Here is a 144,179-nt window from a genome sequence, read left to right on the forward strand (position 1 = left end):
ACACCGATGTAGCTTTAGCTCTACTCTCTTTGCCGCAAAGTGGTTTGGAAATAGTTCATACTTAGGTGAAAATATCCCCTGAATATAATTTTGTTCCCGAGTTTCTCATGTTATTAAGACACAAAATTTTGGGTTAATCTCTACATTCTGTTTACTCTTGATCTCTATTCAGCATGCTTGTGTTTCTCTGCTGAAAGGAGCTTCTGCAAACAGCAAGTTGGCAGCTTGCGCTCAGCAAGAAATATGGTATAATTACATGTTTTCTGTATCTATTTGAATGTCTGGAACTGTCTCTTTTCGGACTGTGCTGTTGCTTTTCATTGCAAATTCTCTGTACTTAAAATATTGACTGGAAGAAATTGTGAAAACTAGTTTCTTGAAAAATAAAACCCACAACAACCAGGATTCAATTATAGGCTCAGTTACACACAATGAAAAACCATTTAGTTGAAATTTTATATGTACATAAAATAACTAGTTTCCATTTGAATCCAAATGGTGGCTGCTGCTTTTGATATGTCTGTTGTGGCAGGGATTCCTATTCTAGCAAGGCTGCTCCTCAAACAATTTCTTATAAACAGAATGCTATTAGTGTAACTTCTTAATACCCACTTCAGAGGGACACATATCGTTGTCAGGTGAATTCCTACTTTGGAATCTAGCACATTTCCCCCCAGCATGAATAACATACAAAAAATAATATAATGCGAAGATGCACAATGGAATTATAACAATCGGAAGAACATTAAGGGATTGTGCAAATGGAATGTCTCTCTAAGTGCAGTAAAAGGGGGGGGTAATTCCTTCTGGGAGTGAGATGCTCCACTGTGCACTGAAATAGAAGTGTTTAAGATGTATATCAAGAGATAGAGGAAGTTGTATTCTTGCAGGCTGTCTGATTCTCTATAATACATTGCCACATATCTTTGAGGGGCAACAGGCCAACTAGCTGGTTCCTTAAGAACATGGAGTGAGCCAACTCATTGTGCAACTGAATACTTTGGATTGGTGGAAACCACCAGGCTTTCTCCCAGAAGACCATTTGAACTAAGAGTTATCCTGGGTCTCTGTGTCTACAGGACTCTATTTCATTGGGAGGCAAAAGTGGTTCCCTGTGAAACAATCTGGAAACTTGGTGGATGTGAGCTGATGGAAAGGTTAGCTGAAATCTGCACAAATTTGAAACTAGTTGGTTGTTCAGATGCCCAATGCAAAAAAAGATTAGTGTAAAACTTTTATAAAGCATAACTGCTTTTGCAGTCCAAAATCTGAAGCTTTGACTTAAAAAATAAATGTAGCACCAGAAGCTGAAAGGTCTCACTCTCCAGCTGAGGATCTGGCCATTATTGTTACATATTGCTGAGATATCTGCTATTCAGCAGAATGTCTTACATCACAGGAAGTTATGTAGCATCCACAGTAAAAAATCTTGTTTCACGTGATGAAGCAATTCCAGTTCTGAAAGTGGTAAAGGGAAAATCTTCCATTACCTTTGTCTAGACTTTTGGGAGTTAGAGCAATTCTAAATTAGGAACATCAGTTCAATCCTACTAATATCCGTCCAGCAAATGGAGAGATAAGATGCTATGCAACTTGTTTATGGTATTTATTTATTTATCTGTTGATTAATTTATTACCACATCTTTTGCATCAATCAATACAGTAGTCTCTCATCTGCTGGAGAATGAAGATTTCAAATCCCTGTCAACAAAGACGACAGGCCAGGGTCTGTCTTCACAGCAGATGCCCATGTCAGAAGAGATGATGTTCTACCAAACATTAACTGATCCTCTTGAGTGTCTGGCAACCTGTATTTTGCTTATGTGTACAGAAATGACTGATAATCTTGTTTTATATATGAGGAGCCAATAGGTCTCACTGGGCCACATTCTGAGAGATTATTTCGAGAATTCAAACTCCTAAAATCTAGTCCTGGAAAAGATCTGCTACGTCATTGATGCTACTTCTCTACAATTGCAGAATTATTTTCTGTTAGCCTGTTTCTAGTTTTTTTTATTCAGCCATATTTTGTAAATGTCACATAATGGGACTTTCACCACCACCATAGTTTTATAGGATCACAAAGTCGATGGTTTACCATAAAACGAATACCCTTCATCAGTAGGCTGTATCATGTAGCATGAGTCTCTAATCGTGTTCCACTCAGTGAAATGATATCACTTGATATCATTGTTAGCATGAAAGGAATATATAGGAATCACTTTGCCTGTAACCATAAATGAGTTTACTTCTCTCAGACGTCTGCTCCTTCCACCCAATGTTTGCTCTGCTTCTCCACTTAAAATTAGCTCTGTAACTTGTAGACCTGGGCTGCTGATGGGAGCTAGTTCTCTTTCATGTATATTATGATTTGGTCTTCCATTTAAAATTGAATGCAAAGCGATCATAATCTTTACATTAGGTAGCACCTTCCAATTAGCGCTGCTGAATTATGTGTAAGCTGTCATGAAAACACAGGACACGCACATGAAAATCTGCACTCCTTGATGCATCTTCTAAGCCTGACATAATGCTTTGAAGTGGAGATGACTGAAGCATTAATGATGCAAAAATTTGGCATGTTAGAAGGAAGGAGCTGTCACAACGTATTGAGTCAATTCACATGGTAGAGCCTTTAAAGTGCTAATTTAAATGTACAGTGCAAGCTCCTTAGACCAGAGATATGGAGAAAATTCTAAATTAGCCACTTTTGTCTGTGGCTAAGGTGGGAAAATGAGGCTTCCCTCACGTCAAAAACCAGGGAGCATGGATAACTGGGGTTGTGGAATCAGACTTAAGGAGGGAGGAAATGAGGATAGCAAAGGATCGTGAGATTCCAACTTTGCTTCCATTGGTTATATGTCACAGTTCAGGGCAACTGCCCTTGTACTTCCCCTTTCTGGTTCAGCAAAGGTACCTGCTCTCAGGTTTCTGGCTCCCCAGCTGTAACCTTTCTGAGGTGAGAGAGGCACATCTCTCTGCCTTCTGACTGGGGTATCTCCAAGCTGAATAGTTTCCTGCCTTCCAAGTTGTATTCTCAGCAAAAGATAGTCTATCTAAACCGGCCTCTTTCCTGATTTAGCACATGGACAAAGAAGGTCCCAATCCTTAGTGAAGGTTTGGAAGAACTGGCTCCCCTGAGGCCCAACAAGACACTGTGCTTGTTCTGAAGCTCTGATGAACCTGAAACCACAAGGAAATGCCTGAGGTGGAGTGTTGAAGCCCGGATCCTGCCAGAGTCTGTGTTAGGTTTTGGAGTGATCTCTTGTAAGCTTGGTTATCATCTTTATAGGTTCTTTTCTTGTTTGTTAATATGTTTTCTCTTATAATATGCTTTTACCTTAAGAATAAAATAGGCTTGCATAGGAAATGCTGTGAGGTACCTTATAACTGTAGACAATTACTCAGTTGCTAGTCTCTGAAGAGAAAGTAAAGAAGCCTACTTAACTCAATAGCAGAGAGTTATTCACTGTATGGTCAGAGGACTGTGCAGCCTGGTCAGAAGGGGAAAAAGACTCATGTCTCCACTTGAGAGGTGACAGTCGGGGAGACTGAAACCTAGAGTGAGTGCCCTGGCTGAACCACAGAGCGGGAATACAGGTTCAGTTGCCATGTACTGTGACAGCATGAGCTGAAAACAAACTAGCAGGCCTGTGACTAGCAGTGTCTGCTATAAGTAAAATGCACATTTATCCACATTAAGTTTTGAAAAAGTTTTTTGGGTCAAATTCATGGAGTTTAAGGCCAAAGAGATCATCAAGTCTGACTTTATGCCATTGATTTCAGTGGGGCGGGGATTTCACCAATTATCACTGTTCATGTGAAAAGGGGTTTATAAGTCCAGGATCTATGTTAATCCTTGCAATTGTTTAATATATTATGCTTGACTGTATTAGTTTTTATGTGTACAGAATTGGTACAAATGGTGGGCAAACCTCAAAAAGCTGAGGTATGGCTTCCTATCTAGAAACAGATACTTCTGCAAATCTTTCCAGTATGCAAAATTTGGTTACAAATCTCACAGGAGAGTTCCAATTTTACCTACACCTGTCAGATGAAATGGCCTTTTTCTGTAGTATTTTGGCATTTTCATTTCTGCTGCTGGTCTAAACTGGAGGGGCAAAATTGAAGAAAAAACATTAATTGGAAGGAGGACAGATTATGAAGGTAGTTTGATGTCTTTGGATCTACAGAAAGGCTTGGTCATGTTCAGATCCAGAAGTGGTTAATAGTTCAAAAGGGATCCTTTAAAAAAAAAAAACATCAAATCACCTATTTCTAGTTGGTTCTACAAAAATCAATCCTGTGAATTTTTAGTATTGACTCCACAGACCCTGCTATTACATAATAGTTTTTCTTGACTTTAGGTTTCTGGTTGTCTGGATCCATGAATTATTTTCCCTTCTTTTTTTAAAGGATAAGCATCCAACATTTGTTACAGCAAATGCTCCTTTCTTCTTGCTCAGTCTGTAGCCTTTGAGGAAATATCAGAGACGCTTGTATAGTCATGAGTGTAAATGATTTATATGACTCCAACAAAATTTTGCACAACCTTTCATATGCAGTGATTGATAGTGGCAGTGATATCACGCAGCTCGAAGAGGCTTTTTGGAGCTAATAGTATCTAGCACAGTAGTGGGAGCCATTTATAATCAAATTATTTGCCACAAATGTCTATTACTGCCATTTCTTTAAAAAAAAAATTGTAATTAAATTAATCTGGTCCTGTAGAAGTATAATTTCCACAAAGTATGTTTCTTGTTTCTAGAGACTGCTATTAGCTCACTGAGTTTTATGTTTTATGAGTGATTTAAGTACTGTACCAGTCAAAATAATTGCAAATTGCTGTTACCAGAGGTTATTAATGCAGAAGCACGTTTCTCCTCTCCTCCCTTATTTTCAATACTCAATAAAAATAAATTCTGGAGATTATGCATTGATTAGGGAATTAACAGTTACCTAATAACTTCATTTTTTCCTTCTGAAGAAAACACTTGCTGCCATTCTGTATGGTGATCAGAAACTTAATAGTATCCTTAGTCCTCTTATATTTCTTTAGTAACAGTATATAGACTTGGATAAATACCGGTCCTGGTGCTATATAGTCTTGGCTTTATTCTCTTCTCCCCCCCACTCTGTGCGTTGGGAGCAAAATGAAACTTGGAAAGCTTCCTGAACCTGAAAATGCTTATTCAGAGCTCGGCAAACTGTGCACAGTTTCTCATTCCAAAGACTTGGAGCAAACCTAAACAGGGATAGCACTACTGAGGGGATGGGGAAGACAGGATGCAGCCACACAGAAGGGGGTGAAAGGTAGAGAAAGCAGGGCAAGAGGGTACCGAGAGTAGGGAAGGATGAGAGAAGGGGAGCTGAGTGAAGCAGAACAGGTGGTGGTAGATGGTGAGTACTGCACAGAGAAAGAAGCGGATAAGTGAGTAACATCAATATATGAGGGCGAGAGAGGTGAGATTGAACAGGATGAAATGGAAAAATTGAACCCAGAGAAGTTACCATTCCAGAAAGGGCAGGCACAGGGTTGGAGAAAGGAGCCTTTTAAGGTGCACTATAGTAGAGCTGGTCAAAAAATTAGATGGACATTTTTGCAAAAACGTCATTCCCATCAGGGCTGTTTTTATACGCAAAGTACACAGCTGTGTAGGACATCAAGAAATTTGGGGCACCCCAGGGCCCCTGCCCTTGCTTCGCCTCCACCCCACCTCACCTCTTCCCCACCTCCACTCCCCTGAGAAGTGCAGCAGGGCCGGGCCTACACCCACCGATGGTGGGAAGTACAGTGACCCGGCCTTAGCCGCACCACTGGTGAGTGCTGGGGGGTAGTTCCCCCCTGCTCCCCAAGCTAGCCCTGTGCCCCCCTGTGAGGCTTGGGGCCAGCCTCTCCCTCCTTCATGGAGGCCTGCCCTCTCCCCCCCACCTCCCACAGGGGGGCTGCGTAGGGCCCCAAAATAGCTAGGGATGGGCCTGATTCCCATTTTTTCTGTTAAAATTCTTTTGACCATCTCAGCAATGGGGCTTCATATGAAATAACAATCAGTCCATGACAATGGAGAGATTGAACAGAGATTCTGATCTGTTCTGCTAGAAGGATGGTGGCTCTGGTGTGGGAACTCAGGAGTGGGAATGGACTCTTAGATTGTAGAAAAACAAGGGGAGGGATTGTCATGCTTTCTAAGCAAGAAAATATGGACATGGTGAGGCTTGGGGATAAAGATATACTGAACAAGATGGCTAGGATAATACAGAGTGATCTTCATTAAACAATCACCATACATTTCTAGCCTATTTTTGAGTAGAGGCTAAACCACTCTACAGAAATTTAGGGTATGTCCACACTAAAAACACTACTGTAGCTCAGCTGTAGCACTTACAGTGACCATGGGACGGATTCTTCTGTCGCTGTAGTAAATCCACCTTTCTGAGACGCAGGAGCTAGGATGACAATAATTCATCGATTTGACCTACCAGGCCTGGTCTACACTGGGAGGCAGGGGTGTGTGTGGGAAATCGATCTAAATTATGCGACTTCAGCTACATGAATAACTGCTGATGCTCCCTCGTCGACTCTGCCTGCACCTCTCGTGCCAGTGGAGTACAGGAGTCGACAGGAGAGTGCTTGGTCATTGGTTTATTGCATCTAGACTAGATGCAATAAATTGACCCCTGCTGGATCGATCGCTGCCTGACGATCCGGCGGGTAGTATAAACATACCCCTAGAGTTGTCTACACTGGGACTTAAGCTGGTGTAACTATATCTCTCAGATGTCTGAATTTTTCACACCTCAGGCAACATGCCGAAGTAAAATAATACTGTCCTGTTTAGAAGAAGTAACCACACAGCATGAATAAAGTCAGTCACAGCAAACAATCCAGCGTCTGAAAAATATTCAGCCAAATTATTTGGCAAAGGCTTCAAAGTGCCAAATACACTAGACTCACCCCCAATCCATGATGATTCCCTACTGACAGCTACTTTTTGAGATCTGTCAGCCAATTCTCAGCCACTTTACATATGCTTTACTGATAATGTATAATGCTAATTTTTATCAGGATGTTGTGCAGTACTATCAAAGGCTTGCAAAAGCCTATTACACCTATTCAGTTACTTTTATCAACCAAACTGATGACGTCAAAAATGAAAAGTTTTCATTAATTATATTCTTTCTTTATTAATTGAATCCCATATCAGCTTTTCCATTATTTTGCCTGGAACTGAAGTCAGGCTAGCCAACATGTAGTTATCTGGGTCATCCCAGTTGTCCTTACAGAATATTGGCACAACATCACTTTTCCAGAATGCACGTGGTTAACCTTAAGCAAGGTTGAAATGAACTAGAATTGTTTAAAAAAGTGGGAAAATTTGACAAAATTGAAAAAAGCAAATTCAGACCAGCGCTCTTGACCAGCACTATATCTTGCTGAAAATTTTTAAAAAATTAGCACGTTAGTTGGCCAAATTTTTCCTGGGATTCTTCTCCCCTCTCCCCTGCCCTTTTAAAAAAATACTACTTGTAACACATTTTGTTTGTAACTAATAATTTGACCAACTCTAGCAAAGAGTCATCACTGTGGTGTATTAACTGAAGAAACCTAAACATTCCACTTGAAACATTTTCTGCTATGCCATTCTGGAAAATAGATGCACATTGGTGGCTCTTTGCAACAGTATAGCAGGAAATAAAAATAAACATCAGAAACCACTGCAGTTGCAGTGGGCCATCTTCCATGAGATATGTATCAGCTTGAAGCGATCAGTTAGGGAGATCACTTTGACAGCTGTCAACAAGCCCCAGAGACACAAATATTTAATTCATCTTATAGATTCATAGATGCTGGGACTGGAAGGGACCTCGAGAGGTCATCAAGTCCAGTCCCCTGCCCTCATGGCAGTACCAAATACTGTCTAGACCATCCCTGATAGACATTTATCTAACCTACTCTTAAATATCTCCAGAGATGGAGATTCCACAGCCTCCCTAGGCAATTTATTCTGGTGTTTAATCACCCTGACAGTTAGGAACTTTTTGCCTAATGTCCAATCTAAACCTCCCTTGCTGTAGTTTAAGCCCATTGCTTCTTGTTCTATATTTAGAGGCTAAGGTGAACAAATTTTCTCCCTCCTCCTTATGACACCCTTTTAGATACCTGAAAACTGCTATCATGTCCCCTCTCAGTCTTCTCTTTTCCAAACTAAACAAACCCAATTCTTTCAGCCTTCCTTCATAGGTCATGTTCTCTAGACCTTTACTCATTCTTGTTGCTCTTCTCTGGACCCTCTCTAATTTCTCCACATCTTTCTTGAAATGCGGTGCCCAGAACTGGACACAATACTCCAGTTGAGGCCTAACCAGTGCAGAGTAGAGTGGAAGAATGACTTCTTGTGTCTTGCTCACAACACACCTGTTAATGCATCCCAGAATCATGTTTGCTTTTTTTTGCAACAGCATCACAGTGACTCAAATTAGCTTGTGGTCCATTATAACCCCTAGATCCCTTTGTGCCATGCTCCTTCCTAGACAGTCTCTTCCCATTTTGGTATGTGTGAAACTGATTGTTTCTTCCTAAGTGGAGCACTTTGCGTTTGTCTTTGTTAAACTTCATCCTGTTTACCTCAGACCATTTCTCCAATTTGTCCAGATCATTTTGAATTATGACCCTGTCCTCCAAAGCAGTTGCAATCCCTCCCAGTTTGGTGTCATCTGCAAACTTAATAAGCATACTTTCTATGCCAGTATCTAAGTCGTTGATGAAGATATTGAACAGAGCCGGTCCCAAAACAGACCCCTGCTGAACCCCACTTGTTATATCTTTCCAGCAGGTAGGGAACCATTAATAACTACTCTCTGAGTACAGTTATCCAGCCAGTTATGCACCCAGCTTATAGTAGCCCCATCTAAATTGTATTTGCCTAGTTTATCAATAAGAATATCAGGCGAGACCATATCAAATGCCTTACTAAAGTCTAGGTCTACCACATCCACCACTTTTCCCTTATCCACAAGACTTGTTATCCTATCAAAGAAAACTATCAGATTGGTTTGACACAATGTGTTCTTTACAAATCCATGCTGGCTATTCTCTATCACCTTACCACCTTCCAAGTGTTTGCAGATGATTTCCTTAATTACTTGCTCCATTATCTTCCCTGGCACAGAAGTTAAACTAACTGGTCTGTAGTTTCCTGGGTTGTTTTTATTTCCCTTTTTATCTTGACCCTTTGATGTTGATCATCAATGTTGTTCTCTTCCTCTGCAATTTGAGACCATTACACTGTAATGATACCAGACAGTTTGTCAAATGAAATAACACTTTCTCTCCCTCCGTCTCTCTCTCTCCATATCCTGTTTTTCATGGGCATGGGATTCTGTCAGAAGGTTTTGCACATGCTGCACAGACGATGTTAAATTTATAGCTGCAATGTTAACCAGAAGTAGAAGGGAACAGCATAATTGGGTAATACAGCTTGTTAATGATCATTTTATGCAACAGGATAAACAAAGTAAAACTGGATGCTTGCAAAAAGCCATTAAGTGATGATAAAATTCTGAAGGCTTATAAAAGTCAGATGTTAACATCATGGTTTTGCTCCCCCTGTCAGCTTTCGAGTTTATCCACTGAATTTTTAAAAAGTGGAAAATGATGCTTGCACTGAATTACATATACTAACATTATTTATTTTTCCAGCAATTGCTTGCACAGTTTCATCTGTTTTCAAATGCCTGAAATGAGAGCTCGGAAAACAGGGAGTGGCAAAACAGCAAATATGAAAAAGTACATCAGTTCTGTTTGTTTCAAGAATGCAGAATAATGTGGGGAACTGAATGCTGTGGTAAACAGGTAAGTGATTTGAAATGAGGCTGTTAAAAATGGAAGTTGGCTTCAGCTGTTCAGAGAGGGTTATTGCAAAGATAAATGAATGGAACAGCAGTCGCTCATCAAAGCAATAATCATGTTTAATATAGTATGTATATTACATATGTGATGGGTTAGATCACAGAACCTCCCTTGGGAGCTGCCACCTGATGTGCCAAAACTACTTCTGCCTCTGCTTTTCCTGCCAGCTCAGGACCCCAGTACCCTGTCTTGCTGAGCCAGACACTCCCGTCTGCTCCAACACAGACCCAGGGTCTGAATTACTTGCCTCAAAGCTGCTGACTTAACTGAAAGCAGCTAACAGAAGTGTGCTTGTCTTTAACACTCAGATGCTTAACTCCCAATGGGGTCTAAAACCCAAATGAATTCGTTTTACCCTGTATAAAGTTTATACAAGGTAAACTTATAAATTGTTCACCCCCTATAACACTGATAGAGAGAAATGCACAGCTGTTTGCCTCCCCCCCAGGGTATTAATACATACTCTGGGTTAATTAATAAGTAAAAAATGATTGTATTAGATACAAAAAGTAGGATTTAAGCTCTCCCAAGTAGTAACAGACAGATCAAAGTGAATTACCAAGCAAAATAAAATAAAACATGCAAATCTAAGCCTAATACAGTAATACAATTGAGTACAGATAAAATCTCACCCTGAGAGATATTTCAATAAGTTTATTTCACAGGCTGGATGTCTTCCTAATCTGGGCACAGTCCTTTCCCCTGGTACAGCCCTTGTTCCAGCTTAGGTGGTAGCTAGGGGATTCCTCATGATACCTCTCTCTTCTTGTTCTCTTCCACCCACTTATATTTCTTTTGCATAAGGTGAGAATCCTTTGTCCCTCCATGGGTTCCCACTCCCTCCTTCTAATGGAAGGACACCAGGTTAAAGATGGATTCCAGTTCAGGCAACACGATCACGTGTCACTGCAAGACTTCATTACCCACTTGCCAGCGCACACGTATATAGAAAGACTTACAGGTAAAGCAGAGCCATCTGCAGACAATTATCCTGGTTAATGGGCGTCATCAAGATTCCAAACTACCGGTAATGACCCACACTTTGCATAATTACAATAGGCCTTCAGAGTTATATTTCATATTTCTAGTTTCAGATACAAGAGTGGTACATTTATACAAATAGGATGACCACACTCAGTAGATTATAAGCTTTATAATAATACCTTACAAGAGACTTTTTGCGTGAAGCATATTCCAGTTACATTAGCATATTTTCATAAAATCATATAGAGTGCAACATCACAACATGTGTATGTACATTACATGTATATTAATATTTAATATAGCATGTTTCATCCTGTAGTCCCAGAAAGCATTTTATGCTGTGTTCAGCTAGAGATCACTCCACGCCACAGAAAGACTGCCTGTTGAGCAAGTGGCCACTTCCCGGCACCCCCTACTGGCCTCAGCAAACAGCCCCTGCCCTTGGTTTCCCACTTCAAGGGGCTCCTTACATAAACACCACACAGGTGTTTTTGTTCAGTTGGTCCCCTTCTCTCCAAGTCTAATTTACTGACATAAAACAGGAAACAAAACTCAGTCCTGGGGCTTCTCTTCTCCCCAGAGTCTGCTTTCTGCAGCTCTTTCCTGCCTTGGCAGGCCCTTCTCAGCCCTGCCTGGCTGGAGTCTTTCTCTTATTCATGTGGTATCTCTTTCATTCAAACTCACTCAGAATAATGTCTCCTTTAGCCCGTGTATTTACCCCTCTTATCAGGGTTCCTCCCAGGCCTCTTCTGCCCGTGGTCTCAGTGCCACATCTTAGGACTCTTTGCTGGAGCCTATTCACTCCTAGCAAAAAAAACAAGGAGTACTTGGGGCACCTTAGAGACTAACACATTTATTTGGGTATAAGCTTTCATGGGCTAAAATCCACTTCACTGGATGCATGCAATGGAAAATACAGTAGGAGGGCACTGAATTTAGCCATATGAAGTGGAAATCCATCAACTTAAATATCTTCCTACGGTATTTTCCAAATAAATTTGTTAGTCTCTAAGGTACCACAAGTACTCCTTGTTCTTTTTGCTGATACAGACTAACACAGCTACCACTCTGAAACCTTCCACGCCTAGCAGTCTCTGATCACCCTGAGTGTTTTCCCCACTGCAACTGCAGCTTCCTGCTGTTCTTTATAGGGGATCCAGATAAGTAAGGAGTAATCAGGGTTGGCTGGCCCCATGACTCTAGGTCTTAAGAGGAAGCCACCAAGTTACACAGCCCTTTTAATGTGCAATGTGGCAGCCAGTTTGAATCAGCAGCCTTGCACAATAGTTTCTATGGGAAATGTAATGAATAACATCTTCAGTTGAAAGTGCATGGAATTTTTGCAACAGATATGGGAATAAAACCCTCTTCTGAAAAGTGCTGTAGTCAGGACCATGCTTGTACATCTCATCCAAACACACACAGTACCAGATAATATCATGCTATAGCCTTGCATCACATCATATGCCACTTACTAATTCACCACCACCACCTTCTGCAGCACTTGGGATTTTCTCTGAAACTTTCTATCCAAGTAATGATCAGGCCTGCTCTCTTGCATATGTAGTTTGTGGGATTGGATCACAGATGGTATGGGTGAGAACTAGTCCTGTTAAAGCATTGCTTTATCTTTCTAATCAGAAATGTGCAGGTGCTTGAAAGCTCTGTGTGGCTTGAAAGCTTGTCTCTCTTACCCACAGAAGTTGGTCCAGTGAAAGATATTACTTCGTTCACCTTGTCTCCTTAGAAGCACCTAGGAAGTTATGTATCCTTGAAAGTCAATGGAACTCAGGCTCCTGAATGTCACTTTTGAAAATGGTACTTAGGTGCTTTTGCAAATTTTACCCCAATGTTTAGTTCTTACATTCCACTTTTGGAAAACCTTCCCCAACATTAACAAAAGGCAATGACCAAGATTTTCAAAAGTAACTACTGACTTTGGGTGCCCAATATAAGGTGCATGGAAGGTAAGGTGGCCACTCATATATTCCCAGAACAGAGGACATTCCAGTACTCTCAGGAACAGCCTAGACCCACCCCTGCCTAGTGTACCGTGCATGTGAGATCACACTGTAAGCATGGCCATGCTGCATGGGTGGCACCATCTTTAAGAGCCTGGCACCCTGCCTGTGTGTGATCTTGTACACATGGGGTGTGCAAGGTCACATTGCACAGGAGGCCCAATTTTAAGAGCCTGTGTGTGTGTGTGTGTGTGTGTGAGAGAGAGAGAGAGAGAGACAGACAGACATCCCCTGTCAGATAACAGAAGAAAACCTGAACTGTAAGGAAGACAGACCTCTCAAAAAGGGGACAATTCAGTTTAATACCAGATAAGCCGCTTGCCTAATTAAAGAAGCCTGCTTTTCAGAGAACACTTTTTGAGCTCAGCGCTTTCTGATCACCAGCCCCCTTTAAAATGTTTCAAAGTAGGATGCCCAAAATCACTGGTTTCTTTTGAAAATCTTGCCCATTACTTTTCTTTTGGAATGCTGATTGCTTTTTTTCTTGGTTCTATAGTAGTGGGAAATATGAAGTTGCCCCGTAGATTAATTTAGTGCTGTGCCGACCTCTGTCTACTGAGGACAAATGAAGCTTAAAGTTTGTGTGACTGCTATGTGGAAGTCAGTGAAATCAGATGACGGCTGCAAATGTATTTTAGTACTTTTGTACATTTGCCTTCAAACAGCAGAACTAACCTCAATGGTTAACGACTCTTTGATCGAAAATACAAAAGCAAAAAGCCTGGTTGAAATTACCAAATATTTTACATGGATCAACTTGAGGCTGAATTTGCAAGTTGTATTAAATTCGTATGTCAGCAGCTAGCCTGGGGAATGTCTTTTGTCTGCTTCTAAGCTGGTCAGAATGCAATGGAAAAAAGTGAATGTGCTCTATTCATGATTCATCTACAATTGCAGAACAATTAAATGGTCATCACTGAGCTTCAGAACTGGTAACACCTTTCTTGGTGAAATTGCTTTTCCTATGTTTGCAGAGACGTAGCTGAAGTCAATGGGAGTCTTTCTATTGACTTCAGTGGGCATTGGTTCAGACCTCTAGTAATGCAGTCAGGCATTATTTCCTATTCAAAAGGTTATCTTCAGAGCCATAAAGGCTAGAAACCAGAGAGAGCCATGTTTAGCGGCTTATGTCACAAAGTATGAGAACTATTGTAATTTTTTATTTGAGCTTTTGTTACACTGCTGATGCTGCTCTTACTCAACGTGGACGGAATTTACTCCGGTGCAAAGGGCCAGCAGAGGCCTGTGTATCACTGAAGTTCCACTTCAGACTTGTAAATGGAGCTTAAGTTGGATTGAAATGGAGCGCATGCCTTGTTCTGGCCTTCTGCACAGGGATGAGTTTCACCCATGGTGAATTCAAGCCCTACAGTGGAATATAAGCAGCTTTAATCATTAATTTCAAAATCACACCAGTCTCAACTACTTTCATGGCTTTATTTATTTTTTCATGTGCTCTCAGTGACCAGTATGGAAACTTGACTTCAATGCTGAATGCACTTTTTCTGCAGTCCGAAAAGGAACATCAGATAACAGTAATTAGTTCCTAATTATACAGAGAGGTTAAGGACAGTGGACTCATTTACAATACTTAACAGTTAATTTGTGACGTATAACTCCAGAGTGATACACTGCAATTTGCTAATAGTTTTGTATTGGGTTAATTGTCTGACAATGGACCTTTTTGTTCCAGCAGAGGTACATTAATGCAAAAATACTTTGAACTAAAAAGCAACCTTTAATTGTCTGTTTATGAAAAGTATTATGATTAGCTCTTGTAAAATACTCTGACAATATAATCAGTAGTCGGGGAAACTTCATTTTTCCAGGCTAAAGCTATCACACTGTTGCATCCTAAGCCTGTTTCAGTGATAGGGCTCCCTGTGGGTTGTCATGTATTTTTCAACTACACACGTCACTCATCTCTGAAAACTGAAACAACCACAGAATAGTGGCCCTTTGTGTAGCTGCTTTGTGCCAAAGAGGCAGCTGAGGGTTGTGCTAGTGCAGCAGAATCCTAGTCATCATGGATGACTCTGTTATCCACTCCCCTTCTCCCATCTTGGGCAGAGGGCTGATGTAGGGGGCTGGCAGGATTGCTGGGGAGTTGAAAATGGATGGATCAGAACAGTTTGTAAACCAGTGATCTGGTGCTTAAAGTATAATGAAAGAGGTGCCGGGACTCAAGCAATTTTTTTTACTTTCATAATTGATGGGGCAAACCCAGAGGTGCCAGGGCTATGAACTGCCAAGCCCAGAGATGCTGGGGCTCAGCCAGATGAAGTGCAAATTAGGCACTGCAGAATCCACGGTTGCTGAAATGTTCCCTAGGGGACAATGTCAGCTGATTTAACCCAGAGCAGTCCTCCAGGTGACTATAGGTTGTGTTTAGGAACTAGTGGCCTCAGTCTGGCTTTAGGATTAGGTGAGATGTTAACAGGACATGTCCCTTCCCTTCCTTTCCTCCTCCATACTTGCTCAGCTGGGAGTTGTAGGAAAACCCAGGGGAAGGTCCTTGTGAATCTGTCAGCCATAAGACCTACCAAGCATGTGAAGCTATCAAATACAAAAAGGAGTAAAAGTATGCTAACTGCAGGACTACCCTTCCTCTCCTCATCCTGTGACAAGCTGAGAGGGCTCTCCTTTTGTTTTGACTCCCCACGTGGTTTCTAGCAAACAGGTTCATGGGCAGGAACGCTCACTGGAGTGGATACTGGAGAATAGTCATTGAAATTGAAGCTGAAACCTGCTTACAGCTCTGGATTGTTCTGCTGCAAATGTAGCTTTATGTACTTTGGCTGGTTCAAGGGTATTTGAAAAATAAAATTCACCTGAACTTATACTTACTAGTTGGTCCTGCCTCATTGCAGGGGTCTGGACTGGATGACTACTCGAGTTCCCTTCCAGCTGTATGTTTCTGTGATTATAATGCTGTATTAGTATACTGAAATCCGAGTGACACGAATAATCCACTTGAGCATCATTTGGTTTATATTATCCTCAAAACCTGTGATAAAATTATAGCCACAGATTGTGTAGTTGAGTCTAGTTGATTCACTGTGCCACTCTGTATCTCTGTCTTTGTTTCTTTCTCTACCAAGGGAATGTGTTAAATCTGGGAAGGAGAGCGAGTATATTATTTAGTTCAAAACAAGTCTATATTGTTTAAATTTGAGGCTTTGGACCAATTGCTTTTTAAATTGAAAGAGGCTGAACTGGCCTGATGATTCATCAATTTAGGAAGACAACTGGTAGCTTCAGCTGCTCTGAACCAACATTTATTTCAGCCTTGCTTAAAATAAAGGACTGTAATCCCAATAATTATCACTGGATTTCTGAACTATAATAGTTTAGACAGGAAACAGAGGGGCTTATTTGTCTGTTGGGTTCTCTCCACCTCTTTTTTGTAAATAAAAAGGCTTTGCATTTGAATAAGAGGAGGAGCAGTTTATGTATGTGGCAGATGGCTGGAATTCTTTCCTCTTAAGAAATCAGTTGGAAATGAAATGTATATTTTGTTTTGTTCTGTGTGTAAAGTTAGGAAGAAAATAGCCATATTGGAACTTGGATAGAGATCTCCATGAAACATTTGTATTGACTGTTACCCACAAGATGACAGAAATGTATAAAATAATCAAAATAAAATGTGAGGTTAAAAAATAATGCACATGGCATCTGGGGAGGAGACACCACAGGTGGCACATTTGGAACCTAACACAGTGACACATCCAGGGGCTGCTCCCAAGCTGCTAACACAACGGGGGCTGAAACCTGCAGATGGGCCAGATGCTACTGCTTTCTCTTTGTATGGCATGCACCTGGTGAAGAATGGAAAGGTGTTGTCTACATATTCATGTTCCTTGTTTTTGATTTAAGTTGGAAGCAGATTTTTCTATGTTGTTGACATGATCTTTACTTTAAACTATAGTGGAGGTCAGTGGAAGGAGGTTAAAGTTCCAGAGAGTTTGGTTTGCTCTGAGGACCATCTAAACGCTTGTCCAAACTCTGAGTCTGCAAAATGACACAGAAATCCTGGAAGGGGAGGCTTTCTCAGATTGTGGCAAAGTTTCTGCTTCTAGACCTGGCTGGAATTCAGCAATTTAAGGGGCACGCAGCAGACAAGGGCCATTAAAAAGAAAGTTAACCTGTTTTTCTGATTTAATTCCTTATATTAAAAGAATGCTTCAATTAGGGACAGGAGCCCTCTTGAGCGAGGTGCTCTACAAACACAGTAAGAGACGGTCCCTAGCTTAGAAAGCTCACAACCTAAATAGACAGAAGCAGTCAGTGTGGTACAGTGACTAGGTCTCTGGTCTGGGAATCCGGAGACCCAGAGTCTATCCTGAGCTGTGTTGCTGTCCTAATGCAAGGCACATAACCCTCTCTGTGCCTATGTTTCTCCTCCTTTTTCCTTTGTCTTTCTTACCTATTTAGATTTCAGGGCATTAGCTCTCTCTCACAATGCGTTCGTACAGAATAATGGGGCTTTGAGCTCTGCTGGGGCCTTCAGATGCTACCATAATACAAACGATGGGCAAAGGCAAGGAAGACTATCACAAATAGACCAAAATAAATGACAAGGGACATATATGCAGGAGAATAGAATTTATTTGAGCCTGGAAAAGATTTGGGTTTGAGTTTGGGGCCAGAGTCCAGGTCAGTGCCTTTAACCTAATCCCGTCTCCTCTATGTGAAACAGCATCCCAACCTTATACCTGCCTGACATTTGAGAAAGCAGCGGCATTTTAAATTCAGCCTTCTGTGTTGTGGCAGTCTGTGGGTGTCCTGAGGCAATGAAATACTTACAGCCCTGGGTAGTGGGGAGAGTGGATGTGAATTGCTATTAATAATAATATTAATGAAAGATCTCCAAAAGATCAAGGCCTTTCAAATTAATTATTCCGTGTTACAATGTGCAGCATGAAAGGAGACTGCTGAAACCAATGGGCTTCTAGCCTTTTCCTTATTAAATTAATTCTGTTTCACATCTTCAACTTCTTCTCCCTCACCCCATCTGTGAGGTTTTTATAAATATTTAAAAGCTGAATTAGTAAGAAAAGCTTAAGGAGAACAGGGGCAGCAGTGAGCTGGCTGAGAAAGGACTATGGAAAAGAACGGATGAGATTCTTTCATATATAGGAATATCTGAATAAATACCCTTTCATTTTTATGAGTTTAATAATTCTTTTTCAAATACTCTTATGACCAGGTCCTGCGATTCTTGTGCATCTAAATCTTCCATTAACCTCAATGCCACAAATACGCAAAGGACTCAGTCTTGCTTTCCTTGAGCTCAATGGGAGTTTTGACTTTTTGTGAGGACTAGAAAATTGAACCTTTGAAATAATTCATCTTTTTATTCTAAATTTGATTAGTAGAGATTGAAGATAATCTAATACTGCTGCATGAACCATACCTTTCCTGAAGTATCATTGCCAAGTTTCAACTCAACCAGGGGTGTTAATTTTATTGCAGCCTATAAAGAAAATTATCACTCATCTGGTTCCTCTAGGGTTAGCTCACTGATCTGTTGATAGTTCTAACAAGGCTTAGGCCTCCCTAGAAATCCAGAACTGAAATCCTAGCTCCATTGAAGTCAATAGCAAAACTCCCACAATTTCATCCTGGGTTTCTACTCAGATCATAGCCTGAAAATGTTCAGCATTATCCTTAGATGCTTAGAAACAGCTTCAAAATAGTTATATGAATTCAAAGGTGTGTTTGTAGAGGTTATGGCCATTTATTTTTAGTATACAATATGTGAGCATGAGTGGTGAATAACAAGAAAAAAATCAATTTCTGCTAGACATACTGCTTTTTGTATTTTTTTCTCTACAACTTTTTGCATTATAACGTTTCCCATTGCTCATCTTTTATATTTACTGAGGTGATACTTTCAAAATGTACTGTAAGCGTTTAAACTATTATTTAAATAGATCATTTAGTTCACAGGAAGACTTGTATTCACTCTGAAGAATAATATTTTAGTTAACATAAGAATGGACATGCTGGGTCAGATTGATGGTCCATCTAGCAAAGTATCCTGTCTTCTGGCAGTGCCCAGTGCCAGATGCTTCAGAGGGAATGAACAGAATAAGGTGATTATTGAGTGAGCCATTCTTTGTTGTCCAGTCCCAGCTTCTGGTAGTCAGAGGTTTGGGTCCAGAGTCCAGAGCATGGGGGTGTGTCCTTGAATGGCTTGGCTAATAGCCGTTGATGGACCCAGCTCCCGTGAACTTACCTAATTCTTTTTTGAACCCAGTTATACATGAGGTCTTCCCCGGCAACAAGTTCCCCAAGTTAACACTGGGCTGTGTGAAGAAGTACTTCCTTATACTTGTGTTAAACCTGCTGCCATTAATTTAATTGGTGACCTCTGGTTCTTGTGTTGTGTTATGTGAAGGTGTGGATAACACTTTTTCTCCACACTATTAATGATTTTATAGATTATCACTGGGGTAGGCAACCTATGGCACACCTGCCGAAGGCAGCACTCAAGCTGGTTTTCAGTGGCATTCACACTGCCCAGGTCCTGGCCACCAGTCCAGGGGCCTCTGCATTTTAATTTAATTTTAAATGAAGCGTCTTAAACATTTTAAAAAAAGTATTGACTTTCAGAGGGGTAGCCGTGTTAGTCTGGATATGTAAAAGCAGCAAAGACTTCAAGTTTGTTAGTCTATAAGGTGCCACAGAAATCTTTGCTGCTTATTTACTTTAAATACTAAACTCAGCACATCTCTTCCGTAATCCCTATGCTCATTGCCTTTTCCACTTCTAGTGAGCAATACATTCCGTGACTATTTTGTTCAAATCCAAAAATGAATTTGGGTTCAACCATGTCTATGGTCATTTACCATCTGTGAGGATTTGAGGGCTTGGCCAACAGATTATTTGCTACCAACTATTGGCTCAGTTCTTATTTTAAAACAGCTACTGAAGAAATAAATACCCTCTCATTCAGCCTGGCTAATTTCTGAATGTGGCTCCCTCTGTAGGTTCTGCTAGATCAGAGGGTCCTGAGATGTGGTCTGTGTACTACTGAATTGTCCATGGAGCAGTAGCTGTTGGTCTGTGGTGAGTTGACTGGCCAGATGGGACTTGCTGTCCCCTTTAAATTCTAGCAGCTGGAACTAAAGAAGTTCATTAGGCAGTAAATGCTTTCTTAATGCACAGTCTTGAGCAGGTGCTCCCTGTGGGCTAGACTAGACTTGCTGGGAGCTCTCTGGTGCAGAGGAAGAGCATGCCTGCTCTGCACACCAGTCTATTCCCACAGGGGCCCTTGCCCCTTCCTTTACCTCTCTTATGGCACAGTGCACTCCCAGGGGAGCAGGAAAGGTGCAGCCCTTCCGCTTGGGGACTGTATCTCTGTCTGGTCCTTGGGCAAACTGTCAGAAGTGGTGTATTTTTGGTGAAGGAATGCTACTCCTTGAGCTCTCAATGCACACAGCTGTGTGAGGACCAGGCTACATCTGTCCTTCCATGAGAGCTTGAGAAGTCTTGCACAAGACACTCTGCTAATGTCAGTTAAAGGAATGGTTCTCCTCTATACTCGTGGATCCAACTGTGGCCATCACGATGGCGTGGGACTCACTTGGCTCTTGCATGACGGATGATGTTAGAAGCACTTCAGGTGCAACCTTTGAGTACTAAGAAGCCATTTCATTGCTTCATCCTGTCAAGTGGGAGCCCCATAGAAGCAAAGACTGACAGTCAAGTAATGATTTGGCAAGTGTTTCTATAAGCTCTTTTGTATACCGTGGGGGTAATACCTGATAATGCATTGCTTACAAATATTTCATTGACATCGTATTAATAACTAATGATTTTGCTACATCTGTTAAAGCTCTCTTGTCACCTCACTTCTTTTCAAGAGACGAATAAGTTAGATGCTTGCGGGATAGCAAATGGGGAGAAATAGATTTTTAAAGCTCCAATTCCAGTGGAACTCAGCTAGTTTACATTATAAATGTCCTGAAATTGAGTTAAAGCTTTAATAATCAATATCTCTCTTTGACCATCATGTCTTCTAAAAATGAGGAACTTATTCTGTATAACTAGAGTTGTTCAACTGTTAAGTAATCTGTGCATGGTTGTTTTAGGGGATTGGTTTTTCTTAATGACTGATACGGGAATTACGATTTTACTGTTTTAATACTAGTGGAAGGCAATCTGTGCTATTAAAAATCAAAAACTCAATTGCATACTTTCTAATCAAAGCTCAGAGAAATTCCATGGCCTGTGATATACCGGAGGTGAGACTAGATGGTCGAAGGTCCCTTCTGACCTTAAACTCTGCACATCCCTTCTCTAAGAACAGATGTATATCTTCTGTGAGGTAACTATAGAAAGTCTCCCATCTGAATTCTTCTATATTTCTGATATGTGTATGAAGAATATATTCAATATATGAACAAGTTGGCCTTATTAACCTTTCCCTTCAGGCAAATCCATTTCAACTTAGCTCTTGGCAATGGCTAAACTAGTGATGGTTGCATATTCTTCCTCAGTTGCTGAGTGCAAAGTGAGAGTGATCGAATAAGAGATTAAAATCTTTCCCTTTTTCCTGCATTTGCTTTCATCTTTCCTGTTGCCAAGTTATGGTTATAGAAATACTACTCCAGTGCTTCCTACATCTGATGATGGCAGGGGAATTAAACTATTATAAACCTTTTCTTTGTGGAGAGCCAGGAATTGAATAATGTGTGTGGGATCACTTTCAGTATTGTTCTGCACTCCCTTGTCTTCTGTACTCCACTCTAAAACTGAACTGGAATCGTGGCAGATACAGTCTGATTATCTCCTCTATGCACCAAGCAGCAGCATGAAGGGATAGAAAGTTGAACAGCGCTTTGGTCATCTGTGCAAATGACAGAAGGCTCTGTTGTATCTGCTGGGCGCAGCCCTGCTTAAGGGGCTATATGCTTTTGAACCAGCCCAGGGGGAGGACAGGCGGATGTTGGGTCTTAAAGTGGCAAATGCCTCTTGAAAGTCCTCTGTATTCAGAAGAAGCTTGCCTCCAGCTGCTGCTGTTCGAGGAGTGCAGCGTGTCTGATCAGCCAACGGTGCAGGCAGGAGCAAGGCCATTATTGTACCTACTTTCTGTGCTCTTTTGTATAGCTAATACCCCCCTGGATGTGCTAAATGTAGTCCCTGTGCTTAGTTTAGAGAAGAGACAATTAAAAGGGGACCTGATAGAAGCATGCAAACTAGTGGATGGTGTAGACAAGATAGATCAAGGGACATAGAATAAAACTGATCAGTAAAACACTATGTCCTTCTAGCCTACCTACCTCAAAGAAATATTTGCTAAGTCTAAAATCAGTAAGAGAGAAAACAGAAGTAGCAAGTGTTGGATTTCTGTCAGTGGGCAATAGAGGATGCAGTGCCCTTATGTTCCTCCAGTGGAGAACACTATTATAAAAATAAAATCAGTGTGGCTGTAGAAGAGTGGGCATACACAGTAATGCCATGTTCCAGCTTTCTGCATTTTTAGAAGGGAGACAGTGCTTCTGTAGCTGTGGGGCAAAAACTCTTTCTGAATTGCCTATCAGCAGACATTCATTTTGAGCACATATTTGGCTCTGCAGGGGGGCATTATTGACAGACCAAAGAGCATTAGTCAGAGTGGCAAGCTATGGGCATTTCAGTTTCAGAAATGGAATAATAAAATATTCCTTGACTAAACTCCCATTTTTAAAATTTATTGTTCGCGGTAGGTGGAGAAGATTGAAACTGTAGCGGTGATTAAAAATGAGCAGATTGAGACTTAGCCAAGTTCTGTGACAGTTGTGAAGAATATCCAGCTTTCACTGGATCCTGGCTGCTGGTGGAAATTAAAGGTAACTAGTAGATATAAAATGAAAGGTCTGGTGAATAACTCAGCTACTAGCCCTTGCATGGTCCAATATTAAGTGCTTTGGGATCCACCAGAATCAAATATTACAGTATTAACTGCCAGAAAAAAGAAACCCTGGCTTTTAGGATTGACTGCCTAGGATACTGGGGAGAATTGATGAGAGTTTGAAGTCCTGATATATGTCATCTTCTGCCAATACTTCCCAACACAGGAGTACTTTGGAAGAAGGGATCTCCCACTCGGGGATGGAAAGATCTATGTAGGCACTACAGCTTTTGGGTGTGGGGGACTAATCCCAAGTCAATAGGATCTTCCCCTAGTTCAGTCAGCTATCTATTAAGGAGCACACTTAATCGCATGTTTAAGTTCCCTGCAAGATAATGGTACTTATCCACGTGCTTAACATTAAGAACATGCTTAAGTGCTCTCTTAAATAGAGATGGACTAATGGAAGTGCCTAAATGCTTTCTTTGAATTGGCGCTACAATGTGTCAAGCTCAGCAAGTGCATAAATCTTTGTAAGATCTGGGCCTTCGTTTGTCTCTACAGCTCTAGTGTGATTTTTTTTATTTCATTAGTTGTATGTGTACACAATATGTGCATGTGACGTGTTTGGCATGTGACACACAGGACCTATTACACAATAACTAAATTTAAGTTCTTCCTCTAATCTGAGATTTACAATTCAAGATGACAATTCTGATTTAAGAACCCATGTCAGTTTTGACATTAATCATTCTCCACTGCTTTGACTTAAATACAGTAGCTCCCTGCAATGCCTGACTTCAGGATTGGGCTACAATATATTTTTCAATTGCTTTTATCACAGCCATTTGTCTTAGCCTGTCTCAGAGCATTGTCTCTGTTGAACTCACACGCGCTGTCAGTAATGATTGCATAGCTAATTTCCTTACTCCACAAGCATAGGAATAGTGTGTTTCCATCTCCAGCATTCTGTGGAAAATCCTCCTAATTTTCTAAACTGCATTCATTCCTCTCCCCAGTAGGATACTACTTACAGTTCTAAATATAGCAACGTTCTGCCCCTATGCAATATATTGTTACTGATTACTCCATTTAACAGTTGCCTCATATTACACCAGGTGTAAAGGAGGCAGGAGAAAAATAAGACTTATTACGCTCTAAGGTTTTGACTTTTATGCAGCTTGTTTCCAGCTATGTGTATTCAGAATTGGGAAAGATTTTTCCAGTGTTGCAGAAACTAGTGTGCGACCTCCAGCCTCCAGCCCCTTCAGATTGAAATAGCAAAGTGGCACCTGCCATGTCTTGCTGATGACATCTCAACATTGATTAAACAGAACACTAATGATTATGACATACTATCTCACTGCTCTTGTTTGCTTCCTATTGCAACTTCCCATGTAAAGCTTTCAGGAGGGTCTCTTAATTTCTTCAATTGCCAGTACTGCTTAGGTTTATGAATTACTGAAATCCAGATGTGAAGGACCATTTTTGTCTGAACATGAATTGCTTTTAAATTTCTGTATTTTAATTAGGTAGTTAATTACTTATGGCCATATTATATCATTGATGAAATTCCAATTAAGATAATTACACAAGAGTGTGAAGCAACCAAATTATTCTTTCCACTTCTGTAATTCTAGCTTTTGCTATCTTGTACATATGAAATAGAGCCTCATAATTCAGAACATGTCAATTTCCATAAGTTAAATAACCACTGATTCTTTAGTGAAGTTATCTAATATTTCCAGATGGACTCCTACTAATCTAAAATAGATTGTGTTGAATGTAAAACTGTACCTTGGAAGGCATAGTAAACACTATTTGAATATGTTTAACTGTGCTCTGGGTTTTTTCTGTAACTTCATGCAATGTAATTTAATTGGGTAAAAGACATAATCCGTGGAAATGTCTAAATCCAGGCAGCTGCAAGTAAGAGGTGCTTAGATTTAAATACTCAGCATTAATCTACTGTTTCCAGGCAGTGATAGCCTTGTCACACTGTGATATTCCACAAGAATGTGGCTGGTATCTCAGATACCACTGTGTGCAAATGGCTGACAAATGCTGACTTTTTAATGGCCACCACTGTACAAAGTGTGCTCTGGTGAAGGGTATTTATGTAGAGACTTTCTAACCCTTAGCACTTGTCTAGTTCTTTATTTCAAAATGCTGTATAAATATTAATGATGTCCATGAGTAAGTGACTAAATATGTATTGTCACCTTCCCTTTGCATCGCTCCACTGGCTCCCTTCTCTCTATTGCAAATGTTACTTTTCTTCACTTTCAAGGCCCTTCACAACCTGTCCCCTCCCGGCCTATCCTCTCTCATTCAGTATCAAGAGGTCAGGCCTCTGATCAGGTCCTGATACCAGCCTTCACTTGTTAAATTTTCAAACAAGCACCTGTGTGCTTTCTCCCATGCTGCCTCTCACGCTTGGAAGGAGCTCCCCATAACTATCCCCAAAGTCACTTCCTTATTCTCCTTCAGATCACCGCTTAAAAGTTTCCTTGGCCATGATGCCTACAAAACACTTGACAACAGGGTGGCTGCTGGAGTGCGATATCATTGCCTACCATGCTGACTAATATTGTTTCTTTGTACCCTCTCCTCTCTGTTTTCTCTTGTCTTATACTTAGATTGTAAGCTTTTCGGGGGCAGGGATGGTCTTTTTATTCTCTGTTTGTAGAGAATCTTGCACAACGAAGCTCTAGTCCATGACGGGGGCTTCTAGGTGCTATGAGGCATATTACAGTACAAATAGTAAAAAGATCATAAGAAATTATCCTTAATTTACAAATGGGAAAGCTGATGTAAAATGAATTTCTCAGAGTCTCACGAATAAGCTTCATCGCTGGGATTAGAATGTGGACGTTTTCTGTGCTCTCTCTATCAGATGATGCCTGCTACTTTATCTTCTAAGCATAGCTTTAAAACAGGGAAGGGTAGAACCAAACCTATTAGAAGAAACTACATTACTAAAAAGGAACAAAATGGGAAGTGAATATCCATTTCTCTGGATACTGCACAAACCCTTCACTGCTGAGAGTTGTTTTTAATCCCTGCCTCATACAGATACTCCTCAAGAACTAGTTTGTGGTATTTGCTTTCTGTGATGTACCAGATGGCCTGTATTGTCAATATCCTTTCCTGGGAGATTGCCTAGAACCCAAGTTTAAACCCCTCAGATGTATGAAAGCTCTACTTTCAGGGAGATGTTGGCAGTGTGATGTATGGAAAACTGCTGAATGTACAAGCACTGTGCCAATATGAAGAATGGTATTGATAACATCATAAAAGGGAGACAGCATAATGAAGGCTATGTCTACACTTATGGCGGGGTACAGAAGACATACACTGCATGCTCCCTTAGCACGGGCATGAATAGCAGTGTTGATGGTGAGGCAACCTTAGGTAGGTAAAGACACACCACAGCCTAAAGGTTTGTACCCTACATTGCTCTCTACAAGCCCAAGCATGCCTCCTCTGTCAAAACTGCTGGTTTTTGCAACGCAGTGTTCCATGCCTCCCTGCTGCCGAAGCCTTTCCCTGCCACAGAGAGAGGCTGTGGCAGCGGGGAAAGATATTGGCATGAGGGAAAGGCTCTGGCTGGTGGGACACAGTGGGGAAAGGCTCTGCCAGCTCCTTGCTGCCTCCCCCTGTCTGAGCCTTTCACTGACACATGTAGCTACACACTGCAGCCTGCTTTTCCCTGAGGCATGTTGCTCCATGTACCTTACGCACCACCACCAGAGGTGATGCAGTGTAGATGTAGCCTCAGTCTGTATTACCTTTTGGTAAATATTTTCATATAGGAAATTATAATATAATTAATGATATAGCCACCACTTCCCCAGCCACTTCTTCCACAAAAATCCTACAGGGCAATCGTATTTTTCTTTGTTTTCTAAGAATTTGAAATCCAAGCACATTTAGAGAATATTGCGAACTTCTATTCATCACTAATTAGTGCAACACAGTTGCATATTTTTCCTTATGAATTATTAATCCCTTACAATAGGCATGGAGAATTATTTAGCAGCAGCTAGGGGCTGGTATTGGGGGTATGGGGAGTACTCTGGCATCTGGGAGGCCAGAATAGGGGAAGGAGAGGTGCCAGGAAGAAGTATGGAACCCAGGTAAGCCGCAAACCCCACACAGCTGCCACTGAGCCAGATGGGTGGGCACAGCTGCATGCCAGCTGGTGTGTGTATTGGTGGTTAGGGGGAAGAAACAGGCCTTAAGGGGAGGAGTAGCAGATTGATGGGTGTGCTGCACAATCTTTGATCTAGAAGGAAACCGTTTCTGGCATGCTGCATCAGAGGAAAAGGGTTAATAAAGGTTTCTTTTTGGATTATACTGGGTAAAATCTAACCAGCTTTCAGTTTTGTGACAAGCTCTTTGTCTTTCAAAAATAGAATGAAACCACATTGTCCCCATATGGCCTTGTTGATGTTTACAAAGACAAGGCCGGTATGTAAGATTGTCAAGAATGAATTGGTTTTCAAATGAGACAAAGTTGATGCAGCATGATTGCCATGCCGTTGCCATCTTTGTGCTGCTTGTATTTAATCCAACCTAACAACTGAAGTTCAGTTTTTGCCATAGCAGCCTCTTACCTATTGAGCACAAAAGAGTACTGCTTAGGGCTGGCTGAAACATTCTGATCATTTGAAAAAATGAGATTTAATTGAAAATGATTTTTTCCAGAAAAAAAGTAATTTTTGTTGAATTATTTTTTTTCCTGTTGGAAATTTTAAAATGAAACACACTTTTTTTAAAAAAAATTCACACTTTTTTTTCAATTTGGCATTTTTATGTTTTGCCTTTCTATTGCTCCCCCCTCCTTTTTTTATTGCCACTGAAAACAATCATATGAATGATGTCTAGGTTTTAATTTTCTATTTTTCTTTTTTCCTTTTTCTGCTCTAAGAAACAAGGAGGGGAAAAAATTTGGGAGGGGAGGAAACCCTTGGGATTTATTTGTTTTATTGCATTCAGTGCCAGAAAGGAAAAGGAGGGGAAAAAACAGAACTTCAAAATTTTTCAAAAACCTTTGTTTGAAAAAATGAAAAACTGTTCCATCTCCAACCTTGCAAAATGGAAACAACTGAAAGTTGATGTTTTTCATGGAATCATTTTTTTCAATTTATAATCAGTTATGTTTCCTTTCTTGCAGAGGTAACATGACAGAGAAGGAGGGAGACAAGTTAGAAAGACCATAGGAAAGATTCATACTCTACAAGTACTAAAATGGACTGCTTTGTCATAAGAGGAAATATATTTTAAAATATTTGCCCCCAGGTATTAGATGGGAAATACCTGGAAAAGGCTGGACAATAGAAAATTTGTAAACATTTGTATTAAAATTAACAACAACAAAAAATCACTGCCAAGTACCAAGCATATTCATTTCCTCGCAGGGTCCTAGAGCCCAGGCTCCGGGCTGAGCCTGGCCATCTATACCACAATTAAACAGCCCCTTAGTCCAAGCCCCTTAGCCCTAGTCAGCTGGCACAGGGCAGCCGTGGATTTTTAATTGCAGTGTAGACATACCCAAAACTGCAGTGTAGATGTTTGGGCTTGGGCTGGAGCCAGGACTCTCAGAGCCTGTAAATGAACAAGGTCTCAGGTCCCTGCAGCCAGAATCCTGCAAGCCCAAGTCAGCTGAGACTCGGTGATGTGGGTTTTTTATTGCAAGGCGGACATATCCTTAGAAACATACTAGTGCTTAGACCTGGTCTCCACTTGGAAGTTGTGCTGGTCTAACTATGTCAGTTAGGGAAAGAATTTTTACCAGTTATACTGGGAGAAGCCCTAACGTGGACACAGTTATGAGTATAAAGATGTCTTATTCTAGTATAATTTATTCCCTTTCCTGTATGGGAATAGCTATCCCCCTGTAAAGCACCTGTATACTATATAACTGTGTCCAAGCTAGTGGTATTTTACTGCTTTAACTATATGAGCATAGTCAGATCAGTACAACTGAGCAGGATAGACAAGGCCTCTAACTATTTTCTGTGTTGGCTCTTTTTTTTATTTGTTTTTAAGTAGGGAATGCATTGATTGTGGGAGATGTTGGAGTGACATTTCTGGAGAATGAAGCATCCTTCCCCCTGAATGAGCAAATAACCTTTGCAATGGAAACTATTCCTCAGATGTGCCTCAAACCTGCAGCCTCTGAGGGTCTGTCTCTAAGCTCATTCAGCCCTTGGCACCTCTGCTGAGTGTGCCCATCTGGGTACTACCTGTGTTGGGGGAGGGGGGGGGCTGCAGCATAGACCCGTGTCAGCCACGGCAGGACTGAGAATGACAATTCATTTTAAATGGGCTGCCTAACCAGTCATCAGATGCCAACGTCCATCAGTCACTGCTGACTTGGGCTGTGCTGGAGTCTGTGACCTAAAATTGAACGTGTATGTACTATATTCTGTTTGGCGTCCCCGGGAAAATGTTTAATTCGTATATCTAAATTCTCGGTATTGCTGTTGATTTTTAACTCCTTCTCAATGTGGGGAAAAATGATAAAATCTTGATCCAACCTTCAGTGCACACAGATAAGAATAGTGGTAGGGTGATTTATTTTAATTATTTATTGGTATTGCCATAGTAGCTAGAAGCCCTATTCGTGTACCAGGACCCCACTGTGCTGGGCATTGTGCAAACACAGAACAAAAAGCAGGTCCCCACCCAAGAGGGTTACAATCTGTAGGCAGACTATTTATAGGCAGGACACTTCTTGTATCTGCAGCTTTTTCCATGTTTTCATTTAGTCTTCGTATTATTATTTACTATTTCTATTACATAGTTCCTACAGACTGCAGTCAAGGTCTGGGCCTCCTGGTGCCTGGTGCTGTACATACACATAGTAAGAGAGAGTCTCTATCCCAGAAAACTTACTGAAAGCCTAGAAATACTTACTCATAAAATGCTATCAATGTTAATGAGTCAATGCTCAGGCAAATGAATAAAGCTGTTAGTCTTGCTCAAAATAAACTAGACAGAGAGAGGGCTAAGAGTATGAAATACTATTATCACCACTTTGGAGATGAGAAACTGAGGCACAGAGAGATTAAGTGACTTGCCCATGGTCATACATAGGAATCTGTGGCAGAATCAGGAGATGAATGCAGTTCTCCTAAATTCCAGTCCAGAGACTTAACAAGGCCATCCTTTCTTTCTATAATATGCACACGCAGTTCCAGTCTTGTTTGTTTGAAGAGATTTGGCAAGCAACGCTTTTTTAATCATGATTGACTATTCTGTTTGTAGAACAGTGTTTCATCCCCTTACTTCCGAGCAGCAGGCAACAATAGTAAATGCCATGAGAAAGGAGGCAAGTACAAACAGCTTTGGCTACAAATTCATGTTAACAGTGTGCGCCGTGGCTGTGTGACCTCTTTGTAGAAAAGAAGAAAGATAATTCTGCCAACTGTATATCCCAGAGACGAGGCCTCCTAATGATCCTACTGCTAATAACTAAGTTGAAATGCACTTCATTTTGCCCGCCAGTTTTACAGTCTGGAAGCTGTTAGCTATTAATTGTAAATTGGCTTGTTTTTAAAAACTATGCTTTTTATACAGCACGCTTTTACATTCTGTTGGGCCATCTGTTTTGTGGGCATGATTTGCTCTGTTGTGTGTATTGCACAGGTATTCCTAAATGATAAAGAAGGGTAATATAAGGCACAGGATTACAGCAAGAATAGTCCGAGCGTGAAGATTTGTTCATTTGTCATTGGAGCTGTTTGGGAATTTTTCAACAAAATGTTTTTTCATTGGAAATGCCAACATTTCTAAATGAGCAAAAGGAAATGTTTCAATTGACCCAAACCAATTTTTTTTCCCAGATACTTATGTACATGAAAAATTTGGAGATTTTTTTGGCTATTTTTTGGTCCTGATTCAGGATGGGAAAATGGTTGGATATCTTGAATTTTTTGCAGGACAGGAAAACCCAGCTGTATTTATCATACAGTTGATTGGGATGTTCTGTTCATGACAGCTACTTATGTCTGAAAATTCATCCAGCTCTTCTCGTTAGTGGAGTCAAATCATCACCCTTTTATTTCCATGTCAATTTTTTCTCTTGCAATCATGAATCTCTCAGAGTGCATGTTTAAACTGCTAAGCCTGCTGTCTGATTGCAGGAGATGGTTATCGACAAGTTGTCTGGAAGGGACATACTTATAGGATTATCCCTCTAATGGCTGAAAAGCTGAATTTAGATTAATGCTGTAGGAAGTGTTTATGCAGGGAGTCACTGATGGTGATCTGGATGTTGATGGCTATCTGTACTTTTACAGTGTCATCTTCCACGGCTCACTCAAGTGTTTTAATATGGATCAAATTGAACACAATAATGAATGACTGATAAAACAAATCCTTATGCTTAAAATAACTGAACAAGCCCTATAAGCTCCCAGCTCATGCTATGCTGAGAGGTTAAACAGAACTAGAAGCTAAGTGACATCCTGAACCCTTTACCTGCTGCTGGACCCATAGGGTGCTCCCCATTGCTTTGAAGTCTCTAAGGTGGTATTACAACATGCTGCCTTTTATTTCCCTTCCCTGCCAAAGATTTTGTCTAGATGGCTGATTATTATTCTCCTACTTGCCCCCAGGTTCTTCCCTGCACTTCTATTAGATATCCTCAGGCAGCAGCTAACTCCCAATCTTGCTCTGACCCAAGTCTAAGTGGCAGGGCCATCGAGGGGCTGGAAGCTGGTACAAATTACCAGGGCCCGGCATTCCAGAAGGGGGCCCAGGGCCCGGCTTCCCCAGCTTCGTCAGCCCTGTTTAGCCGGTCTGCCCTTGCTGGGGGGCCCGAACATTTTTTTTCACTGGGGCCTGAACCCGCTATCAGCGGCCCTGCTAAGTGGAGGGTCTCCAAGCATTGGACAGCCTGCTTGCTCCCTGTCATGCAGCAGGGCAAGAAATAGCCCTGACTTCACTCATAACAACAGCTGATTGGAGCCTGGGAAGTTTCCAAGGGTACTATATCATAATAGGTGGGGTGGTCATTGCTATGAGAAATCCCCTTCACCCACAAGATCCTTTAAATTCATTGGGGTGCTCACTCTGTCACCCTAAAAGGTGCAGATTACCAAGCGGCTGCTCTTTGCAATGCAAAGTGGGAGATTTTTACTTGGGATTTTTTTTCTGTAAACTGCAATAAAATGAAGCAACGCCTCACCCCGGCCCTATTCTCCATCAACAATATGTAACCCGAGTTAGCCAAGAGTGAAACATCAACAGATAATTTGTTCACAACTAACTTCAGTTTAGGGCCGAGCAAAATTTTGAATTTCCATCTCATGGGAAATTCTGACATTTCAGTGTTTGTTTTTTGTCTTGAATGGGAGTGAAATTTTTGGTAGAAAGGAAATTCTGAAAAATTTTGATTTGGAAATGTATTGTTTCTGGTTATTGAAGGAGCCTGAAATGCTTTCTTTTGGGTCAGTTTCATATTAAATGGTATTTTCCTGTAGTACTCCATTTACTAATGGGAGTTGTAGTTCAGGACACCGATGCCCCCATTCTCCCCTCCGGACCAGGCACTAGGACTCAAAAAAATCTCCCATAATGCACTCACTCATGAGACTCCCATGGTGCATCACACATTCCAAAATCCACACCACATTATGGGAGAAACAATCTTCCAAGAAACCTGGTCCATAGGAGAGAATGAGGGCGAGAACTACACCTGCAATAAGGCAATGCACCACAAGGTTTTGCAGTTTAATGCTTTTGAACTGATTGGAAAAAAATGTTTTGGGTCAGTTAAACAAGCAACATATTCTTATTCAGATTGAACTGACCTGTAATATTTCATTTAGAATTTCCTCTGGAATATTTTGATTTTGCAGAAAGTGCATTTTCTATTGGAAATATCCCTCCCTTGGAAAATTCCTGACAAGCTGTATTTGAGTGTATTTGAATTACTTTTGGGTTTGCTCTCCATGAATACTTCAGCAACCCCACCTCCGCTGGCACATTTACTTGTGAGGGAAGAAGATTGCTTTTGTGGTTAAGGCATTGAACTGAGACTTGCAAGATTTGGTTTCAGTTTCCATCTCCTTCACAGAATTACTGCATGGCCTTGGGCAAGTCACTGTCTCTGTGTGCCTCAGTTCCCCCACCTGTAAAATTGAGATAAAATTCCCTTTGTCTGTTGTACCTATTTAGACTGTAAGCACTTGAGGGCAGGGACTGTGTCTTAATATATGTTTGTACAGTGTCTAGAACAATGGGACTCTGATCTCAGTTGGGCCTCTAGATGCCAAAAGTAACACAATGTGTAAAGTAAATTTTAAACTTGAGTGCCTGTGCATGAATTTCAAATTGCAGATACTCAGAATTCTCCCTCCTGTCAATTACTTTTAATACAACCAATCAGGAAACAGAAACAATACCACATGACATGTGTAACTATGCCAGGATTTTGAATATTTGCAATGAACTGTCAGTGAATGATCTGCAGGGAAGAACTATTCGTGAATAACTTTGTGTAAAGAATACATTCCAGAATTTCACAAACTGTTCAATGGGAGATGAAAGGTGAAATGCAGCCAATAAATTATTCACGGCAAATTATTCACTGAGCTCTCTTCATCACTGAGATGAGAGAGAATTATTGACTGGACATGGAAACAAAATTTCGTTTCAGAGAGATATTAAAATACTGATATGTCAGTGTAATTATGCTGAGGCTGTAAAGACTTCACTATTTTGCTACAAAATATGCCTTAGGTAACTGCTGGCAGATTGATACTATCCAAGGAAAGTGCATGGGACTTCTTCCTCTAAGCTATACAGTAGAATTTAAGTACAACACTGATTTGATTCAGCAATGACATTTCTGTTCATTTTCTTTACTTATAATTTGCTGAAGGGCAAATTATTATGCCCAGCATCTGGCCTGGCCAGCGGTGCTGGGACGTGTGCAATTAAATGGAAGGGTGAGTGGAAGAATCTTTCATCTCTCCGCACAGGCTATGGGACTCTTATGACAATTGTTGGGGTCCCCAGGACTGTGAGATACTTGTTATCCCCTTCCTTCAGTGAGAGAGACTTGTTGGTGCTTAACTGGGTTTTAGCCCCGATCCTTCCAGCCTGTTAGCCACCCAAACAAACTCCTCATGGCTCTGCAGTTTAATAATAGGTCACCCCAATATCCGACTTCCCCTTTGAAGTTTCCCATATAATGTTCTGCCCCTTATCCATTGGGCACTCACAGTAATATCAGGTCTGCTGTCGCCAAAGGAACAGTGTACACACCGTCTTGAATTATTCAGCTCAGGATCAGCTTGTTGTACAATACCACAGCACTGAGATACATTTATAGTGAAAACAATTGTAAGTTTATTGACAAAGATCAAGATTTAAGAGATCGTGAGTAAGGAAAATGGGTACAGAAGGGTTACATATAAAACAAATTCAATATATGCTTCCTAGAGACCAAACTTATAGTGTAACCTGCTGTCTAAAGCAGTGTTATCTTACCCAAAAAGTGTTCCCAACCAAGGTTTCATGAATGTAAACATGCTGTCCATTTACTTCCTAGGTACAAGATAACGGGATGTCTTTTTCCCTTTCCTTTATATTCCCCAAAGTTCATTTTTGCCTCCAAAGGCAGGACAGCCCCCTGTGGTTCAGTCTCCCTTATCTTGTCTTGTCTCCTTATTGACTTCCCATCCCCTTATGGACTTTGTATGTAAATTAAGCCTCCGTTGTCTTGGTCTACCTGTTTAATTTACACCTGAACCCAGATAGACAGGCAAATATATATGCTTTGTGAGCCAGAAAACTGTTTGTGAACCCTGCTTTGAGTCACACTTTAGGAACATATTGTCATTATCCACCCATTACTTTTTTCTATAGTATCTGTATGTACATTTCACATTAATATTAATGATCAGCATGAACCTGGCTTTCATTTAAGATCTTACATGACATACTTGGGGGAACTGGAATGTACTTACTAGGATCAGGATATTCTTGTAATATCCTTTACCTATTGGCATTGAGAGATTCTTAGGGTTTTGTTCAATGTAGATCCCTTGGACCTTCTTTTGGGCTTCCCCCAAAATGTGTACTTCCTGCCCCACTAGCAAGAGAGGGTATGTTGTACCAGAGAAGTATAGTACATGCATTTTTACTAAGTATTCTCTTAGGTCCCAGTTCAGCAGAACACTTAAGCACCTTCTCACTTTTAAACATGTGAGGAATCCCATCCCTAATCAGCAAAGTATATAAGCACATGTTTATGTTCCATTGAAATAAATGAGGCTTACACACATGCTTATGTGATTTATGAGCTGGGGATCAGATTACTCATTCACTTCAAGTTAAGCAGGTGCTTTGCTGAATTGGGGCCACCAGCACCAATGGATTCTCATACGACAGTAGAATCTGTAGCATAGACTGAGTGCAAGCATTTTGCCACCAGCTTAGGCAATCCAGTGGTAAAAACATGTTTACCTTATGTACATTACAGTTTCCCCTACTGGCGCTGAGCTGATACATAAAGCGCGTTCAAATTTTCTTGGTGTAGCAACACACTCTGTCATCTGCTCAAAGCACTCTTCCTCTAGCTTTGCATCCTTTTGACAGAAATCCAACCCATCAATTGAAAAATAACCCCTCCACCACACAACCTCTCTCTCCCTACCCGCTTGTGGCAGTTAATTATTGGCATTCCAGTAGTACCCGGAAATCCCAGTTGAGATCAGTGCTGTATTTGCACAAAGTAAATGACTTTGCCATTCCTTGAGCTATTCTGCACAGTGCCTTCCTTGTCTGTATTTAAGTCCTTAATGACTCACTCCTGCTATGCTGCTTATAGTGAACTGAGTTGATTTGTGCACAGATTATTTTTATTCCCTTTCCTTTTATCTCAGTTGTCTGGTCCATCAGCCCTTACGTTATGACTTTTCAGTGCGGACTGTCTTTCTTTAGCATTTGGACAGCACTGAACATATTGTGGGTGCAAACAATAACAACTGATTAGTTAGGTGCATTACAGGAGGTAATTCATCTTCCATTCAACCTATTGCACTGGGGGCAGGATACCAGAAATAATGAACTCATGATCTGATTTAGCATGGCAAATCCACTGTTCCATTCAATCTAGATGCTCTTTGTTTCTTCAAATGTTTACCTTATGTCATAAGGTATAGTCCTTAAATATCCAGCACTGCAAACCAACACTTGAAAATGTTTTATTACTTCCTCCTCCATTTTAGCTGTCTGTGTTTTATTTTCAAAAACACATAATAAAATTCCTGGTTACTCACGGCAAGTGAGCATGTGTTGGTTTGTACTGGAAGACACAATTTGTTCCACCCCAGTTAGACACAGTGGCCTAAAAAGCAGGAAGGGGGTGGGGGTGTGCAAATCACATGTATACTTTGTGTGGCAATGTAATATTCTGTAATACTAACTAGAGATTTGGCTATGGCTACTGAATTGCTTTCTCTTATTACTTATAGGCAGTCTTTCAACAAAAAGGTAGGCTTTCAAAATGCTAATCAAAACATTAGTGCTCCATCATCATCATCTTGCAAAAAACAATGTCTAGATCAATCTATCCACTTCTAAATCTTCAGAGAAACAAAATTTAAACTCATTTTGCCAAGGCCAAATGTCAATCATAAGAAGAAATCTATATGAAATTTTAATTGCAAGATGTTCAGTGCAAATTTAATGAGTGAAATAAGAGATCTGAGAATTCAAGCATGCTCAGCTCATGCATAATGTTGACTTAAATTGGCTCTCTAGAGGTGCAGGGAATTGCGTTTTTAGAATTTACACACTGATAGAGCAAATGTACTGGGCCCTGTAGGTTAAGGTCATAAATCAGAATCATTTAACTGCCTTTGAGTGATTGCTAGAGACTATAATGGCTGGGAGAGCTGGCTTCAGCTACAAGTGATTACTCTGCTTGGATTATTGAAATGCCACTCAATATTCATAAATCAGTGATCATTAATCCCCCAAATAGTCCCTGTCAGATTTCTAAATAAATAGCCTACTGGCTAATTGAGATTGAAACAGACTGGTTTGCACTAGCTCAGAATTAAAATGTGAGGTGCTTTTCCTAACTAGGATTGGAAACATGTCTTTGAGGGAAATCAAACTGTTCTGGGTACATGCACAGCAGCTAGAATAACCAGATTCAGACTGTTTTCAGAAGAAGCATTTGAAGCAGTTTTTTGCACATACAAGTAATGATGATTGTAAAAAGGCATGTGGTGTTTATGTATTAGGTAGTTCCAATAATTTTTATTTAACACATATCAAATGTTTCTAACGTCTCAAATCAAGCTGAATGCTTATTGGTGTTTGGATGACGTGTATACAAACAGCCACAATATCAGAACTGCATTGGTTTGGAGAGGCTTGTAACTGTCTTCCCTTCTGAATATATTGTTGGGATCAGAAACAAAAAGGCCTGTGCGTGCTGGTTGTATGTAACCAAATTAGTTTGACCTCTCAGACTGTTTTTTTTTTTTTTTTAAAGCATTACAGATCTTAGGTTGCTTTTGTTTTGAGTATCACGGTCGTTCCATGACTGTTCACTACTGGCCTGATTATATGAAACTTTTCACGTAAAAATAGCTAATGCTGTACATAGAGTGCAAGGATGCAGGCTGGCATAGTGGCCTGGGTGCTCTGGAATAATAATTTTGATTCCAGATAGTTGCAATTTGATCTTTTGACATTCTGCTATTGCTATATAGCTAAATACAATAATTACTATAGAACTGCAAGGCCCACATTTGTAAAACTGTACATATGCTAAGAGAGACAACTCACTGACTGCATGCACACATTAGCATGACCTGATTTGATATTTGGTCTTAAAGTCCCTAGGGCACATTCCCTAGGGCTGAAGCTTTTTCTTTTGTCCTGGTAAAATCCTTCCCTACCCTGAGTATAATCTGTCCTGCACCCATTGCATGCTGCCCCTGCTTTCCCCTCTCTCCCCCTTTAGAGATGGCTGCATTTCAGTGACACGCACATGTACTTTGAAAAGCTCTTTGGCCTTCTTTGCAACAAAAGGCACAAGATAAATGTAAAATGTCTTTTATAGGTGCTTGCACTTTCAGTGACGTTAGGCAGTTGCCATGATAAAGTACAACAGCAAAAGCCATTGAAGAAAGGAGAAATCATGTCCTGTTTAATTATCTCAGAGTATCAGTCGTTAATAGGATTTATGAGAAGATGGGATGGAGAGACAGAGTTCTGAATTTGTAAAACCTTGTTGGGCATGTTTAGGTTTTGCAAAATTTCAGCCAGAGCTGGTTTGTTTGTGGGTTCCATATCAACATGATGAAAGTCAATAAAGATGTGCCAAATACTTCACTTAGGGATGAAAAAGTAGTATTCGCTACTGAAAACTGGGGACTCACTGGCTGGGTGGTAGTACTGCTGAAAAGGATCTGGGGGTTCTAGTGGATCACAAACTGAGTATGAGTTGACAAGTGATGCAGTTGCAAAAACAGCTAATATTCTGGGAAGTATTAAGAGGAGTGTTGTACGTAAGACACAGAAGGTAATTGTTCTGCTCTACTCTGCCTCAGCTGGAGTACTTTGTCCAGTTCTGGGTATGGACAAGTTGGAGAGAGCTTAGAGGAAAGGAATAAAAATAATAAAACATTTAGAAAACCTGACTTATGAAGAAAACTTCAAAAAATAGCTGGGCATGTTTAGTCGTTGAGAAAAGATGACAGGGAGAGGGGAAAACCTGATAAGTCTTCAAATATGTTAAAGGCTGTTGTAAAGAGGACTGTGATCAATTGTTGTCCATATCCACTGAAGGTAGTGCAAGAAGTATTGGTCTTAATCTGCAGCAAAGGACATGTAGGTGAGATGTTAGGAAAAACTTTCTACCTGTAAGGGCAGTTAAGCTCTGGAAGAGGCTTTCAAGGGAGGTTATGGAATCCCATCATTGGAGGTTTTTAAGAACAGGTTGGACAAACATCTGTCTGAGATGGTCTAGGTTTACTAGATCCTGTCTCAGCGCAGGCAGCTGGACTTCATGATTTCTGGAAGCCCCTTCTACCTCTACATTTCTACGATTCTGTTATCAGGAACACCAAAGCTCGAAGAGACAATAAAAGATTCCTGATTTGGTCCATCTCAATTTTTAATTTAAAGGAAAAAACTAATTTTATCAAAGAAAAATTTAAATTGGCAAAGCAGAACCATTTGCATATGGTGGGACTGGACAATAAGCGAAACATTACTTCAGCGTGTCACTTTACTGTTGTGGTATTGTTGCCGGCAAGTTAAAGAAGTATAGGCTGGATGAATGGACTATAAGGTGGATAGAAAGGTGGCTAGATCGTCGAGCTCAACGGGTAGTGATCAATGGCTCCATGTCTAGTTGGCAGCCAGTATCAAGCGGAGTGCCCCAAGGGTCGGTCCTGAGGCCAGTTTTGTTCAATATTTTCATTAATGATCTGGAAGATGGTGTGGACTGCAAGTTTGCAGATGACACTAAACTGGGAGGAGTGGTAGATGCACTGGAGGGTAGGGGTAGGATACAGCGGGACCTAGACAAATTAGAGGATTGGGCAAAAAGAATTCTGATGAGGTTCAACAAAGACAAGTGCAGAGTCCTGCACTTAGGACGGCAGAATCCCATGCACTGTTACAGACTAGGGACCGAATGGCTAGGAGCAGTTCTGCAGAAAAGGACCTAGGGGTTACAGTGGACGAGAAGCTAGGTATGAGTCAACAGTGTGCCTTTGTTGCCAGGAAGGCTAACGGCATTTTGGGCTGTATAAGTGGGGGCATTGCCAGCAGATCGAGGGATGTGATCATTCCCCTCTAATCGACATTGGTGTGTCCAATTTTGGGCCCCACACTACAAGAAGGATATGGAAAGATTGGAAAGAGCCCAGCAGAGGGCAAAAAAATGATTAGGGGGCTGGAGCACATGACTTATGAGGAGAGGCTGAGGGAACTGGGATTGTTGAGTCTGCAGAAGAGAAGAATGAGGGGGGATTTGATAGCTGCTTTCAACTACCTGAAAGGAGGTTCCAAAGAGGATGGATCTAGACTGTTCTCAGTGGTACCAGCTGACAGAACAAGGAGTAATGGTCTCAAGTTGTAGTGCAGGAAGGTTTAGGTTGGATATTAGGAAAAACTTTTTCACTAGGAGGCTGGTAAAGCACTGGAATGGGTTACCTAGGGAGGTGGTGGAATCTCCTTCCTTAGAGGTTTTTAAGGTCAGGCTTGACAAAGCCCTGGCTAAGATGATTTAGTTGGGAATTGGCCCTGCTTTGAGCAGAGGGTTGGACTAGATGACCTCCTGAGGTCCCTTCCAACCCTGATATTCTATGACAAGGACACAAACATAAATAAAACCTTAACTGTCTTTGTTCAAAGCTAACAATCTGTTTGAAAGGGAGGCTGGGGAAAAATATCAAAACCTCACTTTCTGCCTCTGGTTCCTTGCTGCTATGTTTTAAATGATCTCTGGATAAGAAATCTCTTATCAGTGTCAAAGGTGTAAGGGTTTGTGCCATCAGAAATCTAAGCACTGGGGCTTGGAATATATGCTTATTAATTTATTTGAATTCTGCTATGGTCTAATAAGCTAACCCAATCCTTTGCTTTTATACGAATATGCTTAAAATTAGAATTCCTTGTACTTCAGATAATTTTTTTCTCCTGTTGGTATTTCCTGATAGTATAAGCTTCCAGAAATGTTTATATTTCATAGCATATCACCACTTAATTATTTTGCTTGGAGTTACAGTTTATTCACTGATAAATTGTAAATGCTCCTGTAATCTCTCTTAAGCTCCTTGAATCGGAGAATGACAAATATGCTCAGATTGTTGGCTCCCTTCAGGATCGTCTTTGCAGGCTCTTAGGAAGCAATGCCTTGGCAGCGGGATTAGAAGCATACCTTGGAGCTTAAAAGTATCTCTTTCGACACCTTGTGCTGGTAAGGAGTGTTATAATAATAATAATAATTTGTATTACAGTAACACCACAGTCCATGCACCAGGCTTCCATTGTGCTAGGCCTTTTACAAACACACGACAAAAAGACGGTTCCTGCCTGTGACAGGGTGGCTTGGCCAACCGGCTGGAAGGCCTAAGGCCGGTCAACTCTGATAACGAGTGAGCCAGACCTGAGAGGAATCGGGCAATGTCCATATAAAGAGCAGCCAGGGAGAGAGAAGGGAATGTTCAGGGTTCAGAGACATCTGGGAGTGAGCAGGCTCCATCAGAGAGTCCCAAGTACTGTGCTAGGAGTGAGATGCCAGCCAGGTAGGGCCTGAAGGTACCCTGCCAAAACAGGAAAGATCTCTGGCAGGAAGGCCAGAGAAGAGGAAAAGAAATCTTTGTCACTTGTGGATTTATGGATGAACTATGTTTTGAATTTCTGAGTTTTCTTTGAAGTTTGTTTAATAAACCCTGTCCCCAGAGAAAACTATTTTTGCCCAACAAAAAGCCTGAGTGAAGTTTTATTTTAACAGTCTAAGAAAGGAAACTGAGGTAGGCTGCCTGCAGTGGGACCCTAGTGCACTCAGTGGTGGTGGCTTGCTCACACTGCCCCAAGGGGCTTATAACCTAAGTATAAGACAAGAGACAACTGGTGGATAGAGACAGATGGAGGACCGCAAGGAAATGGAGCAGGTAGCAAGTAGTAGCTAGTGATTATATTCTGTTGATCCAATAAAAGGGTGTATATTGATTTGTTAAATAAAAATTCTTCTCTGGGGGTAGCAAGCAACATTTCCCTTACGCTTATGCAAAGCTCTGTTGGAAGCTTCCATGTTAAAAGTGAGTTGAGTTTTTCACTTGCAACAGGGATTCGGTGCATGAAGGATGCATTCAGCATTCATTCTAGATTGAAGCTGATGGGGGACAAAGAGGTGCAGAGCTTTTCCCATGCAGATTAGGTGGCAGGATCAGGAGCCTAGAATTTCCCCTTGTTTTTATATCGTAGGCCTCCAAACAGCTCATTCCCTCACGTGAAGATGGTGAGTGACTACCAATGTACTTAATCTCCCTCTACCAAAGGAAGAGTTTGTTTCCAAGCATGGTTCCACAGATATTGACAGCAAAAGATGGGGGAAGTCTAGCACACCTGCAGGGATAGCACACAATGTGGCCTAGGGAGCTTGTAGTCATGGACTAAATGTGACACTTAATATGCAACATATTGGTGCACTTTACAGCTCACACCCTTCCAGTGCACGACTGTGCCGCGTAGATAAGTCCTTACATGCAGTTATCAGTATATACACAGGCATTGAGTCCAAGAGCAATTGTTAAATCTTTCAAGAATTATGATGACATGATGTTCTATAGCTAAAAATGGAATGTTCTGTTCTTTGAATTCTGCATCAAAGTGGAGCACATGTTAAAATATATACACACTTCCCTTCACCCCCTCCAGGGCTTGCTTTTTGAAATGTGAAAACTTATTTGAAAATGATACAATGCCAATCCTTGTGATGGCTTGTTAATAGGCTAATCCTATTGTTATGTCAGACCTTCTAATCTTGATCCAAATTTTGTCCACTGATCTAATTAGCTCTTTTGTTTGTTCCTGGCAAATTTCTGGCTCTTGGATTTGCTGGGTTTGCTCTTGAGACTAACAGGGAGGAATGATCCATATGGTTCCTTGTGGCTATAAATAGAAACATCTGTCAGAGGAGCAGATTTTTGGCTGAGTCTAGCAGTAAGCAAACTTGCATTTGTCAGCCCCGCCCTTGCTTCTGAGTGACTTCAGAAAAAGTCTAGACAGGCACACACGTTGTTCTACAACAGTAAAAGGATCACAAAAAAACAGAATAACTGCTCTTCATAGGCCGGAAATTAAAGTCACTAGCCCGTGCAATGCATGCAGGGTGCAGACAGAGCAGAGGTGCTGTTTGTCACTCAGTGTGTGCAAAGCAGGTGGGTTTGTAAGAGAGATTTTTCAGGAAGGGAGGCTACTTGGAAAGGCTGCATTAGATTAACAAGACAGCTGTTGGAATCAGTCATTATGATTTTCATTTCTGCAGTGTCTTCTGTTGGATAGCCAGGCTGTAAAGCCTTGAGAGAAAACACAGGCCTGCTTTAGAACTGGGCTGGGCCCACAAAAGTAAAGTTTTGTCAGCCAAACCTTACAGAAATCCTCAGAAGCCAACACTCCATTCTGCAGTCTACACATCCCGGTGCGCCTGGATGAGCTGAGGTGGGCCTTTGGACCCAGGGTGCATTTCTTCTCCTCCTGGGATCTTCAACAGGCAGCTGGTGGCCCATTTTGAGGAAGACCACTGAGAACTTTTGCAGGGTTTGCGTGTGCACATATCTGTGATCAGTGTGTGTGCAAATTTGATTCAGTTTTGCAACAACAAAACCTTAATGTGAAAACCCCTAAAATTCTCAGGTTTTTCAAATTCCATTGTGAACACTTCACATCAAGTCTAGTCTAGATCTCTGATATCATGCCGGGAATTGTCTTTATCCAGGTAGAGAGACTTTCAGTCGTAAGAAGGAACCTGTACACTTGACAGAAAATGCAGATTCTTGAATTCCCTTGAAACCACACCACTGAGAGTACAAAATGCCCGACTCTCTCCTTCCAGTTCCACTGGATTCCAAACACTTGAAGATTTCTATTTCAGCTTAATTCAGCTCTAGTTACCTTCAAGCATTACACACTTGCCACTGATTTTTATGTCATTCTATACTAATAGACCTGCTGTCACTAATCTTCTGTAGTCACAATGAAAAGGTGGAGGAGGGATACTCAGAGGTTCAATATTAGATTTTAAAAAAGCAACATTATTAACTCTGGGAGAATGCGGATGCACAAAAAACAGATATTGTGTTAATGTTGAAATGAATAAAGCTGCCTTGGCTTTTTGTTTTGCTCCAGTATCGCGGAAATTTAAAAAAAAATTGTTTAAACCATCATCCTGTTCATCTTGCGTTTGCTATAGAAAGGATGGATCCGTTTCTCTGGGGGCAAGAAAAAAGTTAAAAACCAACAGATGTAATTGCTGATTCTGAAGACCAAAATAAATATAAAAAACGTCTTCAAATCAAGACTGAGTGTTTTTCTGGAAGAGATGCTTTAGTCAAAGACACTCTTGGGCTCAACCCAAGAGCAATACTTGGTGAAATTTAATGGCCTATGGTATACTGGAGTTCACACCTGACCATCTAATGGTCCTTTCTGACAGTAAACTCTCTGAATCTATGAACTATCCTGTTAATATAGTTTATAGCTGTTAAAGACATCATTAGACATTTTAAAAAATGAAGGGCAAGGTGTGGGGCATGGAATTGAACAAAACGTCTTTCTTTCCTTAATTCAGTTCTCTTCAGTTAACAACCTGCCACCCACCGATACAAAAGAATGAGGAGTACTGAGGACTAAGGGGAAAATAGCTCATTTTCAGTAAAAGGGACTCTAATGATTATATTTCTCAAGTGATCAAGATTAATAAATGTTGACATGTAAAAGGAAATCATCCTTTTTTATTGGTCCATCCAGGCAAACTATAGCTTTTTAAATTTTTTTTTTTTTTTTTTGCTACTTCTAAGCTATGCTCAGAAAATGAAGTGACATAGGGAATAAATATTGAAATACAGCCTGGCAGACTAGTTCCTCTGTAGAAAAACCCCATACAATGAAATTGCTGAATTTTTTGGCATTAATTATAGCACCATCTTGTGAGTGCCAGTGACAGCCATTACTGGCCAAATTCCAACAGCCTCACACTGTGTATAAATGAGCCAGTCCTTTTAATGTGAATGGAAAATTGCTTATAACTAAATTTCCCTTTCCCATTCCGAATATGTATCAGTACGCTATGATATTTTATTAAATGGAATTGTATTCAGATACAATAATGGAATCCTTATTTGGCCACAAGCCAGGATAATTCCTTGAAATGAGAATTTAGGGTGAAATTCATCCCTGTGTAGCTCTCAAGTATTCTGTATTTTGACGAATATTCCACAGGTCAGTTGAAATAGTCTAAATGTTCCACTGCACCACTGCAGGGAAGGGAGAGGAAGAGAAACACTGGCTGACTCCTCTTCATATACTTTGTGTAGCCTAAGGGAAAGTACACTGAGCTGGGAACCAGTAGACCTTGAGTTCTGGTCTTTTCTCTACTGATTTGCTGTCTATACTTCTGTGCATTTCAGAGCTGTTAGTAATGCGAAAGATCTTGTACCTTACCCTAGAAAACAGTGAAGTAAAATCCTTCCTCTTTAGAAATAAGTTAACTTGAAAGGCTTCACAAATCCACTTCGGGCAGAGCTGGGAAGGGAATGTAGGTCTCTAATATAGCAGAACCAAGTCTTTCTCACTTAGCCACAGTACATCTTGGAATGGATGTGTTACCTTGGTCTTGGCTATTTTGTGTCTAACCACTGATCCAACTTAGACCCTGCTCCTACCACAGAACCAGGAATAGAACCCAGACTCCCTCCTCTCCAATATTTTTCTGCTGTCTATGAAATAGTCTCATTGACCCACTAACAAATCTCATGTTAAGTTCCCCTATAGTGGCTGGTCTACACAGAGGATACAGTTACTACTTCACTTCAAATTGTAGAAGTCAGTGCTGGTGATCGGAAAGCCAGGGTTGGAATCCTGGTGATAACCAACGTGCAGGGTACTTACTGTTTCATGTGGAATTTGTGTTTCCAGTTTCCTTCAAAAACAAAAAGACCTGTTTATTTAATTCACACTGTAAGCAAACATCCTTAGAACAAATTTCATAATTTAAAAACATTTACAAAATCACAGCATGCAACAAACTATAGGTATTCTACATTTTAGCTGCATGTCACATATTTTGATTGGTGCATTAGACACTGGAAGATATGGTGTAGAGGGCTAAAACCAGGCCTAGCTCCCTCTTAGGCCTTCAAAATAGAGGCATACAAGGAGCGGGGGAAGGGCTGGATGCTCAACAGGGAAGCAATAGCTGGCAAAGTAAGAGAAAGGTACCATCTGTATTACATTTTTCAATCAAAAGTATTTATTTCCAATAATTACATAACAACATAAGAATGACCATACTGGGTCAGACCAAAGGTCCATCCAGACCAGCACCCTATTGACAGTGGCCAATGCCAGGTGCCTCAGAGGGACTGAACGTAACAGGTAAAGATCAAGTGATCTCTCTCCTGCCATCCATTTCCACCCTCTGACAAACAGAGGCTAGGGACACCATTCCTTGTCCATCCTGGCTAATAGCCATTAATGGGCTTAACCTCCATGAATTTATCCAGTTCTCTTTTAAAGCCTGTTGTAGTCCTAGCCTTCACAACCTCCTCAGGCAAGGAGTTCCACAATTCTTTAAAAAATATACTCTGATCAAATATAACTCATTATAATAGTCCATTACTTTAGCAGCCCTGCCTGCAGTCTGCCACACCATTCTGTACAACAGTCCATTGCCAATCCCTAATTGCCAGGTTTGGCGGTAGCTGCTAACCCATGTGGGTTTTTAAGGATTGCCCAAATAATGGGTTTGAATTGTTGGTGCACTGTGTGGTGTGTCCGTATCTCTCATGCAGATAGATACAGTTGATAAATCAGAATGCTTGGCATTTAAGACAGTGCTACGTCTCTGAATCTGCTATTATTTAATATCACATGTACAAGTGAAGACATGGAAAGCAGACGTTCTGAGAAGCAATTAGGGGCTGTGGGGTACTGAAAGCTTCCTGGTAGTCCCCTGTATGATTTTTATGAGGAGGCTTGTCCTTGAAATTTGGCTCTTCAACCTTCTATGAGTTGTCTTTAGCATTTACATAGTGTATCCTGTTTGAAGCACTTTGCAAACACTAATCCCTCATTTAATGCTTTAAACCGGCACAGAAGGGCTATGCTCCATGTGACCATTGCTGGCCCTGGTGGTGTTTCTTCCCTGGTAGTTGCAGAGCCCAGCTTCTATTCTGTCTACTCACATCCTTACTGCATCTGTGGGGGCTTCTCCTTCTGTTTTTCTTTTGTTGGCGGTTGCAGTGGTGTTGACATCCATAGTGGATGGTAGGCAAGAATATGTGACTGAACAACCCTGTGCTGTATCTCTGCTCCTCTACTGTCCTGTTCTTCACATTATGGATAGGGCAAGTCAAGAATATTCCATCAGTTTTTGTTTTTTTAGCTGGAAAATGTAGTTTCTGCAAAATCATATTTTTGCCCACAATTTTTATCTAGAAAAATCAAAACCTGACCCAAATCGACATGGTTTGATTTATTTAACTGAACCAAAATTTTCATTTTGGATCAGTTCTACATTAAGCTGACTGCGTCAGCTGCTGAGGTGCCTCATGGGAGTCACAGTTTGTATGTATAGTGCGTTTGTTCTTCTTTTTGGCCCAGGATCCCTGGTTAGATTACATCTCCAATGATGAACCACAGGCTGTCCTCTGAGAGAGCCACAGCAGTGCATTGTGCGAGTCCCTTGACTGCAGTGCATCATGGGAAATGTTATCCACCCAGGGAGCTTTAGGTAATAGGGAGGAATGAGGCAATAGAACCTCAAACTACCCTCTCATGAGGCAACTCAGCAGCTAAGCAGATGCAATTGAGCTGACTCAAAATGAAAGTTTTTTGACCTTTTTTTGGAAAAATGTTCAGAATTTTTCATTCATGAAAAATTTCAAATTTTCCTTCCTGGCTTGAGATGAAAACAAATGTTGAAATATCAGAATTTCTGTTTGGACAGATATTCTGATTTTTGCTCCACTCATAATTTGTTACTGACACATTTACAGCAGAGGAAGCATGGGGACAGCAAACTGAAGAGTGAGTCTGCCTGCACCCTCGTGGTATGACTACACCGGGGGTGGGGGGAGAAGGTGTGTTCTTAACTTGGGTTAGCTAGCTCAGGTTAAAATATCAGTGAGCACACAGCACCTCTGCTTTTCAATTGGTTAATAGCTTGAGTTCAATCCCTGGCTCCTCTATAGGCTTTAACTTGCTTACTAACATGATTGAAAAGCAGATTTGTTGTGTCTTCATTGCTATTTTAACGCAAATTAAGAACACATCTTTTTTTTTCAGTCTTGATACCCCCTCAGTTTGCAGGCATGTGGGAGGTCACTGGATTCTGGATCAGCAAACACTGATTTATTTTCCAGCTCTGCTGCTTAACTTTCTCTGTGATCCTTGGCAACTCATTGAACCTCTGTGCCTCAGTTTCCCCAGAAGGATAACAATACTCATTCCACCTTTGTCAGACACTTTTGAGATCTACCAATGAAACACTACAAAAGTGTTTATTCTCATTGTTTTTTTAAATATTACTGAGATTAAAATAGGCAGATTCTTTAGAAGTCACGGAGATTGGGTCCAGGGCTGAGACCCTCATGCCTATATTAGGGAAATGTAATCCATGTGTGACCTCTCTGATTTATTGTACTACAGCTGCAACCTCATTAAATAAAGTCTGATTCCTCTTGCCTTTATACAATAGCTATTACCTGGATTAAATCTGTCTAGACATTTCACCTTTTCTGTTATGGATTTATTCAGAGCAAAATTGTAATTCCATTGTTGGCTATAAAAGTTGCACATTAAAAGGTCCCTCTACAATAGCTTTGCCACATACCTATATTTATGGCTATGTAGTTAATATTTTCATCATCTTTTGAACAAAGCCTTATTTAAGAGATCACTACAAAGCCCCAGGAGTTAGATGGTTTTTCATGACTTAGATGACTGGTTGAATCTGCCCTGGTTTCTGGCTTTTTTTGTTTTAATTTTATCTGAGATTGGGGTTTTAAGCAGGCTTATAGGTTTAATATCTGATTTGGTATGAACATATTCAACAACAAAGAGTGAGCACCCAAAGTTCCAATTTATGGTGGAACCTTTTTTTTTAATTATTAATCAATTTTGATTTCTGATATAAGTTGTTAGAACTTAGTATTTGTAGGTGCTTACATGCTTTGGAGAAATCATGTATGATATGATATAATAATATTCCCCCTCATTCAGCGAGGATACCATGTGTTGTGCTTCAGAGCCAAATATATTTCTGTTTGTGCGGCACCTATGTGAACTATCCCACGTTTCTTATAGTTTACGTTTTAATAAAACCCATTCCAAGTTGTCTGTATTCCAAACTGAGTGTGTAATCTCTTCATTAGGCCCAGCCCAGGTTGCTGGGCACATGAATAATCTGGCTGTAATAATTGGAACAGAGTTCAATAAAATCAGTGTTTTGTCTTTACTTATATTGGGTTCATCAGCAGATGGAGAATGCTGCCCTTCTTGGGGAGGAATTGCATGGCTGACAGACCCCTGCTCTGAGACAGCGAGATGGTTCAGTGAGATTCAGGGGAGAACTAATAATACATCACTAACTTCTGTCACATTTGGAATATGGTTAGATTTGATCATTTTAAATGTATGTTTTTTAATCTTAAGGAACTTGCTTTATTACCTACATCCTGAATTGACATCTGTGTAGAAAAAAGTGAGTATTTGGAATATGCAATCCAAAATCAAAGTATATAATTCCCTTTGAAGTTTACAGCTTTGTAAATTTTTTTCCCTCTCCCTTTTAATATTCTACCTACTATAATTTTATTTCACTGATATTTTCAGCATAATTGGAAGTGTGTTGAAGGAACAAAGCAAATATTTGTGTTGCACGAATGCCACTTGATATGATTAGTTAAAAAGAATCTCTTTAAAATTTAATATGTGCATTAAAACACACACCTGCACAGGCAAATGGAATACATTCTGACTACAGATAATCTGGTACACTTCCGAGATTTTAGGAGGACATTTTCTGGGATTATGGGGCAATATTTTCTCCAAACTGCTCATTGTCATGTAAGTGAAAAGCTGGCACTAGTTTAATTCCAGGTACCTCTCCTTTTTTTCCATTAAGGTCAATAAAAAATCTTATTTTGATCCTTATCTTTTATCATAGCCCATTTCAGGTAAGGAAAAAACAAAGGTTAAATAACTTGAACTATATGAGAGAGGGCGAGAGAGAACCATTTCTTACATTCCCAGAACCTGGGTCCCGAAACGTAGCAGTGAGCAGATACTATGTGCCTGTTTACTCCCTTACCAAAGTAGGTGGGGAGTGAGTGAGTGGAGAGTTGGCTTCATATGTGGTCAGCACAGCTAAGATGTTGCTGAAGGTTTCAGATTTTGCTTCTGGAACAGCCCTCCACACCCCCTGAGGAAGGCAGAAGTAGGGAAGGAAATATGACACAGGTATATCTGAAGAACAAATTGGGGTGGTGCAGCTAATGCAGTCACTCCTTGATCAGGTCTGTGCCTAACATACAATCTAGTCTTCTTGTCTCTAGGTACTGTACTAAATAGCTGCTCCATCCTCTGTAGGTCTTAAATTTATGGACTAATCTAGGTCCCAACTATCAAGGCCACTGTACAAGCTTTAGCCAGTTGACAATAGTCAGTTGGGACTGCTCATCCAAAGACTCATTTTGCAGAAATGTTAAGGATACCACTTGCTGATATGCTAATGAATCCTTATCCCTGAGAGAGGGATGAACAGTCAGGAGGAGCACATGTGAATATGCAACCTGAATCAGTCGCGCAGACTTGAGAAGTTGGTCCTGGACACAGCCAAGGTAGTTGGTGTCTAGACAAGTACAGAGCCTTAGCAGTGATGAATGACTGTGATTGTTGAACTAGGGAATGTGCATGGGATTTACATTTGTGTTCCAAGGAAGCCGTTTTGCAATGACACAAGTCAATAATGAATGGAATCCAGGTTCTATTTCATATGAACCATCAAAGCTGTGGTGCAAATAGGGGAATTGGGTCAGGCAGGTATTGGGATAAAAGTTTCAAACAAGTAATAGGCAAGCTGGAGTGGCTTTATTTTTTGCAAAACCACCATTTCTTTCTGATTTTGAAACAGCAGGAGCAGAAATGAGTCAGGCTCCATTTATTCACACTAACAATATTTTGTTTGGGTGATGAGTGAGAGAAAAATTCCAATTGGGTCCCAATTCCATATATTTGTGTGTTGTTTTTCTTGGTCCGTAATGGATTATTGGGCTACAAAATGAGAGAGCTGGTCTTCTCATGAAGTTTCCACCAACCAGGAACTGAAATACCATAAGAAAAGCCCATCTCTCATTATGTGGTTCCCATAAATGGCTCCCTGCTGTGTGTGTGTGTGTGTGTGTGTGTGTGTGTGTGTGTGTGTGTGTGCGCGTGCGTGTTTAAGAAAAAGCCTGTAATAACTAAACACAAAGACAAACACCAGCACAAGAAATACTACAATACATGCCTGCCTTCCTAGGGCCCCATCCTTCAAAATTTCCAGTTGGGACCTATTTGCATGAATAAAATCACACATGTGCTTATGTACTTGCAGGATCAAACTCTAGTATGCTTTACACATTACTCTTTGTTTACAGGTAGCATTTCCTGGATGTTATATTCGCTTAGAGCCCTGTATTGCGTCAGGAGAGAACATCCTGGGTGCAATTATGTTTTGCTAGGAAAATAAGCAACTTCCTCACCAGTGGATTGGAGTCCTCAGCTCCCTCTGAGCTGCATACTATCCTCCTAAGCAAAATTTCCCAGGTCAGGATTCTCCAAACATTCTCCTCAGCCAGTTGGAGAAGGTAATAACTTTTAATCCACAATATTGAATGTCATTTTGGGTTACAGCAAAGAATGTTGTTGCTAATGTTTGAGTTGAAAGAATGTCGTAACAGAATCCCCAGAGCCTTCAGGAAGGTTCAAGGAGCCATGTAGTTTTTTGTAACACATGCTGCTTTTTCCTCTGATCCTCTTTTAATGTTGCCTTTGGAATTACCCAACAGTACCGCATTGTTCAGCTTTGCTTTAAATGTTAAAGCACTTTCTCTTTTCCCCCCAAGCTAAATCTAAAGGAGACATTTTTTATAAACTAATGTGCACAGTCAGAGGTAAAGGACCATTAAACAAGCATAATTCTGGGGGAAAAAACTGAATGCTTTGAACACTATTTCCATTTGCAGGCCACAGAAAGTTTCAGCCCAACTAGAAATGAAATGCTATTGAAGATGCTTAACAAATAGCTGAAATTTTCCCCAGGTCACCTTATCTTAACAAACTTATAGTCAAGAAAAGAAAATTGCAAAAAGATTTCACTGTCTGAAGCAAGATAACCAGCAAAGCCCTTAAGCTTATGCTAAACTTTATGCATGTGCTTAAGTTCATCTTTATTCAGAAACACATTTGAACACATGATTAACTTCTGGTGCATTGACATGATATTAAACAAAAAGACAAAAAATCATGTTGTGCTGCTAAGATCACATGAAACTTCTGGTTCTGTGCTGAATGGTGGGGATACTTGAAATTCCCCTTCTATCCAAGGATGATCTGATTATGTTGTGTCCTATGGAAAGAGCCTCTTGCCACTGCAGGCTAATGTGTTATGGTTTGAAACAACCATGTGCCACGTTTGCATACCTTGAAGGTTCTGAAGGCCATGAGATTTTACAGGTTAAATCTGTGGGTTTATGCCCCATGAATCTGCTTTTATTTTTCAGTAAGTTTTACAAATAGTTTTATTTAGTCAAATTCCAGATTGAATTCCCACCACTTTTGAGCCTTTTTGTTCACTTCCCCCCATTGTCCTTGTCTTCCTTTGTTCCATAGAGTGTACCAGATAAATCTTCCTACATACAGCCAGAAATCCTGATTTCACATACGTTTCTGGAGATAATCAAGTTTTGCCACATTAAATTGAAGCTGGCACAGCAGGGCTCAACAGCCACAAAAGAGCTCATAGCACAGGAATTTGGCGAGGCTTTTGGATCTAGAACTCCAGCTTTCATATACATACACGTGCTTCCCCGCTTCTCCGGCCCCCATTTAGATAGAGTGACTTTGTTGTGTGGCAGCAGTTTATTGGAAGCAGCTTACTTTGCCACAGCTACGGTAAACAAAAAGAAATGGAGAAAAATGTGGTTAATTACTGATTTCAATTTGCATTTGATAGAGCAGAAAATATAAGGGAGATCAGGGTGGTAGATCACAGAGATGGCTTTTTTAATTGCCAAGCTGAATAGTAAGAATTGGTGGCCTGACCTAATGCATTCTTAATCTTTCTTTACAATATACAGATGTTGCCTACTAAAATGAATTTCCACTCAAGCAGAAGTCTCTAATTACACAAGAATAATGGAAGGATTGGACTATTATCTTCAGTTATATCAGCACTCATGCTCTTACCGGTTAGGCTTTTAATGTGGAAATAATGTATTTAGAGACTATTGTTCAAAACTATTTTCAATAGTCTAATAGCTTTTTAATTTTTTAAAATATCTCTCATTCATCAGCTGGAACACAGGGTAATCAGATGGACTGAATTAACACAGTTATTTGGTCCCTTTTAGCTAATTACTGGTTGTATTCAGATATTAAACCAGTGGGAAAGTTATGAGATTATGAACAGTGATATCATACAAGGAACAATTCATGCAGACATAGGACTTTCAGGAAGCAAGGAGTCCTCCTCACAAACAAACAAAGGGGTTTATCCTGGTGGTTGATGGGTAGTTTGAGTGATTCTCTATTGACCTAACTATATAGTAGGCTGTATATCCAGTGATTCAGTGATGTGGGTGAGATTCTCTGGCAGCTCATTGACACTTTCACCCTCCTTTAAAAACAGTACAGTCCATAAATCCATAGCACACTGCCTACAGACAAACAAGTTCAATAGGAGTTCAGGTCCCCTAGGGAATGGGGAGTGATGGGTCACTTTGTAAAGAACCTATGACTGTACCATGTGTTGTAAGCAGGTACAGAACCTGGGATCTACACACCAAAAATGCAAGCTCCACCTTGAGTTAAAAGCACTACTCCTTTAGCTGTGAGTATGTAGACTTAATGTATACCAGCAACTAGAGGAAGATCTGATTTTCCCCCATTCCCTGCCCCTTACTTCTTCAGAGTGTTAGCATAGCACATCAGATACAGTTCTGCATGCCAGCATAATGCCTCTCTGAAAATTTGCTCAAGTTTAATGTTTCAAGTGGCTCTAAAAGCACATGAGTGAGATAATGTTACAGTGAGATTTTCTTGATTACATATATCAGATATTATTTGCTTCAACAGCTGTAGGTTATTTCTTCTCTGATCAGTTTAGCTGTATGAGACAAGCTCTCGGTGGAGGCTCAGTTTAGTGCTAAAGTCACCTCTGACTCAGCCGTCATAAAATACAGGCCTCATGAAGGGAGATGTAGAGAGGATTTACTATATAGAATTTTTGAAAACTTTGACCCTGAACATAGATGAAAGCTTACCGTGTTGAGCTGTTTCAAATCACCTATTGTAATGTTAAGCAAAACACTTCTTCTTTGGGAAGTTATTTTTCTAGGAGGTTACAAAGAGAAGGTGAATCTCTTCATCAAACCATATGCATAATTGGGAGAAATTTTTCAATTGGAATATATTTTCTGAGAAATATGCAGATTTGGGTAGACTGACGTATTTCATGAATTCATTTAGAATTTGTCAAATTGTTTTGGTCAATATCTCTCTCTCCTGTCCTTCCCCCAGAAAAAATAGAACTCTGAAAAAAATCAAAATGTTCATTTTGACATTTTTGAAACAAAATGATTTTTTGTTTTGAAAATTTCTTCAGTTTTATTAAAAGAAAAAAATAGAAACTTAAAACAAAAACTTGACATCTAAACAACCTGACTCATTTTGGGTTGAACAATAGGTTTAACTGAACCTGAAAAGATATTTTTTCAACTTTTCAGTTTGCTGAAAATATAAAAAAAATTTGATTTCAAGTTGACTTGAATTTCTTCTATTTTTTTTTATTTTTTAGAGCTGCCAACAAACCAAAAAAATAATTTATTCACACCGCTCCAGTCATATATTTATTCTAAACCAGAATAGTTCTCATTTATTGTTTTCCATATAGTGTACAGTTGCCATTTGACAAACCTAGACAATAGAAATACAGACTCTTCTTTAGTGGCTCATCCTAAGATATTACAGATGCTATGGTAATGGTGGAAAGTGCACTTTTATGTTGCCTTCTGTTGGTTGGCATTTCTGTAGTGTTGTCATTGGAGCAGATGAGTTCTTAACAAATGTTGTTGACATCGCACCCTTGTATAGTATGAGACTGTCATTTGACAGAAGGGGAAACTGAGGAGGTGTGCGTGTGTATTATGTATTACAGTAGTACCTAGACTGAAATCAGGACCCATCTGTGCAAGGTGCTGTACAAACACAAAGTAAAACCAGTCCTTGCCCCACAGAGCTCGCACTGTCAATAGACAAGACAGCAAAAAGCTGGAGGGGACACAGAGAGGGGAAGTAACTTGCTCAGTAATATATAGCAGCTCATTGATCAATGTAAGAACAGAACCCAGGTCTGGTGATGCCCAGGCCTGTGCCTTATATATTACACCACACTCCTTCTCCATGGCTCTCTGTGATTAAATAATTATATAAGGCAAGCTATGGAGTATAGCTGTAGCCATGCTGAGCCAAGGATATTAGAGAGACAAGGTGGATGAGGTAATATCTTTTATTGGACCAACTTCTGTTGGTGACCTGAACTGCTTTGTTTGAACTCAAAAACTTGTCTCTCTTATTAATAGAAGTTGGTCCAGTAAAAGATAATACCTCACCCACCTTGTCTCTCTAATAAGACAAGATAGTGAGTTCACAGCAGAGCTGAGAATACAGCTCTATCTCCTGACTCCATCTTGTGTCCCTACCAGATCATTCTTTAGGGTAAAATATAGCCAGTATACTAGAAAGTACTGTATTTAAAGTAGAAAGAAATTGTGGGATAAACTGACTGTGTAACTGTACCTGTGTGAAATTATGTTAATCACAAATGTCTTCAAAACTGAGACATAATGGGCGACATATATATTCCAATCAGTTAAATTTGCCATGAAATTGATTTATTGTCTCTGACAACGTATTCCATATATTTTTCATTGGAGTGTAGTATATAGAAGTTTCAAAATTTCAACACAGCTTTCCCCCTTCTAACAGAAAAATAAATGTTGACTCTGGATGAGCGGATTTTTTTTTCATCGCAAAGCCCTGATTCTATGAGCTGGAGTGAGGTTAGGGAGAGGAACGTGGAAGATTCGAAAGAAAAAATGTTAGTGCAAATCTCTTTGTCTGGATATGATTTCAGTTGCCCCAAAATCATTTGCAGGGGATTCTGTATGATAGAGATTCTCAGCTATGGGAAAACATGCTGCAGGCTGTGCCAATTCAAATGCATGCTCATCTAAAGCTGTTTGGGGGTAGCTATGAAATGTAAGAATAGCAAAGACAGTGTGTTTGCCCCATCTTTGAAATGGGAATAATAAAAAACCTTCTCCCCTTCTCTGATTGAATTTTTCCTTGTGATTACAGATGGCAGTTGTGAGGTCTGTTTCATAGGTGTGCTATGAAGCTTAATAAATATATAAAGCCTTTCAGATAATATTATGTGCTATTGTTCTTTTCATGCTTTTTACCATAAAGTCCATAGAGCTTGGGCAGGTATGCATGTATTGTATCTGCATTATCATTTAACATTATTACTTCCCCACCTGTCTGTGCACACCTGCCTGCAGGCCTGGTATAAATTCATTAGTTCATAGTGTGCTAAGGGCTAACTTATTTTAGAATGAATGACAGCTGCTTGAGTCTTGATTTTACACTGCAGATACAGGTTGTGGCTTGAACCGTGTGGATTCCCTTCCTGCTCATGGCCAGCAGATTCCTCAGAACTAGTCTTAAACAGTGACACCTATTTTGACCTTTTCACATTACAGAATGTATCTGGAGTCATCCTTCAGCGCCAGTAGAGCTAGCTAGAAATCAGGCAGCTCGGGTTCCATCAGAACCTGTCTGGTGTCCGTCAGAATGTTGTCATAATTGGCTCAGGCCCACAATATGTTTCAGTTTCAACACATTGGCATTTTCTGATAGAAAAGTGTCTGTTGGAAAATTTACGACCTGTCCTAAGCACCATTGCTCCTTGCAACAACTGCCGAAAACGGTTAGCGGTTATTTCACTTTATTTGCTTTAGATGATCAAGATAACAGACATCATGACTGCTGTCTTCTATCACAAGAGGAAAGTGAGTCATAAAATCTTTTTAAAAATCCATAGTGTGGTTTATGAAGTGAGCTGTTTCTGCAAATCAGAAGAAACATACTGTAAACTGTTTTATTGTGTCTCATCTGCAAGTGATTTATTTAAAGCATTAACTTTTTATTAAGTTAATAAAAGCAGAGGGATTACAAAAAGCTGTACAAAATCATCTACACAATGAACCTTCCAGAGAGAGATCTCATCTTCTCTCCCCATTACCCATCATAGTTTTCTATAACACACATTAATATCCCTATCCATATATGTGCACCTTTATGATACTCTCCACAGCCCATTGCACATGGACCTTCCTTACTGTCATTTTTGCACGCTGCTAGATAGTAACCGGATATACAGTCGCAACTGGGATGAGGGCAGTCAGAGCTGGTGGTTGAAGGGAGCAGGAGTCTGGTATTAGGAAGTCAGAGTGTGAGATGAGCCAGAAGGTGAGACCAGAGTCAGGTGTCAGGAGGCAGGTGGGGTCAGGTTACCAGGAGATTGGAGGCGGGCACCAGATTACAGACAGTAATCGAACAGTGAAGTCAAGGACAAAGCAAGGTTGGAAACCAGAGTCTAGGGTCTATTGAAGAGTGTAGGGTCTGGAGCAGACACAGGCAGGCAGTTTGTGGCGTTGCTCAGACAGCTCCCCATCATGGCTTCCTGATTTTTATACTGAGATAGGCCAATTGGGAGGCTGTGAGGGGCTGCCAGTCAGGGGTCCTGGTGGGTGATGCTTCTTGCCGAAGCCAGCCTCACAGGGTCCCCCCATGGGAGCCCACTCTTTGTCTCCTGTGGTGATGGGGAGGCATCAGCAGCACAGAACCCCGTGGTCCCAAGTTCTAATATCCACCAGTGCTAGATATGTAACTAAATGGAGCCTGACCGTTCTGCTGCACTTGAGGTGATTGGCTACTGAGCAGGATTCAGGAGGCAATCGCATGCCCCCCTGTGCTTTGTGGTTTATAGCTCTGCAGTGGCTTTCAGTGTTTCTAATGGGTGTGAGGAGAGATGTGTGTGACAAGGCAGATGCATTAGTCAAACTTTCTTCATGCATGGAGGGAGGAGAAGTGCAGACTGCTGCAGCTCTGAGTCTGCAGGAGCAACCATGGCAACGGTAGCCTGGGAAAGAAGATTGAAGGTGAAGCACAGGTGCACAGAGTCGAAAGAATTTTGCCCTGCATTGTCACTCGGTTAATAATAATGTCAATAACATGTAGGTCAGAACAGAATCCAGCTTGCTCTAGGCTTCAGGGGACATAACAAGATTAAAATGTAATAAAAACCCCATTGATCATGAAAGTAAGGAAATGTGATGCTGAATACCCACAGTGCTCAGATGTGCTCTGTAAGAAGGTGCCATTTTTCCATAGCTACTCTTCAGGATAGAACTGCTTTCAAAGGGTGAAAGTCACTCCTGCGCAGAGGATCATCGCCCTATGGTGCAAATGTCTGGTACCTGATTACTAGAGCCTTGAGATTTGAGTGGTTCATAGAGTGTTTATCTTTTCCAACAACCTGGAGAGAATCTTACTCAAGATTTAGCAAATATTCCAAAAACTTTGATAGCGAAGTCAACTGGAGGAATAATAATGTGGGAAATGAGCTGTGCCTACATGGGCCAAGATAACAAAAAACATGTATTCAAGTAGTGTTTCAGACCCTGGATGAATTTCTCTTGTGTGTAACTGCCTGGCCAATTGTGTATCGTGTCCCCGACTTGTGACTAATTGACATGGAACATAGCCGCCTACTACAGCAACTAGTTAATGGTGTTAATCTGTTAGCTCAAAGGGCAGAAGTCTGTGCTGTGTTGGTTAAGGCATCTGAGTTCAGATCCTACAGATGACGACAGGACATCACTTCACATTCTTATTTTTATGAGGTTTTTCCCTCTAGAAATTCATCCTCCATCTAACTTGTGCTCTGGTAACTGCACTTCCTGCTTCCTGATCTGCAGCATATGTAAATCTCACCGATGCAAAGAAATGTCCTTGAGTGATTTTGATCAACTCCTGAGAATATTGCTGGGAGGTGAATGAGCTTGCAGTGGGCCTCCAAGGAATATGCAGCATCTGTGGTGAGTTATTACATCTTTGTTGACTTGTAACTTGAAATCTATATCCCACTGAGTCCTGCTGCGTAGCCATCGTCTCTTTACATTGGGATTATTGATTGTATTTAAATGTTCACTTTGTACTCTACACAGCTAGGGTAATGATTAGACTTTTATTCATGTTGCCACTTGGAAAGGTTATTTATGTGGGACCATTTCCAACATCCGTGCGAGTTTGGAAAGCAGAATGTGTTTTATCATGAATTATTTATTGGAAATCTTTATACAATACAAGCTGCTCGCTGAGGTGAAATACATACTGCGGGGGGCATCTTGCCCTCTTAATTTACTTGATCATCGTAGACAAAACATCCAACTTAAAGCAATTTCATCACCCTTTAGTTATGCAAAGGCTTCTGTCCCTAATGAAAGAGATTGCTCAACCTAGATTTGTGGCAGAGCATTTTTTAGCTGGGTAAATGTTCTCATAGTGCGATGTAAATGTGAGCAACTTGTGTGTGTGTGTATGTGTGTGTATATATATATATATATATATATATATATAAAAAGCCCATACACTTCATTGCGTATTGCTTAAATTCTCTCTCTGCATCTCCAAATCATGGAAATGGATTTCATTAGCATACTATTTACTTCCTCTTCTAGATTATTAGTAAACTCTGGCATTCATCAGAAAATAGCCTCCAAATTTAAAATCCTAGTGATTTTATTATTTTTGTATCAGGAATATACTCTTTCATGTTTTAAAATCTTTGGAATCAGGAGCTTGTTATCCTCTCCTTCTGGGTCCCACTTCACACCAACCTTTTTAGTAAAATAGAACTGGAGTTGGGTCTTCTTTTTTAATCAATTGATGCAGCTTTTGGGGACTAGTTCTGCCAACGCTTTTGACTACATGTAACACCTGACTTCAGTGGGCCTACTCCAGGTGGTACCTCTGTGTGCAGCGCTTAAGTATCTTTACAACATCTCGAGGGGTTACTGCAGTGTGAGCCTCATCACTTTTTCTCTGGGCTAAGGGCCTGAGCCAGCACGTTTCATGTCACTGCCATTAGGACCTTCCTACTAATTTCAGCGGCAGCACAATGTGACCCACTGGAGTAGATCCTCGGCTGGTGTAATTTGTCATAGCTCCATTGTCTTCAGCTATGACAGTTCACACCAGCTGAGGATCTGCCCTCTCCTGCAAATAGAAGGAGCAAGAAACTGGCTTCTGGAATTGAACAAAGTGCAAAGTATTAACCCCAGGCACATGCTGATTTCTATTTTTTTTTGGGGGGGCAGGGATCCTCCCTTTTATGCTATTTCTCTGTTGTGTCTTCCAATATTTTCCACTTGAAGTTGATTTCTAAATTATAATTTATTCCTTTTTAAATTATTTGTTCTTTCTGATGTATTGGGGGGAGGGAAAAAGGGGGAGGACAAGGGGTATCCAGAGCAGACTAATGGCTTGTAAGTAGGGCTGTCGATTAATCACAGTTAATGCACAGTAAACATCCAAAATATTTAAAGAAATGGTATGCTATTATTATTGAACAGTGCGATTAATCGCAATTAAGTTTTTTTTAAGTGCTTGACAGCCTACTTGAAAATTCTTCATTTTCATATCTTGTACATTGAAATTTGTAAAAATGAGTCTCTGGAGTCTGACTCAAGGGCCTCTTGATTAAGAAATAAATGGCAGATATGATTTACTAAACTTGTGTTTGGGGAAAGGAAGGATTTTGATGTGATTGGCACACTGCATTTCCTTGGCAACATATTAAAAGTAATGGGAATAGCATGTGCCACACATGCAAACACACTTGGCGAGCCATGCTGCTGAAATACCCTTTCCTTTCCTTTCCTTTCCTTAACTTCTTCCAGTAGGTCCAGAACATATATTTGCAGGTCACTTTGAGTCCTTAAACTCAAGTTTCTATAGGTAAAATCCAGTGGCTTTGGTGGTCCATCCTAGAGGAATATAAGGATACTCTATTCCAATACTGAAGTCACTGTTGCAATTTAAATATTATTGTCAGAATATCTTAGCCCAAAGATTTTTTCATTTCTTTGGAAAATTATTTGTAAATTTTTTTAATTGTATTTTACTATTTTCTGACCAGCTCTCATTTTATGTTATCTTGTTTTCTCTCTCTCATATATTTTCACACACTTTGGGCCGGGAACTATCTTTTGGTTCTGTGTTTGTGCAGCACCTAGCACGAAGCGGTCCTGGGCTGTGACAATGGCTGGGGCTCCTAGTAATTAGTCAAGGCTTGTGCTAGACAGCAGAAGCAGAGCAAGGAAATACTCTTAGAATGTTGTGCTACTTAAAGTGTGAATTGAGCTTAGGTGGCTCTAATACAAGGTCTTGCTGCTCTATCTGTGCTGTACTATCACAGTTATGCTGTGCTGACGCAACTGATTTAGGGTCATGTGACCTTCTTCCAGCCACACTCTCTGCTTCCACAAAAGGAGGCAGAGAGGAACTCTGCTGCTGCTCCATAAGGAACTGGCTCTGCAGGATTTTGGGGGATGGAGCCAGCATACAGCTGATCTTCAGAGCATCAACGTGGCCTGCCAGCGGGTGCAGACATCTTACTAGGAGTCAATGTCACCTCCTTCCTGTGAATTCCTCTACATGGCTGCTACTGAAGAGCTGCAGGCTACTCAACCAGTGGGAGGTCTGCTCCAAAAGGAGCCATGCTGATGGGTGGTAGGGAAGGGTATAGCAACAGTGCTATGAGAAAAAGTCTCTTTTTTTGCCTCCGCATACCTGGAGGATCCCTTACCTGAGATGCCCAAGTTCCATAAGATTAGAGGCTGCATCTTCTGCATTTGACAAGAACAGAGAAGCACAGGAAGGATTGCTTTCTTCTATCACTGGAAAAAAAATGGTAAAAATAAAACAGCATTTTCCCTAAAGCTTGTGTCTGAAATTTACAAAGCCATGCCAGGGACTAAAGCTATGGGAGGGGCGTACATAAATTCACCGCACTGCTTTGGACATCTCAACCTTGCTGTGCCTATCTATACTGTCAACCTTTGGCTGGACACATCCCCTGCCCCTCCAGCGTGGCTTTGTGCTACAAAATGAAAGAAACAATGTCTGTCTAAGGCACATATTTGCCACCTATTATGGTTATATCTGAGCATCTCACAGTATTTAATGTACTTATCCTCACAGCACGTATACGAGGTAAGCTTTATCCCCATTTTTTTTTACAGATGGGGGACCTGAGTGACAGAGAGACTAAATGACTTGCCAAAGGTCACAGAGAAAATCTGTGGCAGAACAATGAATTGAGACCAGTTTTCTGGAGCTCCAGGCTAGCACCCAAACCATGGTACCATTTTTCATCTCTGTAAACACATCTTCATACCCTCTCCGTGTTCTCTGTGTCCCCAGAACTCTTCCACACTGAGGAGCTGATGGCCTGAAACCCTGTTGAATTTTCTGATTCTTGTGCCTTTCTCATGAGAGGGAGAGAAGGGTATAGATATGCTATTATTTTAGGTCATATGAACTATTGTCAGCAAACTGGAATGTGTGTTATAAAGGTGTATAATGTGTGTGAGTGCACACATACAACATGTGTGCATGTGTCTATATACACATGTATATACTTTTATTTATATAAAAGTGTAAGGTTTGTGGTTGGGTGTGTATACATAGATATAGCTGTAATAATATTTCATGTTTAAACCATAGCTTTAATGAGATCTATTTTTTACTCAACTCCACTGCATTTGATAGTGAGAGATAACAATTATCAGGAACAGCAACTAAAGAGGGCTAATTAAGACTCAGTGCTTTCAAGAAACTTACATGGAAGTGAACAAATTAACTGACGAAGAGGTGGGGGGGAAACCAAACCGATATCCCTCCTGAGCAAATGCACTGACATAGGCTTGGTCTACACTACGCGTTTAAACCGATTTTAGCAACGTTAAACTGATTTAACGCTGTACCCGTCCACACTACAAGGCCCTTTATATCGATATAAAGGGCTCTTTAAATCAGGTTCTGTACTCCTCCCCGACGAGAGGAGTAGCGCTAAAATCGGTATTACCATATCAGATTAGGGTTAGTGTGGCCGCAAATCGAAGGTATTGGTTTCCGGGCGGTATCCCACAGTGCACCACTGTGACCGCTCTGGACAGCAATCTGAACTCGGATGCAGTGGCCAGGTAAACAGGAAAAGCCCCGTGAAATTTTGATTTTCATTTTCTGTTTGCCCAGCGTGGAGCTCTGATCAGCATGGGTGGCAATGCAGTCCCAAATCCAAAAAGAGCTCCAGCATGGACCGTACGGGAGATACTGGATCTGATCGCTGTATGGGGAAACAAATCTGTTCTATCAGAGCTCCGTTACAGAAGACGAAATGCCAAAGCATTTGAAAAAAAAATCTCCAGGCTACACAGTGCTGCGTGACAAGCGTAACGGGAAGCCAGAGACTCAAATAGACACTCATGGAGGGAGGGAGGGGGTACTGAGGACTCCAGCTATCCCACAGTCCCCAGCAGTCTCCGAAAAGTATTTGCATTCTTGGCTGAGCTCCCAATGCCTGTAGGTTCAAATGCATTGTCCGGCGTGGTTCAGGGAATAGTTTGTCAATTTACTCTCCCCCCGCCCCACGTGAAAGAAAAGGGAAGGAAATCGTTTCTTGACTTCTTTCAATGTCACCCTGTGTCTACTGAATGCTGCTGGTAGACGTGATGCTGCAGCAGTGAAGAGCAGTATCCACTCCTCTCCCATGCCTCGTGGCAGACGGTGCAGTAGGACTGGTAGCCGTCCTTCTTATCAACCCGTGAGCGCTCCTGGCTGGCTTCAGGTGAGGCTGGCCAGGGGCGCCTGGGTGAAAATAGGAATGATTCTTGGTCATTCCAAGTAGATGATACAGAATGGCTGGTAACCGTCCTCATCATAGCAACTGGGGACTGAGTTCCATTAGCCCCCTCCCTTTCCTGTGTAAAGAAAAGATTCTGTCCTGCCTGGACTATCATAGCAGCGGCATGCTGGGCTCCTCTCCCCCGCACCGCTTAATGTCCTGCCTGGATTGTCATAGCACAGAGAGGCTGCCTCCCCCTCATTTTATCTCACTAACAAGTCACTGTTTCTTATTCCTGCATTCTTTATAACTTCATGACACAAATGCGGGGGACACTGCCACGGTAGCCCAGGAAGGTTGGGGGAGTAGGGAAGCAACAGGTGGGGTTGTTGCAGGGGCACCGCCCGTGAATGGCATGCAGCTCATCATTTCTGCGGGATCTGGCATGGAGCAGCTGTGCTCTCTGATACACTGGGTCTCTAGCACACTTGCCCCATATTTTAGGCAGGACTGACTCTATTTTTAGAAACCATAAAGGAGGGATTGACTTGGAGAGTCATTCCCATTTTTGCCTTTGCGCCCCCGGCCTACCTCAGCCAGGGGCACCCATGATAGCAGCAGACAGTACAGAATGACAGATAACCGTCATCTCATTGCCAATTTACACTGGCAGCAGATAGTACAAAACGACTGATAAGCGTCTCTGCTATCATGCAAAAGCAAACGAATGCTGCTGTGTAGCGCTGGAGTATCGCTTCTGTCAGCGGCATCCAGTACACATACGGTGACTGTTAAAAAAAAAAAAAAGAAAAGAAAAGCTGAACAGGCTCCATGGTTGCCCTGCTATAGCGTCTGCCAGGGCAATCCAGGGAAAAAGGGCCCGAAATGATTGTCTGCCGTTGCTTTCCTGGAGGAAGGAATGACTGACGACATTTACCCAGAACCACCCGCGACAATGATTTTTGCCCCATCAGCCCCTGGGCTCTCAACCCAGAATTCTAAGGGGCAGGGGAGTCTGCGGGAACTATGGGATAGCTATGGAATAGCTACCCACAGTGCAATGCTCCGGAAATCGACACTAGCCTCAGACAATGGACACACACCGCCGAATTAATGTGCTTAGCATGGCCACGTGCACTCGACTTTATACAATCTGTTTTATAAAACCAGTTTATGTAAAATCGGAATAATCCCGTAGTGGATTGAAGTGTTTCAGTAGTCATTTGATTTGGAGCAACTATGACATACAAATCTGATTCAGTCCCATTACCTCTAATGTGTCAAAAGTAATACCACAAAAATGTCATTAAATTTTAGGAGAAAAAACTAATCTTGCCTGTGAAAGTCCAGCTGGGGGAAAGTGCATGTAGCAGAAACATTAAAAAGCATGAGTTTGGGAATTATTTTTGCAGACAATTGACTTATCTGAGTGTACCTTGAATATCATTATTTACTGTGTATGTGCAGGGTCTATACATTTTAGCTTATGGAAAATAAAAAAAAAACACTCAGCCATATTCATCCACATGATTTCTATAGAAACCACAAAACTTTTTTTGAGTGTATCATTTTGAAGGTGATATGATACTAGCTTGGTCTGCAAACCCTGTGTATGGTTTTGGAAATGTTTCATTGTGTGGGTTAACTGACAGTTTTGAACCATGATGGGAATTGTTGGTGTGTAAATAAGCTAACAAGGTAAGGTAATAACGATGCTGCCATATGACATGAGATGCTGTAATGTACTGAACAGCATAATATGGATACTGTCATATCACTGGTTATGAATTTTCTGATGAAATGTTTTTAATTGCCAGTTCATCAAAACTGAAACTACTCGTGTGAAAAGCTCTGTTTTAACAAATCTCCCATTTCCAATTTTTTGAAAAAAAAAAAAACAATTACCCTGTGTTTTTGGTTCAAAATGACTTTTTGTTTTGAAAATGTAATTAACTTATATCAAAAAGAGGTCAAAAAAGGTCAACATTGAAACAAAAGGTTTTGGAATTATCAAAACTCTTTGACCCAATACAATTTTTTTTTCAAATTATTGATGAACATTTTTGAGATTTCGACTTTTCCTCTCAATTCGGAACAGGAAAAATGTGGGGAATCTCAAAAATTCTTATAGGATGAGAAAACTTTTTTCTTGCCCAGCTCTGGTGGTAACCTTATTTGCATTAGCACACAGACTTGTAGCTGGATGTTAGCAGTGTTTGTGTGTCCAAATGTTCCTGGTATATAAAAAATGAGGTACCATCAGATACATAGAGGTGGTTGGGATGAAGTTAGTGACACTCATTAAAACTTCCTGGGAAGTAGGAGGAGTGAATGGCTGGATTGAGGTGATGAATCAGGTTTACCATATTGTAACTCACTCTGAAGTGGTATGGCCCTTTGTCTCCTTGAAGTTGTTGGTCCATTTAAAGAGGCTTACGACTTTGCTACTGGTTTTAGGCTGATACAGCTGGATTTCTGGGTTGCCAGTTTGTATTGGGTTCTTCACCTCAGTGCAGAGATGTTCACTTCACACTTGGCACATGTGTTAACTGTCTTAACAGGTAGACCCAAGAGACAATATCAGCACAGAGAACAGAGAGAGTTCCTTCAGTCAGTGGCGGAAGGTGTGCTAAAGCTTTTGGTACTGCTGCCTGTGTCTTACCTATTCTATAGCTAGGTAGAAGGCTTTCAATGGAATCTCTCTCTGATCTTTCCCCAGTGCTAAATTCACTTACAAAATTCAAGGAAAGGAAGGGTAGGCAGCTCACTTGGTTCGCGGAACATTTTCTATTTTTCCAGACCCCATGACTTTTAGGTCAATTTGGGATTAATTGGAACTAATATTTTTACTTCACAGCAGCACCGGGTCAAGCCTGATGGGGACACAGATAAAAATTTGGCTAGGTAATATGGATGGGCTTCTGTTAAAGAAGCTTCCTTTCTGTACTGTTCTACATGTTCAGTCCTTTGATGTGCTTCAGAGAACAATTAACTAGCCTGTGTTTAAACAAAGGGGCACTTTAATACTGGATTCAACACACTTGTATTCTCTAGAGATTGACTTGCCTCTGAGCTAATATTTTTTTTAAGTCTTTCTGTAAAATTAAAAAGAAAACAGTTAGGCATTTGCAAACTTATTTTGGCCATCAATGAATTCTTCAGATAATGAAAGGAATTGCAAGAGGCAGACAGAAATGTTTTTGGTTTTTTTTATGGCACACACACATTATTCCTTTACTGCTAAGACAGACAAGGCCAATTCAACGTAACTTTTCAGAGCAACGTGTGAATTTTATCACTCGGCCCCTATTAAACTAAATAGGTATCGCATTGCTGGGACTTTGTAAGTGCTTTGAAAATGTACCCTTTTGTGGTTACATTCTAGCTGGTTTGTTGTTGTTCTTGTTGTTTTTATATTGCTCCATTTGTTTTCTTGACATTTTAAAAAAACAGTAAATTAACTATGCGACCCATCACCCCTCCCTGATGTCACAAAGCATAGAATACTCCTCCTCTAAAGAAAATAAAATGTTACAAGTGTTTATCAGCATGAACCAGGACATGTGTTAACTGTCAGTTTTGAATAAGTTTAGTATGTGGCATGCTATCTGTTGCACAATATTTGTTGATTAAAGATTTTGAGGAAATTCAGAATGCAGACACAGCTGAACTGCTGAACAAATCCAGATCTGAACTTAGAAGCTTAGACACATCTTTACTATTAATAATTTGTGCATGTTGCATATTTTATTCCTTTTTGAATCTTAAGGGAATATTTGGGTTAATTTTTGGAGGGCAGAGGAAGGGAATTATAATCACAGGATCTTAAATATAAGGCAGGTAATATGAAACAAATGTCACTGTCATATGCATGTGTATAGACATACAGAGTCTAATGCCTGAAATGTAGCTTATTCAACATTTTGGTTGCATTCTTATTACGGTAATGAATCAATCATACATCTTACCAAGGAAGTGGTAAATCCATCCTCACTTGAATATTGGATGTCTTCGTAAAATATATGCGGTATAGTCTGATGTGGATGTAGGATAAAATTATCAAAAGTGCCAACAGAACTTAGACTTCTAGCTGATTTAGTTGCTTTTGCAAAATGCACCTATAATCTTTACATCCTGCACTAAATTGTTAGGCTATGTATCTATGTACCAGAAAACAATGTCAACATTCCACTCCTGGATTTCAAAAATGGTCAAAATTCTCTTTTATAGATCTGTCATGTCTGCCTATACAAAATAAAAAGTAGTTTGCACAACCAGCAGAGTTTATAAACCATTTTCAGAGCATTTTGGATGAAAGCTACTTGGTAGAATTTTCAGCAGCATCTCAATGACTTAGGTGCACAAGTCTCACTCTAAAATCATTATGGTCATCGTGCTAAAGAAATAATTGTTTTATGTTCCTTTACCATTCTTAAAAGGTCATTTCCATTTGGAATATTTATCACATATGATAAAAGCCCTGCAGCTTCACACATTAAGGCTTTAGCAGTGATTCCTTGGCCCACTCTATAGTGCTTTATTATTTCAAGAGTATAGGAACGGAGTGGTTTTAAACACCATATGTGAAATACCTACTCACCAGGGGCGGGTACCCTTACCTCTGGATTTCACCAATGGTTTGTATTTAACTGATTTAATGAATTTGAATCTCTAAAGCAATTATTTGTTTCATGAAGATTTCAAAATCCTTAGGTAAAAATCCACCTGGAATTTTTTTTTCCCAGAGGAAGTAAAGGGATAGATGATTATATCTGGGTAAAAACTACAAATAGTGTTTGCAGGCACTCATATTATTGTATGTACCTCTAAGGTTTGACATGTGACTTCCTTAGGTTTTAATGAATACTCTTCTGATTTAGGTTTGCACTACTTTTGGGGGAATGGTTGTTCGTGAAATGAATGACCTTACTTGCCTGAGAACAACGTTACTTGTGTATAAATAGAAATATTTCATATATAACGTCTCATTCATTCAGCCGGAGCCCATTCAAAGCCACGTAACTTAGGTGACCAATAACATACTGCTAGTAATGACCAATGTATAAAGTATTTATTTATTTTATTTATTTGCTTTGATTTATGTATAAAACAAGCCCCTCTCCTTGGCTCCTGTCATCCAGATAACTATTTCAAACATCAGTTCATATCTAGCAATATTGCAAAACCCAACCTCTTGCACACAGAATTAGCCAGGCAATAATTCAAACAAAAATATCCTCAAGGCACCAGGAAATTAGGTTTTGCATTAGGCCCTGAAATTCAAGAGATTCAGACTACTCCGAATCAACAGAATATCCACTTGCAAAGTCAAGGAGCTGTTACAAGGAATGTCCTATGGGAACTCCCTCCCATCTAGCTCAAGTGCTTCCACGGATCACACCTGAGTAAATAACACATGAAGATGGAGGCTCCAAGCTTCTGTCTCTGAGTGGAGAAGGTGTGGCCTGCATCAAGTGTGTTTCAGTGATAAAAGCACAGATGGGTTCACTGGGAGAAAAGCCTTCTGGCTGAGTGCAGCTGGAAAAGGGCGGTTTTGCTCACCACTGTATCATCAACTAAAACCAATGGGGAATCTAGCACCATCTCTAGGCTAAGAACTTGGGTAGCAAAATGACCATCCCTGTCAAAGTGGCCAATATAATCTCTGCCATATCTTCTGGTTGCTTTCCCCATTTTGGCTTCAGTTTTGTCTGGACTGAGCCAAATAATCTTCAGCCATGTCCCAGTCTTAACCAGGCTCTGGAAAAGGCACTCTATGGCATTGTGTGGGTCAGATTAGGATAGAAACATACAGCTGGATGTGAATAAAGAAGTTAATGAGACATGCCGGGAAACATCATCAAAATAAGCAGTCCTTAGGCTAAAATATTTGCAGTTTCACAAAGTCTGGTCTCAGATAATTCATGAAAAGGAAAAAAAAAAGGTTTTATGGATAAATTATTTGGAACAAATAATTCAGACAGCAATATAAATGACATCATGTTGTTGTTAGGATGATGGGGCCCTGGAATGAAAGTCAGGTGATCTTCGTTCTATTCCCATCTCTGATAATGACATGTTAGCTGACCATGGGCAAGTCACTTCATGCCGCTGTGCCTCAGTTTCCTCTCCCTCTCTTTATTTCTCTTGTCCATGTAGATTGTAAGCTCTTCAGGACAGGGTCTGTTTGTCTCAATGTGGGTATGGACAGTGCCTGCAACAATGGGACCCAATTGTGGTTGAGGCTTCTAGCCAAGACTGTTATATTTCTTCTATTTCTGCCACCACTAATGCTAACTGGAATTATGTCACATAGTTTATTATGAATACTATAGCCTTGCTGAAATATTAATGCATGGGCTCTTAACCCTAAGGTAACCTATTATAAATACGTTAAAGGTAGGATCTGGAGCACTGCCATGCATTTGCAATTCTCAGAAGTCTGTGTTCAGCACCTTTCTGGATGAGACCTACAGCACAGGTCTGCATTTTCAACAGCCATTTACTTCCATTCTTTAGACTGGAATAACTCCATCAATCTCAACTGACCTCATCCGTTTTTATGAAGCTTGTGAGAAAGGTAAATGAAAATCTGTCCTGTGTAATGTGTGTGTACTTATGCCCTTTCCTTGTTCAATGTATAATTCCACAAGCCATATGTATAAAAGGACTTACTTGCCAGTCATAATTTTTTGAGGCTGTGATTGGCAGCCTTTTGGCATACATGTTTGTGCAGAAGTGATTGCTTTACTTTGGCTGTTTGTGGTGTTATTCTCCATCCTCCCAGGTCCCTATAGCAGAGCAGATTTTGGCATGGGAAGAGGAGCGATGGAAACATTGCCATGACATAAGCAACAATCTTGAAGATTTTTCAAAAGAAGGTAAAGTGAAAAAGAAAGAGCTGGCAGGGAGCATCCTCGTGCAGGGGAGCTCGTATGGAGATGCATTTGTTTGCTGATAGCTTGTATCTCTGAGTTGCTGATTAGGTTACAGAGACAGCAGCAGAAAGCTTTTGGGGGTTTGATGAGCATAGTAAGAGGGTGGTTGGTCCTATTTGTCATCCCTCAGGGAAGGAAAAATTCAGAGGAATGGCTCCGTAAGCACCACTGAGCAGATGCATGCTGCTAGAACAATGCTGGCACCGAGTTTTGCCGCAGGAAACCTGCTTTGGCGTCTCAGCTTCCCACTTGCAGTTGCTATTGCTGGAGGGGGAGAGGTGAGAGAAATGGTCTATAACAGCAGAAGATCTGATTTTAAAAAAATCCCCGGGTTTTACCAGTGTTAAACATGCTTAGCATTTTGAATTGGAGGTAATAAAGTGACATGCAAGGGAGAAGAGAGAAAAGCAAAATGAATAAAAATACAGTAGTTGCCCATTTCTCTTTCATATATATAAAGTGTGTGTGTGTGTGTGTGTACACAATGCACCATTAAAATAAGACAGCAAGGATTCGTAAATAATTAGACACAGTCCTTGAGTAACTAAAATGATTGTCTCTAAAATATCATTTATTAGGATTCAACGTTCAGGGCCAGACTAGCAGGATCAAGCAGCCTAAAGGAAAATCTTTTATGTAGCCAATGTAATATGAAGAAATTTGCCAGGAGAAGGGATAAAGTCCTTTTGTAATAGGCCTTGGGGCTTCTTTGGGAAAACTACTTGAAAATAGTGTAGAAACCTTTTGATGCAACATGGTTCATTCCATCTATGTGTGGTTTGCATTTCACTGGTTGTGCTGTGGGCTGATCCAAAGCTCACTGAAGTAAATGGAAGACTCCTATTGATTTCGGTGGGATTTGGATCAGGCTGGTGGTGATGGGGACATGGGGGAGGAGGCCTGGGAGGAAAGTACCAGGCTGCATGTACTACAGTAGGTAGACAGGTCCTGTGGCCCAAGGGTGAACAAAAGTCTGTGGTCCAGTACAGGTCTGTAATGAATCAGTGTTTGTTCCTCACTTTGTGCTAAGCATTAGTTAGTAAGAGCAATGACCATAGTTTGATACGTATGTTTTTAAATACATGGGAACTTTTAACACATGGTGTCAAGTATATTTTCCACCACATACATCTGACGAAGTGGGTATTCACCCACGAAAGCTTATGCTCCAATATGTCTTTTAGTCTATAAGGTGCCACAGGACTCTTTGTCGCTAGGGGCGGCTCCAGGCACCAGCATGCCAAGCACGTGCCTGGGGCGGCAAGCCAAGGGGTGGGCGCTCTGCCGGTCACCGCGAGGGCGGCAGGCAGGTTGCCTTTGGCAGCATGCCTGTGGAGAGTCTGCTGGTCCTGCAGCTTCGGCAGACCTCCCGCAGGCTGCCGCCAAATCCGTGGGACCGGGGATCTCCTGCAGGCAAGCCACCGAAGGCAGCCTGCCTGCGGTGCTTGGGGCGGCAAAATACCTAGAGCTGCCCCTGTTTGTCACTTAACACATGGATACTCCTGAATCCACAGAATTGGAATTCTAGATTCTATAAAGTCACTACTGAAGGGTAGTATGGGTTGACAACTAACCAATGAACATGAAATTGTTCCAATACAATACCACTTTTGTAATCAAAAAGTGGAGCCAGCTTTTCAAAATTGCTTGACCCATCCAGTTTAATAGATTATTTGCATCTCCTTTCCGGTTAACATTAGCTCTGGATATTATGTCTGTCTTTTAACTCAAAGGTGAGGTTCCTGGACCTTAGCCTGAAACTGCACAGGACTCTCTAAGATACCAGTTTGGCAAACATTTACTCATGTTGAAATGCATGCACATAAGTTGTGAGTATTTCCATTGGCTGCAGTGGGCTGCTCATGTGCATAAAGTTACTTCTGTGTCTCACTATTGTTGCTGTAGTTTCCCTTTTCCTACCAGTGGCAAGCTGTTAAAGGTCCATTGCTGCCCCCCCCTTACCACAGTGGGAGTTTATTTACTAACATTAACGGCAACAGGATTGACCCCAATCCGCTCAGTCATTTCTGTGTTAAGCCGTTGTGGTGAGTGAGCAAGTGTTAACAGGAAATGTCTGTGTGCGTAGTAAGACTGTCACTGGGAAACAGGCAGTAAGAGTAATGTGGCCCCAAAGAATTAACAGAGAATCAAGAACATGTGCATTCTTTGTCATGTGTTAGACTCTATCTTCTGTGTACCTTGAGTAACACAAAGATATTTACTCATTGCAAAATCTTTTTTTTTTTCCAGATTGGATTTGCTCTATCCCAATTTAATCCAAAATATATTCAGTGGGAGTAGATGCTACATGTTTGAACAACATAGGACATCAATTCATCTTTCATCAGGTGGGTTGTTAAGCAAAGTATTAATTAAAATGCATGTTGGGAACTTAATGTTCTTAGTGTGGAACCTTTTATTCAAGTGGTACAGGACTGAGGTTAGAAAATATTGAACCAACTGTAGGTCTGTAAAGAGTGGAGTACTTCCTACAAAACCTAAAATCCCCGAGACCAACTATGTGTGTGGCCTTTTTAAGGGTAAAAAAATAGTCATTGTCATCCTGTGGAAAGCGTGGCCAAGGGATGTTGTGAAAGCCAAAATTATAACTGGGTTCATAAAAGAACTGGATAAGTTGATGGAGGATAGGTCCATCAATGGCTATTCACCAAGATGGTCAGGGACACAACCCCATGCTGTGGGCGTCCCTAAACTTCTATCTGTCAAAAGCTGGGACTGGCCGACAGAGAATAGATCACTCAATAATGGCCCTGTTCTGTTCGTTCCCTCTGAAGCATCTGGCACTGGTCACTGTCAGAAAACAGGATACTGGGCTAGATGGGCCATCGGTCTGACCCAGACTGGCCGTTCTGAGGTTAATATGAATTTCAGTTACATGTGTCCTGTAAAATAGAGAAATAACAAAATGTAAGCAATGATGTCTAAGGACAATTTAATGTATTATGCACCCTGTGTCCCTCCTGAAGAAATCCAGAGATTAGAGAAAGAGTTTGCTTCTCTATTTTTATTTCAATTTGAAATTGTCACTTGCAGAGTTCTTAGGGCTTCAGCCAACTCTGACTGACGCCAATGGAAAGAGTCCCTTTGATTTCAGTGCTCTTTGGACCATGGCCTAGGTGAGCAATCAATTTTGTTTTTGCTAAATCTGCGCTGAAGCCGTGCTGCAGATGCATGCATATATTCTAATACGCACTGCTACAGGGACTATCCTATAAATGGACTTTAAGGAACTATAAATACTAAGCAGGCTACATATACTCACTTTACTATGTTATGACAAAGTACTTTTTAAAAATGTGATGGTGATCTTATGTCTTGGTCCTGACATGAAGTATGTTTTAAGAGTTTCTGATGAAAATTATGTTATGACTGTTTTCCAGTAACCTAACCAAAAGCCACATCAGGCTAGAATAGCATTGCTATGGTAACTTTGTTTAAAAGTGATTGTTAATAAAGGAGAGATAATTGGAATTCAGAGTGGCGGTAACTGCAAAAGCACAGAAAAGGTTAGACTGGTATTTTTATAACAGTAATCAAAATTTGATGTGAACTTTCATGTGATGTTCAGTACATATCCACTTAAAGGATTCCATCTGAGCAAAAATCAAATATAACAAGATATTTAGATTGGATAGGACTCAAACTGCTGTTTTGAATCCCTAGCATAATGACCCTGGAAAGAGTTTAGTTTACCTTAGCACTGGATAGTTTTCTCTCTTGACTGGTATTTTGAGAACAGATAACTGACTTTTCAAATGGTTGCTACAGTTTCTTAAATTGAACAATAAGTAACTGGCTTAAATTATTTTCTATATTCAGGGAGATAATTAAAAAAGCTGCACATGCTGCTTGTATCCGCCATGTTCTGTTTTTAATTTCCTTGTTCTTTATCATGATGGCCAATATCGTTTGTATGTAATGAGAAACTCTTCTTTTCACTTCAGTTCATCAGCTCTAGCCGCTTATTTTGCCCTAAATCCTCTGATCACAAACTGAGACTCCCCACTGGGAAGAGAACTTACAGAACTGGCTAAGTGCAAAAAGAGGATTTTCCCCCTGCCTCCCCCCCGAAAAAAAAAACCCAACCATTTTTGCCCTTGATGGTGATTAACAGCCATGTCAGACATTTTTTGCTCACCCCAAAATTATATTTATTTCTCTTATACTTGAATAGATGTGGTTAAAACCTGGAAAAATTCAATTACCTTTTTTGTTTTAATCAATGTTTTACCACAGGGGAGACAGGTGTTTTTTGCATCAGAATTTTAGCAAACGTTCTTGTAAAAAACAAAAAAAAAAACAAAAAAACAAACAATAAAAATTGGAAAATGTGAACCAGTTCAGCAAAGAAATGGATACCATTTACATTGATAATTATAAGTTAATTAGAAATTAGGAAATCACCCCTTCCTCCTGTAGATGTCGCTCCTGACCATTTGAGACACTTGGACTGGACACTGAGAGTTGATTTACCCCTTGATTTAGTAGGGTTACATTTACTCTCAGGAAACAATGCAACTGGGCCAAAGATCCTCATCTGGTGTGAACCAGTACAGCTCTGTTGGCTTGAGGATTTGGCCCTCTCATTTTATTTCTCCTGTTGTTTAAAGAAACAAAACAAGAATGACGACAACCAAAAAGAGAAGAGAAATCCAGAAAATATTGTTTTATTGTGAAATGTATTTCAGGTTTCACGTTACCGACCTCTCTCTCCATCCCACCCTATCCTCAAATGCATCCTGGATCCAGCAGTTTGGTATCATTTTGTCATTGTTAGTTAGTTCTTTTTATTCCCCTTGCTAGAGTGTACTTCATGGGGAATCACCTTTTGCAGACAAGGATACTATAATGCAAAGTAGGCATAATGCCATTTGGCAGCCAGACCTATCGAGACCTTTGGTTTGGTTCTGTCCCCTTATTTAGCTAGGTAGTCTGTCTGTCTATATGAACACCATGACACCAAGATCTAAATGCTAATTATTACTTTTGTAAATAGTGCAACTGGATGGTAGATGACTACTTCAATACAGATGTGGCTTACTTTACAATTTAATGCATCTTTGGTTGAAGCTTTAAGGTGGTCAGACTGAGTTTCTGAATATCAGCAGAAACTGCTTCATCCTCAAGTGCTCAATTCATTGTGACCAAAGAATTCTTTACTGGGACCCAAGTGACCCAAAATCAGATTTGAATAACCTCACATTCGGATGGCTACTAGACCACAGAGGACCAGTGTACAAGCCCTGTGAGCCATATTTTTGCCGTCCTGGGTTAATACTTTTGCCTTTGGTGGAATTACACTAGAGATAAATGTGGCCCTGTATATTGAATGGGACTTGTTTACTCTGCCTGAAAGTCCGGGGTGACAGAATATGAAAGGAGGTAGAGTGAATGCAATGGATAAAAGTCGCCCAATTTAAAAAACAAAACCAAACCCTGCTGGGGTTACAGAAATGTGTTTTTCTAAAAAAATAAATAAATTAAAAATAACATTTATTCACCAAACATTGATGTTGTAGCTGCTAGTTATGAGAGATCAGGTCTGAGGGAGTCAAGTAAATTCACTTTAGCTTTCCTATGAAGTCAAATTTTAAATTACAGCTTAAAGCATGTTATGAAAGCTGGCAGTTTCAGACCTCACATTTCTGGAACTAAATTGGGTAAAAATATTAATCCACAAACACATCTGTCTGATTAACAAATTCCAATGATATCAAGATTTCAAAATGAGCACATCACAGGCTCCAGCTTTGTTGCCAGATTTCTGACACTGGCAGAGCTCTGAAGAAGCTGTGAACTAGAAAATCAGAGTGGTTGTTGGCATTCAAAAGAGCACATCAAACTTGTGATGTACCATTTTGCCTTGTGCACCCAGAATTCTCGAGTAAATCACAAATATTTCCTAGCAGTGCCGATGTCCTTGCTCCATGAACAAATGCACACTTTTTAGAGTTTGTTCAGCATACTTGGCTACAAAAATTGACGAATGCATCCCCTGATTTTAGACTGGTCTTTTGGGGGTGGTGTGTTTCTTGTTGTCTGCTGATTTCATTTAGTATCTATTTATTTATGTAGTGTCACGGTGAGTGCTGTGATGGGGCAAGGCCAGATGGCTACAGTAAAGTACTGAGAAACAGGTATGTTAGCCCCACGCTAAACAAATCCCTAGTACCCTGGTAACCAAATGGCAGTTGCTCCAGGTTAATCAAGGCACCTGGGGCCAATTAAGATCTTTCTAGAAGGCAGTAGAGATAGCTACTTTAATTAGAACCCCTGCAGCCAATCAAGGCAGGCTAATCAGGGCACCTGGGTTTAAAAAGGAGCTCACTCCAGTCAGGCAGGGAGGAGCCAGAGGAGAAGGAGCATGTGTGAGGAGCTGGGAGCAAGAAGCTGAGAGTGAGTGAGTGAGTAAGTAAGTGTACTGCTGGAGGATTGAGGAGGACAAGCGTTATCAGACACCAGGAGGAAGGTCCTGTGGTGAGGATAAAGAAGGTGTTTGGAGGAGGCCATGGGGAAGTAGCCCAGGGAGTTGTAGCTCTCAAGCAGCTGGTACAGGAGGCACTATAGACAGCTGTGATCCACAGGGCCCTGGGCTGGAACCTGGAGTAGAGGGCAGGCCCAGGTTCCCCCCAAACCTCCCAACTCCTGATCAGACACAGGAGGAGCTGACCCAGACTGTGGGTTCCACAAGAGGGGAAGATCACTGAGGTGAACAAATCCTCCAATAAGTGCAGGACCTACTAAGGTAGAGGAGGAACTTTGTCACAGTGCACAAGACACTTTGAACTGGATTAAAAGCTTTTGGGGCAGAGACCTCAGCTGAGGTTTTCAAAAGCATCTAAATGACTCAAGTGTCCAAGACCTATTGAAATTCAAAGAGTTGTGTGTTCCTTAAGTGACTTACATGCTTTAGAAAATGCCACCCCTCTTCTTTGTCTTTTGTGGACAAATATGATGGTATGAGACAATGGCACGGTTCTGAGATGGCATTGAGTCAGCACAGGAAAGCGTTATTAGAGAAGTGGTCCAGGAAGAAGGAAGAGAAAGGTGTATGGGAAAAGGGACTCTTTTTTTTTTTTTCCAAATGTCCATGGCATGAAAGAAAGTGTGACATTAAGACTGGGGAATAGTTAAGAAGGAGGAGTGAAAGATGAAATGAATAGAGATAGACATGGCTGTTGATTGACAATGAGTCTTAAGAGTGAGGATTAGGAGCTCAAACTTCATGGCGAATGATATGAAAGGAAATCATTTGAAGCTTGATTCTCTATACTATGGCCAATGCTGTAGTGGCCACGGTTTTAAAAGAAAATAAACTACATACTGAAGCTTTGTGTCCCCGCTGGAACCAAAATCCCAGATCTATTATTTAGATTGGAAGCTTTTGGGGACAGGGACCATCTTTTTGTTCTGTTTGTGCAGTACTTAGAATGATGGGGTCCTGATCCATGAACAGAGCTCCTAAGTGCATTGATAATACAAATAAACCATAATAATAAAATATCAGATTTTGCATGAACCTATCTCCAGACTGAAGGAAAAACCAAATACTCTGCACTCTGTGAAAATATGGGCCCATGTTCGTGTTTTGAGCTACCAATATTTAGGAACAAAGGGATGCATGGAGTGAAATTCTGACCTTAGTAAGTCCTTGGAAGTTTTTCCATTGACTTAAGTAGAGACCAGGATTCTATGCAAGGTTTTGTTTCTGTCACTCAGTGAGGCTGACCTCCAGATGTGGGGATTTGATTCATCCCTGAGGTGAAGAATTTCAGAGAGTATGTTCCAACTACTTGCTGTCCAGTAATGAAAGCAAGTTGCCATGCTATAACACCATCTGACTTTGTATCTATGACAATTCTAGATATAGCATTCAGGGCTTGATTTCTATGTAGAGGCTACTACCAAATTTAAAGCAAATAGAGATGTCTGAAACATGGAAACTGACACCTTGTTGAGCCCATAGTAAGAAATAAGCTGTGTTTACAGCATGTCACTGTACCTATTTACTAAGCACTTAGGCTCAATTTTTTATCTTGGTTGCCTAAAGGTAGGCACCAAAATCCATATTTAGGAACCTAAATAAATGGACTCATTTTCAAAGGTGCTGCATCTTCCATTTAAATTCAGTGGCAAAATGACATGTCAATACTGCTAAAGATATAAATGTTAGATGGGCACCACAGCTTGAAAATGTTGATGTTGGTCTTTGACCCCCTCCAGTAGAAACAGATTCTATATTTACAAAATGAGAAGTTTTATTTGTCAGAATATTAGGTCTATATAGCTTACATTGAGAGAGTTAATAACTGGTAAGGTGGGGCATATTCAGATTGGACAAAAGAACCCAGGAGTTCAACTATGCTGGGAAAAGCTGCCCAATCTTTCTAAATCAACACGTGGAACTCATATTTTTAGCCTTCATAATCTTCCCTGGCAATAACTGGGCTCAGAAAAGAATTAGATAAGTTCCTGCAGATAGGTCTTTCAATGGCTATTAGTCAAGATGGTCAAGGATGCAACCACATGCAAACGTAAGGTACAAGGAGAATATAGTATGTAATACAATGGCATTAGTCTGGCCCTTGAAACACCTAGATTCAATTCCCTGCTCTGTTACAGACTTCCAGTGTGACCTTGGGCAAGTCACTTAGCCTCTCTGTGCCCTGGCCCCCCATCCCTAAAATGGGAATAATAGAACTTCCTCATGCAGTGCTGAGGGCAAATAGATTACAGTAGTGGGAGCCATGCAGGCACTGTAGATTTAGATAAACAGGGCAAAATACTTCTGTCTAGGTTTTCCCCAGCAAACATAGTAAGACTTAACTCTAGGGTGGACACGTAACCCGAAACAGCTCACTCTGTGGCACTCAGGGTTTGTATAGCATCCCCATTCCCTACTTTAATGTTTAATAGAAATTGAAGAGTAATTTAGGGTTAGTGATTGACCTGCTTGAAAAGGGTTAAAATCTACGGAGGAAAAACTTACCATTTGTGCAAACTTATTAAATAAATCCAATACGCTGTCTCCAAGATGATATGGCTTATGGCTTATCTTGTCATTTGTCTCGTGTGTTTCCTCTTGAAGCAGCGAAGACCTAGCTAATGATTTATTTACTGAGCAGTGATGATCTACTGTACAGCTTTTAGAACAGGAAGAAACGGGTCCTTGTCCCAAAGAGTTGAAAATCTCGAAGAGATGATGATGAAATAAAAATCCATGTTAATTTCAAGCGTCATTAAAAATCTAAGGAGAGAGATTTATATCCATCTTCAGAGATCTAGTTCTGGCCCTCTATTTTTTTATTTTGAGACGGAACCACAATGAAGAATGTTTTAGAGCAAGAAAGAAAGGGAAAATGGGAAACGAATGTTTATGTAGAAGTTGATACAACACAGAAACATATGAAGCACTACTTATTGCTATAGCTCCAATATATAGCAGGTGCGCTACAGACTAGTCAGAGAACAATGTTCATTGCCCTGGAGAGCTTACAACCTAAGGGGAAGATTCTGCCAGTCTTATTCCTGCTGATTGACTGACATGCAAGTGTGAGCACAGTAAGCTGGCCCTAAACAGATAATGAAAACATGGAGCGTGTGGGGCAGGGATACAGCAAGGCTGAGTGATACAGGGCAGCCTGCTTGACGATGTCTCTTTTTAACGTTACATCAGCAGCTGAAAGAATCGGTACTGAATGATGGATAAATATGCCTCTGAGAACTTGCCCGATCCTAAACACACACCTACATCAGAGGCATTACGGGCTATTGAACCAATATGCTTGGTTCAATAGCCCGTAATGCCTCTGATGTAGGCTTATATGCTATCAAGAGGCATTTATTTCCTTTGAGCTGAAATTTGTTACACTTTTTCTCAGCCCAGAAGTGGAATTGTTATAGCAAGTTAAATTAAAACAACAATCCATTCGGCTGCTCACAATGGTGTGATTTAAGAACAAAGCGTTAGCTCTACCATTGGAATATCTGAGCTCTTGCCTATCTGCTACAACCTTAGCAGTGTTGAAATATACACCTTTTTAACTCCTCAAAGAGTAATGATTTTAGGCTCCCAGTACTGCATATTTGAAAACTCCGTTTAAATAAACAACTTGTCTGGTAGCCTGGCTTCGAATGGGCTTTAAATGGCCAGTGTGTGGGCAAAACAAAACCATTTTCTAGACTACATCACAGGTGGAACTAGAAAAGGGCATTTGAGAAGACTACTGACCTAGGGTATGTGATTGCTGCAAACAGAGGTATGAATGCCACAGGTGGAGGCACACTTGAGCTAGCTTTGATCTAGTTAGCTCCAATAACAATAGCAGTGAAGCCAGGGCCATGCAGGCTAGCCAATACCAAGGGTCCCAGGTGGGAATGTACAGCCCATGATGCCACGACTTCACTGATATTGTTACTCAAGCTAGCTGGATCAAAGTTGGCTTGGGTCTGTCTACACATGCTACAGTCACACCTCTCATTGCTGTGTAGGCATACCCATAGTTTCCAGCTCTCAATGCCCTTTTCCTGGGAAGTACACCTTCATGTGGTGGGAAGGCTTGTGTGTTCCAATGACCCCGAGAGCTATGCTGGTCAACGGAGAGACACCCAAGCCAGACAGGTGAAAGGATAGGGACAAAAAGCAGTCCCTTGGTTCTCTAGGTTAGGGCCTGAGTGATAGGTCAACAACGTATTGTAATAAAAAAGTTAAGTGATAGAAACACAACCAGTTAGCCATTCCAAGAAAACAGCATGATAGGGAGGGGAGAGTCTTCTATTGTGTCTGATGATGTAAGAAGTATCCAGATTTTCAACTCTGGCCCCCTAGGCCAGATCTACTCTAGAGAATTGAACTGTTCCTAAATGAAATGATGGGACTATGCTAGCTGAAGCACAAACATTTTGGTGCATCTCTCTGTGACTGTTTTGACCCACATCCATATTAGTGCCGTTCTAAACTGTTTCAGCTGCAGTTCCCTGCTGGCTGGCTGTCCCATAGTTCGGGGCACAGGTCCCAAAAGCAGCAAATTCTGGAAGATTCTGAAGGCCAGTGGTGCACAGCAGGGCAACAGTAGGAAGGATCATTTGTCTGAATTGTTTAGTGCTGTTCACACTGTCATTCTGCTGGCTGAAATTGTTCTGGTGAAAGTGGTGTTTACACCTGCTGAAAGCCAGCCTGGTCCAGTTTTAGCTGAAATCTTTAAACCAAGATTTGAGGACTTCACTATTTCAGCCAGAGGTTATGGGCCTTCCACAGGAGTGGGTGGGTGTGGTCTTGTGTCCTTCAATCAGACTAGGTGGTCTGGCTTTAAAGTCTATGAGCACAGGGCTCCAGTACCCTTTGAAGTGAGTTCTGCATATCTCAACATATCTAAATATGTTTTTTAACACAGTACCCCCATATATGTGAGATGAAGCCTCCTAATAGATTGACATTGGTCACGGGATCACTCGCATCTCTGTGTTGTTACACATTGAAAATTTGAGAGGGATTTCCTTATTTATCCAATTGTGCCTGTATTGTGGACACAATTACCCAGGAGCCTTTGGAGAAACTGAGTGAAGAAAGAGAGGATTGGAAAGATAAATACAGAGGGGGAGGGGAAAAAATTATACCATAACAAAGACAAATAATGCAGTTAGGGTGACCAGATGTCCCAATTGTATAGGGACAGTCCCGATTTTTGGGTCTTTTTCTGATATAGGCTCCTATTACCCCCCACCTCCTGTCCCTATTTTTCACATTTGCTGTTTGGTCACCTTAAATGCAGTGTATTTACTTAATGTTTCTCTAGAATATCCGTATTGTATACACAGGATCTAGAATTAACTATAACACGTGAGCTCTTTTAGTAAAGGGTGTTATCGAAGACCAAAGTGCGTTACAAATACGAGTAATACTATCTCCATTTTACATATGGGAAACTGAGGCAGGGAGAGATGCAAATGCTGACGCTGTGTTCGTGTCTCTTGAGATATTAACATTATCACCATTTGCTCTTGAGACGAGATAATTCAGTACGAAATTGCATGACTACTCAAAGCGTGATCTGAGCCAAGACTGAAAGAGCTACTATCAATACTGCGACATAAGCTGCCTGTGCTGAAGCCAGCTGCTCTGGGACTTGAGGACTTGATGAAACAAGTCATGTTATATGATTATTCAAAGGGGACTATAAATGGAAATAACAAGGACAAATTAAACTTGTCCATGAAATTGCTCTTATCAGGAGCTGTGAAACTCCCTTGTTATATTACATGGATTGCCATGCTTGTTAGCCATCAGACACAGGGACTGGGATGGGATCTTTTTAAAAAAAAAAAAAAAAAAGGGGGTGTGTGTGAGAAAATAAGGTGGGTGAATGCGAGTGGGTGGAGGAAGAAAGGTTAAAAATGCTTAAAAGGAACATACCAAAAGGATGAATGGACATTTACAATGGTAGAATATTTTACACACAGGGCCTTTTAAAATGTTTTTAATGTTTTTTTTTACTCAAGTGATGCAGCAAAACCAACACGAACTTACAAAGCATTTCAACGTTGCTGAAACTGCATTTGTCACTGGAAAAAAAAATTTGTTTGAAAAATGTCACCCGGCTCTAATCCTAATTCAACCTTGAATTTGTCAATCCCCTTCTAAATCAGGAAAGGAAGAAATGATTTGTTAACCATTAGTGAGTCTGGCCCAGAGGGTAGCAAGATGGAGTGGTGCTCAGCAGACGACAGTTCTAGTCTTGGATCTGCCAGATTAACGTGGAAGGTTACTTCTTGTCTCAGTTCCCAATGTGTAGAATGGAGATGATGCTAATCTCAAAGTACTTTACAAAAGAGCTCTGTGGATGAAAAGTGCTATCTACAGACAAAGTATTTCCCACCCCCCACCCAGCAGTTTATAACTCAGTGTCAGGAAAGACTGAATTTTTATGGCTAATTCGGATTGCAAGTGCTTAGTGCAGGAGAAAGACTTTTTCCTACCTTTTCAAACCTAAATGTAGTTTAAAATCAGTTGGGCTGCAGCTGTTTTTGTTTTGAGTTCTAGATTTAACACAGAAACGCCAAGAAGTCTTCAATATTTTCTAGAAATGTGGATTCTTTGGGCGGTGTGTGGGAGAGGTGGCAGGGGGATAATTAAAAAGAATTCTGAGATGTTTAACTTGGAAACCACTTAATATAACTGATCAAATATGTCAATGGGGGTAATTTTTTAAAAATTCTGCATAGATAGTGATGATGTGCGGCAGCTAACCTGGTGTGATAGACCTTAACAGTTCCAGATATTATAGTCTATTGTGTTAATAATCCATGAATTAAAGCCTCCCCAGCAAGCTCTTAACATGATGGATTATGTCAAGGATGTGTGTTTAAAGGGTCCCCAAGCAGGCCTTGACATGACAGACCATAGCAGTCCTGAAGGTCTGATGTTGTCAAAGATCCACCAATTATGTGAACATATCTGGAGGGAGGGAGCAGTGGGAGGTGAAAGAAGGCTGTAAACAGCAGTTTAATGCCCTGTCAGAGGTCAGAGCTGCTTGATACAAATGGAAAGCTTGCGAATGGTATGTTGTTTAAATGACATACTGAGTGGCTTTAATCTGCGCAAGCTGGGAATGCTCAGCGCCTTGCCAGAATTAAGCCCTAAAAGACCAAAGGTTAAAAACCTTTTGACCATGAAGAATAGTCTGTCTAAACTTAAAAAAAAGAAATACAATGCTAGCTTTTAATCTTCTACATAATGCAAAATCTCTTGCGATAGGATGGCTGTGTTTGTTGTTTTCTTTTATAAGCTCCAAGCAGTCTCCATTCAGGCCTGTATCACAACAGTAATACACAGGAGGCTATGTTTTCTCTTGCTATGACACCATCTACTATTGTTTTTGAACTGCAGCCTCTGAAGAGGGATGCTGCATCTTCCGTGGAAGGTGTTATGAGTGCAGATTAGTTAGACAAGTGCTGGAGTGAATGCATAAGTAGTGCTTTTGCATAATGAGGTGTGTGAAATCCCACTGGAGGTTGTTAAAACAGATAGACAGCCTGTGGTAAACAACAAGGAAGGTAGGCTTTGAAAACAGATGGCTTTGAAAACCTGGCAAATGACTGTTCCATACTTAAAAATCAGTTTTGTTAATGTAGAATATCTTTTTTTTTTACCTTTGTGTGCATATTTTTAAACCTCTGTTTTAATAATAAATTTCAGTGGGTAACTGTACATCAATTGTACGTCCTGTCGTAAACCTTTCTGGAGGATGCAAATGGTGAGCTTTACAATGCGATGGATGATATTACATAGCGCTTTCTGTTTGCCAGGTATTAGACTGCTCGGTATCGTTTGACACTTGTTAGATACATTCTTTGCATGGTGAGTTTAATGCAGCAAACCAAGGGTTAATTTGTTCAGAGGATGTGGGCTAAATTGGATTATCCACACAGTTGCTATATTCCTATTGGCTAGTAGGGCCATTAGTAAAACAACCAACTGTTAATACTGTTGCAATTGGTGGCACAGTGCACCTACCAGTATACTTAATTTTGCGGCTGTCTGCAGAGTTGTATTAAGAGCTGCTGGACAAAGCGTTATTGCTAGCTTCTCACCTCAGTTAGGCTGATCTCTAAACTCCTTGGAAAGCTGCTAGCCCATAGTCTGTAGCTTGGGGGTTTGAACAGGCCCAGGGGTTGCAACTACCCTCCAATATTTATGGTTAGGTGGGAAAGGGAGTCCCAATGCATTTTTCTGTCATAACATGGAGTCACGGTATGGAAAAGGATGAGGACCACAGGCACTGCTTTAGCTATTGACTTCAGTGGGACCAGGATTTGGGCTTCTGTATTGGAAAAAAGTTAAGCATTTCATCAAATAATTCCAAGTGAATGCGATACTAGACACACAAACCTTGAGAATGTGGAGGTGCCAAGTAGACCTCCGCTCCCAAATGTAGTTACTGAAAATATTAGCCAATCCAAATGCAAGTTTTGAGACTTTATAAAACAATATTTGTTCAAGTACTTCTCTGGCATAGCTTTAAATGAGCCAGGCATAGGGTGAGCAGATATCCTGATTTTATAGAGACAGTCTCGATTTTGGGGTCTTTTTCTTATAGGCTCCTATCACCCCCCACCCCCATCCCGATTTTTCACACTTGCTGTCTGGTCACCCTAGCCAGGCAATAAGGTATCTCTGCTTCCTTTAGGTGGTGGTGGTATTTTAATTTGCACAATAGTGGCAACTCAAGATTAGGGGCTCGTTGTGCTAGGCATGGTACAAACACATAATAAGAGACAGTCCTTCCCTTAACCAGTTTACACTATAAACAGACAAGGGTGTAAGGGGAGGAATAGTGACAGAATCCTTTTGGAGATTCTTCCACAAAATAAAAGATCTCATTGTCAGGAAGATTTCTAAGGAGCAGCCTAACTTTTTCCTTCTCTTAACTGGAATTTTCCCTCTGTTTTAATTCCTAATCTTATTACGCCTAATAGAATTGCTCAGTTTCTTCCTAAATGGCCCCCACCCCATGCTAGATAAACCTCTCAACATTTACACAACAAAGTGTCCCTCTCCACTCCAAATCTGGCAGCCCTAATTTCACCATATTGGTCAATGCCATGTCTGATATACTGCTTCCCATTCACTCAACAAGAGGGCAGAATTCAGTATGCCTGAACAAATTCAGCTGAAATTTGATCTACCAATAGAGTAATTTTCATGCTGTGCTCCTTGGCAGGAGTAATCTTATCAGGGAACTGAATTGCAATGAAAGTGCATTGACCTAAGATAAAACAAACAAACAAAAAAGCTTAATTTGAGCCTTATTTGAAGTAGAAAAGTCTCCACTTACCTGTTTATCAGCTTAATGTAGTTGTCACTCAGAGAAACTGTATGCTAGTTGCAAAGATGCACGAAATGTGTCAATATGCAACAATAAAGAGACTAGTTATCCATAGACCCTACTACTTCTATTGTGAATTGAATAGGGTTTATTCTGTGATGTGCTGGTTAGTCAGTGGTCACATGGAGAAGTTTGTTCACATTTGATGGGACCTGTCTGGTTGTGGTACCTTTTGAGAGGAAAATAAAAAAAAAAACCTGAACAGTTGATAGGATTTGAACTCTATTTCCTCAAGATGTTGCTCTTACGGCATTTCCAGCTGCCCCAAGCTGCATCAGTATGTGGTGAGTGTCTATTACAGGTCCTCCTCTGTAGCAGAGAATATGAAAATTACACCCCCATTTGGAAAACCTCAGCTCTTTAGCTTCAGCTGAAACAGCTCATGCTTTTAGCTCTGAAGGTCCCCTGTTGAATCCCTGATTAATAAATGGGGCTACACCAGAACGCTGGCACAAGCTGGAACTTGATGGAGTTGGGGCGAATGAGTGCTAAACTACATCAGTGGGCAGTGGGATGTGTTCATCACCCTTGGAAATCAGGCTAATAAAGCTCTATGTACTATTTCTTCTTGTGAGTCTATACTCACCCAGCACCAGATTTTCAGGGGCTCAGATGCACAATGGGAGGCCAGATTTTCTGAAGGGATCAGTCCCCATTTAGTCACCTAAAGTGATATTTGTGGACAGATTTTTTTTTTAAAGTTTCAGCACTCAACATAATGAGTGCTTTCAGAACCTGATAATTGTGGTCCTAAATAAGAGTTGAACTACTCTGAAAAATCTGTCCCCCAAGAGTCCTCTGATCTGTTGCTTTCTGTGCTACACCACAAAATACTGTACATGTCTATCTGAGAGCTAGAGGTGAGCCTGTTATGATTATGGAGGAAATAGGAAGGGGAAATACTGTCTTGGGTGCGTGAAAAGATAAGTTCTTCTGCATTGAAATATTAAGTCATCTGATTTTTCATGTTGCTCTTAGGTGTAGAGGTGTGGGGACATTCTGTGCTAAAATACCCAAATGGCTCTGCATTAAAGAGAAACAGCCTAGCATTTTCCAATTCTAGGATCGCTGTTAGAAATGTTTATTACACAGGGGGGCAGTAGCACACCATAAAGATGCAAAGTATGTTAATCCTGCCTGGATTGATTTATGGGCCTAGAATATACTGTAGGGGTTTTGTAGCATTTGTTAGCTATGTGTACATTTGACAGATATTGGCAAGAGATATTAATTAACTTCCAATTTTGTCTTTAATAATTAGTGATCAGCATAGGGAAGTTTATATTTGCTTTTGTGACCCATATCTGTGAATTCTTATCCTTCAGATATTTTTGAGGATGTGTCGCTCAGCTCCAAGTTTGTCATAAGGCTGTTTTCATCAGCTCAAGTGTTACAGGTGCCATCAGGGGCCAGCACAGAAAAGGCTGTGGTTGAGAGCAAAGTAAAAACTTCCCCTTATGTCCTGGAGTCAGAACAAGTATTAGATGCTTGTGTGTAACTCTGCCTCTTATTGTAAAACCATTCCAGGTAGGTTTGCTATTTTACACATACCAGTCAGTGGAGAAAGGGAATTTCAGGTATTCTCGCATGCTTAGAGCTTTGCTAGACCCGGCAGAGAATGCTGAACAGCTTACAGCAGGGAGCCCATAATGCTCATGTCATCCAAGTATCTCAGTGCACTTCCAAATCCTTAGTACATGAAGTCTCATGATACACCTGTGAGCATGTAAGTCCTGGCAGTACCCCTGCTTTACAGATGGAGAACAAAGTGATTAAATGACATGCCCAGAGGAGCTGGGACAAGAACAAGGCTGGGGAGTGCTAGGAGGGGAATTTGAGATAATTTTGTTGGCTGGCTTTATGACATTTTTGTTACGTTTATGCTGCTGCCAGGGTGGTGTGGTTGGGGATGGGTGGGGAGTAATTGCCTGAGTGTGCCACAAGAATCTCTCAAGGGTAGCCAGGGATTGGCCTGGGCTATCAGTGTGTACGAATAGAACAAACTTGAATGAATGACAAAGAAGTAAATAAGATCATGCACTAAGTCAGTGGTAGAACTGGAAATAGAAGCCAGGAGTCCTGACAGACAGCCACTAACTCGCACTCAATGGTCTTCAGTAGAGTTGTGCAAATAAATTATGCCCTAAAAATGCAGTGTTGGTTGACCCGAAACTATTTGCACATTTGACATGAATTTGCTGAATAGTTTGTCAGAAAACAGTATTTCAAGACTTAGGTGCCATTGACAAAGTGTCCTGAGGGGAAGGAAAAAGAGGTTTTAGTTGTCTCTTTTAATTTGATTTGACCCAAACCATTTATCTATGTATGTATATATGTTTGGAAATGCCAGCAAAGAGAAAAATCTGTTGTTCACCTAGCTCTATTCTTCACACTTAAAACCCACTCAACTAACCCACACCTTCAGAATTTGAATGAGATTTTTAAAAATACTCAATCCCCCAAGAGCAGTATTCTTTAATTGATATGTTTGTTAGTAACTCCACCCATGAATTCACCTGAAACAGTTGTCCACCATAACGCAGGGAAATATTTTAAGGTAACAAATTTTTGGCTATTCATCATTGGTTGTTATTTATGTGGTGTGACAGTGCTGTCATTGAAATGAACTGTGATATAATTAGGAGCAACTAATATCTAGGCATGCTGTGCTAATTATTTTTGTGTGAACCCAATTCACTGCTAATATAAATAGCAATATTAATCATAGCAAGTATTGATATTTATGTAATGTGCTTCTATTTAAGTGCAGCTGTGCAAGAAAATTCTTGTTCACTCAATAACATGTACGCTGAGGAAACAGGCATATGTGACTTTTAAATAGTCTTTTTATCTGTTGGTGTGATTAAACGAAGTGACAAGTCTGTGTGTGAAACAAAAGAAAATTTGTCCAGTAGTTAGAGCAGGGGACTTTAAGACAGGACTCCTGGGTTTTTCCTGTGGCCGTGCCATTAACTCCATATGCAGCCTCGGCCAAATCCCTGTCCACCTTTTGTGCCTCTGAACACCCATTGATAAAATAGGTGTAATCCTCACTGTGATGTTGTGATACGTAATTTAATGTTTAAAAAAATAATCATGCTGGGATGCTCTGGTAAAAAACTTGATCCTGATAGAAAGGCAAAGTGCAATGATACATTGGCAGTGAATAATGAGAACCCTGGTGGGGTCCTCTTACGGTGTCATAGCAGGGCCAAAATTGGTATGGAACAGCCCTGAAGAATATCTCCAGAGCAGGAGTGATACAGACATCCCTTCACCACCTCTGATGTGAGGAACATGCTAAAGGAATGGCTGGGTGTGGGAAGGGCTTTTCTGCACTCTTGCTATTCTGGGCAGCAGCACCACAACTAGCACTATGGGAAAGCTGCTGTAAGTTAAAGTACCTGCTGGGGCTGGGAAGTAGGGGGAAGGTCATGCTAGCTTCCAAGCAGCCCAAAATCTGTATGGGTCACATATAACGTTAAACCGCCTTTGGCCTCTCCTGGCTTTGCCTTATGAGAGTCCCAGCACAGGATCTGGCCCTGAGGGAGGGGAAGGTCTGGCAGCCTTCAGCAGTTCACTTCTACACCAGCTTGTGATTTTGGGTCTTGAGCTTCTTGGAGACAGGAAGCTTAGCCCCTGCCAGAGCACCTCACATCCCTACAGTGACTGCTTCTAGTGCCTGCTGGTGCTGAGGACTCCAGTGGGAGTTTGGCCAACAATGCACTGCAGGGCAGTGTGGTTATCCTGAAAGACTACCTCCTCCATTCATAAGCGCTGCAGCTCTTAATGTATGCAGTGGCTTCTGATTCTCCCAGCTTCCCTTTGCTAAACATGCAATATGGTCTTGAAGCCAATATACAGGTGCAATGCAGTGTCTTTACATATTGCAATTTAACCTGCGCATAAAAGCACTTTCCCCTAGAAGCGGAGCTCAGGCCTGGCCAAGGAATAGACATACCATTGTAAGCATCAGTCTCTTTGAGAAATGTCATAGCTGGGGAGTTGTTTTAAACCTGCTGTAGCAAGTGACTCTCCTAATATCGCATTGCTGTTTATTCTGGTTTGTGGGTAGAAGTTGTGTTGCTTGAGATGGTTTAATATGGCTGAACAATGCAGAAGCCTCAGGCATCAGTCCAACCAGCTGATCAAATTGTGCTAGTGCATCTAGAACAAATTATCTCTGAGTTATTTTTCCCTTTCCTCCTCCTCCTCCCTCTTTAATATAAAGATTGTGGCTCAGGGCCTCTTTGCCCAGAAGCTCTAGTACCGAAAGCAGCCAAAATACACCAAGCTAAGGAGTAGGGTTGTTGCAGGTGCTACAGCCAGCCAGTATGTGAAAGGACCTGGGGCAGAATCCGGAAGCAGATTTGCCCCTCCACCCCATCCCTGTGAAGAAGTATTTTTGCACATAAAGTTAACTTGGGCAAGTTACATAATCTTCCTGTGCCTCAGTTTCCCCATCTGTAAAATGGTGACTAAAATACTTCCTGCCCCACAGGGATGTGTAGCACTGGACTGAACCAAGAGTACTTTTGGCTTGGGAAAATTTCTCCAGACAGATTTTTTTGTTTGGCAAAATCAAAGCCAGGAGGGGCATTCATTTGCCTCCAACAGTCTGGAGGGATTTGGGTAGAGTAGTCCAGCTTTGAACCTTCTCTACTACTGACTGGCACTTTCACAAGGGTCTTGCTCTCAGTGAGTGTGCTTTATTCTCTCTCTCTTGATTAGCCCAATACTGAGGATAAACTCGGTTATTAGGAAAATCAGTGCTGGGATTTTTAGGTAAGTTGTGTGAATATAACTCACTGTGCAAACCATGCCAGCACTGGCACACAAGCAGAGCCACTGGCTTGGAAAGTGTAAGATTAAAGATTGGCACAGGAGCCTGACCCTGGGCAGAGAACTACAGTATGTGCCACATAGTTATGAGTCAATAAATTAGACGATGATGTATAGCATAGTGCATCACGTTCCCGAAGGTGAGGCATATACAATGTGAAGTCTTGAACACAAGTCTTGAATAACCCTGCATATTTTTTTGCAAAGCAGAGCCAGTGCTCTCTAATTTTAAAATTTAAGTTTGTGTGTGTGTGTGTTAAGTTTTTTGGAATGTGTGTTAATATACATATTAACATCGATTATTAATGTAAAGGATTTTTCTTTGTTCTTTTACAGAAAAATATGTATCAGTCAGTGTCTGTTATTTATTGTTTCTCTTGTGGATGCATCTCGGGATGCTAGTCATGGGCCAGGACCTTATGGTGTTAGGCACTGTACAAACACTGAACAAAAACGTGGTTCCTGTCCCAAAAAGCTTATATGGTCCCTACAGTGATCTATCCAACAAGAGGCTAGGAAGAACAGTTAAAATCCTGGACATATGCTCTGGACTGTTCATTTTTTCCCCTGGGAATTCCACAAACATCCCTCAAATTGTCAAGTGTGGCAAATCCTTTTAGAATCAGATACTGCTTCTGTTACAGCCTACAAATCCTTCCCCAAACTGCTGGCATGTGTGAGATTGACTGTCAGCCAGTTCATTCTCATCCATGACCTTCTCTGGAAAGTAGAAACCTCCTAAAGAAAAGGTACAGCACTTTAGGTGAGCAATACAGAGATAGTACAACCAGGTTCTTTTCATGACAACAAATAGAAGCTTAGAAGAGAGGAACAAAATAAACAAGATAGTAATCACATCATTTTTTGGTGCATTAATATGCAATTAAGTTTATGGTGCAGTCAGTTGATTCATTTAGTGCTGGCGGGTTTATCTCCAGAAAACAATTGGTCATTTCAGATGGTACTAAAATGATTTCCCCATTTAGATCATTGTAATCACACAAAGAAGAAATTTAGATTTGTGTTTTCCTTTCATTAGCTATTAATAGTCAATGCGGCTTTACTTAGGTGCATAGGGAGAGATCCATTTCCTTTATGGCAGCAAGAGAGATATAAATTACATTAAATTAAGGAAGTGCCCCTTCCCCACCCTCCATGCAGACAAACCTTTGTTTGTGTTCTCCATAGAAAACAGTTAGACATTAATCTTATGCAATACAGCATGGAATTTAAAATCAGGAGTTCAAACACATTTCCTTCGAAGGATGTTTTTACAAGGCCTAATATTTCCCATGGCAAATGTCATCTATAACAAGGAAGTGAAAAGTTGAGAGTGATGGGGGGGTGGAAAATACCCTCTTGTTACTTTGAACTGTCTTGCAATTTAAAGCTACAGAAGAATGGGAAGAGTTTGAAAACAATGTGACCTAGGGTCCCCACCTTAATGGCTTTGTGGTATTTAATGGACAGCTGTCCATTCTGCAAACCAGCTCCTAGTCACTACCCAATAGTATGTATGGCAATGCGCTTGCCAGTATGGGTCACTATTGTCACCCTGCTTCTAGTCAAGCTTTCATTCTAAATAAAAATGAACATTTAAAAATGACCAGAGATGCTTTAATTACCTCAGTCCCTCAGGCAAAAGTGTATTTTTTTACCTCTAAAAAAAACCAAAAAAAAACCCCCTCTTTTATTTTGTATTCGAATTGTGCCTTTATAGTGCTTTCATGGTTACTGGTCTGCTGGCATTCCCAATATAAGCCACTATTGTTCTTGAAGGGGGTTTGTAACTTAACTATTTTAATTCCCACGGTAGGGTATGGATACACAAAGCCCCAGCCAAACACATTTTAAAATTAGTCGCTTATAATCAGAATAAATGATCAAATATAAATGATGATGCTATGTATAAGGCATTTTACATGCTATGCATTATACAGATGTGTATATAATGTATCTAATATCCATTGCGCTGTATAATTGATGCCCGTGGAACTGGTCAGGCAGTGTCACTCTCCTAAAAATATTATTCCAAAAATAACACATGCAGTTTGCTTTCCACTCCCTCAGCCTCTTTCAAACCTCCTGCAACCCATATAGTGGGGGAAAGGAAGCCCATTCCACTACAATGCTTTTCATCAGTCTATCTCCGTTATACAATTACTGACCTCACTCTAGTTAGCTCTGGCTGCATGCGCACATATACGTGAGCACACACTATATGGAGCTATCCTGTGTATAACATGGTATTTCTTAGAGCAAAATTTTGGCCACTATGAATGGCAGGGTAACCAAATTAACAAACACTTTATTTCAAATACAGGGCTGCTGTTAATGCTCCAAAACTCACTTATCCAAAGCCTGGCTGTGTCCTCAGCTAAAGACAAAGGGTGTTTCCTACAGTGAATGGTCTCGGGAAAGCCTGCTGTGCGTTTCTGCAAATAGCTGGCATGGAGGAGATTGGGGGTTGGGGGACAGACAACGGAGCAATTGAGCAGAATTGCTTTAACCTCAAGGCTTTCGCAAAGATTAGTGGATATAAATAAGGCTGGTTAGCTAAACCTCTCCCCTCCCTGACCCTTGGTCTGCCTTTAACAGAACTCCTTTCCTTTAGTTCTTGAACTCACCACCACCACCACCATGCTCCCAGGTAGGGTCACCAGACAGCAAATGTGAAAAATCAGGATGGGGGTGGGGGGTAATAGGAGCCTATATAAGAAAAAGATGCAAAAATCGGGACTGTCCCTATAAAATTGGGACATCTGGTCACCCTACTCCCAGGCAGCAGGTCACAGGCCAATGCTGGGCTGGTTGTCCTCATTATCTGAAGGCTTTGGGGTGTCACCTCTAGGTAATCAGGATTCATTAGCATGTATCACAACAGATTCATAACAAGAGGTATGTTTTACTCTAGACTGAACAAAACAGACAGTGAAATTCTTTAGAATATGAGCATTTTCTTGTAATACTTTTCAATTTGCTTCCGGGCACTTTTCCCATTTATTTATAATGTTATCTTTGTAGATACTGAGGCCTGATGTTCAGTAAAACAGGACCCAGGATGATGGTGAAAAGCAGCAGCTTGCAACTTCATTATAAATATAAAAATACCCAGGTGACTAGTCCCTACAGCTACCAGTCAAACCATCACAGCTCAAGGGACAGAGCCAGTGCTGTAGTACAAACAAATTGAGGCTGTTGGCTCCAAATGATGACCCCAGGTCTCCTTTCCTGCAGTAACAGCCTTTCTAACATCTCCACAAGGGGCCTGACTTGTAGTTGCAGATGAGGCTATCTAATGGGGCCTTATGTCCCAAGCCTGTGGCCGGCTTTGGGGAAGAAAGAAGGAGAAACCTGCCTTGTGGCACAGGATGACACAGTTGGCAATAATGAAATGCTTAACTTAAAGTGTCAAAAAATCATGACATTGGCTTAAATCATAAGGTTTCTTTTTAAAATAATCTTACGTTTTGGGTGCTTTTGATTCTCCTGTGTGTCTTTCTGAGTATCTGGGTCAAGCTTTTCTCCATAGCCATGAGGTTTTAAGAAAAGCACCAAATGTGAGATGCAAAAGTTGACAAGACTGGAAATGTCTGAAGTTGTGTTTTTTTCTTCTCTGTCCCTGAGTGCTTGAGGGGAAGAAAGAGTTGGTGTCTCTCTAATTGCCACTGAGACTGTGTGCAAAATTGTTCTCGTTGAGCTACTGGTTTCAGATAGTACAGTTATACTAAAGGGGCAAATCCACCCCCTTGTCCCTTTGGGGAGGTCTCCCTTGTATTGCTACAGTTCTGCTGTGTGAGGGGGAAGAGTTTGATTTGGGGGGGGAGTGCACCCCCTGCATGACTTGGTGTGGGGGCTCCTTCTGCTTTACGGGGGAACATTGGGGCAGGATAAGAGGATCTGGTCCTGCACAAATCCTTCAGTCCTGAGTTCTATTGAGCTGCCTTCTGAGCTGGAGATACTGTGGCTTCTCTGTAGCACAGCTCAGCCATTCTACAGGCTGTTAGGATAGAATACTTCCTAAAGCACCTGTGAAGATCTTCAGTGCTGAGTCGGCCTCTCTGGTTGCTCTCTGAATCCCTGCATTTGTTCTGATTATCTCATTCTATACAGCCAAATAAATCTGTTTAAAGTAGATGTACTGACAATCAGTCAATTCCTGCTTCTCCACAAACCTGACATTAAACTCTCTAACTTGCACAATTACCAAAGCTGCACTTGAAACAATTTTTTTTTAATGGAAAGCTAAAACCAATCCACTTTCTAGCAGCTGCCTTTAATTTTACCCATCTGACAACAGGTCCTAATAATTAAACCTGTATAAGGTCGCATGTGGCGATTTATAGACCCTGTTATCCCTCGTTATGCTTCCCTACTCTGCTTCCAAGGGATGTAACATTTAAATTAACCACTCCCATAGAATGCTTCCTATGTTGTAGCTGTGATAACTGTAAGAGCCTCAGCTCCCAGCACACTGCAGAACTGGGTCCTTAACTTGACCCCAATATGAGCTAATGGGGGATCTTTTTCTTCCAGGCAGCCTGATTTCTGGAGTGTAATTTCCTGCCCCCAAAGCAGTGTCTCATGGGAGGAAGGGTGGAGATTTTCTTTTTGCTCCATTTATGCGCAAGCCTCTGACGTGAATGCTGCTTTGAAGTGTTTGTAGGCTGCTGTAGGGCAGCTGTAGTTCTCCTTTAGATAATTTTTCAAAAGACTAAAATCTTCTAATATATTTGTTAGTGTTCATTATAGAAATGCAAGGACAAAGATATGGCAGCTAACACAGAGCATACAGAGAAAGTCAACTTGCTTAAGAGATGCCAGTGTTGCAATTTCTCTCCAGCCCTCTGGTTGGGGACTTTTTAGATTAAATTCATTAGTTCATGGTAGTTTTAAGATGTAACATAAGCCTCCAAAGGGATCTTAAGCTTTTCTTTTTTATTAAAATGAAATCTTCCCTTGGCATTTCTCTAGGCATTTTTCCAGTCACAAATAAAAGGGACACTGCTGAAGGATATTCTGCTGTTCACTTAAATGCCAGCAATCCAATTAAAGGAATATTTAACCTTTTGTAAATAATACTATGGTTAACACTGCCCGTTGGCTACAGGGGGAAAAATTTTAAGCTTCTTACCCAAGACTGATGTGTGTATTCACAATATAGTTTACAGTGTTATAAGCCCAGAATCTATTAAAATTACTCTGTCTCCAAATCTGCTCCCATTTGGCCTTCTGAGAATGTGCTTGTAAGAAAGCTCTGATCAGATGTCCTTCTCTAAAGCTCCTTACGTTAGCTTTCTGTGCTAAACAGAGATGGCCTCAAGCCACAAGTTCCATCCCAAACTTCAAACCGTTCAGAAGTGCGCGGTGTTGAGATTTGGGGGTTGGGTTCAGTTCTTTATAAAAACAAAGATCATTCCCACCCTGTAGAGTTAGATTTGGATTTTGATTTTTCAAAGTTCAGAGAGGCAATCTGGTTCAGGCCCATCTCTCATACTAAATCATTCCAAATCTGGGCATCACATTTTCTTTTCTTCTTGAAAAATTTAAGCAGTTTAAAGCCGGCCTGTTATAATTTTGCCTTGCTCCCTTGGTGTTCCTGATAATGTATCGTGGTGCAACATAGTGGGATATGGCTGTGTGTCAAATTATGAACTCTCTTGTCCTATTTTAGGCACTATCAGTGCACAAGCCTGGACATATCCAAAGGCAGCCTATTGTACTGTGTTCCAATCAGTTGCCTTGCCTGAGAAAGTTCTTCAACAAAAACCTAACACCAGGTGCCATCACAGAGCAATCTAGGGCCACATTCAACTACCAGCCCACCCCTATGGAGCAATGTTTTTTTCTACACATCGTCCTTGGGGCAGGGGAAGGGGCAAATATGACTGGGGGATCTGTAGCATGTTACAGTAAAGGAGGGAGAAAAATTGTTATCTTTAACCTCCGAGGATAGGACAAGAAGCAATGGGCTTAAACTGCAGCAAGGATGGGTTAGGTTTGACATTAGGAAAAACTTCCTGTCAGGCTGGTTAAGCACTAGAATAAATTGCCTAGGGAGGTTGTATGATCTCCATCATTGGATATTTTTAAGAGGAAGTTAGACAAACACCTGTCAGGGATGGTCTACATAATACTTAGTCCTGTCTTGAGTGCCGGGGACTGGAGTAGATGACCTCTCAGTTCTACAATTCTATGTCTCAGAGATGGCGGCTGTATTTCAGACCAAGAAAGGCACCAAATGTTCTGCTCAGCTGACCATTGCTATTTGGAAGGATGACTTGCAGGAGACTGAAGGCAGGATGGACTCTGCCCAGCCTGAACAATTGATGGACCTCAGAGACACACGACAAGGTGAGTTTCGACCAGGGGAGGGTAAATCTCAGGACTTTGTTTTCAAACATCTACAACTCTCAAGAGTTTCAAGAGCAAAGTCATCCTGTTTCCTTTGCTCAGAAACTTGCTCCTTTTCTTCCTGCCATGTTGTCCCTTACGGGGTTATACTAGAAGTCCACAGCCCAGGAGGAGACATGTGTAAGTAACTAGGGGGTCTCTGGATTTCGGGGTCTAAGGTGGCTGGACTGAAGAGTCCCATGTTCCATCAGACAAAATGTCTGAGCCTGGGGGTATGCCCTATAGACTCAGAGCTAGAAACAGTGATGAGACTCTGTTCCAGACCTAGGTGCCTTGGAAGCATGTGGGTCCCAACAAAGTGGTTCACTGAGGACCATACGGGGGGTCCTGGGCCAGATTGTAACACAGAGCAGCTTCCGTATTTTTGACCTCACTTCTATTTTTGTTTGCATACTTAATTTGGTCCAAATCGGTTGCATGTGGCAGCAGGAAAAGGGAGGTATTTGTAATGAAGACGAGCTAGACCTTTCTCAAGTTACTGTGGAGATGTGTACCCAGTTCAGTGTTAAAGGCTACGCCAAAGATCAGGCTGGAATCACTTAGATTGTAAGCTCTATGGGGTAGGGAGCTTCTTTTTTTGTTCTGTGTTTGTGCAGTGCCTAGCACAAAGGGGTCCTAGGGCTCCCAGGTGCTACCACAATACAAATAATAAGAATGATCAGTGGAACAAAGTGAGGGTAACACTGCAAAGTCGGTTCAGATCTCCTTCATGTTGAGACTGCTTTTGTTATCTTGTCTAGTGTACTGAGAGTAAAGTTTGCATGTAGTAAATAGGCTGTGGGTGTTAGGTGCCCAACTCCATGGACCTCCTTTAGAAAGCGCTTTGAGATCTATGAATGACAGAAGTGGGGAGGCGGGCCATAACTCTGCACTTGCCAAGGCCTAAAAGTGGAGCATTGAGTATAACAAAGCACCACAATGGAGAACATGTACAAAAATTACTTCTGCAGACCTTAAAATGTTGAGGGATTCATTTCTTCACTATAGATAACTCTTTCCATAATCTCAGGTTCTGGATTCTCCCTCTGCCACCAATGTCAGTAACTGTCAGTAATAAAAACGAAGAGGCACAAAATTTGTGTGGAGCTTTAGGACTAAACTGAGTGGCAACTCTGGAAAGGAGGAGGTTTTGGTTTTGCAAATTGAAAATGAGCATTCTCCAGGTTCACTTTCTCTGAACCACAAGAGTGCAAGAGGTTCCCAGGTAAGAATGTTCCAGTGTTGGTGCGCCTTTGGTGAGGAGCTAGCCCAAAGCCCAATTTAAAACGAAGAGGATATTTATATGTAATTCACTGAGATGAATCTGTTATTGTGAAGCCAAGAGGATGCTGCTAAAGGCTTCCTTATGTGGGTAGATCACTTGGCCTGTCTCACAAGGATACAGAATATAGATATGACCAAATTGGCAGGGTTTGTTTGTCATATGGTAAGGTTATTATTTTGCTTTATACAAAACCATTGGCTGAGAAAGGAGAGGGAGAGACTGCTGGCGGTAATAAATCTACTTTTCCTAAAGGAAAATGAGCTCTGTTCCAGACTCTAATGCCAAAAGTTGCAGAGGGCCTCTTTGATTATGTGTAGTTCTTTCCACAGCACCATTTCTACACACACCCAATATATAAATCAGGCAGCAAAGGTTCCATAGTGTTAATATAGCAGATCATAATAGCTGTAGCAATTTGCCATAGGATGGGCTACTGAGTGTCTCTAATTGATGGGGATACTGACGGCCCATTGTCTGCACTTCTGCTACGTTGTGGTTTGCCAGCTGGCTTATTCTTTTAAGTTTGTTTTTCTCATGCTGGTGACTTGGCCTGTATTTTTTGTGCTGGTTGTAATGCAGATGTATTTTCCCCCGCACCCCCCGAAAGATCTGGAAAAAACCTAAAGTTGATTGTTTTAAAAAAAAAAAAGAGAAAAGAAAAGTTTAAAGCAATTCTGCTTTTTGAAACTGCATAATTGAAGAGCTCTGAAATAATTGGCTTATTATAGTGCACCCATAAAAATGAATTTGCATCTCATTTATGAACTATTAGATTCCCTATCATATGGGACTGATTGTTCTTAATGTGACTTGCATGTAATTTAGCATTCTTTATTAAAACACTTTGTAGCTAAATACTGAGATGGATTCAATACCAAATCAGAGGGCTAAATGCTGAATTTTGGAGCATTTGAGATCCAGATTGTGCAGCTTGAACCCATAGCATTTTATTTCCCTTGACTTCCCAGTTTATGCTCTGCTAAAGAAACCCGAGGACACCCCACTTTTCTTTGACTTTACTTCCTGCAACCTTTAGACCTCAGATAGTGAGTAGGATTCCATTCTTCTGGCTGGCTTGGACTTCCTTAATGGTGCTTCTCCTGATTAATCTGTTGTTGACTGCATGTGAGCAGTGGTTAAACTCAATACCAGTGTGTTGTTGCCTGAGCTGACATGTCTGGCATAAAAAGGGTAATCTTCCCGTCTGGTGTTAATAATGAACTTGCACCATTAGAGAATTGGGCCCAGAATCTTTATACTTCAGTATGTGCAAAGGGTTCCAATCGAACATTTTTAAAGCCATTCAGTTTCAAAAGCTGCACATATCATCATGTCAGAGATGCAAGTGCCCTATAAAGTGAGGGAAAGATTGTTCAAACATAAAGAACCTAGCACAATCAATGATCACTATCTCTTTAATATGCTTCTGTTAGAATGTCCTGTTGTGTGAGTAACTGTAAGCACGGATGATCATAAACCTCAGTGTTTAATATCTGTGCCACCATTGTGACTTGAAGGAGGGACTGAGATGACCAGAATAAAAATGCAACAAACCCAGGGTCCCCTTTTAGAACTGAGGAAAATTCTTAGTGACTCCTTTACAAATAAAATGGTTCAAAGGAATGGGGAAAGTCAGCCCCTTGTGTGAAATACAGCAACAATGTTAAATAATTCTAAATTTACAGTTCAATATAGCTTCAAGAAATTATCTCTAGTACCTAGTAAATGACTGAAGAAAATTAAGATCTGTTTAAGTGTTCTTGTTTGTGTTTCCAATGGGTCATTGTCTGAAAAAGATCTTTAGGTTTTAGAATTGAGACCAACATTAATTCATCTTTGGAAACAGTCAGTTAAAAATATTAATGATCATTATTTAGCAGGAGCAGATGCATATGGCCAGAAGGTCATGTTCTGGGAGACCAGTGACCTTCAGAAATACTTTGGATCCCTCCCTGTATGTGTGTTTGTCAGTAAGTGATCACAGAAGAGAAGTCTTTAATCAGCCTCTGCTGGAATATTTGATTTAATCCAGTGCATAACCCTAATGTTTCTATTTATTATGTGAACAGTAAGGCGGCTGGATAAGTGGCGTACTGCATGACGTAAGAGCAGGGAGTGTTGGATTGAAAATGTATAAAAGGATCTTACAGGGCCGCCAGAGGGGGAGGGGTGTGGACAAGTGGGGCAATTTGCCCCAGGCCTTGGGCCCCGCATGGCTCCCATGAGAGTTTTTTGGGGCTCCTGGAGCGGGGTCCTTCACTTGCTCTGGGGGCCCTGGAAAACTCTTGTGGGGCCCGGGCCGTCAGAGCTTCCTCTGCTCCGGGTCTTCAATGCGGGAGGTCCTTCTGCTCTGGGACCCGCCGCCGAAGTGCCCCGAAGACCCCGCGGCCGGGGGAGTCCTTCCACCCCAGGACCCGCCGCTGAAGTGCCGGGTCTTCCGTAGCAATTCGGTGGCACTCCAGGCCCGCTGAATCCTCTGGACGGCCCTGGGATCTGATGCTCCTTCAGGAAAAAGAATATCTACAGCTCCATTCATTTCGGAAACATAACAGAAAATGCTGAGAATAGTTACATCAGAACAGCAGTGGGGAGGCTTTGCATTGCTATCAATGCTCTTCTTGACTATAAGTGCTTTCAGCCTTTCAGTAATAAATACAGCTGGAACACATATTATTCCAAATAAGGAGGGAGGCATAATTTATCCCTTTAGCTCTGGAACAGTAATTTGTAATATAGATTAAATTTGGCTTCAGAACTGTAGAGGGACTGCACCTTTAAGAACTACCACATCATTTAAGAAAATTATTCACATTATATATTAGAACAGATTAGAAATGTGTCCGTATCAATCCTGGGCATTTCCCTGATGTCATGTGTTGTTAGGGAAACAATTACTTCACATCTGAGTAAAAACCTACTTTGAGGATCAAGCTAATGCAGCATATGGTGCACTGTAGAAATAGGGGCTGTATATCTCGAGAATGCAGGCAATAGCCCATTACGGTAGTTGTTAACATATTTCTTCCACTTCAGCTGTTCTACTGTATGGCAGACTTTGTTATTGTTGTGCTTAGAAGAGGTTTTACACCTTAGAACCTGTGGAAGATGTAATAATGATTCATAGTTCAAGGGTTAAGAACAATTGATCTGTTAGCTTTCAGAGGCCTAGTGCTCTGTTGCCCTGGCCTTTGAAGGATATATGTCTTACTCAGACAAATCCAGATTGCTTTTCAAATAGATTCAGTTTGCTGCACATTGTTGTCAGGCAACACCACTGTGCAGCACAGCTTGTTGGCGCAAAGCAGCAAATAAGAAGTTTTTAGTTTTGTTGAAAACTTTAAAAAAAACAACAACCAAAAACACTTTATTTTTAGTTTTGAGTGTAATTTTCAAAAGTAACTAGTTATTGTGGATACCTCTATTTTTCGATTCCCAACTTCAGATACCTTAAAAATGCCTGATTTTCACAGTGCGTGTTCAGCATTTTCTACAGATCTAGCTCTTGTGAGGTGTTTTAAATGGGGCTTGCAAAATTGCCTATCACTTTAGAAGAGTTGGCAAAACTTCCATTGACTTCAGTTAGAGTATCACCTGGATAGATAAAAAACAACTCAAGGCTTCAGGATCATCTCTCCCCTTACTTAGTTTTTGTATTTTAGAATAAAGGATAAAACTCTTCCATTAGAGAGAGAAATGGTAAAACAATGTTTTCTTCTGTTGATAAAAACTCAATAAATAATAATAATTAATAATCATACCATATTTACATACATACCTATGGATAGTTATTTAGAGATGCTAAATTAGCAGAACACACACAACACAGTCACTGCCCAAAAGATCTTACAATCTGTGGACCAAATCCTGAAATCTTCACTCTGTTATCACTTATGCAAAACTCTGTCATAAAAGTCAGTGGGTCAAATCCTGAAGTCCTGACTCTGTAAGTCAAGGAGCAAAGCCTCAGCTGGTGTGCACTGATGATAATTTACATCAGCTGATGATCTGGCCCTCGGGTGGGATTTTCAAAAGTTTTTAAGTGACCTTGGGGCATCACTTGGATTGAAAGTCAACAGAATTTGTTCATTGAGGCCCAGGTCCTCAAAGGTATTTGGTGCCTCACTCCCATTGAAACTTTTGATGCATTTTGGATCAGGACCTTACAGTGTGATTTCCAAAAGCACTAAGACTCAGATCCTCAAAGTCATGGGCAGCTTTTTCCATTTGACTGGGCTTTTGGATCAGACTCTCATGCTCCATTCTCCCTGTGTAGTGGCAGAGATCAATCACGTTCAGTATGATGTTTGGTAACAGTTGAGAAGGCTTGGAAGTGTCTGTGAAATGGGTAATGCCATTCACACAACTACAAACCTCACTCACAACAGGCCTGCTGGAAAGCCCAGGGAAGTCTATAGGAAACTTTCTATAGACTCCAATGGGCTTCGGTTCTGTGCAGAACACTCTCACCTTGCTGAACCCAGGCTAGCCCCTCGCTATCTCCTCTCATAGAGTGTGTGAGATGCCCACTTTCTTCCACTGTGGTTGCAAGTTTTGTCTAACAATGGGTGTCTTCAAAAAGGTCGATTTGGAGGAAAAGAACAATACAAGGATTTTACCTGCAATCAGCATTTTGCAGAGAGTTCGTAGTAAATGAACATACTGGTGCAAACAGGAACATGAGTTATACTGAAGGAGAAGATTCTAGATTTGGTTTGTAATAGAAATGGTGCATGCTATGAGAGGTTCAGCGTAGTGGTAGCCATAGTCACTGATCTGAGGGATAGCGAGCAGTGGGTGAAGGGAGGGGGACACTTGAATAAAGCTGAGGACTTGATTTACCAAACACTAACCGTTATCATCAAAAGGAACAGTTACACAATTCTGGCACTTCTCCTCAGGCAGCTTTCTGGGCCTCACTTACAGGGCGGCTTAAGATTTGCACATTCACTAGGCCAAGCAACGTGCCACATTGACCGGCATTGGCACTTGGTACTGCACAGGGCCAGGAGGCTCCTAAAAACACTGGCAGGGAGATCTGTTCTCAGGCACTGGCTCCCGGGAGTGATTGAACTGGGCCAGTCCATCAGTACAGCCCCCTTGTTCACCCACTGTGTCACTGATAGAGCCTTAGTGTTCCTATGTATTCCCAACGCGTGACCGCTGCAATAGATAATACCAGCCATGATATAGGAAGGAATCACTTGCCTCAATAGAATAAGTTGCAAATACCTAGATTATTTATTTATTTATTTTTACTCAAGTGTGGCTGAGAGGCCCCAGTCAAGGTAAGAGCTCCTTTGTAGTAGCTCCTGCACAAATACATAGCAATGCACCATCCCTACACCACAGTGCTTACGCTTGAAATAGACGAGATGGAGAGAGAGGGCAGGAGAAATATTTATCCCTGTTTTACAGCTGAGGTGGTGAGGGACAGAGACCTCAAATGACTTTCGCAAGGTCACACAGGAAGTCAATGGCAGTGTTGAGATCTGAGCCCCAGTCCCATGTCTGATAACCGCAAGAGCAGCCTTCCTCTCCTTTGTAAGTAATTTTTGGTTATTTGATAGGTTTTTCTAAGCATGTTTTAAAAAAAAAATTAAAAAGACATTGTGAATACTCTTCTATAAACCTGGACAGTTAGAGGGCAGAGAGACGGGAGGGAGTAATTCATATGCCTGTTACCATGCTCGTTATATGTTTGCACTTACGTTTTTCATTGCCACAGATAACTTCAGAGAAACCAGGCTGATTATCTGCACAAGAGGTCATTTTTGCATGTTAAAGGAAAACACTGGTACATCTTGCTAATTTGATTTTAATATCTGTGCCACACTAGTGTTTTACCTAGAAATTAGATTGCTTTTTAGTAAGATAATTGGCTAATTAAAATGTCTTGTTCTCTAGGAGATGGGGAAGATACCCAGAGTCCTTATGTGATTAGGGACATCATAAAGTAAACATGCATATGTTCTTAATTCATGCAAGCCTGTTTAGAACACAAGGAAAGAAATATGCTCAAATGAATTCTTAATATTTCAGAGAAATTAAGGCCTGATTCTGCGTGGCTGTGAGTGTACAGGAGGTGAGGGGTCCTTTGTGAACAAACAGTTATTTGACCATTTGCAATATCCCATTACTGATGCATATCTTAAATGAAGTTAATTCTGAGATGCAAAGAAATGGGGTTGATTGAAGATGCCCAAGAACTTTTCCCCATGAGCAGCTTTACTTTTGCCACTTAGCAACAAAAATTTGATGCTCCTTTGGTCTGTGGGATGGTGTCTCTTTATCACCAAATCTGAGTGCATGTGGGGAACTTAGACATGGTACAGCTGTTACTTCCATCTTCCCCCATGCAGGGAGGTGGGGAATGGATGGAATCCTGCCTCTTTTCTTCCCCAACCTACTAGCCATCACAGATGAGTGGAGCAGAATGGGAAGCAATTTAGTACATGGGCCAATAAGCAGATTAATTCCCTCCACTGCCATTTGTGAGAGCCATACTTCCCTCCCTGGGTTGCTCCTAGGATGCTGCATCTATGCTAGGGGTCCCCAATGTGGTGCACCCATGGGGGCATCTAAATGTGCCCACGTCCTGGCCGGTGGTGGAGTATCCGCCAAAATGCTGCCGAATTTTGGCAGTGATGCCTCTCGATGATGTCACTAACCGGCAGCAAGCAGTGTCATCGAGAGGTGTCACCGCTGAAATGCCACCGAATTTCAGCAGCATTTGGCGGATGCTCCACCACCACCACGGTCCTTCGTCTGGCGCCCGCCAGACAAAAAGGTTGGGGACTACTGATCTATGCATTACCCCTCATTTAGGCTACAGATAAAGTCACAAACTAGCCCAAAGTGTGCAAAGTATATAGAAACGTATGCTAATTTGTATGTGCAAATGATTTTAATTAAATGTAGACTTCCCTATCTTCAATTAAAAATGCTGGATGTACTCCAAAGTTACAAATTCCTTCACTGAGCCAGTAGGGAAAAATAATGAATTATAGCTAATATAGCCGTGAAGCCTATATTTACACAAGTAATATGAAGCTAATGTGTGGATAAAATTGTTTTAATATTATTTCATTTTAAAATTTAAAACTGTTAATGATTTGGACACACTATTGAGCAGGTATATTTGGCAGCTGGCTAGAACAGCTAATTCTACTAAAGGTCTAGTTGAATCAAAATCTATATTGAACATTACATAACACGTTTGAGGTATTTTATCAGCTTAAATGGGCTCACCTTCTCATTTTGTTGTGCTTTATCATTGTTAGCCTTCATAGGCATTGCCAATAAATAAATACATACTATCTTAGTGTCAGAGGGTCTGATTTTTTACACTCTCACTATTGTAACTGCACTGACTTTAACAAAGACACTTGAGTCTCAAGAGTGTAGGAGCAGCATCTTGCCCTAGAAATTGTGTTACCAATTACGACTGATAACTTGATCCATGCCTGTATTATCATGTAGACAATCATGACTAAGTCCAGACTCACATTGGCTCCCTTGTTCTCTGCCAGGTATACGTCTACAGAATTGGTAGTAAAAGGTCCATTTCTCATTTGATTTGTTTAAATTTTTTTTAAGTGGTTTTTCTTGGCATGAGATTTCAGGGCACCAGTCCTGCTCGTATTGAAGTCAAAGACAAAATTCCTCTTGACCTTCGTGGTGCAGAATCACTATTGATCTAAATACAGAAAGGAAATGCAATTTTAAATTTCCTTCTGTATTTCTTTGCATAGTTGAAGAAGAGGCTAAACCTCACTCACCATCCCAACCAGACTTGTATTCCAAGAGGGCTGGTATCCTTGAGAAATGAGTTTTGTAATATTAGTTTTGTCTCCATGAAGGTCATACTGTAGGAGTTGCACCTGCTTTTTTCTGAAGATGCTTCACAAATCAATTGTTTGTGTTTTTCAAATTGAGCGCATTGTCCCCCAGGCCTGTAAGACTGAGTATGTCAATGATTTCCGGATCAACTTGCTACATGGAGAAATTGACCAGAATAGCTCCCTCTGTGGACACTGTGTTCTGGAATAAATGTGACTACATTCCAGAATAATTACTCTACAGAGTAAACATTCCAGAATCAAATCACTTTTACTTCAGAATAACTGTCCATATAGGAAAATTATTCCAGAATAGCTAAATGATAGTAGAATCGGTCTGCAAGTCAATTTCCTCAGTAAACACAAGACCCTGAAAGGATTGTGGGGGCAATATTTATATTGTTTAATCCTTCCCCACTGGGACACATGAAACTGCATCCAACTAATGTGTTGTCAAAGCTGTAGTACAAGGAAGATCACCTTGCACAATAGGCTTGTCGTCTTGTTGACAAATACAGAGTAATTCTCCTGATTGGTTTGCTGAAGTCTCATGAGTGTATGCGTGAGGCATGCCCCGCCCCGCCCCCCATACACACTGGAACATGCACATCTGATTTATAGCCAATAGTTCCTGTGCAGTAGTCTTCAGTTGCATTTATGCTGTTGACCCCTACAAAGGCGGGGTTCTGGAGCTGCTTTTTGCTGAAATTCAGTATACGTAAAACTGTTCAGAAAGCAACACCTGGACGTTTTATCAGGATGTCCTGTCACTAAACTTAGATTGTTACTACCTACCTTTTCTCTCACTCCATTGAAACAAGACAGGACTCACGGAATGCCTGGGCTAGCAGAGAAAGAAGTGAATCACTGTCAGTGTTTTGGGGGTATCACTGTCATGACTGAGGAAGAAATTCATCTTGATCGTTCATGGGGAGAGTTCTACTCAACACCCGTCTCTGCGTTGAAGCAAAAACACTTTGAGCTCTTAAAAAGGTAAAAACTATCAGGGCCAGATTCTCAGCTGGTGTAAATCTGTATAGCATCATTAAAATCAATAGAGCTACATCAGCTTTCACCATCTGAGGATCTGGTCATATCTGTGCTCTTTCAGCTAATCCTAAATCCCGCTGAATTCACAGACATACACACCTTTGACTTAGTGTTAAGGGCATAATTTGACACTTATTGAATTCAATAGAGGGGTGTGTGTGTGTGTATATATATACACACACATACGTATTGAATATTTCTCTCTCTCTCTCTCATATTTTATACAGCTGGTTTCTGAGAGAAAAAAGAAGAAATTTCCCTCACCTCAACGTGTTTCATTTTAATTATTTGTTGTACACTTTCTGCCCCATGATGGAGGTAACTCCTGTTTCCATCCCAAGAATAAAGAATGGCTGTGAGGCTAAGATCAAGACAGCTGTGGTTGATATGATAAATCAAGATGGTTGACTAGTCATTTATCATCAGATTCGTACATGCAGGTGGCCCTCTGAAATCTTTATTGGAATACTTAGTGTTCAATAGAGGAGAAAGATATGCAGGGACTTATGTATAAATTACACATACAGTATATATTATTTGTGTATGAATATATAGCACTTCCTCTTTTAGCTGCAGAACTGTCAGTTCCAGTACTAGTAAGTTGTCTCCTTTTCTTGGACTATAATATAATTCTGCCTCCCTTAATTTTGAGTTTAACATGGAAAATATCATAATGCTGTTATATAGAGCAATGTTACACCCTGTGTGACTCTGGTTATTCCCATCTCAAAAAGGATATCACAAAATTAAAGGCATTGATGACAATGCTACAAGGCTATGACTCATTCTACTGGATTCCACTTATTCTAAGCAATTTTTGCATGTTTGCTTCAAAGTACCATGAAGGACACATTCCATTTAAAGGAGTTCCTGCAAAAAAAGAAGGAGCACATAGGGCTACATTAGTCCAAGCAAAACACAAGAGGCTCTCCTGTTAACTTAACTGGGAGTTGCCCAGACTTACCTAAACTAGAGTTGATTAGGACCTGAGTATATGTTTAAGTTCTAAACTGCTGAAAGAACATCTGGAAAAAAAAAAGCACCCACGTTTTTTAGATCTCTAAATCCCCTCAGCTGTTGCTGACCTTACAAACTATATTTTGATAAATAGATGAGCACAAACTGTATCTCTGTACTGATAACTTGAATGTCAAGTTTCAATCTGATCTGATTTGCAGCTGCAGACTTATTAAACCCTGAAAAGTGGGCTTTATAATGGAAATAGTAACTCACCGAACCTTAATTACTGCTGTAGCCCTGACATCTCTTTTAACACACTCTAACCATATAAGATGCAAGAAGAATTCAGTATGAGAGCCCTTAAGCGGGTGGGCCTATTCATTGTGAATAATATTAACTGTGAATTTAGACCTTCTATATGTTAATATTGCTTGGCTAAGCCTTAACAAGGGCCCAATCCTGCCGTCATTGAAGTCCATCTGAGTTTCACATTTGATTTCAAGGGGGGCAGCATGTGAGCCCCATAAGAATAAAATTGAAACTATGGTTAATTTTTTTGTCACACTGAATATTTGGGAGAGAGGTTCAATATGACAATGCAAACATTTCCTGGTGTTTTATCTTGGCAGTATGGGAGGCTTTGAAGAGATTATCTGTTTTTTGTTCTGTTTTGTTTTTGTTTTTTAAAGCTTCATTGGAAACTACTCCATTCTAGGTATGAGATTTATTACTTTACATTCCATTCCCTACTGGCTTGAAAACTGTATCTGGAACGTATCATGAAAAGTCTAATAGAATTATGATGATTTACTTTTCAATAGGATTAACATTTGGTGGCTGCAATGAAAATAATCTATAAGGTAAATATTATCTTATTGTGTTTTCCTTCAAAGGAATACAGTGTTAAAAATTGATCAATATCCAATATCTTTCAGAAAGTCTGTGCACTACTCCATGCCTTCTATAGATCATTTAATTTTCCCCTTTTTAAAAAATACATAGTTACTTCTTATATTTACATTATCTCTCTCTTGGAATGGTTTCAGATTTACATTAAGTAACTGCACTGACTGGAAAATAGGTATCTCCTAATTTCAAGCCAGTTAAATATTTTCTTGTCTAGAAGCTGATAATTTTAACTTCCATTCCATTAATACAATCGTGTGAACCATAAGTTACTTTGGACCAGTCTCTGAGATCCCATTATAATCAACAGGAACAGTTCTGCTGGGACTACACCTGGGAAGGATTCCTGAGGGCATGATAGGCTAATGCCCAAAATGTCAATTACGGGCTGATGTCAGGCAGATTCATTGCTCTCTGGGCTCCTGAGGGATCCTAACTGGCCAGATGTGTGCTGGATTGATTCTCTCCACTTAATGGTAAGTCATAAGCAAAGACTGAGTCTATTCAGTCTCTCCTTCTTCCCTTCTTAAGACCCCCCTATCAAGGCCTTGCTATGGCCCAGCTTTTGGTTTAGCTACAGTAATTTGCTGTTTGCTGTTTGTTTGCAGGATTGTTCCTACTTTTGGATTTGTTCTTTATTAACTGCTAGAATTGTTTTCTCTTCTGCTTCAAGAAGCTTGAAATACGAATGGGTAAATAGTTTCCTGTGTTCTGTTCATTGGAGTTAAATACTCAGAGATCAGGTTATAACAAAACACTCTCATAATCACATATTTCATACAATGTTTCCTAAAGATTCTACTGAGGGAATTAAACTAAACAAGTGAGACCATCCAACTGTTGATGATGCTGCACTGTGGGTTAAATTTGGGTTTTGAAGACACTGGATGATACACTGCATGATCAATTTTTGCCTATAATAACAATAATTTTTATGATTGGAATATATTGCAAACATGAATCATCATAGTTTGTTTCTTTAGGCCCTGATTCAGCAAAGCACTCAAGCACACACTTACATCCCATTGAAATCATTGGGATTCAAATAGGTTTTTAAAAATCAGCAAGTGCTTGATTGCTATGCTTTGAAGCATGGCTACACTGGCACTTTACAGCGCTGCAACTTTCGTGCTCGGGGTGTGAAAAAACACCCCCCTGAGCGCTGCAAGATACAGTGCTGTAAAGCCTCAGTGTAATCAGTGCTGGAGCACGGCTCCACCGCTGCAAGCTACACCCGTAAGGGATGTGGTTTATGTGCAGCGCTGGGATAGCTCTCTCCCAGCGCTGGTGCTCTGACTACACTCACACTTCAAAGCGCTGCCGCGGCAGCGCTTTGAAATTTCAAGTGTAGCCATGACAGACTCAGAACACTGAGGACAGCAGGAGTTAGTCTGTAGCAGAAACACAATTCCTTTGTTGGGATGATGGTGAATTCTCAATGGACATTTGCAGGCATTAAATTGGCAAACCGGCTAGCAACCTGTAATGCAAGTTTGAGCTACGGTGTGGAGGTGCATCATTATTAAACTGTTCAGGTAAATGTGCTTCCTGTTGCATGGGAATTTTTTAAAAATATCTGTCCATCTGTTCCCCTCTACCCTTACCCCAGTTTAAATCTAAATAGATTTGAGGTGTAGAAATCAGGGCTAGCTCTGAAAACAGAAATCTTCAAATAGTGTCTTCAGAACCAAAACTCTCTCTGACAAAGCCCCATATGATTGAAACTAGACTGAAGCATTTCAAGATTTAGCTTAAAAGGCTCACTGAACCCTGAACCAATTTCAGCTTCATCTACACAGACCATTTGGGTTTATTTCAACCTACTCCTCGTGTGCTGTGTAGTCATTCACTGTGTAACTCATGGAAATAACTGACAAGGGGGGCTGTGTGGATTTTTAATTTATCCTGCAATCATGCATTTTATGTACAGGAGGGGTTCTCTCACTTTCATAGCATGGGCCTCCTCTTTAATGGTGAGTGTCAATTGGAAGGGAGGCATCTATAAGACAATCTCACAGACTTGCTTCTCCCCACCTCAGCCTTATTGACTTTCAATGAGACTTGGGTACTTTTGAAAACATTACCCCAAGTTGTTTTTGTAAATGCAACTTGGGCTACACTTCATTTCATGTCAATGGATCTTACATTCCTAAGGGCCAGATTTTTAAAGGTTGTTAGGTGCCTAGGATTTTGACATCACTCAGGCACCTAACATGGATGTCGAGGGGAGTTAGTGGTATTCTCAAAAGAGTGTAAGCACTTAAGTGTCTGTCTATGTCTTCAGAAGCCTAAATATCTGTAATAAACTAGCCTCAACTGCCTGTCACCTTTGAAAATGTCACCCTTAAAGTACTGTAATCAGTGTTTTCCTTCTTTCCATCTGCTAAATTACATTAAAAGACTATGCTGGTGGTTGATGGAGAGCTGACTGATCACAAGTACTTCCAAGATCATAACGAGCTTGTGGACTACAGTTTGAGAACGCCTGAAGCGTTTCAGTGTGTATTATGATTTCACTTTGCGCTGGTATCAGAATAGAATACAATTTGCTAACTGGGTTAAAAGACAGCCTGTTGTCACTTTAATGCCTGTAGTTACCAGTGTGTGTCTTCTACTGAAATGCAATTTTGTACAGCAGACCCATTGGTGAATGGCAACAGAGTTGTAACCGTAGGGGGAGGGGGGACCCTTTTTATAATAGTGAATCACAGAGTGATGCACTATATCACAATTTGAGCCCTCCAAGTGAAGATCTGTTAAGAATATTCCTCTGGCTGCCATTAGGTATTTACTCTTCATTGTTAGTAGTAGTACACCTCTACCCCGATATAACACGAATTCGGATAAACGCGGTAAAGCAGTGCGGGGGGGCGGGGGGAGAGGGCTGTGCACTCTGGCGGATCAAAGCAAGTTCGATATAACGCAGATTCACCTATAACACAGTAAGATATTTTAGCTCCTGAGGACCAGTGTTATATCGGGGTAGAGATGTAGTAGTAATAGCGTCCATAACTTCAGCAAGGATTGAATTAAGGAAGCCTTCCTTAATAAATACATTGAATTATCAACTCGATTCAGCAAAGTGTAACCCTGTCCCTCTTTTGTGTTAGCTAGAGATAGCTAAGGCTGTAGCAGCCACATCAAAGAGCCACATGGCTTTTCGCTCATGCGCTAGAGGCTCATACACTAAACTTCAGAGGTCCTAGGTTTAATCCTTACAACTGGGGTTGGTTGGTGTTACAAAAGCAGTTTAAGGCATAATATGATCCAAAGCCCACTGAGGTAAATGGAAAGACTCCTACTGATAGAAGCCTGATCCAGAGCCTACTGCTAAGGCCTGTATGTAAGCACCTCTCTACTCAGCAAAACACTAAGCATATGTTTAAGTCCCATTGACTGTAATGCAATACTTTGCTGAAATGGGTCCTCTAACAGTTGAAACTAGCCTGGCTTTTTAAACTACTTAGTCATAATGTTATGATGTCCATTCATCTATGTTAGTACTAAACTTGCAATACTTAAAGAAAAGTGAGTTATGCTTGCATATGTATTTAGCCCGGCAGATATATGTATGTGAACAATTTATTTAAAGGCAATTTTAAAAAGAAAAGATTTTTAAAACTAAAAACCACCACAGGTCTGAAGAATGGTACCACTGAGATTTGCCATCATGAACTGTTGTTTGGTTTGAAGAAGTTTGATTACATTAATCTACCAAAAAAAATCAGATTTGATAACTGACACATAAGAAGCACAATGCTGAGGTTATAAGAGATCTCTGAGCAGTCATTCAATTTACACACTGTATGTGTAATGTATTTTCTTTTGTAATCAGATTAGTCCTGTCAAATCATTTGCCAAAAAACAATAAAATTCATTGACTATTCAGAGCAGTGACATTACACTAAAATTCTGCCATTTAGCTAGCAGTTCAGGAGTATTTTCTTGCTATTTAGAAATACCGCAAATGAACACACAATCATTAATTTCATGTAAATACTAAATCTGCTTTTCTGTGTCAGAGCTGGGAACTTGCTATATGGAATTTGCTCATGCTTTTTGCAGGATTTTAACAAAGGATAAAAAGGCTGAATATGGCATTTTGGAAACTGACCACATTCAAATTAAGAACTACTTTTTTCATGCAGAGTTTTATCTTAAACACACACACACAACCTGAATATAGTTCTCATACTAAATAAAAAACATTATACAGCAAAATTCTCCTGTCATACGTACAGGGCCGTGACCAGCTTTGCTTTCTATTTACCTGCATGTAGAGTATCACAGTGGTGTCAATGGACAACATAAGTAGGAAGAACAGTTTTGAGAATATAGCCTGAAATTGACCAAGTGGGGGTGCACTTGGTTATGGCTATCTTACATGCGTCCAGCATCAGCTGAAAGCATGAAAGTCAGGTATTCGTATGCACACGAACCTTTACACAACCCTTACTTTTGTACATACATTTAGTGATGGGCTCATGCACATCTGAAAATTTGGATTTTCAAGTGCTGCCATGGAAGATGTGAAGGGAGAAATTTGCCTATAGAAACCATGCACTTTGTTCACAGCTTGGCAGCATATTTATTGACATTGTAAATTAGTTTGGGAAGAAAAAATATCTGTGTGTTGCCTCTGAGACTTGGCGTTCTTGTCATTTCACTTGTGTGAGGAGTGTTTTAAACACTGATGCTTCTCCTGTGGAATGATTATCAGCATCTGCAAGAGTAGATATTTTAGGGTGTAGATAAGTAACAAATTCAAGCAACTCTTAATGTTTATGAAAAAAAGAATACTGAAGAAAGCCAGAACTAGTAAAAAAGGCAGATTCACAAAGCGTTTAGCTGTTATAGTAAAATGTAGGACAGTGGCAACGGTATCAGGTGATACACCAAAGCAGTCACCCTTAAACATTTGATAGCCATGCTGGTTAAAATTTAATTGTGAAGAGAAGCCGGTAAAACCTCTGGATGACAATATATTTAACAGTAGAGCAAAACTGATCCAGTAAAGTTTTTACTAATGTTGATTTGAAGGGTAATTTTCTTGTCAACTACATAATTAATGCACCATACAGAACAGTAGCCTATTGTTATTCTAGTACTCTGAGATGCATTTCAAACTGAATAGCTGTTTAACAAAACACTTGGCAGATTTATTACCCTCAGGTGATTCTGTCGTTCAGCATTTTCCACATATTTAGCCTGAAGTATCAGAATCAGTTTTGGTATCTATTCAGTGAAATGTAGAACTGTTTAAATTAAAAAAGAAAAAAAAAATCAGGGAGTCTTGTCGTCTATTAGCAGCGAAACATGAATTACCCTTGCAAGCTCCTTGGCTTTTCCTCCCTTAGTCAAGGCATTGTCTGCCACTTTTAATATACTATGAAGAGGCATTTTGTGGTCTTTTAAAGATATTGTTTTTAACATGATGCTTTTCTTTATTTTACTTAACAGAGCACTTGGCGTTTCAGAAACTACAGTTCAGAGATAAATGCTTATGTAATGGGAATTTTTAAACATGGAGACATCATGTTGCATTTGTTGTTGCTGTGTGTATAAAAATTCAAGTAGATGTGGTTGAACAAAAAAGGGAGTGACTCTTGGGAATTTAATAGTTCCCATGTGTCATGGTATATTTCCCCAATCTGAACCTTAGAGTCCAAAAGTTGGGGTACTAGCATAAATTCCCCTAAGCTTAATTACCAGCTTAGATCTGATAAACTGCCACCAACCAGGACTTGGAGTGCCTGGTAAACTCTGGGCCCCCCCAAAACCTTGCCCGGGGACCCCCAAGACCCAGACCCTCTGGATCTTAACACAAGGAAAGTAAACCCCTTCCCTCACTGTTGCCTCTCCCAGATTTCCCCTCCCTGGGTTACCCTGGAAGATTACTGTGATTCAAACTCCTTGAATCACAACACAGAGAAATCAGGTTTGTTCCCCTGCCCTTCTCTTCCCCTCCAGGTGTTCCCTCCCTGGGCTCCTGGAGAGACAGACAGATTCAAGCTCCGTGAATCTAAAACAAAGGGATTCCACCCTTCTCCTTCCCTATTAAGTACAGACTCAATTCCCTTGAGCCTCAACAAGGGGAAAAAATCAAACAGGTCTTAAAAAGCAAAAACTTTTAATAAAAAGAAAAAAAGTAAAAGTTATCTCTGTAATTTAGATGGTAAAAGTTACAGGGTCTTACAGCTTATAGACACTAGAAAGAAGCCTCCCCCCCAGCAACAATACAATTTAAAATACTTCCAGCAAACTACACATTTGCAAATACAGAAAACAATCAAAAGACTATAACAGCCTTCTCTACTAAATACTCACTATTCTGAATATATAAGAGACGGTAGCAGGGAGATTGGCAAGAAACCTGGTTGCACGTCTAGTCCCTTCCAGGACCCAGAGAGAACAAAGCCAAACCCAAAGAACACAAATGAAGGCTTCCCTCCACCGAGATTTGAAAGTATCTTGTCTCCTGATTGGTCCTCTGGTCAGGTGTGTTTGGTTCCCTGTTTCTTAACCCTTTACAGGTAAGAGACATTAACCCTTAACTATCTGTTTATGACACCTTGATATAGAATCAAAGCTTCCTTCCAAAAGAAATTGTTTCATTTTCATTACTGTAAGGAAATGAGGATTTCAAGGGTAGATTATTTTTGAGAGATGACATAGGATGCATCTATGAGGAAATACATCCTTAAACTGGGATGCTAGAGGATAAAGGAGAAGTGCAGATATAACAAATCAAAATGTTGCACAAAATGTTCACATGTAGAAGTTATTTCTTTTGGGCAGGAGTTGAAACAGAACATTTTTCATTCTTTTTTTTTAAAAAAAAAAAATTGGAATCCCCCCTGCCTTTTTACCACTCAGTGAAAAACATTAAAAACATTTTGAAATTTGCAATATTTGCTTTCAGTAAAAAAGACTGGAAAATTTCAAAAACAAAACTTTGTGCAAGTTAACGATTGTGAGCAAAAAGACCCATTTGTGTAGGGAAAAAAGCTTCAAATAAAAAAGCTTTTGAATGAAAAACTCCAACCAGTTGTAAAGAACTCTGGCAAAAACTACAGCAAGACTTTCACTCTCCCTGCTGTGTACTTCTGAGAGGCCACTTCACCCACCAAATAAATTCTTTTAGTAATCTATGGGCTAAATTTGTGACTGTAAGTCAGACAGGTATCAATCAAAGTCACCTCCAGCTGGTGACAATTCATCTCTGGTTATCAGACTAGACAAGAGAGACTTAAGCACAAGAAGTGGGCTTGTATTCTAACCTATCACTGTCTCAAAATTACCTCAGCCTTTGAGATAACAGATACAGTAGATGTCCCATCATGTGGTAATGATGGTCTCTATTTAGGGTGACCAGATGTCCCAATTTTCTAGGGACAGTCCCGATTTTTGGGTCTTTTTCTTATATAGCCTCCTATTACACCCCAACACCCTGTCCCGATTTTTCGTACTTGCTGTCTGGTCACCCTATCTTTATTCATCACTTCTGTTGATAGGCACTACTGTGTTAGGCTGGGGAGCTCTGGAGAGATGTTCAACCCATTCAACAGACAGAAAGGGCATATGTGAGATGCTCTATTTCAGTGCATTTATTTTAATCTCTTTGTTTTATATTAAAAAAGAGTGGTAGTGTGTATGAAGGACAGTTTAGTGGCACAGCAAGCCAAGATATGTTCAGCTTTTTATGAGGATAGATAATGGGTACTTTTCAAAATCCATGAGTGCACAAGCTGTTATCTTCTCTTAATTGGTGTCAGAGCTTGGACCTTACCATGCTGGTACCTGTGTTAAAGCTCCCTTCAGAAATAATTGGAATTTCATTAAATAATTGCATACTTCATTCTTGATGGGAGTGTAAGTTTAGCAATTGTATTGTTCCATTAAATTATTCAAATATTTCTAAGTGGTAGGAAGCTAAGAGAATAACCAGCAGTACTTGTGACACCTTCCACTGAAACATCTGGTGCTGACTGCTGTCAGACACAGAACAGTGGACTAGAAGGATCAAGAATTCAGTTTGGCAATTTCTATGTAAAACAGGCATTTCTAATCAGGATGCACCATACAAAGTGTGTGTGTATACACACACACACACACACACACACAAGCTGTATTCCAGCAGAGTGAATCCCATTGAGCTTACATACTAAGACAGTCCCTGCCTCACAGAGTTTACAGCCTAAATAGACAAGGCAGACAAAGGGTGGGAGAGAAGCAGTATTTTACAGAAGATTAACTGAGGTACAAAGAGGTTAAGGGACTTGCCCATGGTCACACACACAATTTGACACAGCAAAGAACTGAAACCCAACTTTTGAATACTAACCTGGTGCTTAAGCAGGAGTCCATCTCCTTCCTCACTCAGCCCCTGCAGCAAGATTTTATATACACACACAGAGTTAGCACTGAATGCCATAAATAATTAAAGATTACAACACAATACTAGCTCAATGCCCTTCTTACTTGAACCTTAACATTTCAGTTTTTATATCTGCTCCCTCCAACTTACGGGTGTTATCCATTATGGGACAAGAACATTAGAATTGCCTGACTGGCTCAAACCCTGAGATTCGTCTCTGACAGGGGCCAGTGACATTTGCTCTAGAACACTAGTGCAAGGATCTCACAATAGGCAAGTGTGGGACAGTCTACTCCACATGTTAGGTCTCATCCTGGGCTATAATAGTTAGAGATTGTCTTAAGGTCTGAAGCACAAGGTTTACTATCCTTTCAATATTTTCATCATAATTGATGGTGATAAATCTGGATTCTCTGGGTAGCCATAGATGTGTCAATCCCTTTTAGAACATACAGATCTAGATGAGACAATTAAGATACCGAAGGCCTTCCTCTAAAGCTCTCTATGTTCCTTTTACCAGAGGGAAATCTGAGCAGGAAAAAAAGCCTAGTGTAGACAAGATCTAAAAGGACTCTAGAGGGAATGGGCCAAGTCTGCGCTAGAAACGTTGGCCAATAGAATGTCTCTCGGGGGGAGATAACTCTTTTTTTGTTATCAGCAAAAGCCCTAGTCTAGATGCAATTATAGTGGCAAAAGAAAGTCTCTTGCTGGAATACTCTATTTCTTTTGGGGAACCAGTATTAGCTGTATTGACAAAAGCACTCTTGCAGTGTAAACTGCATGCACACTAGTATAGCTATACTAGCAAAACTTTTCTAGTGTACACAAAGCCTTGGCCCCAGGGAGACTTTGATGGGAGATATGTCAGAATAATGTCCCAGATAACCTAGAGACACACAGTACTTACGCTATGTATACATGACACAGCCTTTAGTGACATGGCTGTGCCACCACAGCCATGCCGCTAAAAAGTGCACAGTGTAGCCGCTGTTTGTCGGCGGGAGAGAGCTCTCCAGCTGACAAAATAACTTTCACCCCAACAAGTGGCAGTAGCTTTGAGGCAAGGAGAGTGCTCCTGCTGACAAAGCACTGTTTACACCGGTGCTTTTCATTGGTATAATTTTTGTCTTTCGAGGGTGGTGATGATTTTATAACATGTCTGAGTGACAAAAGTTTTGTCTTTCACTTGCCACTATAGACAATTTTCAAGCAGTGTTGGCTTTTCCGAACACCCATCCCTAGAAGCTTAGTTGTCCTCCCTCATGTGTTCTCCAGCATAAAACAGGAGGGAACTTTTAGCCGGAAGCCTTGTCCTAGTAGTTAAGAATCTATACAGTAATTAACAGCAAAACAGGACTCAAGTCTCATGTTCTATTAAGTTTAATGTACACTATTGCATACTGCTCTAGTTGTCCTATCCTGCTATGCATCTCTCTAGTCCAACAGGGAATCTATGATTGCGATCTCTCTGTATGGTTGCCTTCATATAATGCATATATATAAATCCTTCTGATAAATCTCAAAGCATTCACATGTATATTAACTGATTCCCACTACACCTTGGTTAGGGACAGAAGTACCTATTTAATACTATAGTTAATGATTTTAATTTATCACAGATGTGTTGAAGAGTTAGAATATTGGATTAAAAAAATTGGTTATTTATTCAGGTTTGGCTTTTTCAAATCCAAGTTTTATCAAGGTATTTTCTTTAATACTAAAAGACATAGTCTCAATGCAACACGTACCTGACAGTTTTGTTTTTATTTACGGGGGAAAAGATGCCTTTTCCACTTCACTAGAGTTTCATTTGTTAATTCTACATGATCTGATGTGAACCCAATTCTGTTCTGCTGACTTGACTCCTGGAACAAAAGGATTTCCAGGGATAATACAAGAAAAGAGCAAATATGGTAATATTTGCCTTTTGTATGAAGAGTAAAAGTTTATACTGCTTCAACGCTGTTCAAGCTTTACCCTTGAAACATGAACCCATTTGTGCATTTTCACTCAGTGGTGTGTACCTAGATGAATATTAAGCTTAGTTTCAATAAAAGCAACAGAGGACTAAGATGGCGTAGAATCATAGGACTGGAAGGGACCTCGAGAGGCCATCAAGTCCATCTCTCTGCACTCAAGGCAGGACTAGGACTAGGCTATCCCTGACAGGTGTTTGTCTAATCTGCTCTTAAAAACCTCCAATGACGGAGATTCCACAACTTCCTTGGGCAATTTATTCCAGTACTGACTGTTAGAAAGTTTTCCCTTATGTCTAACCTCAATTGTCCTTGCTGCAATTTGAGCCCACTGCTTCTTGTCCTATCCTCGGGAGTTAACAAGAACAATTTTTCTCCCTCCTCTTTGTAACAACCTTTTATGTACTTGAAAACTTATGTCCCCTCTCAGTCTTCTCTTCTCCGGACTAAACAAACCTAATTTTTTCAGTCTTCCCTCACAGGTCATGTTTTCTAGACCTTTAATCATTTTTGTTGCTCTTCTCTGGACTCTCTAATTTGTCCACGTCTTTCCTGAAATGTGGCACCCAGAACTGGACACAATACTCCAGTGGAGGACTAATCAGCGCAGAGTAGAGCAGAAGAATTACTTCTCATGTCTTGCTGACAACAGTCCTGGTAATACATCCCAGAACGATGTTTGCTGCTGCTGCTGCTTTTTTCTTCTTTTTTTTTTGCAGCTGGTTTACAGTCACCTCATATTTAGCTTATGATCCATTAATTTTACATTGGCACATGTGAATAAGAACTGAAAAGAATTACCAGTGCTTCTTATAGCTAGGATAGGCTCTTATTTGTAAATATTATATAAAGGCTTCTCTGTTTTTGACACTTGGTCACCCTCAAGTGTCAAATGATAGCTAGAAGAAACAAACAGGATCAGGCCAGCACTCAGTAACTATGTCTGATTATTCCCATGCAGGTGCTGAAATGACTCCCTCTCTGCTCCTCGAAGAATGTGCCTCTTGTTTCACAGGCAGCAGCTTTGCTGTGGCATTGTCTGAGTTATTTTCATAATTCATAATTATCTTAGTTCTTAAAAATTTAGACATACATTTAAAAGCATGATCCAATCTTGCTTGATTGCCATCACATTGTGTTCAAAGTAATTACCATTCATTTGGCTTTTGAGGCTGCTGAATGAATTTTCCACATGAGATTCCTTAATTTGTACATATTTTATTGCTATAAAATAGGTATTGGCAAGCTGCCTAAACTGTGGAGAAGGCCTTTAATTCCTATCCCTATGTGATAAAGCAAATTAAGTGCAAACTGGGAGACTTAAGATAGAATCCTTGCAGTGTATTTTGCTGGCACTTTTAAATTGTCCTCACACAGGTGCAAGCACACAGGTAAGATTAAAGTAGTTAGTCCTGCATGAAGGAGCTGAAATTGTTAGTTTTCATATAAAAGAGATAATGTCCCTATATAATATCAACATTCCTTTCTATCCTTGAGCTATTATCCCCAAGGGAAAATATACTCTGCTTGAAGAGATTATTAGTGCCTTTGTTCTAGCTTCCATGCATACTAAGGGAAAACTCCAAGTACATTAATCTTTCTCCCCTCCCCGCCATGCTCTGGTTATGAGCTATCTAGGCTGCCCTTTTAACCATTTTTAGCAGTGTGTGATCATCATTTTAGTTAAAACTGCTCTTTAATATAGTTCAGCCAGCTGGAGTGGACTCATCGGTGCTGTTATAACAGCGCCATGTCACAACAGCGGTGAAGTAGGATGGAAGGAAAGGACTTGGGTTCTATTCCCAGCTGTAACTCCCTCTGACACTCAGCTGTAACTACTGCTTATTCACTTTTCTAAAGCACCTACCAGTGAAAATGCTGTATAAATGTTTAGTAGTATTATGTCCATAATGTTATGAATTGAGAGCACTTTCTGAATACTGTTTAAAGAATAAACATGTCTTGCTGAATGAGGTTTTCAATTTTAGTTTAACATCTAAGGTAAATACAGACTCCAAGGAAGAAATATTTTTGTTCTGTTTTAGATTGATGAGCTACAGTACTGTAAATGGAATTCCTTTCTACCCTACCATAACCTTTTAGTTTCCAGTGAGGCCTTAAAAGAGAGAGAGAAAACACCATGCCTTGGACAGACACGGTAGGTGCCAAAAATATCTCAACAAACAAATAGAAAAACAGTAATCTAGCATTTAAGATTGATCAGAATGCTGGTATGACAGTGTCATCAGGGCTGATGGGTTTTAACTCAGCCTGATGAGCACTTGTTGACAATCAGTGAGTCTTTGTGAATGACCAGTGCAGAAGTCTGAAGAGAGAGAGGTTCAGCTAATTTGAAACTGCAGGATCCCTGGAAAGGAATGAGATCATTACAAATGTTGATTTATTATATGACAAGTGAAAGGTTTAAGAAATGATGCATAATAGCACAGGGAACTCCCAGGTTGTCCATTCCAAGGTAGTCACAACGTTGTGGAAAATGCTGAGCATGACTGGTAATGAAGTCTAGGTTCAAGGGTCAGAATAGAGACCTCCATTCAGAAAAGCATGCAAACAAATGCTTGTTTCCTTTGCTGAACCGAGGTGGGATTACTCACATGCTTACAGCTAAGCATGTGCTTCGGTCCCATTTAAGTCAATGGAACATAAGCAGCTGCTTCATCTTTCCTGGACCAGGGCCAGAGTCTTGAACCTTCCTTGAAGCAGACTTTGCAAAAAGTAGAGCATCCCCAACTCCCACCCACTTCCCGGGCATTGGCAGGACTTCATCTTGGTTCTCATCCACCACTTGTATCCTGGGATATGAGTAAGGGATGCTGAAACCTCACCCAAACCAGTAATGTTACAAGCGTTGATTTTTAATTCTGGTTAGGAACCCTAGCAGCCAGAAGAGACTTGTATCTGCCTTTGCTAACAGTAAGGCTTTTTATTTACCCCCTTGTCACTAATGGCTTGGCTTTGCCATCTCTCATTTTCAGTGTGCATTCAAGGTAGCATTTGGCATTTCATGTCCCCTTGAAATGGTTCTTCTCAGCACTAAGCCAGCCTCAGCATTCATAAAAAAACCCAGTTTTTAAAGCAGAATACCCAGGGAGGGCCATCATTGATAGCTGCTGCTTTATGGGCTCCAGATAACCTCCACTCCTTTTGCTGATTCTCAGAAGTGTAGAGCACCTTTGAAAGCAGTTAGTGGCAGCGGTGCTTTGCGCCTCAGAAGTAGTTTGTTGCCTTCATTTCTGGGCTGTTTGCCGTCAGACCTTCAAGAGACCCTTCCTTGCTGCTACATACTGAGAGGATCACAAGAGCAGGTCAGCGGGCTTAAAAGGAAGCAGCACAATCTGATGTTCCAGCTCATCGCTTTGTTCTTAGGACTTTTTCTTCCGCCTCTTCCTCAGTGAATATTCATAGTGCTTTTGAAGACTCACAGTTTGGAAAGCAAAATCCAAAGGGATCCACAATGCCCTGCTTTTATTTCCCCAATTCATAACTTCAGTTTGTGGCAGATCAGAGATTACTGGCTGATGTTTCTACCTTTCAACAGTTCAAGTTTTTCAGCAAACAATGAAGGGATGGAGAGAGAAGGGGAAGAGGCAGAGCCACCATGTTAAATGTTAATGTGTTTCCATTCTCCCTTGAGGGAAAGGCCTTGATAAAACATATAATGGTTTTAAATCTTGTTAAAATACATTTTCATGTGAAAATATATGAAGTGTAGTCTGAAAGGACAAAAGAAAATTCTCATTTGTCCTTTAGGCTAAGCTTTTAAAGTATTCATACATACAATGATAGAGAATAGCAGTGGCATTCCAACTAGAGAGAAAGGAAAACAAGGTTAAACATTCCTGTATTATCCTGAAAGAGGCAAGTCCATTTCTAGATTCTTTGTAAAAAGGCCTTTTAACTTACACTAAGATGGGCCAGAGTTATACAGGTAATTACAATATCTATTAAGTTTCAAGGTGAAGCAGCTCAAGTAGCAGCGGATGTGAATTTGGAGCAAGAGAATCTGAGTTCCAAATGGCCACCGCTTGCAGCATAGACAGAAGTGGGAAGTTCTTACCAGTTTGTTATGACACTTTGCACTTCTGCATTACCTGTCATCGGAGGGACTCAAGGGGTTTCCTGTCTATTCATCCCTGTCAGCATGACCCTGTTCAGTAGTAAGGTACCCAGTCCTGAGCATGGCTGAGCCTTCTAGAATTTCCACTGTAATCAGATTGGAATTAATTGCAAGTGCTTCAGGTTGGACCAGTGAAGGTGAAAATATCAGAATCCACTCAAACACGGAACCCCGTTAGAGGCCTTTCTTCCTATCTCTGTTCTCAGTAGGTTAGACTAGGTCTACACTATAAACTTTTGCCAGTGTAGTAATGTCTATGATTTTTGTTATGATATTTATATATTTTTACACAATTACATGGGCATAAGTGTACTTTTTCTGGGATAGCTTATTTCACTTAGTATTTTTTTTGCTGGTTTAAGCTGGGTCTACACTGAAAGGGTTTGCTGCTATAGCTAAACCTTTCAAAATGTAGGTAAGGCCTCAGCTCTATGGTCCAGACCCCCTTTTAAAACTACCTACTGGCCCTGACATGTTAATTATCTCACCTGCATTTCTAGTATAGAACCAAAATGTCAGAATTCCATCTTCTCCAACTTTCCACCCAGTCGTGCAGTTCCAGATGTCTAAGCTGCTTATTAGAATTTGTTTGATCAGTTTTTATCCCCTTGTCATCACAATGTAATAATTCCTGCCGTGTAGCTGCTGTTTATTTTTTATTATTTGCAATCCAAACTGACCTTTTACTACCTAACCATTAGAAAAAAACTGACTGTCCTGCTCACATAAGGAATGCCTCAGAAGGGCAACCCTGCATAATTTCCTACCTTCTCACAGAAAGCACTCACATAGCAAAGCTGGGGAATATTGCGTTCTGGCCCTGTACGCTCTCCCGGGTAGAAAGGTCCTGAAACACAATTTATTGTAAAACACACAGTGGTTACAGAGCTAGCACAGTCAATGATATTCCCTTTTATTACCACTCAGATGAGAACACAAAATGACATTGGAAAGCAGTGAACTCACCAGAAGGGCAGAGAGAGCCATTAAATTCAATACGCATCATATTTCATAATCAGAATCCCGCAGTCATAGCTGACACCACTGAATGAGTTTGTTGCAGTCATGATAACATAAAACCCGCTGCATCTGCTTCCTTTGGCACTTTTCTTTGTAGACCATTGCAGCGTATGGGCTATTAATCATCGGTAGCAGGGGACACTGCAGACCAATGCACTTTGTATTGCATAAATTGAAAATGCATTAGTATTAGGGAGAAAACTGCCCTCTGTACATCTCCATTTAGATAAGCCGTTTCCAAAACGGCTGGGATGCTGTTATGGCTAACCACCGACTGGAGTTCTTTCCACAAGCTGGCAATCAGCAGGGATGCCAATGCAATCCTCTTTACAACGTATGTGAGAGAGAATGAGTTCCTCTCTTCCCTGGGAGGCCTGACATGTCTTGTGTTTGCAGTGAGAAAATGCCATAAAATATATGTTATCATTTAACTTCAGTAAATTAACTTCATAAATGAGAAGTATGAGTATGGCTCAGAATGGGAATATCAAAGAGTGGCAAAGGATGTTGTATAACCTGTATGTTAATGAGTTGTCAATAGCAGACTGGAGAAACATACCACACATTGGGGGGAGGGGGAGCAGGGTGCCTTTCTTTTAATACTGATAGTTATGGTAACAAGAAGGGGAAAAACAAGTTCAGGTTTGTGAAAAGTTGTACTCAAAAGAATTTGATGATTCAGTGCACATAATTGCTTCTTTTAAAGAGAAACTGTATGTCCTACCATCACTAGTTCAGCTTTTCATATATAACAAGCTGAGATTATTAAGAGAAAATAAATTCTGTGTTGAAGGGGCTATGAGAACATTTGCAAGTACACTGAATTCTTCTTATAGCTATCTATAGTTAGTAATAATCACTCCTAGTGTCTGATAGTTGTAATGGATCTTGGTTTCATAAGGCATGCAAGTAGGTGTTGTGTTTGACATGGCTCTCTCTGATAGTGTTGCAGTTGTGAAAAATTGTATGAACTCTCATTTCTTCCTACACAAGTTGACTCAATGCAATAAGAAGGTAGAACAACTACAAAGCTAGAAACAGCTGTGAATACCCCAACAGTCTTTTTGGGGTCTAACTTGCCATTAAATAGATCAGTATGCAACATTACTAGTGTGCTTTCTTCAAAGCTGTACTGAGAGAGCTTGAGTTTTCAAAAAATGTTCCATCTCAAATCATGTCGAAAAGTCAATATCTTAAATGTTTTCTTGAACCAATGATCCAAAATAATTCAAAATCAAGTGAATCAAAATGTTTTGTTTCAATTTCAGCTTTTAAAAACAAATTAACTAAAGCTTTAAAACAAAATAGTTTTGAAAATGTGACATCTTGAATTTTTGTTTCCAAACCAGGAGCTTAACTGAAACTGACCCTTTTCCATGAGCCATTTCAGTTTTGATGAATCTGTATTTTCTGCCAAGAACCCTTCGTCAGAAAATTCCTGACCAGCTCTAATTCTGAACACCTTCCATTGTCTACAATAGGAGCTGTTCATCTCTGAAAATCAGGGCCAGAGTCTGAAGCTACTTTTCAGAATTGATAACTAACCTCATTCTGAATCAGGTTTTGATGTGGATTTGGACTTAAACCAAGGGGAGCCAGTTCCTGACATGGGAGCTGCATTTGTTCCAAAGCTAATACTTTGTTCCTCAAACACACAGGCTGAAGTTGCTGCCTTTTGCTTATTCACCTGTTGTTGTTCTTGCATGCTCCCCTTTGGGGTTAAGACTTAGTCATTTCTATTTTGTGCTGAGATCATTTCATACCTAAGCCCCTTGTGTAGTTTTGGCAAAAATGATAGGAAATAACAAGGGGAGCAGATGTTCGGCTAATGGACTGAAGATATGTTTAGACTGCAATCAGGAGGTGTGATTGCAGCTATTGTAGACACCACCTAGTTATCTGAGCTAGCTGGATTAAAGCTATCGGAACAGTCTAGCTGCAGCAGCGCATGCATCAGTACCAGTTGTACAAGCTTGCCTGGAATCCTGGGTAATTAGTTGTGGGGCTCACCTGTGCTACTGTGGCTTCAGTGTTCTGGGACCCCAAACTAGCTCTGTTACGTTTACATGAGCTGCAATCACATCCCATGACCGAAGTGGAGATATTCACTAATGCTGCTATACAGAGGGTTACATGTATAAATTTCACCTGTAGTACTGGGTGCCAACTTGCACAGATTCACAGGAAAGATACAAGTGGTCTCCTTGGTCTTATACTAGTTTTGCACCTACTTTTAATTACCGGCAATTAGAACCTTTCACAATGGGGATATGTCCAGACTTGAAGCCGGCATGAATCTAGCTGTATGTGTCCTTTGCAAAAATTTTCTGTAGCTGGAGAACAATGGCTTTTAAAATCAGAAGAGCCCAACTCATAACTGGATGTGAAGATGGTTTTACGTCAGCCAGCCCTTGAAATAGTTTCTATTTAAAGTTCTGTTGAAACATTTATGGCTGCAAGCTAGCATAACATTTTGTTCTGGTCTCATGCTTACAACACTGATTTACATGGATTTATGCAGTGAATTTAGGCTTAGCATGGTACTAAAAAGCAATGTGTTTTACTATTTTCTGTTCCTTCTAGGAGCATCACTGGATAAATGGCTTTTTTGGGCTAGATAAGTGAGCCAGTTTGAGAGCTGTCCATGCTTCCTGGCTGGCCCATTTGTAATCGCAGAACAACTGGCTGAGAATGCACTTGACTTAGGGAAGAAGACATCCCAAAATTCTTGGCTTCAGACTCATTGTCCTCTCATTCACCTTGAAACTAGTTTTAAAGGCAAACTATGAAATTAACACCATGAATGGAATTTAACAGAACAACCTACCACAACACCAGAGCAGGAGAAGCAGGCATAGTAATCATAATATGCTGGTGATATTTGCTTGTCAGTACTCTTGGTAAGAGTGGTTCATTTCCTTTTATTCACTGGGGTGGGCAGTGGGCATATCTGAATGGAAAGCTAGGGTGCAGGAGGAGGTTTGAATTATTGTTATATTGCAGAAGTGGTGAGATTTGAACAAAACCTCGTTCTGATAGGAGCAATAGTAGCTGAAGATGACCTCCAGCTTGTGAGCATGACTGCAGCTCATGTAAACATGACCAAGCTCGTTTCTGAATTCCTGGGCAACTGTTGATTGATTAGAACAGCTGAATAAGAGATGGATGGTGAAAATCTGGTCCCCTTGAAATCAACTGAAGTTTTGCCATAGATAGGGTTACCAGATAGCACCAGTGAAAAAATGGGACAAGAGGTGGAGGGGTAATAGGCGCCTATAAGAAAAAGTCCCAAAAAATGGGACTGTCCCTTTTAAAAATGGGACATCTGGTCACCCTAGCCATAGATTTCAGTGGAGGCAGGATTTCACCAGATAATCTACCACACCTCTTGAGGTCTCTAAAATAAGGATAGGATTTCTTTCTAAATATACACAATGTCAAGTTCAGATCTCTATACTGGAATAGCTGGGGGTGGGGAGAAGTTCTATGGTCTTTGTTATGCAGGAAGTAAAAGTAGATCATAATAATCCTTCTTGGCCTTAATTGGTGACTTCCATTTATTCTATATGTATATTTTACAGCTGCCTGCCTGCTGCTGTGCAGCTACAGATTCTGAGTAAATTTGGAGAAATCACACCAGAATGAAATAAATATAAAGGAAAAGGATGTGGCTACGTAACATTACTACATATGGCATTAGTGATGACTTTGGTGAGTAAAGGACTGCAAAATAAGGACAATTCATCTTCCATTGAAGTCAAAGGAAACATGTCAGTTATGCCCACTGGGAGTTTATATAGGGTTCACACCAAAACAACAAGACTTTTGTGGCAGGCCCAGAAAACGCCCCCAGAGGTGACGGGACTCGGTATCTTCTGCAATAGCCAGAAGGCTATTTTTCCAACTGTTTGGATACTATGCATGACATAGCTGGGTATCAGAGAGAAAATCTACCACTTCCCCATGGAACATACTAATGTAAACAATGAAACCCTGAGGTAGGTGTGATGGTACCTCCCATAAGGCTTTATGGAAATATGCTTAGAATGTGTTTTATGCTACATATGCCATGTAACAGATCTCCATAAAGATTATGATCTACTGACTGTATTTATTCTATTTGTAGGCATGTATCATTTTTGTATTTGAAGTTATGAATATTGGTTGCATACTTGTTTGATTCTAAGTAGGCTGTAGTGAAGCAGTTGGTCAGCTCCCTGAGAACAATCTTTTTTCACTAAGTGCCCAATCCAGAAACATTTAAGATAACAATGAACTCGGAGACACCAATACACATCTGAGCTTTCCCAGGAATGTGACTTGGCTGATAAAGAACTCAGTCATGCATGGACATGTGACTTTCCCAGGTGACCCCAAAACTCCATCTTGGAGCTAGACTTTGCATAGGAGGGGAAAAGGGGGTCTCCAACCACAAAAAGAGAGTCTATTTAAGCCCGTGCGAAACCTAAGCATTATACAGGGTAAAACGGATTTATTTGGGTTTAGACCCCATTGGGAGTTGGGCATCTGAATGTTAGCAGCTAACAGAAGTGTTGTTGTCTTTTTCAGGTAAATATGTAGCTTTGAAGCAAGTAATTCAGACTCTGGGTCTTTGTTGGAGCAGACGGGAGTGTCTGGCTCAGCAAGAAAGGTAGGGTGACCAGATAGCTAGTGAAAAATCAGGACAGGCGGTGAGGGGTAATAAGCGCCTATACAAAAAAAAAGCCCCAAATATCAGGACTGTCCCTATAAAATGGGACATCTGGTCACCCTAAAGACAGGGTACTGTGGTCCCGAGCTAGGCGGGAAGGCAGGGGCAGAATAGTCTTGGCACGTTGGATGGCAGCTCCCAAGAGAGTTTCTGTGATCCAACCTGTCACAGTAGGTATTTCTGCTATGTATTGCATTAAAAAGTTATGTGAGAAGGAGAGAGCAGTAGTTTTATATCCTTCTTGAAACAAGCAATTGAATATAAAATGCAATGCAAATTAAGCAATAAGAACATCTGGATCTTTCAGAGAAATTCACAGGGTTCTGGATTATTGTATTAAAGCATACCTAGTGTTTATGATGTGTTTACAGAAGAATTTTGGTATAAGGCTTCAGTAAAAAGCAATCATTCCATCATAATTACAATACCAAATAATACAATGTGACAACAGAGAATATCATTAGATTTAGAACCTGTATGATAGGTTTGAGATTATCATGACAAATGGAAGAGGAATACATTTGTTCCCATAAGAAAGAAACAGATAGAGATTTATGAGTGTCCTTTGTTCTGGAATGATTTTACAGTGTCCCACTTGTCTTATCTGGATATAAACTTCACACCTATTTGAGGAGAATTCTAAAACAGATATTCTTTTCTACATCATATAACACAAGTGGTGTTGTCAGGCTTGATATGTGTACCTGTTCACTTCCTCCTGAAAACAGTTTGTTTATAAAAGTTGACAATACAACTTTTGAGCACATCTAGGATTTTGCAATGGGGCCAGGACCAGGAAGCAAATAATATTATGATGCAAAAGTTATACCAAATATCAGCAGCTTATCCAGGACAGTACATTGCACTCTTTGCTTGGTGGAAGCTTTTCATATAATTAGAGCTGTTCAAAACATTAAAATAGAAATTGAACATTTTTTGTCAAAATGTTGCACACATTTTCATGAAAGTTTCATTTCATATTTTGAACAGCTCTTCCCTTAAGATGTAGTCTATCAGGTAAAGTAGTCAGTTGTGTTTTTGGTCATCTCTCCAATGAGTATTACACTTGTATGGGATAAATGCTGGAATGGAAAATAATTAGAACCAGATTTTCTTCCATTTACTTTCACTCTTATAGCATGAATGGGGTTTTCTCCCAGTTTCCTCAAGGGAAGGTTCTGGAGTCCTATCACCCACACTGTCACACAACCATTATCTTTCTTTCTCCCTATTTCCCCAGACGCCACAGTTGATTTTTTAACTGATCTTATGTTTAGAGAGTGATCTTTTAACATATTTTCCTTTGTTTCTATATAAACCACTCTAAGGGTGTCCATAATAACTATCCTAGCCACACCACCTGACATGAAGTCTTTCTTTCCCTTTGGCCCAGTTTGAATTTTGAGTTCAGACAGAAAGTTTCCTTTACCCTCTCAGTCAAAGCCCCTTGTATGTGTTTAATCCACACTTCAGCTGGTCAAACAAACAATTTCCATGGATTTTCAACCAAGCGAAGATTTTCACAGACAGTGGCTGCTTTCCTCAGAAACTTTGTTTTGTTGGAAAAGCAACACCGTCCCCCATTTTAGGGTGTTTTTTGGGGCAGGACAATGTCAAAGATTTCTATGGTGTGTGTATGTGTGTAGCCTATTTACCATCCAACTCTAATCCATTTTCACTGTATCTTAATTTAGGCTTGATCCTGTACCAAGAACCATGGGCAGTCTCTCCATTCTCAGTCTACGACTGGTGCCTTGGATGGTAAGTATTTTGGGGCAGGGACGCTTGCTTGCTTGTTATCCCTTTGTATGACACCCTAGCACTCTGGGGCCTCTGATTGCTATTGCAATTGATTTAGCATGTGCATAGTGGTCTAGCTACTGCAGTAATTAACAGCCACATGTTAAAACACTTCAAGTACTCACCTCCTCTCCTTCTTTTAAAGAACTCTGGGATCAAGTGACCACCAACCACACAAATCTTTTGTCCTTCCTCTCCTGAAAAGCTAGGCTGTGTCAATGCTACACTTGGGTTTGCTATGGGGAAGAGAAGGAAGTAACGATAAGGGAGTGTTTTCTTTAGACCAGGGTTCTCAAACTGGGGGTCGCAACCCCTCAGGGGGTTGAGAGGTTATTACCTCAGGGGTCACGAGCTGTCAGCCTCCACCCCAAACCCTGCTTTGTCTCCAGCATTTATAATGGTGTTCAGTATATTAAAAGTGTTTTTAAATTTATTGGGTGGGGGTCGCACTCAGAGGCTTGCTGTGTGAAAGGCCCACCAGTACAAAAGTTTGAGAACAACTGCTTTAGACCAGCTACTAATTGCATCCATAGGAAAAAAAGTTGGATTTGTGGAAGCTTCTTACCCCTCCTGCTGGTATCTACCATATGTTTGTACAGTATTTAGTGGCTAACCAGGTTGAAGGCCCCATTGTGCTAAGTACCAGCACAATATACATATTAAATTATTGTTTTTATAATATTCATGTTGAGGGGTCTCCATTTTGATCAGCAAGGTTCTAGCTTAACTCTAAGTAATTCTGCTAGTTAAAATCTATTAGGGTTTCTAAAATTATTTTGGAGGAAATCGATGCTAAAATTACACATGTTCAAGTTTTATCTTAGGACTACAGATTTTTTTTGTTTGCACATCTTAATATGTGGACATATCTTGTTTAAACCAATAACTAATTTAAGAGGCTATTAAATAATGTAGAAGCTACAATAGACAAAATATGACTTCTCACAACAATTCTTGATTACATCTTGTTTCTTTGGTAACAAATATAATAGTTCTGAGGCTTTAATTTTAATCACAAAGTGTATTGTTCTTGATCAAACTAGCATTGCAGATGCAGAGTAAAATTCTCAAAGTCTTGTCAAATGTTGAGTTGGCAGTCTTTCAAAATGATAATTTTGAATTATCATACAAATTATAATTTAAAGCAACTTTACACTTGTATGCTATTTTCCAAGCCTTCAGCATATAGCTAATGCCCCAAGAGAGTAAAATAATTCTCTCTCTAACAGGACACGCTGTTTGAAAGTGAGAAGTTGCTAACAATTAACATTGGCTTACTGAAGTGATGGTTTCAGCCATTTCTTGATGTAAGAAGTTAGTGTGATGGAGTATGTGGAGATGGGTTGACCCTCTTGTTTCAAATTCTGCCCTACTGTTCTGCCCTACCCTCCTTCCAGACCCCATCTCTAGGCTGTTCCCTAACATCAGATGTCCTCTCATCTTTCCCTGTCTCTCCACACTAGGCTACATAGCACCTTCTCTCATGCAATCCTTGTGTCATAACTATAAAGGGAACGGAACAGCCCTCCTGTGTACAATACTATAAAATCCTTCCTGGCCAGAGACACCAAAATCCTTTTACCTGTAAAAGGTTAAAAAGCTCAGGAAACCTGGCTGACACCTGGCCCAAAGGACCAATAAGGGGACAAGATATTTTCAAATCTTGGTGGGGGGAAGGCTTTGGTTTGTGCTCTTTGTTTTGGGGGTTGTTCGCTCTTGGGACTAAGAGGGACCAGACAGCAATCCAGGCTCTCCAAATCTTTCTGAACCAGTCGCTCATATTTCAAACTTGTAAGTAACAGCCAGGCAAGGTGTGTTAGTTTTATTTTTGTTTTCTCAACTTGTAAATGTTCCTTTTTGCTGAGAGGATTTTACCTCTGTTTGCTGTAACTTTGGACCTAAGGCTAGAGGGGGTTTCTCTGGGCTCTATGAATCTGATTACCCTGTAAAGTTATTTTCCATCCTGATTTTAACCTCTCTTTCTTTAATTAAAAGCCTTCTTTTTAAGAACCTGATTGATTTTTCCTTGTTCTAAGATCCAAGGGGTTGGATCTGTCTTCACTAGGAAGTAGGTGAAGAAGTCTCTCAAGGCTACTCAGGGAGGGGAAGGTTTTGGGGGGAAAGAGTGTGTTCTAGGTACTCAAAAATCTGGATGGTGGCAGCGAGACCAGATCTAAGCTGGTAGTTAAGCTTAGAGGAGTTTAAGGTACAAATGTGGGGACCTGCATAAAGTTCAGAGTGGGGGAGGAACCTTGACACCTTGTAATCTGTGTAACTGGCTCTCTGACTGTCTTCAGATTGCCTTTCATGATGCATAACTCACGTCTCATTCCTCTTTGCGGTGCCCAGATTTTCCCTGCTGTCCATAAAACTGGGCATTTGTACCCTATTTCACACCTCTCTCCGTATATTATATACCTATACTTATAAATATAGAGGAAGTATGTTTTACACATGCTACATGCACAATTTTTTTTAGCTATAGTAGTAGTCTATTACCTTGTATTGGCACACACAGGGCCTAATTCTCCACTGCCTTGCACCATGTGTTGCCATTTACACTTGTGGAAAGTGATGATAAAATAACACATCAGAATGTACTAGTGTAGACAACTACCCAAGAGTGGAACGTACAACATTTTATAGAAAGAGTAGAAACAGATTGAGATTCAGATCCAATCCCCTTCTTAACTCAATGGGTCAGATCCTCAGCTGGTATAAATCAACATAACTCCATTGATTTCCATAAAGATATGTTGATTATACCAGTTGAGAGTCTGGCTAAAAGTTTCACCCATAGCGTTCATGAAACAGGTCACAATTTATGCCATGTGAAGGCCTGTGACGTAAAATCAGTTATACAATGGGGGGAACCAGATGGCCCTTGTATGGGTCTGGAAGGAATTTGCAGAGGGGAGGGAGACAACAGGAAAACCAGAAAGTATTGTTCTATTTCTTTAAATTAAAAAAGTGGAGTTCACTAATATGGTGAAAGGTGACCAATGTTTAGAAAGAGATACTGGGCACTAGAACTGCTGCATAAGTGTTTTCATGTTTCCTTTCAACAAATCCAAAAGAGGGTTTAAGTGTGTGTGGCTGGAAGCCAAACAATACACATGCCACAGTGAGAGGATGGCGTAAGAGTGAATCCTATGTGAAAAAGGAAGCTGCCAAAAATCCAGTTTTGAATACAATTACATTTTTTAAAAAGCATTTAACAAGAGTTAATAGAAAATGCTGCTGAAAGACAGATGGACAGTTCTCATTGTTAAACCCACCTCTTTTATGAGCTTAATTACTTGTCATCATCTCTGTCAGCACTGGCAATGGCTCACCCACCCGCAGCATGCTTTAGAATCAGACTTTCACAGTGTCATAAGACTTTTCAATGAGCAGACATTGTTATTACAGTAGAATCAGGTTTTACATTTATTTGGTCCTTGGGGACATGAGAATTAAGACTAGAAATAAATGAGGCCTGACTGATTTAGTATACAGTATCTCAGTTGTGTTAACCAGTTAGTGTGATTTATAGGCCTCCTTTTGCACATACCCTCTATAAAAGAAAACCCAATCAAGAGCGTAAGTTATACTATATTTATTGCTTTGATCCTTGTGAATTATCTAGGTTTTTTTTAATACATGCAAGAACAACAGAGCAGGAGAAATTACTATAAAATATTTCAATTATAATTAAAGTTGGACAGATCTCTAGGATTTGTCTATTTAACATATTGTGTGATTGACACCATAAAGTGTCTCCGTGTACTATACATTAGTTTGTTTGTTACAGTCATGTCTAGAAGCCTTCATGAAGGTCAGGGCCCCATTGTGCTAAGCAGGTACAGACACACTGTGAACATCAGTGAATGTCTCTCACTATCTTAATAGACAAAGTAGGGAAAAAGGAAGTATCACTCTTTTTAAAGAATGATAACTAAAGCACTGAGGAAAAAAGTGACTTCATCAAGGTCACACGAAATCCTGGCTCTGCCACAAGCTTCCCAAGTCAGGCCCCCGGAGTCCCAGTCCACCAACCCAGCCAGATCTGACCAGCAAAAGCTAAGAATTCTTTAACTGGGGATGATAAAAACTCAACACTCCCCAGGCAAACTACTGCACCAAACAAAAGGATCCGTTGGTAGTCTGTGATTGCGTGTGTGGTGAGTGGAGAGAAAGTGAGGAGAGTCAGGACAAAGAGCAAGAAATTTAATTCATCTATTACACCGTGAGTTCAATTAACTTTGCCAGATTGCAAATGAGTAGTGGTGTAAGAGCAAGAAGAACAAAGTTATGATAGCTTGTGATGAGAATACAGTTCATTTTCACTCATGACCTAGACTAAAATTCTGAACATCCCCACCTCAGCTGAGTTGAAAGTGAACTGATAAGCTTTAATAGTAGAATCTAGCCCTTGGTTTAATTTTAACTCCGACTACATACCAGCAAGAGTTACCTGGACATTAAGGTCCATGTGTTTAGAACTAAGCAGCTCTATTAATCTCCTTGGAGCAAATGGCTAAGGAATGGGAAGAGCTGTAGCTTCACGCTGTATTCTCTGGCTAGATGGGTTGAGCCAGTGTAGGGGAGGACAGTGTTGATGGACTGGTGGTCTATAGCAGCTAGGGTGACCAGGCAGCAAGTGTGACAAATCAGGACAGGGGATGGAAGATAATAGGCACCTATATAAGACAAAGCCCCAGATAACAGGACTGTCCCTGTACAAATCAGGACATCTAGTCTCCCTACTAGCAGCAGTCAGTTAATAGGGGAAGAATTGCAACTCTGAGGTCACTGTCTGAGTCACAGTGCCTCCTGAGGTGGTGCAGTTTGTACATCACCATTTGTTCCAGTCTGTCCCCCGGAGGAACAAATTGGGCAGATCTATACATTGGGACTTTGCAGATAGATTCTCGGTTGCTGCTATATTGACCTGAATTGTAAAGAAGAGTTTAGAATTTGACATTGCTGTCTTAAAGAGAAAGAGGTCAGATTATAGATCATTCTTACTGACATGAGTGAAAGAGGAGAGAAGCATCCCTCAGTGCTCCGGGTAACATAGGAATACTAGTGTGGTATTTCATGTGCGAAGGATTGTCAAGGTGAGTTATGCAGCAAAACCATCACTACAAATCTACCAGGTCTGTTATGTCCTCAGAATCATCCCCTCCAGCTATACAAGTCCTTTTTATCTAACAAGTCCCCTGCCTTACAGGAATACTTGCTTCATAACCCCAATTATAGTTGAGCATTTATTTGGGTCTTTCAGTGGCCTCAGTAAATTGAACTGGATGGACAGTGAGATTTATCTGGGAATAGCTGGGTGTTTTAACTACAGGCCAGGCACTATTTTAGAGCTGTACTTCATTTCATTTGTTGAGTGGTGCAGACAAGTTCGTTACTTTGTGAAACCACTGCAGAGTTAACATTTTAGTAGCAGGTTAATCAACGGAAACAAATAGTGGGTCAGAGATGTCCACTGAAGTCAATGACAAGTACAGTGGAGTCTAGGGTGACCAGACAGCAAATATGAAAATTTGGGACAGGGCTGGGTTGTAATAGGAGCCTATATAAGAAAAAGACCCCAAAGTTGGGACTGTCCCTATAAAATCGGGACATCTGGTCACCCTAGTCTCACCAAGGGATTAGTCTAGTTATTCTATTGAGAAGCATTTCTGTTTTTTAATTAGTTCTTTATTACTACAAACATTTCTATAATTAGGCAAAGGAGTCTTTAAGAGTTCCCTTTATCCCATTCAATACATGCAAAGTAGAGGCAGTTGGGGAAAAAACCCATTAAAAAAACCCCTTAATTTCTATTTTAAAGCTGTTTTCCAAAATGGACATTTAAAAAAAAATGGTAAACTCCAGAGCTAGTCAAAAAATGAGAAACCCTTTCAATGATTTTTCCACCACCTCAAAATGAGTTTGTTTTGTTTTAAATATTTTGACCAATTAATTATCAGAGCGCTCTCTTCAGCTAGGGAGAGAGTTCAGCTGGGATGAGGACTGGGACCAGCTAGGCAAGGAGCCTCAGGAAATGATGGGATTTTAAGGGAGCTAAGAAATACCCTGTATGAAGAATAGGAGAATATCGTAATAGGGTGCAAGTCTGGCAACCTAGGGAACTCAGGACCTATACTCTGAATCCCCACTCTAGCCCGCCTTAAATGGGCTCAGGATTGGATGACTTTCTCCAGGATGTGCTCTAGTTCAAACAGGAATTAATTTCAGTAAGTCCTAGGGCCCATGTTATACAGGAGCTCCAACTAGATAGCCTTAATAGTCCCTTCTGGCTTTATAATCTATTAAATCAAAGGTAATTTTAAGCTTTTTAATAAAAAGATTTCTGAAGCTGCTTTTAATTCATCACTTCAGTTCTCCACAGCAGCCAACTGTAATGCCGGAAACAGCAGACCATCATTTCTAAGCTGCATGGGAAGATGAATTATTGAGAAAAAAGTTCTAGATTTTAATGAAAATGTTAAGAATCGAAACTGATCTACAGTGGAAGGGGGGATTGTTTGGGAAAACCACTGACAGAGATTTGCATGGTTTGTCCTGTCTTGTTTTGTTAAGAACTTGTTTTTACCGTAAGATAAGTGATTTCAAGGTTTATTACAACACTAGCTGTAGCATCAGGGACTTTTCAGAAATAGGAAGCCTTTGTTTAAAAGTCAGCTGATAAGAGCAGTAGTTATGTTGTCTGCATGTGATATTGTGATAGCACTAATGGTCTTGCAGGTAGGGGGGAAAAGCCATGCAAAGTAGCAATGGACATATTGTAACCATTAAATACATTTCATTTTCTTTCTTGTAACAAGAAACTATCATTGTGATAAGATATTTTGTAAAGCTTCTATTTTCTAAAACATTTTAATTTTACTCCTGCATATGCAGAGAAATTCCACTTGTGGTGCTGGAATATTAAAATTGTGCCTTCAAACAGTCACTAAGTATCTTGAGTGCATTTCTTCTGCATCAATGTCAAGTTGCACCTCTTACTATCATTAGAAAGCCCTTAGCCTTTTAGTGAACCACATGGAATATGTATAAAAAATTATAATGCATTAAATGGTGTAATTCCACATCTCCCTGAATCTACAGACAGTATTTAGGACAATCGTATTAAAGAAGTTTTAAATGATGGATTAAAGTCTTGCACTTTTGATCTCAGAATAATTGCATAAAAGCTGGAAGTCTGGATAACTGTATAAATCTATTCCACCTTGTACATAAACTTGACATTTTAATGCTTTTAAGTTTTGTTTTCATGCAGTTAACCAATGCTTTATTTATAATGGTCTGCTAATGGTCCAAATTGAAGCACAGCCATTTAAGGAGTAGCTACCCAGATTGCTGCAAAGTTGATTTTAGACTAGTTCCACTCAAAGCCAGTCTGTTGCATCAGGTATAATGAAAAGCGAATTTGGATTTTTGAATGTTCTGAGCTTCTGATGCATTTTCTTAAAGATACATGGTGGTAGGAAATCATACAAATGCCAAATATTGTTCCCACTAAACCTTTTAATGGGGTCAGGATTCTGCAATAATCAAAGCAGAGAAGGGTTTTGACCAAAAATTCTAGTTCCAAAAAACTTCTTGAATTTTGGCAAACCTTGGACCTGGATTTGAACTTTACTACACAGGCCCATATTAGGAATAAACCACAAGAAAAAAAAAACTGTGTCTGAAGTTGCCCTGTTATATGTTAGCTGTAATGAGCTCATTTAAGAGGAAAGTCAATCAATTTCAATAAATAGAATCCTGCACGCATACCTAATCCAGACAGCATTTTCTACCAACTAATTAACAGATTGTGATTTTATGTGTGGGGCTTAAAGGATAAATGTAGCCATTGAAGAACATCATGTATCAACAAAACAGAACGCTCAGTGAGAAAATAGAGATGTTATAGACTGTATGGCTTCGAGAACAGAGGCAAAGAAAAGGATGACTTGCATTTTGTTGTAGTGTAGTTTTTTGTTTTTTTGTTTTGTTTTGCAGGATGGTAAGAACTCTGTCAAAGATTCAGAAATGAAGACAGTGTACATCTCCACATTGGGAGTGATGAAATTAATTTGCATTGAAATTATTATTTGAAAGGTGTATCTAGAAAAGAACTGTATAGTACTGAAAATATTGTGACTATTTCAAAATAACCTTGGGAACTACTTGCTCAATGCTTCATTAAAGCAAATGTTTCATAGTTGACAAGCAATTGAACTATAGAAAGAAATTCAGTTAAGTGAATTCTCTGAACCAGGACAATGTATAAACCAAAAAACGTGAGACAGAGCACTAGAATATGAAAACATCATTATTAAATCGTGCAAGGGTATGTTTCCTACTGCTCTATGGTAGACCTTTTTAGGACAGCTAACTTTAGAAGAAATTGGAGGTAGGATGTTAAATGACAATTGGCTGTTGCTTCTTGAAACTGCCCTTGAATTTAGATTCATTTTTAACTGTTTCCTCTCTCAAGGAGTCACATGTAAATGGGCTTTGGAGGATTAATTATTGAACCAACATCTATTTTTAGCCAGCTGATTGAAGTCATAGGGACTGGAACAATTAGCGCACCTGCTTTAATTCAATAGCCTCCTTTTGTAGGAATGTATATTGATCACTAACTCTTTCTTGCTATTAATTTATAATTAGTGGATTGTTCTAAAGTTACTGTTTCCTGTCATGGCTCTATAGTTGGGGCAGAAAGGTTTTGAGAATACCTCTCGATATTAGCTTTGGCTAGATAAGGATGACAAATGGATCATTACCACTCTTGCCAACTCTTAGAATATAGGTCTGATATACCTGAGCTTTGATACATTACCCCATTTTAGAACACTGAATATTAAATTTCATTCTGTTAGATGCCAGTTAATTTCTAAAGCTATGTCCACATTGCAGAGCTTGTGCCAAAATAGCCCCTAGGGGAGATGCAGCCTCCATCAGAGTTTTCTGCCAGGGTAGCAATACCATCTCCCTGAATGAGGTGGCATAGTTGAATCTTGGCTATTTTGTCACTGTGGGGTGTATGTTTTGCCACATGACTGACTGATAAAGAACTTATTCCAGCCTAGCTCTAAGTGCAGACTAGGCCTAATTCTGACTTTTGAGTTGGTTTCATATTGACTAAGGAAACAGCATAATAGACAGAGGTTAATATTTGATAAGAGAAGTGATGTGAATGAAAATTGGAGGTGATTTAAAAGTTGCTGCAAGTTCCATTTTATTTGAAATCCATATTATTCATTGAGGATGAGTACAGTCTATTTTTGGAGTAGCGCATCCCATTGCATTTATTATAGCTCCTCAAAAAACTACAGATTTTGCATTTTGACTTGAGAATTTTAACAAGCTGGTTTTAGTTTTGGAAAGACAGTGACGCTCAAGGTAGTAATTTGAGTTAGATTTGTATCTCAGTTATTAATGAAACTGATTTGGACTTTTCTCGTAGAAGCTCCACACACACTAATTCTGAAGTGCTGCCTGGTGAACCCTTTTAACATATAAGGCAGTGTTTGTTTTCAAACAGAAATGGAAAAGATTTTAATAGTAATGATCATGACTGCAGTAGTCTACAGGTTCAATAGACAAAAGGAGAAAAAGTCAAGATTTTAATGCAGACAACTATACTGTAAAAATACAACCCACTAAACACAAGGGGAACATTGTTATAGAAATCACTAGCCCGTGACTAAGCAACATCTATTAACTGTTTATGGTTATGCCAGTTAAACCAAAAATATGCTTTACAATATTCTGATCAACAGAATATTTTGTATCCATAACACTAATTTCCATCTGGTATTTTGCTGTATATTTCTCTTTAAGATCTCATAACTTCATATTTTTCCTTAGGCTCTTCTTAAAGTTATAATGAAGCAATGATTTCATATTGTACCATATTTGTATGAGTGCTATGTAATATTTCAATTAAACTGCAAAGTAAGTACTGCATTAATTGTAGCCTATTAGTCACAAATGACAACATTTTATTTTGTTGTAATTAAGTATTTTATTAGGAACAGACTGTTTTAGTTAGTATTTGTTGCCCCAAGAGTTTTAGAGGAACTGATTTCCTGTCAGGAAAGATTGGAATCAATTGCATTCTTCCTTTCCAGGCAGTGCTAAAACATTTATTTAAAGGTTTATATGCTCACCCTGCCTTATCTGTATTCCAAGTCACTTGTCCAATGAAATAAAATTCATTCATGCCTTCCTTCACTGTGTTATTGACAGTGTAAGCTTTATGTGACTGGAAGCCAGAATTCTGTCTTTTGAGAATACCTCTCTCTAAACTTGTCTGAAAGAATTATTTTATTACATTTGTCATGCCAGTTCAAGTATGTTTGAATGGTAAATCCTAGAAGTTGGAATGTCTGTTCATCTTAGCCTTTCGAATTAGCTGCACGTACAATACATTAGCGACTACATCCTTAGATACTAGTACTTCGTTACTATGCAACATTGTTATTTTGATTACGTTTTTCTTGACATGTAATAAACTGTATGTGTCACCTAGTTCTACAAATCAAAAACTATGTCAAGTCTGAATGGCTCACATTATAGACAATAGAGAGTTTGCCATTAGTGTGCATTTGCTCGGCTCTTTCTCCATGAAAGAATACGTACAGTATCTCGAGAGCAAAGGCTGAAGATTACTTATGCTTTGTTACATTTCTGAGAAAATTAGAAGTGCAGCAGCTGCCTTGATCACACAATTGTTGCATGAAGGGCTATCATGTGAAGGACCCAAATTCAAAAACAGACATTATGTTCCAAGCAGGTTGCTTCCATGTGCGATGTGAAAATGGGTCAAGTAAAGCACTCAATTTAACTTTTTTTAAAAAGGCCAATTTAATCACACAGCCTTCATTCCGCATCAAGGCATTCAGAAGGACAGGTCACTTCCTTGCTAAACTTCATTTCCCCCCCTCTATAAAATTGGAGTAACGATTTGCTGAATAGTTTGTAATTTTTAAGTCCAGTCAGTGGCAGGAGTAGAACTTGCAACTCCCTTGTTGTTCCCCAAACTGTGTTTAAACTAGACTATGGATTCCTTTTGTGAGGAAAGAGAATAATGTCTCCTCCTTCTTCCAAAGAGTGACAGAGTGCTCACAATAATAATAATAAAAATATTTTTTCAAACAAAGTTTTCAAACTTTTTTTGATTATTAAAAATCTTTTCCATTATATTTACCTATGTTCCTCACTTTGTACAAACAACAATAATTCAGCCAACTCTACTACAAACAAATCACTTGATTCCAGGGAAAGTGCCAGTTCCCCCAAAGCTCCATCCTCTTTCCCTTTAATTTTATCTCTTCTCTGACCAAAAGTTTATTTTCTTTGAATTATCCATGTTAGACTGTAAATCCTTCAGGGATGGGATCTGTCTTCTTGCATGTTAGAACACCACCATAGTGTGAATGATACTTTACAAAGAGTAAGACCATTTCAACAGCACATTGTTCTAAGACAAATTCATCTTTATGGTCAGACCTCAAAAATCAAACCATCTGGATATGTTGAGGGGAATATTAACCAAAAGCCTATTGTTGAACACCCTGATCTTTGGAGTTCTCAAAACCCTGCCCTGGAATTTAGAGGTGGGAGTTGAGGGGGAGAATGGAGATAGCTGAGATTTTTCACAGCCAGTATCTCCACCCAGAAGGTGTGAGGCCTCTGCAGAGCTTAAAAGGGTATTGTGAGGAGTGGAGTGGGGGGGAATGGCAAATTGCCTGCTTCTTTTGTGCAGGGGTTATGTGGAGAAGCCACCCACGCAGCCCTCATGAATAGGACACACTCCTGAGTTCATGATTCGGTAAGTAAGCCATGCATAAGCCATGCAGTTAAAAGAAGCTTTGCACTTTTTTCATTTTAAGTCCGTATTGTTTACTACTTCTGGAATTTCCTTGTGCTGACACATCAGTTTAACAAGACCTCATTTGAGGGACTGCCACAGACAAAGCTCTGAGCGGAAATTGTTTAACAACAGGCTGTTTACAACAAATCTGCTTTATTGCTCAATCTTGCTTATTACAATGGACTTTTTCTGCCCAAGAGTTAGGGTGCATTTTGTTAGGCCTACAAGCCCTGGGGGGAGGGGTGGGGGAGAGAGAAATCAGGAGCTGCACACTTTTATTTTGAATGATATTTTCTTGCCAGTTCTAATGCTGATCTACATTTGACACTGGAGGCCAAAAATCAACCATAATAATAATAAGCCCTGTTTAAAGTTTCTGGGATTGGTAATAGCATATTCAAAGG

The sequence above is a fragment of the Gopherus flavomarginatus genome, chromosome 19 (genome assembly GCF_025201925.1).
Source record: "Gopherus flavomarginatus isolate rGopFla2 chromosome 19, rGopFla2.mat.asm, whole genome shotgun sequence".
NCBI lineage: Eukaryota > Metazoa > Chordata > Testudines > Testudinidae > Gopherus > Gopherus flavomarginatus.